The sequence below is a fragment of the Cygnus atratus genome, chromosome 1 (assembly GCF_013377495.2).
Source record: "Cygnus atratus isolate AKBS03 ecotype Queensland, Australia chromosome 1, CAtr_DNAZoo_HiC_assembly, whole genome shotgun sequence".
Classification (NCBI taxonomy): Eukaryota; Metazoa; Chordata; class Aves; order Anseriformes; family Anatidae; genus Cygnus; species Cygnus atratus.
In genome coordinates this window covers 115,706,387-115,848,452 of record NC_066362.1, presented here as the reverse complement: position 1 = coordinate 115,848,452, position 142,066 = coordinate 115,706,387, and the positions used below count along the sequence as shown (strand labels likewise).

The 142,066-nt window shown below is 43.9% G+C and overlaps 4 protein-coding genes across 10 annotated transcripts in view; 3 read left to right on the top strand and 1 right to left on the bottom strand.

Moving 5' to 3' along the window:
* U2AF1 (U2 small nuclear RNA auxiliary factor 1) overlaps positions 1–13,300 on the top strand; it is a 13,873-nt gene extending 573 nt beyond the window's left edge. Inside the window, exons 2-10 of one of the 4 annotated variants that reach the window (XM_050709734.1) lie at positions 1,558–1,645; positions 1,872–1,928; positions 3,722–3,752; positions 4,352–4,418; positions 8,654–8,703; positions 9,327–9,425; positions 10,415–10,548; positions 10,904–10,996; positions 13,045–13,300. In XM_050709734.1, coding sequence (XP_050565691.1) covers positions 1,599–1,645; positions 1,872–1,928; positions 3,722–3,752; positions 4,352–4,418; positions 8,654–8,703; positions 9,327–9,425; positions 10,415–10,548; positions 10,904–10,996; positions 13,045–13,183 — 717 coding nt within the window. In that variant the 5' untranslated portion in view covers positions 1,558–1,598 and the 3' untranslated portion in view covers positions 13,184–13,300. Of the gene's footprint in view, positions 1–1,557; positions 1,646–1,871; positions 1,929–3,721; positions 3,753–4,351; positions 4,419–5,233; positions 5,301–8,653; positions 8,704–9,326; positions 9,426–10,414; positions 10,549–10,903; positions 10,997–11,106; positions 11,208–13,044 lie in introns of all 4 variants that reach the window. The other 3 variants (XM_035545647.2, XM_035545650.2, XM_035545651.2) reach the window with 3 other exon arrangements.
* Positions 13,301–22,776: 9,476 nt separating this feature from the next.
* Positions 22,777–52,738, top strand: LOC118247571 (cystathionine beta-synthase-like protein). Of its 2 annotated transcripts, none has more exons than XM_035545646.2 (17): positions 22,777–22,914; positions 28,691–28,815; positions 29,479–29,690; positions 30,270–30,376; positions 31,298–31,432; positions 34,040–34,119; positions 34,860–34,994; positions 35,557–35,626; positions 37,222–37,313; positions 38,104–38,229; positions 38,864–38,948; positions 39,154–39,259; positions 40,110–40,184; positions 40,900–41,034; positions 42,008–42,116; positions 45,489–45,573; positions 48,121–52,738. In XM_035545646.2, exons 2-17 carry the CDS (start codon positions 28,774–28,776, stop codon positions 48,228–48,230), a joined length of 1,704 nt encoding a protein of 567 aa, XP_035401539.1. In that variant the 5' UTR covers positions 22,777–22,914; positions 28,691–28,773; the 3' UTR covers positions 48,231–52,738. The 2 variants fall into 2 exon arrangements, with proteins under 2 accessions (XP_035401539.1, XP_050565673.1); XM_050709716.1 differs by lacking the exon at positions 48,121–52,738 and adding an exon at positions 46,772–46,865 and having other exon boundaries at positions 22,857–22,914.
* Positions 52,739–62,679: 9,941 nt separating this feature from the next.
* On the top strand, positions 62,680–83,643 carry LOC118247636 (cystathionine beta-synthase-like). The gene is made up of 16 exons (XM_035545768.2): positions 62,680–62,691; positions 64,217–64,371; positions 68,442–68,548; positions 70,000–70,134; positions 71,034–71,113; positions 72,423–72,554; positions 73,828–73,897; positions 75,076–75,167; positions 75,754–75,879; positions 76,212–76,296; positions 77,794–77,899; positions 78,270–78,341; positions 79,416–79,550; positions 80,065–80,173; positions 80,702–80,786; positions 83,451–83,643. The coding sequence occupies exons 1-16, from the start codon at positions 62,680–62,682 to the stop codon at positions 83,546–83,548; spliced, it is 1,599 nt and encodes a 532-aa protein (XP_035401661.1). The 3' UTR covers positions 83,549–83,643.
* A 10,527-nt stretch (positions 83,644–94,170) lies between these two features.
* PKNOX1 (PBX/knotted 1 homeobox 1) lies at positions 94,171–141,599 on the bottom strand. 3 transcript variants are annotated; one of them, XM_035545914.2, is made up of 12 exons: positions 141,454–141,599; positions 132,009–132,095; positions 127,390–127,486; positions 124,015–124,142; positions 122,678–122,849; positions 110,101–110,271; positions 108,499–108,598; positions 107,912–108,009; positions 105,405–105,533; positions 104,297–104,373; positions 102,483–102,655; positions 94,171–101,501 (listed from the first exon to the last, which is right to left on the bottom strand). In XM_035545914.2, the coding sequence occupies exons 3-12, from the start codon at positions 127,438–127,440 to the stop codon at positions 101,290–101,292; spliced, it is 1,311 nt and encodes a 436-aa protein (XP_035401807.1). In that variant the 5' UTR covers positions 127,441–127,486; positions 132,009–132,095; positions 141,454–141,599; the 3' UTR covers positions 94,171–101,289. The 3 variants fall into 3 exon arrangements, with proteins under 3 accessions (XP_035401807.1, XP_035401806.1, XP_035401810.1); XM_035545913.2 differs by having other exon boundaries at positions 127,390–127,491; positions 141,454–141,580; XM_035545917.2 differs by lacking the exons at positions 132,009–132,095; positions 141,454–141,599 and having other exon boundaries at positions 124,077–124,142; positions 127,390–127,407.
* Between the last annotated feature and the right edge of the window lie 467 nt (positions 141,600–142,066).

Genomic DNA, 142,066 nt, shown 5'->3' with positions numbered 1-142,066 from the left:
GCGCCTCGTGGCTGGCCCCGGCCCCGGCCCCGGCCCCTTTTGTTCCCCTCCCCGCCCGCCGCAAGGACGCCGGCCCCGCCGCTCGCCCGCCCCCGCCTGGGCGCCTCGGGTGGCTTCCGCCTGCCCGCAGGCTTCTCTCTCTCTCTTTTCTCTCTCGCCCCGGTGCTTTGTGGTGCCGCGCGGCAGGCCCGATTCGTTCAGCCCCGCGTGGGCCCTGTCGCCGTAGCGGCCTTTCTGGCGAAACGCGCTGCAGCTCGGCAGCGTGAGCCGCGTGTCGTTTGGCGTGAAAGTCCTGCGCCGGTCTCGCTTTGTGTCCAAAAAGCGAGCAGAACTCTCCACAAAGTGCTGGACTTCGAAGCCTTATTGGAAACCAGGCAATCATTTATCTTTGCAAAGGCTTTCAAGAGCACCAACTCCAAATATCAAAACTTCATAGTTTTTTTTATTATTATTATTTCAGCATAATGTTCAGAAAAAACAGTAAGTATAGCGTAACGCTAAGAACGTATTTTCAAAAATGTGTTGAATAGTAAGCACATTACAATTCACGGTAGAGCCTTTTGCTAGAGATCAGATATGCTTTGCACATTCGTATTTCTCCCCCCCCCCATGGACTGAGGGAAGAACTGGTGGTATTAACTATGAACACGGGAATAGTAATTTTTCTTCCAGGAGAATTCTCATATTTCACTTCACACATGTCTAGCCTGTAATAGTTGTCTTGCCCTCTGGAATTTTGCATTCAGTTTTCCCAGTCAAGGTAACTACACTCTTTATGGCTCTTCCTTTCATCATTCCGCACAAATTATACTAATATATGTGAGAGTTTTACCGGCATTCTTAAACCAGCATGGTTTTGAAGCTGTTGCTAGATAATCGTTGATTGAAGAAAAGATACAATTACCTTGATGTAAAAATAAATGAATAAAGCTTTATTTTGAAAGAATTAGTTGGTGGAAATGGCTTAGTTAGGGAATACACATGAGCAAAATAACTTCTTCGTTTATATAACGTTTTCTCCTCTTACCTGAATTACTTCCAATATTATGTTGGCAGTGCTCCTTTAGAGTACCATTAATGGATGACTGTAAAGTGGTGGGTTTTTAAAACATTCAGAGGTGCAACTGTATCATTTTTTAAAGTACTTTTTTTTTGTCTGGACCTGGGGGTTGCATGAACTAGGACGCAACTCTGTAGCTCACAGTGTAACTTTTCACTGTTTTTCACTTTATTTCCCATCCTGTCACACCATGAAACTGGCATAAAGATGAGAAGGGAGGATTGGAAGGGTAGAACAGCTGGGATCGCTTTCGTCAGTTGTGGTGTCATTAATGTACTTGGGGTTTGAGTATTAGGTGAAATTTATTAGGTAACTCGCTGTAAATTAGGGATAAAGAGGAATGATTATGAACAGATTTGCTATAATGCTTTCCTGTTTTTGTCTGCGTTACTTTTTCCACATCAAGATAAAGGCATTTGGGGCATGTGTTTTATAGGAAGTGCATATTAACGTCTTTCTTTTCCAGTGTGTAACTGCTTTGGGTTTTTTACTTGCAGAGTCAACTGTTCATTTTATTTCAAAATTGGAGCTTGTCGTCATGGAGACAGATGTTCTCGGTTGCACAACAAACCAACATTTAGCCAGGTTTGTTTTCCTTTTGTTTTTCTTTTCTTTTTCTTTTTTTTTCTTTGTGGAAGTATATTCTTACTTTAAAACATAGATTCTCAGATACAAGTGAATAATTACAGAGCTCCAGATTTAACTAGTTCACTTTTGGCCCCAGTTTATATGGGGTTTTGCTTTTTTGGGGGTATTCCATTTACTTCTCCCAGCATTTCTAATTATCTCCTGTCACCCTTAATGGCTGCAGGAAGCGATGCTGTTGTAAGCTTGCCTGTAGTAGAGACCAACCAGTGCTAACTTTCAGGTGAGTGTGCCTTCTCAGTGATGTTTAGGCACTTAAACCGTCCCAGATTTTTTTCATTATCACAAACAGTGGCAGCACGTTCCGCCCATCTCAGAGGTGTGAACTTAAGTCTTTTATGCATATAAGAGGAAAAAAATGATAACAAAAGTGACTTTTCTGTCATTACCTTTGCTCTCTGACCAGGCTCTTAAGTTTCAAGAGTAACTTACACGCTTCCTTTGAAAGTGAAAGAATTGTTTCTTGAAAGCAACTTGCCTGGTTGCTGAGGGTATACACATCGGTTAACTTGACAGATTATTTACTTTTTTGCTATCTAAATAGTACTAGAGACGAGAGATGTGACTGCACACGTACTTAAAAAATGGTGCAGTGGATGATAGGGATGCTATTATTATTACGAGCTCTACAGTTTTCAGAAAACTTACCTGGAGAGCTGTATGCTTTGCCGTTTTCTATCACTGCTGATTGTCAAGGTATGCAGGTAAATAGATTTCTTTGGGACTGCTTTGTATTATTAGCACTTGTAGATGTCGTTGAATTATAAGTACTTTTACCTATAAGGGTAAAGTTAGTGGGGTCCTCTGGGCTGGTGTGGGTTTGGGGAGCACCAGGGAGGCGTGTAACATCTACGAGACTGGAGCTTAGAGCGATGGCACTCATCGAGTTAAACCTCATACGTGTGGAAGTGGGCTGGGAGGGCTCTGGGTGGCCTGTCTGGGTTGCTGCTCTGTGGGCACCGCTGCTGGTACTTCATCCACAAAAACAGTTTTTCCATTTATGGGAACTCACTAATTTTTAATGTAAATAGTATTTATCAGAACATTGACCATTTTCCAAACTGCTCCGTGTTACTGACATACATGGACAGCGTGCCGAAACGTGATAGGATAGAGGCTTGAGTTTAAATCGTTAGCTGCTAGAAAATACTTTGAACTAGACAGCTTCCGCAGTGGTTGTTTTAATGTTAAAAAGAAAAGCTACATCTTTGCACCCAGCGTTTTGTAAGAAACAATGGTTTCCGCTGTCCCTGCTGTCTTTAGTTTTGCTGTAGAAACTGCAGATAGAAATACCACCTGAAGTGGGTCAGCAGGACGTGTTGGAATCACTACAGCACTGCGCTTGGCTGCCTTGCTGTATTGTAACATCTGTAACGTACCTGGCAGTCGTGTAGGATCCATTACAGAAATCTTTATTTGTATGCCGATAGGTAATCAGCCGTGATAGAAAACAGAAGACCGAGTGTGTTATTAATGGGAAGCTACTGCCACCACATTTTTATCTTCCCTTGCTATTGCTGGTGTAGCCCTTGTTGGAGGGCTGTGTTAGGAAAGGTCATGCAATCCAGAGTGATCAAATTACCACCAATCAGCAGAAACACTGTAACTATATGCATGCTTCTGGCTCACTCCAATTGTAGGCTAAAACATAGTTATTTTAAACCTGGGCCATGGAAGCACAAAGCTTTGGTTGGTATGACCATAGCCATGATAAAAAAAAAACAAGCGTGTGTGATATAAATGTGATATTACAGATTCTGTACATGTTAAGTGGGCAGCGTATGTAGGTATGACATTGCTGGTCCTTGTGATTTCTTTAAGCTCTGAGTTCTTAATGTGGCTACTAATATTAATGTGTAAGCTAAAATTATTTGGGGACTGCGATTCATACTAACTAACATTGAGCTTGTATTAAAGTAATCAAATTTCAATTTTTGAGCTGCTTACAGTGATATGGACATTTGGATTTTTTTTGTAATATTAGTTTACTAACTTAAACATGGTTTGTTTTTTCAGACAACTTGATTTTAAGAAGAACGGTACAAATGTAAGGTTTCAAGTCTGCCTGGGCTAATTCTTCAAGTAAAAAGCAGAAGGGCTAAAAGGATATTGTCCTTATTTGAAGGATCGGAAACATGTGAACCTATGATGCTATTATATTATTTAAACAGAAATTCCACCAAGAAATTCCTGATACACAAAACAAGACGTAGCTCATGCCTAAAAAACCTTGTTGTCTGGTGTAACATTTTAGACTCTGTGGCATTATGTATTGTATGCTGTGCACATAACACTATCTTTTTTTTCCCCTAGACTTACAGTAATGAATCCGGTCTTGAAAATACGATAAAGCTAGGCGTATCCGTAATACCACGTAGCTTGATGTTTTAGGTTACTGTGCCTCACAACTCCCGTTTTGAGGATAGCTGTTGAGACAAACGCAGCTCTTTCTTGGTGGTTAATTAAAACTGTTTTCATAATATGATGGTCTGGATGCAATTTTGGAAGATATTCTGCAAATTCAAAAGGAAGCCTTAAGAATAAAATATTACTTTTAGATGTTTGCAAACAAGTTGTCTCTTTGCAATTGTCTATTATATGCACAGCAGCCAGTAGAATTCCCCTTTTTATTTTTTTTCCCCGCAGACCATCTTGATTCAAAACATCTATCGTAACCCCCAAAACAGTGCACAGACGGCTGACGGCTCACACTGTAAGTCCCACAGTTGGAGAAATTTTTTTAAAGAATGGTGTTAAAGAGCCCACTCCTAATTATGAGAAAATAATGTTGGCTTCTGAGCTGCTGACATAAAGCTGTTGCAAACAGGACAAGTGATGGAACTCTTCTTGCGCATAAATCAAGAACTTGTCAAATGTGTGCAATTCAGAATGCAGAACATGATTTCATAAATTGGACCTGGTGCAGTTTCTCTTTTGCACTGGAAAGAAAAATGTTTGCTTGGTAACACTGCATTCTTGTTAAAGGGTTCAACTGCAGGCATTTCTCAAATTCTTGATCTAACCAAAAAATAAAAAATAAAATAGGTATATTGGTGATGCACGGTAAGTTTCCCAAAACTATGGGTTTTCTTTCATCTTAACTTTTTTAGGAAAATGGAGATTTCATGTTATGCTCTGATATTGTATTACTTCTGTTCCTGGGGCTTTGCTACTGTAAAACCATTCAGGAAGACTAAATTCAAGCAAATAATTATGACTGTAGTTTGAGTGCTGCGTTTGGATGATATCTGTTACGTATCTGCCTGAAGTCACGCAAACCCCTCCATTGTAATGTTGGTCAGTAAAAGAACTTAAAAAGAATACAGTACTGGAGTATCGTGAGATCTCTATTACTTTACAGTGTTAGGCTGATTCAGAAAGGTCACCAGCTAAGTGAAAGTTCTCCTCCTTGGGAGAGAATAACCACCTCTTTTTCAGCACAGACTCGGCTAGAGCGACCCTAAAGGAAACCAGTTTCTTGTTAAAATTATTTTCTATAATATAAAGTTGTTGCGTTTTGTATTTCAGACCATTGCCCTCTTGAACATTTACCGTAACCCTCAAAACTCTTCCCAGTCTGCTGACGGTTTGCGCTGTAAGTTCATACAAGTTCCTTCACTGGTTCCCTGGGCTTGATTGTCAGAGCTCAGTGTCGACTTAAGCTGGTCTACCATATTAGTTTAACAGATCAAACTGACCACATTTCATTAAATGTGTCCAAAAAATAAAGAGACCCAAACTTTTTTGTCCCACTCACCTTCTTCCCTACTCTGAAAGCTATGAGGGGAATCTGAATACCACCTATTAAATCGAAAGGAATTGAAGTTGTATTTCCCCTGTAAAGCAGTCTCGATGCGCTGCTTTTGTTCCCCCTTCCTTTCTCCCTGCCAGTTGCTTGCATCCTAGGAATGCTTTTCTGTATGTTTTATGCTATCCGTTCGGTTCCACTGACTAAAAGAGTGGGACAATGACACGTTGACTTCATCCAACAAATTTCCTGCTCTGTAACTTAAGAGAACTTGAATCTGAAACTCTTCAGAGTGCATGCAGAAATTTGTCCTAGGTTAATGCAGCTTTCATGTAGAGTCTACTTTGGAAGAATACGCTTTGACTGACAAACGCTTCCCTTTTGGATAGGTGCATGGTTAAAATTCCCTCCATGCTTTGAAAATTCAAATTCCAGAACCAAGTTGCATATTTATGTAGGAAAATATATCTTTAAAATTACTTTTAAGGAGGGGAAGCCATTTGGGTATGGTCATGAACTAATTTAATGACTCCTCATGAGGTAGGAATGGACAAAAGAGGAAACACCTACTCTAAGACTGGCAGAAGTTAAATGAACAAGATTGTTTATCTACAATTACTTATCTATTGTTGTGATCGAATCATCATATTAGAATAAAATTAAATTTTAAAAGCTCTAGTATCAAAAAGGATCGGTGTTATATTTAAACTAATATTTCTTGTTGAAGTGAATATTGATTGTGTGGTAATAAAGCTTTGTCTGGCTATTTCTTTTTTGATTGTTGGATTATAGACTAGTTCAGATTAGTTACCAGCATTTAATTAGACGTGCTTTGTGAAATCAGCCACTACCTTAAAAGTCAACAGTGTGTCTTCTGCTTCTAAAAGTAATAATGCCCTGATTAAGTAACTTGTGCTTGTTTTATGTGACACAATCAAGCTAGATGTGTAATGAGCTGTGTAAGTTTGTCTAGATGCCTAAACAGTTTTATTGGTTCGTAGGCCCTCTTGTTGCAGCTGCTTAGTAGTCAACGCTGGTTCGGTAAACCAAAAATATCCAGTTGGGTATTTCCACTGTCCCTAAATTCTCAGTGCGCTGGTAACTAATTTGTACAGTTACAGCAGTTTGGTCTGTGGAGCTGTTTCGATTGTACAGCTGCAAGAGTCCTGACTTGAACAGATTCTCTAGTCTTCTAAATAATGGTATCCAACTTTAGTTTGCCTTGATGAGTGGGCAGTTATTTAACAGAGCCTAACTATACCTTGTCTGGTAGAGCTGGAGCTCTGTTATCAGTAGGTTTGCTGAAACTCCCAGCTCCCTGTTTGTTGTTTTTTTTCCGATTTTTTTGTCCCTACTTAAGTACTGCATGTATTTTAAATGAATAACTTGGGTAGCTGTTTAATGCGTTGTTTGTTGTTGCTTAACTGTCTTCCTTTCTATTGCCGTCATAGAGGATTAACCTTAGTTTTGAACAGTAATAGTTTCTCTGAGTATATTAAATAGTAGTTGGGCTGCTCAAGGTTCAGATACCGGTGGCCCTGGGATATGAACGTTTGTAAAGCCTGTGCATATGTATGCTTCCCACTTAGAAGGACCTTCATGTAGTCGTTAACTAACTGTTGCTTATGATTTCTTAATTTAACAATGGAATCAATCTCCTTACAAGCTTCTAGCACTTGTCCATTTGGTAAAAATCAATTATTCCTTGCGTGGCTCTTGGAGCCCTATCTGATATCTTAAAAATAAATTAATGAATAAATCCTTAGATATTAGTAAGCTGTTACAGGTGGTGTTGGCACCACCTTGGGAATATAGTTAAGTATTAACTGTCTAGAAGTACTGGTTTAATGTTTGGTATTTCCTTAATTTGCTGTATAACCATGACGAAGTGGTGGGGAAGAAGAAAGCTCTGAAAAGCAAGCATGTTTCAAATCCAGAAACATTGTTAGCCTGAACTACATGACAAGCCTCCTGTAGCCTTCTTCAGGAGGCAGCTGGGTGGAAGAAAAATAATGGCAGTTCCAGAGTGTGGCTGGTTACTATTAGTGACTTTGAAGAAAAAATGTCATGTTCTTCCAAGTGGTACCGTTAGCCAAAAATGCCTGAGCTGAAAGCATCTGTTTTTTCATAGCAGCCCGAACTGAATAAACTTTGCTTTGTTGGCTCAGTTTCTGTCACATTCTGTGAACTAAACCAGCAGTGTTTGTAATTTAAAGGCTAGAATATTTTTCTAGCATAAAATGCAGGGTTCATTTTAAAACTCCTCCGCTTGATCTTAATAAACCACTTAGCTGCTGAAGAGCTAATGCATTAGGCTTTAATGTACACAGCTTAATTTACCATAAAATGCTGTAGACTGACAGAAATAAATGAAACTCATTTTTTATTTCTTAATCCTCTGAAAAATCAGCCAAACTTATGTTGTTTCTTATAGCAGCAGGCAAGCAGCACTTATTTGTGAAATCCAGCTTGGAGCATGAAAATAATCTAACCTGACTATATGGCTGGCTTACCTTGCACTAAATTATTATTTTTTTGCAGGACTATAGAAAAACTAAGTGATACTCAAACAAAAAAAATTGCTTTCTGTCGCAAAGCATTGTGGTACCCTTCTTTGAGACCACTGAGGAAACTCATTTTAGTAACTCTTCTGAGCAAATTCTTTAAAAATAAATATATAAAATAAAGAAATTCTGGGCTGTGTTACATTGCGAACTCCCAAATTTTGGTGTATATGTGCTGGAGATGGAGAGGTGGACTTGTTAAAATGCAATTCTGCATATAGGAAGAGAAACACTAAATTGTGATTATACTTAGAAATACGCAGATATGACAAAGCACTTGCCTTCTGTTTAGGTAAAACTGTTGGTAGATAGTGGGATTGTACATAAAATTGAAATGATATTTCAAAGCAATTCCTTTCCCCTTCCTCCCTTGAAATTTGTGGCATACAAGTTTGGTTCCGATTTAAAACTTGTTTTGATTTGATCATGTCAGTATAATGTTTTGACGTAGTACTTTGGGGGACTTAAAACTGTTCACACATACTTATTTTTTTTAATATTCCTATTAGTTAGCAAAATGCTATATGGTGTCCTTTATGCTCCAGACGGCATCTCTAGATTATGTTTTGTAGTATAATCAGAATCTCTTCTTCCTTAACTATGGGCTCTAATCGATATGACTCTTGATTTTTACAGGTGCTGTGAGCGATGTTGAGATGCAGGAACATTATGATGAATTCTTTGAGGTATGTGAAAAAAGCAATGTTCAGAGTGTATCAAAGTATTCTCAAATTTTTAGAAGCAAGCAAGTTAGGTTCAGTATATATCAGAAGTAAATGGATTCAGAGAAAAGGGCTTGTTTCCTTAGGTGTTTGTAAAAACTTTAAACTTCTAATACTAAGTATTTGCTGGTATAACCTTCAGTTAGTTTGCCTTTAACTTTACTGTGAGTAGTAGGCTTTGTTTAAAAATCATCAACCTAAGCCATGTAGCATTTGGTTTCTGTAATCCCCTTCTCTTCTGTAAATTCAAAAAATTCATAATTCTTTGTATAGAAATAAATCTAAGGAATACCATAGCTGCAAAACTTATATTTAGTATTTTCAGTGCATGTTCTGTGTTCCCTAAATACCGTATGCTTAATGTTTTCCATAGCTACTTATTGTATCCTGTTAGCGCTGTGCTTAGAGATGGACACAGAACAGGCCAAGCAAGTACCAATATTAAAATCAGAAATGTGAAGACTTTTTTGAGAACAACTTTCTTTTGTACTTGTTATCAGTTAAATGTATTACTTCTGTATTTTAACTAAGGTGCCCCAAAATTTTAATTTTAATTTTATTTTTTTAATTGTTTGGTTTGTGTTTAGGAGGTCTTCACAGAAATGGAAGAAAAATACGGCGAGGTTGAAGAGATGAACGTTTGTGATAACCTTGGAGACCATCTAGTTGGAAACGTATACGTAAAGGTAGGATAAAAAGTTTATTATGTATTGAATAGTATTTACTGGTGCTGTAATCATGTAATTTTTGTGAAGGTTTCCAGGTTCTAAACTTCTCAATATAAATTGAAAAGTGAAAATAGTAGAATCAACACAGTCTCCACAGATGGACTGCTTAATTTGTCAAGATTAATTGTGGGTCTTTCTTCCCATCATGCTGCTGTTAAAGCATTTCACTATGAGCAGAGGTTTATTTTCAACAGGTGTGTTCATTTTCAACAGGTACATTTATTTTCTGAATTCCCAGTTAAACAAAAACTCTTGTAGCCAGTTTTACATTTGGCAGTAGCTGGCTGGTTTAAGGTCCAAACTGACCTTAAAGCGGGGTAGGGTGAGCGAGATTGTTTGAATATTTTTAGTGTACATTCCCTTAACTGGAAAGTATTTTGAGGCCTAAAATTCTTGTCTGTGTAGGCTATAATAATTGGAAATAAAAGTTGCTTTTAAAATTTTGCAGATGGTGGACTCTGAAAAAGAATTTTGAATTTAAGTTTTATCTTCGTTGTGAAATGGGATCAAGTTTTTGAAAGTCACAATTTAAATGAATGAGAACTTCAGTTCTTGTGCTGATTTCTCTTAAATGCTTGAAAAAGTTCCATTATGTTTGGAGCGTTGGCAATATAGGAAGGTACTCCAAAGCATTTGTCTTTGCTTGAAGTTGTACTAAGAAGACACAATGTTCTCATATTTTGTAATCCAAGCTGCCAAACTAAAAAGACCAAATAGAACATAACAAAGAACATACTGTTGGTGTTGTAATTAGCTCCAAATCCTGTTCAGTGAAAAGCTAGCTTTTTTTACCTTTGATTTGATGGACTGTCCCAGGAGCTCTTAAGTAGCTTCTAGTTTGATTGCTAGCCTTAGGCCACAGATACCACGAAACTGATTTGACAGGAATCTTTGATCTACTTCTGTTGCTTCTCTGTAACATGGGAAAATGTTAATTTTGCCCTTAGTTTCGCCGTGAAGAAGATGCCGAAAAGGCTGTGATTGACCTGAACAATCGCTGGTTTAATGGACAGCCCATTCATGCTGAGCTTTCACCTGTGACCGACTTCAGAGAGGCCTGTTGCCGTCAATATGAAATGGGGTAAAAAGTGACTTCCTGTTGGCTTACCTGTGAAATGCCTGCACAGACAAGGTGTTGCTTGGATGTGGGTTTTATATGTAGCTTAGGGTAGGAAGGAAAAAAAAAAAGGCTTCAGGTAACATTATATCAATGTCCTCCTGTTACCAGGAGGACCTGCAGTCAGCATTTTGATGTTTGCCATCTTCTGCATTTTGATCTAGGAGCTAGTCAGTTTCAGTAAATGATTGTGATTTCCTGTGCTTAATATGAGAGGTGATTAACTTTTAAATGGCTGGAGGTCTACTAGGTAGGGCTTAGAGCAAACTGATTTGGTGTAGAGCTGAGAATTTTAACCATCTCTTGTATTCTGTTTCAGGGAGTGTACACGAGGAGGTTTCTGCAACTTCATGCATTTGAAGCCCATTTCTCGAGAGTTGAGACGCGAGTTGTATGGGCGTCGTCGTAAAAAGTGAGTTTGCTTTTAAACACAAAATACATAAGCTATAGATCAGTTGCTGAACATTTTGGAGACAAACCTTTGAACTTAAATCCTCTCTTGCTTTTTCTGGCTTATACCAGTGAAGGGCATCAAGTGACCAACTTAGAACAAAGGAATGAGTCTGTAAAACAACTGAAGTTATGGTTCTGTCGGGCATATCTGTGGATGAATTCAGGACCTGGTGTGTTTTTACTATTTCTCCTACTCTGATTTAAGAGTTAATGCCTGGCTTTTCTAGCCAATATTTGTTTCTGAGTAACAGGAGGGAGGTTAATATTAATAGCACCTTACATATTTATTAAGGCACCATGTAGAAAAGCTTATACCACTGCTGTTACTGTGACATCTTTTTTTATGGATGGCTCACTTTGAGCTGGATTGAAACTCCTTATTTTTTGGAATTTGTTGTTTAGATTAAGCAAGTAAAATTGTTGGGTTTGCTTTTAGGTAGAGCACAACTTCGCCTTTCAATCACAGAGGGAGCTTGGGATTATGAAAATGTTTTTTCATATGAATGTCTCTAATTGGCAGTATCTTAGAATCTGTGAGGGCAAATTTAACTTTGGAAATTCAGATTAAATTGCTTAGGCACATGTATTTGTGCCTAAATACTTTCCTGAAATACCACAATATAATACTGATTTAAGTATAAATGTAAGCTCTTAGGGTGCTTGAATGACTGGGGGGGGAGAGAGAGACAAAATATGCTTATCTTAACATTTTGGTCACTCTTAAGAATCTGAATCTAGATCTCTGTGAGTTAGTAAGGCATTAGTGCATCAATCTTTTATTGCAAGAAATACCAGACTTGCATGTTTGGCTTTGGAATATGATTGTTTTACCCGTAGCCCAATTTCAATCTGTGGTAAAACAAATACAATACTTGAGTCCTCCATGCAGTTTGGTCTTTATTGGCCCTGTTTAAATTCTTTATGAAGCTGAAAGTGTCACATGCTATCAGTAAAAGTTTGATATTAAAAAAAAAAAGTTCTTGCATCAGTTGGGCTTTGCAGGTAGATTGTATAGACTAAAATGGCCTGAAAATAATGCTACACGGAATGACATGCATCAAAGTTTCAAGTAGAAAAAGGAATGGTATACTGGAACTTCTGAAAAATAGGTTAATTTAGTAATTCTAAAGCTCAGTGGTATTCAGGAGTTTTGTGTGTGTCTCCATGTCACAGTTAAGTTTGTACCCATTTATACTCCCATCCCAAAACAGCTTGGTTTGGAACAATATTTTGTAAACCTAGACTTGGAGCATTTGTTTCCATGATCTTTTTAGCTCTGCAGCTATTTATTTCTACAGCTATTGAAAATTGTAGTGTTTACTTGGTTTTTCTGTTACAGAATTGACTTTTCTAAAATGCTTAAAACCATTCAAAACACTTTTCTTTGGCGAGTGCTACATAACATATAAATCCATCAGAGTAGCTGTACTAGCAGTACATTCTGTGTGTGATTTTAGCTTTCTTCCTGAATTCAAGTCATCAACCCTAGAGGCAGAGAAGATTATCTGCAACCATTGATGACTTCTGGAAGTGGAGGGGGAAAACAAACAAACAAAAGATAACTTAATGTTGAACTGCTAGTTAATGCAGTTGATTTAATAGAACTGGACTTGTAAACAGCTGTAGGCTTATCCTGTGTGTAGTTAAGAGCTATTCATAACTGCGAGAGCAGGTGTCCCCTTTTCTTGCTGCTTCAATTAGCAGCTGCACAAAAGTGCATTTGGTTCCTCTGCATGCCTTTCCTTAAGTTTTGTACATCGATTACAATGGATGACTGGCAGTGAACAGTTGAGTCTTTTCAAAATGTGTGTTGCCTCCTCGGTGTTACATTTGTTCAGTACAGAAATACGTGGTTTCACAGTCTGAGTGCCAATTTACCAGTACTTGTAATCCCCTATTGTCTGTCTTCTCTGCCATTACTTTCATCCTCAAATGTTCCACTGCATAGCAGTGCAAGCGAGTGACTGAACATGGTGAAACAATAAAATGTTCAAACTTTCTTTGAAGGCATAGATCCAGGTCGAGGTCCCGTGAACGTCGGTCTAGATCCAGAGATCGTGGTCGTGGAGGTGGTGGTGGAGGAGGAGGAGGACGCGAACGTGATAGGAGGCGGTCAAGAGATCGTGAAAGATCCGGTCGATTCTGAGCCATGCCATTTTTACTGTATGTCTGCTAGAAAGTGTTGTAGTTTGACCAAACAAGTTCATAATGAGATTTTTTTTAAAGATGGGCTTCTGAATAAAAATTTGTAGTGATACAGTATTCTTTGTGTAACTTGTTTCTTGTGGGGGGAGTCTTTTTAACTGTCATTCCTCTATCTTGACAAATACCTGGATTAATACTATGCCTGAGGGAAAGGTGGTAAATGTATTGGAGGAGCGCCAGTTTTTTGGTTTTTTATTTTTATTTTTTATTTGGGTATGATTTGAACTGTTGATGAAAATGTGTGTGTATATAATATAAAATATTATATACATAGTAAAAATAATATACTGCTTAAGAAACAGTTACATAAGTTTCCCTTTTCTGCTATGCTGTCTGCTTATTTAGGTTAGCTTAGGCACATTTAAAAGGAAGGCTGTGCGAAGTGCATTTATTTACCAAGTAGATATGCTTAGTTACAAAAATGTATGTTTGTTTGTTACCAGAAGTCTGTGCTCTGTCTATCAATGTGACTGTGGCATTTACAATAAATCCAGTTTCTTGGTGTAAAATCTAAAGCCTATTTTCTAAGCGCTCTGGAGTAGTTGAGTTGCTACTCCTGGCAGTGACAGAGTTGATAGTTCAGGGTTTTTTTTATGATTCTTGAGTAAATTACTTGTCTTGGCTAGAAAGTTACCTAGTGCAGCGTGTGTTGGGGGGAAAAAACAACAACAAAATGTTTTTATTGCAGTGATTCCTAACAGGCCAAGTGTGTTTCTTTCTTAAAAACTCATGTTCCATGCAACAGGTTACATTGGAGCTATTGAAGGAAATACAAGGTCCTAAATACAGGGACCTAATTGCTTAACAGACTGAATTTTTTTCATTCTCTGTTCTCCTAGCTGTTGTTTAATGAAAAGTATTTCACTAGTGTGCGAGATGATAGCAAACTATCATGCTAGTGGAAAATATTTTTTTCTAGCTTTATTTTTCATGAGGTCTGAAGTATGATAAAAGATAATGGACAGATGGCAGTTTCCTCAGAGAAAAAAAAAGACTTCTTCCATTGAATTGCACAATAGCTATATATCATAGGCTGTGTATCCCTTAAGGAGTTAAAGCTGTAATTGAAATGTTGCTGAAACATCTCTAGAGACTGTTTGTACAATGGCTGACTTGCAGTTTAAATTCATTCATGTCTGCTTTTATTCAGTTTGTGACATTGCATGAAATTTTGGTCATATTTCTGCAAAATACACTTCACATACATGAAACTACCTAATACAATATAGTTTTCCAATGTGAGAGAATTTACTAGTGCTTCTTTAACTCTCAGTCTAATACCTTGCTAAGTGATAGATCTTCTTGATTATTAAAAAAAAAGAAATATAAAGGATATGGAAGTGTCCAAAGCAGCGTCTGTCGCCAAAATAAGTACAAAACCATTTTTCTCAAAGAAACTTGGAGTTGGCAAACCAAATGATAATGAAAAGTGGGCTTGTCTAAAAAAATGTATATATATTTTACCTCTTGGAACTACATTCTTGCACCAATTCCATTTGAATTTATTTTCTTTGTACTGGATGGTTTAACCAAACAGATCGTGGAATTTATTCTGGCAGTAACTTTTTAAAAGAAACTCATCTCTACATGAAGGTTGCTTCACTGTTTACATTTTGTTGCAAATACATAAATCAAATTATCATTTCTTTTTCACTGAAAGAAATTGAACAGTGCCTAGAATAGATGGCTGAACTGAAACCTGTGGTATTTTTGCTAGGTATTAGGAATTGAACGTTTCTAACTCAGTTCTTGTTTGCAGGATATTAATCCAATTCCATTTCTTCTTCAGTGAGATTTAGGATTATTAGTGAGCTAATTTAAACCTCAAGCTCAAAAAGGTGAGAAGAGCCATTGTTTTTTAACACAGTATCTAGTATAATGTCATTCCTATTTACAAATGCTCAAGATCTTTTTTATATGGATTGTCAACAAAAGCTAATGTGCTCTTTAAACAAGTTAATTTAAATGTGTCCTTGTAATGGCTTTCATCTGTTTATCTAAACACTGCTAAATAGCAGGTGCTTTTTTTGTGTGAACAAATAGCAGAAAACCAATTTCTAACCCCGCCTTTTTTTTTATTAAGAAAGCAGTCTTGAATTCCACCAAATGCTTCCTTTTATGGTCTGATTGCTACCCAAAAATTCACCACATAACTGGAATATGTCATAAAGGGCACTAAAAGCAAGAAAGCAATGGATTTTACCGAATACTTGAAGGGGAAAAAAATGCAACTTGTACATTGGTTGTTACCTGATAGTCTGGCTAGTGACAGCATTCAGCACATAAACCAAGCTCGTGACAAAGCTTCGGTTAGTACACAGCCTTTCAGGTGAACCTACCAGTAAAATTCATCAAATTTCAAATTTTACACTGCACAAATTTGGTTAAACTAATGTGGTAGTCCAAATTGGATTGGTTTGCCAATACAAGGGTAGGAAATCATCCTACTTACTTATTCTGTTGTTGACCCCATTGTCTTAGAGTAAGATTTCCCCTCTACCCAAAAGGTACCTATGTCATACAGGTATTTCATTGTTGGCTCTTCTGTTAAACAGTGGATCTTAATTTATGGAATTCCTTTACCTCAAATAAGTGACAGCATACAGTATTTTCTGAAGTCTGAGTCAATTAGGTTGAAACTGTTAATCCCAAATGGCTTCCTCTTATTTGTATTTGGCTCTTATTCTGTGAAAATGCTGCTTGTCCATGAATATGATGTATGTTGAGACTGTAAAACCAAATGGAGAAAATTTGTTCAAAATAAAGCCTTTTTTATAAGAATCTGACAAAAATTATCCCTTTCCTTTAGATGGGATGCTGCTCTTTAAATGACTGATGAGGACATAGACTATAAGTTTCAAATTCTTAGCTGCTGGCTTGAGCTACTTTTTCAAGTGATTCTTTGACTTGTTTTTTAGGGCTGGTGGAGCATGTCTTTAATTCGAAACAAACAAAAATAACGATATAGTCTTGATAAGGTTGAAGTGTCAAAAGAGTACAACTTGGAGTTGGTGGGTTGTTTTTTTAGTATTTATTTTGGGTTTTGTGCTTTGTTTTGCTTGCTTTTTAATTGGTAAGGGCTCTGGTTGAGTAATCCTGTAAGTTTCTATTGCGGTGGTCTACAGAGATTGAGAATGCTCATTTTTGACAGAAAACATGTTTAATTAGTGAAATTAGTAACAGAGAGGACATAGTTTATTAAAGATGATTTTTCCTAATGTTGCATGGCTCAAGCTGCAAACTTTGGCAACGGACAACAATCATTAACTCCCACTGTCTTACTTTTACAATTCCAGCTTAAGCTGAATATGACATCTTTAACATACTAGAACAGAAACTGCTTTCATAGCAGATGGGGGGAATGTTAATCACTTGGTTCTCCAAGCACTGGTAACTGCCAGTGGCTGCAGTATTTATGATTGGTCTGAAAAAATGTCCTGTTCAGGAAAAGTCAGAGCTGAAAATAGGAGCCAAGTTGGTGTGCACTCACTTCAGCTGGTAAGGAAGTAATACCTAGTAGGTAAGGCTGTCACAGAAGAGAATATTTATAGCTGTGCTAATTTACTGTTCAGTGCAAGGATGAAGCTGAGCTGTATTACTGTAGTGCATAACTTTACCTTGGAATGCATGAATTTCCATTTTAAAAGAAATCAAAATTGCAGCCAAATATCTGTAGAATTATCAGTACATCTCAATCTTGAACCAACATGATGCTTTCTAGAACTGCCACGAGTATTTCTGAATTCATTCAATTAGACAATTTTATTTATATTTATTTACAAATGTCTCCAGTTTTTTTCTCTTTGCAATTTTCGATTTGTTAAATCCACATGTATGGGGAAACAGCACGTGTCCTGAACTACGCGGATGATTCTTCCTTGTCTGCAATGTGCTCATCAGTCATAAATATCTAATCTCCTGGTAATGCATGTCATATTTAATTTCTTGTAAAATCGTAACCTCCAGCAAGAAGAGCCAATAGTGACTACTATCTTCACCCGTTGTTTCAGCAGCAACAGAACCATTTCAGAAGGTTCCTTTTTGTCCTCCATCTTCCTGCTGGAGGTTACTGCCAAAAAGGTGTCAATTCAATTGCTCTGTTTCAACTGTAAATTAGATTTATGAGAACGGGTTGAATGGTGAGAGCTAACAAACCTGGTATACCAACAAACACTCTGGTAGCCAGTGTCGTTTCAACATACGCAAAGTGGGAAAGGGAAATGTGGTGCTTATCTCAACTCTATCTGCTGAGGCACAAACGACTACGTAGTGCTCCAGTGATCATTGGGTTCAGCACTTTTCTTGTAGCTGTGGTTTTGGTGTTTGCTTTCTAACTCGATTATTTTGACAGGACCAAAGACAAGTTACATGCATTCGTACATCAGCAGAGCAGAAAGGTGGTAACTCCTGGTGAAACGGTGGGCAACGACTTCTCGGGCGAGCTGGAGCCCTGTGGAACAGTTTGTGTGAGTATGGTTGCCCCTTTGATCCAAGTACCTTTAAAATATTTGGAGCTCTAACAGCTGTCCCCACTGGCAAGAGAAGTTAATGGTTCAGGTATTTGGGACAAACTCGTTCAGTTTTGAAGAAGGCATGCAGAGTGATTTTCCTGAGCACTGCGCCATCAGTGTGCTGGAGGTCATTGACTTGCTTCCAGCTGTCACAGTTTCCAAAGCTGCTCTTTTAGTTAGGTCTGGAGGAAATAAAAAAAAAAAAAAAAAAAAGTTTCTGCTCTGGTTTTAGTGGCTATAAGGCAAGGTGGGAGAAAAGCAGCACACAGCAATCAAGCCAGTCTCCCTGCCCCTCAGTTTTTCACAGAAAACCCTGTAGTCTGCTATGTTTAGGCCTGCTGTGTTTTTGCCAGCACCTGACTTACTTCAAATGTTGCCACCTATGCAGCTGAATTTTGGCTGTATTTCAGACCATTCATTCTCCCTTTCTTCCTGGAGCTGTCTGGGATTCCAGCCAGGAGAAAGGAGGGAGGCAGCTGCTGCCATTGCAGCCCTGTGCACCAGCATGCCTCTTGGGCCTGAGGGCTGCGGGAAGAGCCAGGGGAGCGACTGCTCTCCCTTTCCTGCTCACCCCTGTTTCCCCTTGAGAGCTAATAATTTTTTTGTTTAAGAGAAAGTTGATAAAGCTGCACAGATCAGAACAGTCCTGCGTCTTCCATCACTTCCTCTTCCTCTTTTCTCTTTAGTGAACATGGAAGATGCCTCCACTCTTCTTCTTCTTGTGTTGGTGGAGAAAAAAAAAAGTTCTGCAGCTGCAGGAGGAAGAAATTTGATAGAGGGACTCTGAGGCTGGACAAAGCACAAATGGAAAGTGAGCAGACTGCCTAACTGACTTTAAGATCACATTAATTGTTGCTGGGCTGGGGATGGGCAAGGCAAATTCCAAAATCTAAGACAGGCCAAAATCTAACCAACTAGTAGCCTCATTAATGTCTGGACCAGTCTTTTTGTTCTGGAGGGGTTTGACTCATGATTTTTGACCCTTTCACATGACCATGTTGACCACTACAAAGAGATGTTTAATTGCCTTTCTTTTTTACCTTCCATAGAGGCAAGCCTTTGGTCTTCAGCCAGCTCTGTGAGTCTCCAAACACACGCACGGTGGCAACTTTAACACTTCACAGAAAGACCATCTTCAGCAAAGGGCACAGATCTGTAGGTGAAGGGAGAGCGATGGTTGACGTCCTTCCTGTAGGACTAGGAGATGACTTGAACAAGGCTTCTGACACTCTCACGCTCTATCCAAGCTATGTTTTTAAAGTCTGGATAGGTGACATGTCAGATGAGTGAAAACTGACCGGGTCATTGGGCTTGGAGGGTCATACAAATTACAAGTGTAGTGCCATAGGGGTCTGTCTGTCCTAGTAACTGTCCCATCATAACATTTTGTTTATCAGTGACTTAGTGGAGAAAATGAGTGTGTCCTCGCCACGTTTGTGGATGACACCAAACCAGGGTGGTGTGCCTGGTGCAGTAGAGGGCAAGACAGTCCTCCACAGGCACCTGGATGGGGTAGAGGGATGGGCCAGCAGAAACCTCCTCAAAATTGAACAAGGACAGACTCAAAGTCCTGCCCAAGTCCCTGACAGGTCACAGGCTGGGGAGTGCCTGGTTGGGGGATAGCTCTGCAGGGAAGGCCCTGGGGGTGGCAGAGAGCAACAAGCTGGACATGAGGCCACAGCATGCCCCAGCGGTGAAGAGATCCAACTGCGTCCTCAGCAGTATGCACAGGGGCAGCCAACTGACTGGGGGAAGCGACTACTCCCCTCTGCTCAGCACTTGTTAGGTCAAATGTAGATACTGCCTACTGTTTTGGGCCCCCGATACGGAAAAGTCATCAATAAATTGGAGTTATTGGGGGGATGCTCTGAGACAGTTAGGGGCTGGAGCAGTGGCCCTGTGAGGTTGCCCAGTCAAGGGAAGGGATGACTGGGGAACCTAGCAGCTGCCTCCTTATGCCTGCAGGCAGAAGAGAAGCCATGATCTTTACTGAGGTCATCAACTGAAAGGGGAGGTTCCAGCTGGGTGCAGGGAAAACATTTTCCCCGTGAGGACAGCCAGGCACTGGACTGACTGTGCAGGCCCTGTCCTTAGAGGCTTTCGAGACCCAACTGTTCAAAGCTCGAGCAACCTGGGTTGATCTCTGGACTGACCGTGCTTTGGGCAGCAGGCTGGACTGCAGACCTCCTCAGGTCCCTTCCAACCTGAGTAATTTTGTCGTTCTGATGGCCAGCCTAAATCCTCAGTGCTGCAACTTTGACCTTTTCCACTTCCCTCCTGTTCTGAAGGAACTTGAAAAATGGTTTATCCCCTTCCTTATTGCCCTTTAGCTAACTGGAGACAGTTCTGCCCCTCTTCAGTTTTCTGTTCTTCAGTGTTTCCTCTTGAGTCATGTTTCCCTCTACAACTTCTTGTGGTGCGCTACAAACCATGTCTCACATTGACCATATCTTTTCTGAAATTCAGCACACCAGATTGGACATGGTACCTCAACTAAGCGCACCAGCACCGGGTGCAATGTGTCCTGCAAACTATATTTCTGTTTGCATAACCCTGTATGATGTTTGCTTTTTGCACAACAGTGGGGCATTGTTGACTTGCATTGAGTTTGCATGACACTATAATCATACATTCCATTCTGCACAATTGCTGTCCAGATAGTGGTTGCTCCAGCAGCTCATTGCTCCTGCCTAGCCGTAAAATTTTGCATGTGTCCTTATTGGCCAACGTCCTATTTTACTTTGCCACCTCATTTCTCCAGTCTGTCAAAGATTGTTCTGAACTATGATTGTCCTCCAAATTGTTTGCAGCCTCTCCCACTCAGTTAAAATAAAATCTGGAGTGGCTCCTCTTTGGCTGCTTTTTCCTCCCTCTATATAAAAATATTTCCTTGAGCTCATGGGATTGCCTTGTGCACTCCCTTCCCAAAGAGGTTTTGGGTACCACCACTGCACAGTGGTTCTTTGGATCACTTCATTATTCGCTCACAAAAAGAACTTCCTCTACCTGATCTTCCTCCATTAGGGATTCTACCACAACAGCATTTGCCCTTCGGTCACTGATTGCGGATGTCTAACAGGCATCTTTCTCCTTTACCTTTCAGTCTTCAGTAAGTGTATTCATTGCTGGTATGAGAAACAAGGATTTTTTTTTGCCATTTCTAAGCAAGCTGTTTAATATTTTGGTCAGCATCACATCACTGCTATGCAGATCAAACAACAATTTTTGTTATACACCAACCCTTTCAGCAACTCCTTTTTCCTTAGGTGAGAAGTATTGGCAGATGCTCCTGAATCTCAGGAAATGGTTTAAGTGGCTCCACTTATGACGCTGGTAGCGAATTGCTGGTTTATGGGAGTTATTCACAAGGCTGGTTTGAAGATTAATCTAAGTGCCCCACTGATTGGGCTTGGTCATACTGGTCTAATTAGGATGCAGTAGGGTCAGAAAAGCTTTGCATATTCATTTCCAGCCACTGTGACTGATTTTAATGCTACTAATAGCAACGGCAAGACAAAACTCCCATTTTCTTTAAGTATTGCGAGCTTACCTTCACCTGGCTGCTGCACAGTGAAGGAGATCAACTGTTGAGTACAGAGCTGTGGTGCCATTACAGATGGCACTCTCGTTAGCATCACACATTACGTTCAGATAGTTTCCAACATGCCTAGTGCTGTCACTTGGTCTTACAAGTCTTCTCTGAGGTATCTCACAGTTTGAAAGATCTGGCAAATCCATCTGTGCTGCCACTTCCGTATCTCAACGCCCGTCTGCCTGAACTTGCAGTGGCTGCTGCAAGGCTGCCAGTTCTTGAGACAGAAGAGCTGACTCAGTGCCTCTTCCCTCAGTCCTTCCTGAAAGGCATAAAGAAAAAAGGTGTGGTTTATCCCTCCTTGGGCTCAGTGGATATGCCTTCAGTTTTCAAAGATTTGCACCCATTCTCTGGAAGTTGTAACCGTGTTTCAGGCCCAAGGATTCATGTTTTTTTCTTCTGTGCTTTGCGACGCTCTGCATTCCAGTTGTGCCATTCTGTAATTTAGCAGCATCAAATGCAAGCCAGGGGCTGCTTCCACGTGCTTTTCCAATGGGTGTTTTCCCAGCGGTGCTAATGGTTACCTGCGCAAACCAAACTTTACATGCATATTTCAGACGTAACTAGCTAGGTGAGCTGCGGTTTAAAGTAAATAATCGCCCTGTTTAACAACTGTATTTTCTAGTAAGCCTTTCTTTAGGAAAATGAGGATAACAATGTAGAATTCAATGTAGGTTTTACATCTATTTTGGTCCAGATGGAGGCAGGGGAAAAAGCAACGTATTTATTCTTCAACGTATTCTTCAATTTTTTTTTTTTTTTTGGCGAACTGAGTTTGCATTTTTAGTGTATGTAACGGAACGGCTGCCTCAGTGTTGCTGTTTGTTTATTTTACTTACCTTTCTCTTGATTTGTTTGGAGTTTATCATCAGTGATTTTCCTTATTTTTTTGTTTGTTTGGGGTCTTATTTGTTTGTCTGGGGGTGTTTTTTTCACCCCACGTTCTACTCATGGTCCGTTTCCTTACCAGGGAGGCCTCTCCATAACCCCAAGGCTGCCCATTCAGCTTCAGACCGGTCACATCCAGTCACGCGCTCCTTTTTTTTTTTTTTTTTTTCATTTACACCATTGCCCGAACCACCCTGCCCCTTAACCTTTATTTTTATACAGCACGCCATACCCCGCAGTACGCCTATTTGCACAGCATCTGCATGCGGAGGCGTAGGGCTATTTCCTTCGATCACAGGGACCACGTGCGACACACGGCGGTGAATCACGCAGTAAGACGAATCCCCTTTAATTGCATTTCTCTTTATTGATATTTTTACACCAACCCCGCGCCACCCCCCCGCCCCCCGCCCTGTCTTCGCGCCGCCGCGGGGCCAGCCGACATCTTGCGGCGGGCAGCCCCCCGCCGCCCGCCCATTGGCTGCGCGCCTCCCGCCGACGCCCCCGCCTCGGCCAATCGCCGCGCGCCATGCCGCCCCCTCCCTCGCCGGGTGGGCGTGGCCTCGGGGGCGGGGGGGGGGGCCCGGGGCTCTTCTTAACCCCGCGGCCGCGCTCCCGCCATCCGCGCTCCCGCCGCCATCCGCGCTCCCGCAGCCGCCATCCGCGCCCCCGCCGCGCCCGGTAAGGGGGCGCCCCTTGCATCATCCCTGGGTGGTTGGGGGGGGGGGGGGGGGGCTGCTCGGTGCCGCGCTGTGCTGTTTTAAACCTTTAAAAAATTTATTTAAAATTTTTTTTTTTTTTTAAATTATATTTTCATCTATTTTTGGGGGTGGGGAAATCGGCGGTTTCCGTGCGACCCGGGGTTAAAAAAAAAAAAAAAAAAAAAAAAAAAAAGGAGGTTTTTGGTGTCGGGGAGCCTGCGGGTAGAGGGGGCTGGAGGGGATGCTCCCGGCAGCCTCGGCTGGGCTGGGGGAGGAGGAGGAGGGGGGAGGCTGGGATCTGCCTTCCTCAAGGGCTCCATTCCTCCTCGCCCCCCACACCTCTCCTGGGCTCCCCGAGGGTCTCCCAGTGCAGCCCCCCATCCCTTCCCCGTTTTTGGGGGGAAGCCTGGGCTTGGCTGAGAGCCCCTTGGAGAGCAGGTCCCATAACGCTGGTTGTAGGACCGGCCGTCGCTTGGCAGGTGAGGGGTTCCTCGCCTGTCTCCTGCCTATCCCCCTAATCCCAAAGCCTTTGACGATGGAGGTTGGGAAGCGTGTTGGCCCTCATCCGGCAAAGCCACCCCACCGCGTGTTTACCCATCAAACAAGCCCGTCTGATAAGCCGAGACGTGAGCTCCATGTTCTGGTAAGCTCGTGCTGCAGAAAGCAGGAGGAACTCGGGGTACGGAGATGGGCAAAACCTTGGCGTTTTGTGCCAGAGGAGGAAGGTGCAACCTCTGCAGCCAATACCTGCTCAGGACCCGGTGTTTCTTGGGATCACTGTTAACAAATAAGGCTCAGGTGCTGTGTTAGGGGGAGCATTTGGGCAGGTAGTCCTTCCCGAGACTGGTTGGCAGCTCTTTGCTGTCCCATCACAACCCTCTGACTGCTTTCTGGAAGCCAGAGCAGCGCTTTTAAAATCTGTATTTGGTGGCAAGGGTTGCAGGGGCACGTGTCCCGGAGCACAGCTCAGGTACATCATTAATCTGGCGCTGGCAGCGTTAGCAGGCTGCCGGGGAGGTTTGGACGGGCTGGCCCCTGACTATTGGCAGGTGCCTGCTGTCTGCCCGTGAGATGCGTAGGAGCGAGGCAGATAGGGGGATGCCTGCCAAAAGCTCTGCCGGTGGAGCCAGAGTGGGTGGCACCTGGTCCTTCCCACAAAACATGCCTTTGCCAAAGCGGTGGCTTCCTGCCTGGGCAGCGGGGATCCGCGTTTCTCTGCCAGTCTTTATCAGAGGTCCTGTGCTAACAAAAGATACGATGCCTCAAGGAGGACGTGTAATCCTAGGAAGAGAAGCTGTGACTGCCCCATTATAAATCCTGACCAGGTTTTTGAGACCAAGCTCCAGTTCCCTCTTTGTATTGTGCTGTGCAAGCCAATTAATTTCTGAGGCTCTGCTGCACTACCTGTGCAAAGGCAGGTGATGTCCCCTGCCTGCACTCGGTGAGCACTGCTCAGGCTGTAGTGGTGGCCCCTCTGTGCTCCCTGGCTGCGGAGAGGAAACTGAAAGCAGGGGAAGAAACAAGGAAAGCCTGTGACAGCAGCAGGTAGAAATGCAGATGAGGCATTCATTCTGCAGCCTTTCCTCTAGAGCTATTTTGCTTCTTGGGTCTTCTGAATGAAGATGCACGTCTTATCAGGTGAGTCCAGGCAGGGTTGGGGAGAACTGAAAAAACGAGGAAACGTCAGACAGCACACCATCTTCAGGGCTGCACACACAGTTTTCCTTCTGTGTGGGGAGGGAAGACTGAACGCTTCCATGTTTTCACCATTTTTAAGCACAGCAGTTGTGGGTGCTGCTCTGCTGTTGAAGTTGTAATGTCTTTGCAATGTTAGAGAGTCAGGGGCATGAACAACCTGCATCTTTCATGTCGGGAGGCTGTGTGTATGGCAGTCCAGCCCTGAAAGGAAGAGTCCTCGCTGAGAGGATGCACGTGTGCTCTCTGCTCTGCAAAGGAAAGCAGAGAGGTGAGAGCCACGGTATTCTTAATTCATAGCTCAGTTACTGCAGGTCCCTTGGTGTCTCCTGACACAGAATAGATAACTGTCTGCTACTGAGGAAGTATCAAAGCTGGGAGGGGGGAAAACAAAACAAAAATGACCAAAAAATTGCCAAAAAAAGCCCCAAACAAACCAAAAACGGCTGGGTGATTGTCTCCTGAGCCACTTACAGCTGTGGAGTTTCCAAACAGCTTCTGAAGCTGTGTGCACTGGTACATCTGGTAACCCGTGAAGATCCCAAAGCTCTCTGAGACCCTGCGATACCACAGGGCAAGCAGAACAACTGGTTTTTAGTGGTTAACTCATTTGTGGGCCTGCTCAGCGTCAAAGTCTGCCGTTCTCAGGCCGCAGCGTAATGGAATCCTGTATCTCATCTCTTGCTGAGCAGTCAGCCCTCAGGGCATCTCCCTGTGATCCTCCTTGTAAACCTGCCTTTTAGACAGCTCAATTTCTGCTTTAGACACGACTCAAGTTAATTATGTTCTCGCACACATGATACTCTCTGCATGTCTGCATTAGTGCTGACATCATGTACTGTGAACAGCCTTAGGAATTGTAGCTCCTAACATATCTGTGGAGCAAGTTCAGCCCAGGTTGTCTGGGGATTAATTTCACTCGCTGGCCTTCAATCCTGTTCTGTAAACTCCGTACTTAGGAGTTGAGAAATAGCTTAGATCTTGGATTCCCTGTGGAGATTGATGCAGAGGTGTGTCCATGAGGCTTTCTGGATCTCCTATCTCTGTCTGCCTCCCATGCTCCTCCAAGGCTCAGGTTTGAGTGACTGTGTAAATTGTCTCTGATTTTACCGCCTTGTGTGCTCTGCAGGTACAATGGTGGAAGTTAGTCAGGCTTTTCTAGTCAGGCCCTGCCCACACCCCCAGCTAGTTATGGGAGTGCTCACTTTTCCAGCAAACCGAGGTTCGGGTTGGCAGAACTTCTCTCCTGAAGACAGGGAACCTTTCCTGCAGCTCGCCTCCCTCAGGCTCTTCCGAGGTGTGCTCAGCTGCTGTTCTCCTGTCCTGCCTCCCCAGTCTGACTCCCAAAAGAAAGGCTGAGAAGAGGGTCAGGCTGGTGAAGAAGTTGCTACTGTCTTTTGTTTTGGTGATTTCTGCTCATCCCTTTCCTTCCTCCCTCAGAGATGTCCCCAACTAGAAAGACACACGAGCTCCCTGTGTCCTGGTTTGGGCCTGCAGACAGGGTCTTACATCTTTGGGTGAATTTGGGTGTCCTAGACTGGTCACATCTGCGCCATGTTTAGCTGGGGTTGCATTAGCTAGGCCTAGAAGTGCCAGCTGGGTGTTTGGGGCGGCATGTGAAGAAGTTAGGGCTCATCAGTAGTGCTGCAGGAGCTCGAAGATCTGAGGTCTCCCTGCTGGTTCTGGACACAACCAGCCACACTGGGCTCCTGACCTGTTTCACATATATTGCAACAAGCCATTGCTGCTGCTCCTAAGTCTTCACTGAGCTCTGTGGTAAGAATTCCCTTTAAAATTCCCAGGTTAGTTCTGGGATTTTGTCCTTCTTCAGAATCTAAGGTACCAGGTTGACCATAGCTGGGACTGATTCTCTGCTAGCACGTGGTTGGAATTTGGCTTCCTAAGTGCATATGTGCATACCTATATACTTTGGGGTGAGTGGGTGTGGGGTTATTTAAAGTCATGCCTAATAAAGCATTTTGAATGGATTTGTTAAACAGGAGCTTGTGTTCATTCCAAGGAATGATGCGCTTAAGATTGGTATTCGGTGACAGGAATTTTGCTGGCAGTGCTTATGGTTATTTTTTTTTCCTCTCTAGCCTCATTTTTGTTCCAAGTTCTAGCCCCACGATTGAAGCTTTGATGAAACATCAAAGTATTGCTGTTCCTCTAAAGATGCGTGAGAATCTTGCTTCTTAGTTGAAGGCAATAAATACAGTTTTTCCTTAGCTTCTGCTGTTTCTAGCTCAAGAAGTGATGGATGTTGCTGGTGGTGGATTTTATTTCATTTTATTGCCGTATAATAGAGGAAATGAAATGGCATTGTCTTGCCCAATTTTGAGGGAGACCTCCAAAAGGCAACTTATGAAGGCAGCCAGGTTCAATTCTTTCCTGCAGGCAGTACAAACAACAAGTTCTTACTTACTTCAGACCTTTGAAAGTTTTACTGCCACAAATTTTCTCTCCCTTTCTCCACAATTTTGGACCCTCTTGCAGGAAACAGGTTTGGTGATTTAAAGTCTGTTTTTCACCCCCTATTTTATGAGGAAAAAAAACTCCTGCTTCTTGTCTATAATCCCTTCCTGCTTTCTTCTTGTGTATTGAAATGGTTTGATCCTTTGGCAGCAAGGTATCCTTATTAGATGAGCTTGGTAAATATTGTCTGTCATCAGTCCTGAGCCAAGGCAGCCAATGTCAATGTCCAGTATTGCATCAGCTGTCTGAAGGAGCTTGTAGAAGTAGCTTGCAGGAAAACTTGAAACTTCCCCAATACTTTTGCTTTGGGAAAAAAAAAAGGTGATATTCTGGACTATGAACAAGGCACCTTCTAGAAATAGAAATGAAGGCTGGGTCTTGCTTTGGAGCTAGAAGTAAACTTTTCTTTCTGCTAGTAAAGACGGGTGGTATTAAATTGCATATGTTTATGCTATAGCAGCTCTCTTGGACTGGTGCCTCGCGGTCTAGTCCTTGTCAGTAGCCCAGTACAGGATGCAGCCTCTGTTGGCTCTTGGGCACGTATTAACCCAAATAAAGCAAAAAGTATCATTTTGGTGACGTGGAAGCTTTTACATCCAGAAGATGAATTATTTCAAGTCTTGAAAGTTGACACTTTCAGAGTCTTCTTTCCTAAAGAGGGGCGTTTAAATTCCATAAGCATTTTCGTCAAATCAACACATGAGAAAGGAATAGGTGCATATAAAACAGTAGTGGTTAGTGGTGCATGTTAACTTGCAGGATCAAATGCTAAAGTTCACTGATCCTGTGATTCAGATGTTTTCCAGTCTGCCAGCAGACTGTCAGTGCTACCTGATCAGAGCTGTATCTGTTTTGCATCCATTTGGTGTAACTGTGGGGATGAGAACATTTCCAGGCCTAGCACAATGCAGTAGTGGAAAGAACTGTGAATCCTGCTGCAAAATAGTGATGAGAAAAACAAATATTAGAGAGAAAATGCATTTTCTAAGACTCCTGCCAGATTTTTGCCTTTAGTAGAACTGAAGCTGGCTGGAATAGGAAAAATGAACTTACTGCTTCCATTTGTTATTCACTAACTTCTGAAACATAAAAAGCCTGCTGGGCATCCTTGTGGTTGAAGTGTTTGTGTGCGCTACATCCAGCATCGTTGCAGCTACATGTAAAGCACTGATTTGGTGTTGGGAGGAACTTGTAAGTTTGGTCTCCTCAAGGGTGGAGAGAACTCTGCAGATGTTCCTGTTCAGAGCCTTTGCCTAAAATGTATAAAGGGTCTTTTGTTGATGGCCTCATACAGCCCTTTTACCCTTGATGTCTCTAGAAGCATACATGCTGTGGGCTGAAGTATTTTCTTTTACTTTTTGTGGCTGTCAAGTTTATGGAAACACAGACAGTCCAACAGTGTCAGATGACACTAAGCTGATTTTTTGTGTGACACCTCCGCTGCGTGACTTTTTTTATCCTGCCTATACAAATCATCTTTGCTTCTTTTTGTGGCTTTTTTCCCCATAAAAGTGGGATGACTGTCTTCTCCCTAGGGTAAACTGTTTACTGATGGTGTTTTGTTTGTTTAACTTGCATATCTGCAGCTTTGAAGAAGATTCCAGTCCTGTGACCCACTGTACTCTTTCTGCTGAAGAAAGTCCAGTCTACTGCGCCTTTGCCTAAGAAAATGGAGAAACTGATGTCAGAGAGACCTATTCCAATGTCTAAGGTATATGTTGGTCTTTGGGGAATACTATTTGCCTTTTTCTCATCAGAATTTGGGAAAGCTCTATCTGTTTTCAGAGGGATTTCTAGATCTCTTGGGGCAGGGGGAAGTGAGGGGGTTGGAATTCTCCTAAAGCAGGTGCTATTGAAACTAGTGAGCTGCTTGAAAGAGTTTTCAAGATCGTAAGAAGCTGCAGAGTCTTTTGGCACCACTTTCTAATTAGCCACTGAGTAGTCTTATTCTGTTTCTCTGCTTGGAAAGGAGAAGCTTTATCTCCAAGGGCTATCTTTTTGTGTGGGAGGGCTGTCTCCCACAACATGTGGTCTTGATATTCGTGGAGGTTTGTTGCAGTAAGCACGTGTTTTAGTGAGTTTAAGTTATCTTGTCACTAAGGGTGCTGTCTTGAGCTTTGCACTCGGCATAGCAGTGCAAGATTCACAATTTGAGAAGTATTTGGCAAATCAAAATTATGATAAAACGCTTTCCATCTTCACAATAATATGGAGACATCAGCTGAGCATTAAAATACACATTTATTGTGTGACCTTTTTCCCTGAAGGGAATAACAAGACCGGGACATAGATACTCATAGATACTCGGGATACTCTGGCCTCATTACAGCAGCGCATATGAGTTACAGCAGACTCTTATCTTTTTTTCTCCAAGGATGAAATGCCTTCACTTCCTACCCAGCTCAAGCCAGACGCAAACTCATGCCCTCATGCTCCTGGCAAATACTTCCTTTCTGGAGGGACAGACCAAGAGGACTGTAAGGCTAACGATAAGGAGAGGAAGTGGATCCGTCCTGATACACCTAGCAAATGCACGTGGAAGCTCGGGAAACCCATCTCTGCCTCCCCCCATCGTCATGTCACTCTGTAAGTATTGCTCTTCTTTGTTTGCTGGTTTTCAGCACAGGACTTGTCCTGGTTCCATTCAGAGCCATGTGGGTTAAACAAAAGGTGACTGGTTTAAACTGATGCTGCTCTGCATGTAGATGTGCTGGTGCTTCTTAAATTTCAATGCATAAACAAAACTAAGAACCCAGATTAAGTGTACAAGGTGTCTTGCACAAAAGAAGTTGCATGAAACTGCATGGACTGGAACTATTTTAAATAATCCAGCAAACTGTTCCCTGACTAGATGAATGATTGCGTTGTTAATGCTGGCTGCTTAAAGCTTAGCACTGCTCACAGTTTGCTGTGCTACTTGGTGCCAGGAAGGAGCGCAGAGCACATCATTCTTGCCTCAGCACTCAGCTGGATGTCTGATTAATCCTTGAGTTCCGGATCAGGGACTTGTTTTACAAATTTCTATCAAACAGATATTTTGATTTAAGAGAATGTCCAAGTCTGCTGGAAAAGGGAGAAGGCTGGGTAAAATAAAGCAGCAGAATTGCTGTGTGTTGTTACTGCGTGACCTGCCCATGGTCTGTTCTGACTTTGTCTATGTGCCAGGCCAGAGCCTCCAAACATCCTGCCGAACATCCTGAATAAAGTTGGCAATACACCTTTGGTGCGAATCAACAAGATTGGGAAGCACTTCGGCCTAAAGTGTGAACTCTGTGAGTACTACTGCAGGCAGGAGACAGAAATGAGAAATGCCGGGGAGTTCTGGTTAGTAGTGCTGTGGAACCTGAGCATAAGAGGAGTGCAGGAACCCTTTAGAAAACAGAACCAATGTTCCTTTTTTTATAATTTGGCAGAATTCCAGGTTTTTAATTTTTGGTCATCTAACACATCTTCCAGTTTGTATTTCATACGAGGACTCTCCCTGCAATTTTTCTACTTTGTTGAAAAGGATTTACAAATTATACAAAGCTTGTAACTGCTTCTAGTATTCATAATTTTCACTAGTGCAAAGTGCAGATTCCACAAGTTGCCATTAAAGGTCAAAGAAAGTGATAAATGGGCTGGAAGTGCGTCAGTGAAACGTTTCTTTAAACCCAGCCATACTGGAGATATCTGGAGGCTCTGATCAGAGTCCTGAAAGGTGATGTTTAACACGATTAAAGGGATTCGTCTGGGAGTACTGCACTGGTGAAAGTGCAGGCTGAAGGGGAGAAACTTGTAGTTTGATCAGATTCTCTTTGGCTGGAGAACGTAGCAAGGAAGAGGCAGGGCGTGTTGGTTAAGCATGGGTAGAGCTCTTTCCTTCTGCTTTTGCATTGGAGGAGCCCTAGGGCTTTTTATCCTCTTGACTGGACTGTAACAATGAAGCAAGATGAAAGAAGTCAGCATTTTATGAAAAGACTGACCTTGGGGGAGTTCCTGGCTTCTGTGGCCTACATAAAGTACCAAACTTGCTGTGCTGTGACCCATAACAGTGGAAATGCAGTGCAGTGAATCCTCATCTCTGCTGCTGTAAGGAGGGAGGTGAATTGGGCCACACGTGTTAAGAGTTGTTCTTGAAGGCGTGATAGGATCAGCAGCCTGTTGGCAAATGACTGCTGTTTAAGAACTCTGCTTGGTTTCTTTGTTTCCAGTGGTAAAATGCGAGTACTTCAATGCCGGGGGCAGCGTGAAGGACCGCATCAGCCTGAGGATGGTGGAGGATGCTGAGAAAGCTGGGATCTTGAAGCCTGGAGACACAATCATAGAGCCAACCTCTGGAAACACAGGTAGGAGGTGGGAAGATCCTAGCAAAGTGTGGGGAAAACATTCTGGTGGCTTTCCTGGAGAAGGCAAACCTGAGACTGGAGCATGGAGGCTGCCTGTGCAAGGGAGGAAAGGGGATCCCTTCCCGCCTGCATGGTGCTGGGAGCAGTGCCTCTTCTGTCTCACATAAGCAGCAATTATGCAATGTGCTGTGCTGATCAGAACGGGTGGGAAGGATGTCTTCTAAATTTGCGGGGGCTTTTTGCTTTCAGAAAAAGGAAGTGTTAGACCAGATTCACTAGGGTCTCTAGGTCCTACTGAGTTCAGCTGAAATTGTTGAAAATTAAGCAACAAGAGACTGGTGTGAATCTGATCTTCTCGTTGGCAAGTCCCATGGTCCTTGGTCCTGCACTCTGCCAGGTGAGGTTGGCCTGGCCTGAGAATTGTCTTTTCCCATAGCGGTGCAGTTGAGATGGGAGACAGGCTGCATCCCCGCAGCTCTATTTGCTGACACAGTCCTTGCATCTAGATCTCCAACAGGTTTCCCTTGTGGCAGCATCTCCTCTCTGGAGGGTTATGGGAAGGAACAGCCCCACTAGTCAGGGGCCAGGGAAGAGCATCCGATGATCTGAGCAGGCTGGAGTTAACTGGGCTCCTGCATCAAAGCTGTTGCCCTTATTATTAAGCTGCTCTAATGGTGGAGAGTAAACATCAGGAATACTCCCTACTAAGCTAGTTAAATATAAATACTCTGCATCTTCTGAGGTCCCTCAGGTGTGCTACAAACTACTCACCCATGTGATGTGTTCTGGAGAGGTGTCCCTGGATGTCCTGTCTTCTTAAACTATTTTCTGGGCATCACCTGTTGCCTTTTGATACACACAGGTTTACTGGGTCAGTCAGACCTTTCTTTTGATCTTTTGCTTCAGTCCAGTTCTTGTTAATGGAGGTACTGAGATGACTGAGCTGATCTATGAATAGAAATATATATATTCTCTAACAGAAAACCGAGTAGTCGTATCTGTTGCCATTTGCTTAGCAGGTACTTTGCGGGGGTTGCCTTAGAAGTAGAGCCCCTTTTGATTGTGGCCATAGCTGTTGTCTGAGCAATGGCATGTTTCAGAAAATACCCATATATTGTGTTTTCCAGTATCTGAGTTCATACTACGACATTTGAGGCAGTGCCTGATAAATAGCTCTCCTTTGCTTGGAACATGAAAGAAGATAAAAAGAAAGCAGAGGCAAAGGAGGTACAAGTCGATTACTTCAGAAAGTTGTCTTGGTTCATTCAAAAGCAAAGGCCAGGGCAGACAGTAGAGTGAGTAAACTGGCTTTGGCCCTAGGCCACTGCTCAGAGATACTAATACGTTAGATTTTTGTCTTCTCTGCATCCCACTTTTCCCTCAGCCAGAGTCCTGCTTTGATGTTGTGCTTCCAGGTCAGTACCACAAAGCACAAGGTGTTAGTTTAGGTCTCAGAATGCTTTCTTCATCACAGACCATAGGGAAGGATGCTGCATGGCTTCTCTTTACTCTTTGGCACTAGTAAAGCCAGTGCTGTTTTGTTTTATTTGGTTCTGGTATCTGTATTTATCTGTAATGCACTGGAAGAAGATTTGCTTCTTCCAGCTTCTTTCCAGATTTGCTTTAAAAAATAAAATAGAATTTAAAGAACTTAAGTTACCTGAGGTGTGAGTTGTGCTTCTCAGAGGAACAGTTAAAGATTTTTTCACCCCTATACAATCCTGAGCCAAGAAGAAACAGAGGCAACTTTGAACAAGCAAGCTTCTGTGTAAGGTAAATTGTCTGTGAGGCATTGTCACGGGCACGTGTTGATACTGTGCTTGGTACCCAAAACAGCACGAGAGGTGTCATGCAGGCCTCCCTCAGACGCATATTGGCTGACATGATCTGTTTCTTTATCCAGCAGGGAGGTGACTGGATGACAGCTGTAAGCCTCTCAATTGGGAAGATATTTCTGAGCTTAGCCCCACAGGTGGGCAGTTGAAGACACGCTGAAAAAGCAGAAATCAGACTGGAAGTGCAGGTTTTCAAACTGGAAGTGAGGTGTCTAACAGTTTAGGTAGTTCACTTGTAACAAATTGACGTGATCCATTAGAGCCACAATCACACAAAGCACCTAAATCTTGTCCTTCAAAAAGGACTTAGTTTAGGCACATTGCTTAGTTTAGGCATGTAATGCAGAGTGAGTAATGCAGAAGAACAGTAGGGGATGTAAAAATGATTGCTCTAGTCCTCTTCAGCTTAAAATTCGTTCCTTTCCCAAACTGCTTTTGTAAAAATGGGTGATGAGATGGGGAAGAGGCAGAAGGAAGATGATGTGCATATGGTAAAGCCAGTGGTCTGCACATGTTGAGATAGATATCTATTTTTTTCCCATCCTTGTCTAAACTTTCTGTTGGCTCTGATCTTCAAAGAACCAGCAGTGTCTGTAAATCAATCTCTCTCCCCAGAAGCCAGAAACGTTCCCTTTGCCTCCCCTTCTAGAGACAATGTACTCAAGCCACTGGTGAAAATCTAATTAAAGCAAGGGCATGCCAAAGCTAGCATGGTAGGTTTGGGTTTTGTTGCACCTCACTGTATGCTCTGCGTGTCTTTGCTTGCTTCCAGGAATTGGGCTGGCCTTGGCTGCAGCCGTGAAGGGTTACCGCTGTATCATTGTGATGCCAGAGAAAATGAGTATGGAGAAGGTCAGATCTGCTTTTATTTTCAAGAGTTTAAAAAACTAAGCATGCTTGCACTTGCAGAGTTCCTGCTGCAAATGAGCGCTGCGGCTTTAGTAACAAAGGTGCTAGAAATTTGTGTCAGCAAAACCACTGATCTCAATGGCACAAGTGAAAGCAGCTGTGAGCAATGTCCCCTGAAGGCCTGTGCCTGTTACTAGCTCTTCACTGCCCTGGAGGGAGAGGTAGCACAAGGCCATCACCGTGCTCCACACAGCACCCTCTGAAAACAGGCCTTGCCCTGGCTGAGTGGCACAAAATTTCTTGCCCTCATAGCAGTCGAGTGGTACGTAGGGATCTCCTTTGCTGCCTGCATCTAAATATACATAGTTTGCACTTAGACTTTAGTCCATGTATATATTTTATATATATATATATATATATATATAACAGCACTGTTAGAGAGCAGAGCCAGCAGCCAGCACAAGAGGGTACTGAGTTCTGCCTGAATGAGGGCTCTCAGTGTGGAGTGGTAGTCCCAAAGGTCCAGAATGGAAACAGGAATTTGACATCTAGCTCCAAAGTAAAGCTGAGTTTTGACCAAATAACGTGACTCAGCGATGCTGTGAGGCTGGGACGTAGGAGAGCTGCAGGTAGGCTATTTCAGGCCAGGTGAAAGGGAAGAGGTTTCCTTCCCCTACATTGTAATGAGGTCTCTGTGCTGAGAGAGTGCTTTTGGGTTTTCTGACAGTCTCTGTTTTTTGCAGGTGGATGTTCTGAGGGCTTTGGGTGCTGAGATTGTGAGAACCCCGACTACTGCCAGATTTGATTCTCCTGAATCTCACGTGGGAGTAGCGTGGAGACTGAAAAATGAAATCCCCAATGCACATATCCTAGATCAGGTAAGAGCAAGGTGTCACAGGTGCAGGTGTAGCACAGCGGAAGGTATTGCAGCTGTGTTGCTTAATGTCCATGGCCGAATGTTCAACAGCATAGGGGTGTCCCTGGATGAAAAATGTGCCCCCCAGGGATGGAGCTGTTGAGCAGTCACCGTGCTGTTAGGGTAGCAAGCTTTTGTAATCACTAGAGGGCAGCAATGAGCCTACATCTGCAGAAACGGCAAAACGTGCGGGTGGCTTTCTCCACCGAATTGGCAGTCCTGTGTGGAAGAACGGGTACAAGGGTCATGTTCTTAAAAGAAACTGTCCGGCAGCCAGGACTGATCTTGGTGTTGGAGATGTCTGGCACCTTAGAAATACCCTTAAATTACGTCATCCAGGGAGGTTGTACCTCCCCTCAGGTGTTCTGCCTAGAACCAGGTAACAGATAAGGAAACAGTTTGGAAAGCGTATTTGTAGCAGTTGTGGGGCTTGAGAAGTGTTTGTCATATTCCTGTGATGCCTCACAACGTGAGTGTTGTTGTCTCTCTGGTCTACTTACTGGCTGTCCTGTCTTTCAATGCAGTACCGCAATGCCAGCAACCCCCTGACACACTACGACACCACAGCTGAGGAGATCCTGCAGCAGTGCGAAGGTATGTCTGTGCTCTACTGCTAGCTTCTTCTGTAACCAGTCCTTTGTATTTTCTGTGGTTATGTGCTTGGAGACTGGGACCTGAGGTGGTTGAGAATTGCATGGATTTTGATACAGCAGAACCTATACGTATGCTGTGTGACATTAGAGAGCTGCCTTATTTTTGTAGTCTTAGTTAAACTATTTTTCCATTAAGTAACGTTTAAATTGTTTACAAAACCCTTGCCTAGAGTGGCATGAAAGAATGGGTCACTTTTTTCTGATCACAGATATGGAAATAGGTATTTTCACATTTTTCACATCCACATATATACTCCGTTATACTCAAAGTTTCCTTAAAATAGGAGACCTCGGGAGTACAAACTGCTTTGTGTTACTGTTGTCACCAGTAAGACCAGTTTACTCTGCTGGGGTCGTTTCCACGTTAGCTCTAGGCAGCCTTGTTGGAGTACCAGAAATGACTGAGCTGTGGCAGCAGAGAGCTTCAGCTGGGCTAACTCACCCAGGTGAGGAATTTAGGAGCTGTGATGCAGAAGCCTACCATGTAGGCATTTGCCACAGGTGGTAGGAAAAAAAAAACATATAGGAAAGGCTGACCTGCCCTATGAAACAGTACAATTAAACTTTTTCTGATAAGACCCTGGCCATTGCAATAAGAAAATCAGCTATTAAATTTCTTCTAATCGGGGTGAGGACCGTTCAAAGGGCTCCCCTTCTTCTGCCCAGAATAACGCTGACTGTTCAGAGGACTTAATGTGCATTTCTGTGGCAAACTTTGAGAAAGCTTGAGTTAAAATGAGCATACTTGAACAAAGTGCAATCCCACAAGCTGAGAGTGTGGACAAGTTCTAGCTGTAGGCTTCATTACTCTCCTCTTTCTATTTATTTTCCCTCATAGCTTGGATACTGTTCAGTTGTCATTATTACTGATCTTGCAGAAGTCTTGCTCTGATTTGAACCTTCCTGGTGCACTGTTGTTCTGTTGACTTGAAAGCACTAATTTTTTGTATACGAATTGCCCTTTTAAAATGTGTTTTACTCACCAAGCTGTGAAATGGATGCACCAGGGAAACTGTAGGGGCTGACAGAAGAATGAACTGTCATACCTACGTTAGCTCTGCTGGGTGCTCGTGACCAAAACAGCGTTTTTCTTCCCATGAAAATGAGAGAGCTGTGTTAAGGGTTCTCTCAATGGGCACCTATCCCGTGCTCTTGGCACTTGTTCAGTAATAATAATGGGCTGCTTTTTCTGTGTTAAAGGGTGAATTATTCTGTATCACCAAATACAGTAACAGGAAAACTATGGGCGTTGAGTCTATGGACTCTCAGCTCTGCCCAAAGCCCTGCAAATGGACACCTTGCCAAACCACTGAAGGACATTTTAAAATGATTTTTCGAAGTAAACGGGTACTGAGCAAGATAGTCTCATTGTAGGTCTCATGCAGCTCTTGGGAAGCAGAGAGTCTTATCTTGCCCCTTTGCTGCCAATTCCTGTGTTTTTGTTAAAGCGAGTCCACACTTAACTGCAAGTTGATTTTTAATGCATCATCCTCAGGGAGGTGTCACAACTGTCTTCCCTCTCTCGCCCTGAAACAGGAAAAATAGACATGCTGGTGGCTACAGCTGGCACAGGAGGTACCATCACTGGCATTTCCAGAAAGCTGAAGGAGAAGTGTCCAGGTTGCAAAGTAAGTGGCAAGTCTAAAGCATGTCTCTGCAGTTGTGAGAGCCTCAGACAGCTCTGCTTCTTGGTTTGCATTATTCCTTGCAAGCCTGCCCTGGGTCTCTCAGAGAAGCTCTTGGAGTTCTTCAGTGTGAAGGTGGTTCTGAGCAGCAAAGAAAGGCTTTCAGATTCCATCTGAAACCATCACGTGCTGGTCTTGCTGGTGACTAGTGTTCAGGTTTGTACAGCAGCCACATGTTCCCTCTCTGACCATGCCCTGGTTAGCTTTCTGGAGGGGCTGGGTATTTTACCAAGTGAAACTTTCTCTGAGCACACCAACCTGTGTGTGTACCAGGGTGTAGTTTTAGATTTCCTCGCGGAAGTTGGAATCCTGTTTCAATCATGAATATTTTCCTATATATTCAGGGAGGGGGAGGGAAAACAAAGTAAAGCTTATGTGCCTACAGTTGGCACAAAATGTATTGACTCTAATGATGCCCGACATGTGAATGAGGCCAAGTTTGGCTTAGAAACCCTGTCTCCTGGTTAAAAACCTCACTTAGTGTCCACAGCCTGAGGAGCCAGGCTTGCCAAGGGGCCAGAAGCAGCAAAGCGTTCTGTCTGCAGGGAGGGGAATGCTGCCAGGAGGAGGTGAGCAGCAGACCAAGTCTGCTGTTAGTTGGCTGTGTCTGCAGCCAAGCGTGTGCAGCCAGAGTGACGCCGACAGCCGTAACACGGCCAGCGCTCACGAGTAAATAGCTGCGCTCTCAAAAAGCGGTGTGTCATGGTAGCCAAAGTGCAAACTGCTTCTCCAGATCATAGGTGCTGATCCTGAAGGTTCCATCCTTGCTCAACCAGAAGAATTGAACAAGACTGACAAGACGACGTATGAAGTGGAGGGAATCGGATATGATTTCGTCCCCACGGTGCTGGATAGATCTGTAAGTTGGGCTTCTTGGTTTACTTCTCTTTGCAGTCTCTTGGGATGCAGAAGTGAGGTGGAAGGTGGAGGAGAAACTTGGGAAAGTCTTTCTCTGAGCTTACAGGGGAGAGCTAGCGGGCAGAATTATTCCTGTTCTTTCCTACCAGGAAAATCAGTCCCCGGAGGGCTTTTTTACTGATCACATTTGTTTTGCAATGCTAGGAGAAATGGTGTGAAACGGGTAACATTTTCCTAGAATGTAATAATTATTTTTAAAGGCCAATAAATAACATTAAAATGAAATCTAACCCTTCCCCTTCAAAAGTAGCATGACTGTCTAGTGCTGAGCAGAGGCTATGTCCCTGGGAAGCCCTCCAGGAGGGGAGGAAGCGGGTCGATACTCTCTGGCCGTCTCACAACAGCCTGTTCTCAAAGCAAGATTTCAGTAAGGCGACTGTTGTGCTAATGTGATCATCTTACTTTGGCCAAAAGAAAAAAAAAAAAGGACATTTGCAGGATGGAAACCCAAGCATGTGGCTCTTACAGCTGTTACCTCAAAGAGTATGGGTTTGAATTTACAGTGTAGTTCTGTAGCTCCCCTAGCCCTCCTCATTTAAAGAGACCCTTGTTTTTGTCTTCCTGCCCCCTCCCAGACAGTGGACCAGTGGTACAAGATCAGCGATGAGGAGTCGTTTGCGTTAGCACGCATGCTAATCCGAGAGGAAGGACTGCTGTGTGGTAAGAGCAGATATGAATCCTTTGGGGTTCACTGAATAATACATGAGAGGCTACAGCTTTGTGCAGAACAGGGAGACCTCCTTACACTTCAGAAGCTGTTTCCCTCGCTCCAGGCTCCTCTACTGCCTCTCCTCCTCTCTCTCATTCTTTCTTTCTTGTTTCACTTGTGGTTTGACACTTTTGCCTCTGATCTGTGTTTTGGCAGGTGGCAGCTCAGGCAGTGCAATGTCTGCAGCTGTGAAGGCAGCCAAAGAGCTGAAGGAAGGTCAGCGCTGTGTTGTTATCCTCCCTGACTCTATCAGGAACTACATGTAAGAACCTGCTTATTTTCTCTATGGCGAAAAAGACGGGGTAGCCCTTCAGATTCTCTTATAGCAGTGGCAAACTGAATGCATCCCTCTCGTAGCACCAAGTTAGCAAAGCGAGCGATGCGTCTGGGGCACAATTTCTGAGGTATCTAGAAAGGGTCTGGCACGGAGTCCTCTGAAGCAGAGCTCCTCCTGGTGTCTGACCGAGTATATAACCGTAACTGGTTGGTTAAGCTCTCTATGGAGATTTGCTTTCAAGCTTATTTATTAGGGTTTGTTGTGTTATCCCATTCCTTGAAGGATCTCTTTAAGGCTGTTCTCAGCTCCCTCTGCCTGTGTCCAAAGCAGAACACAGCACTGCTGTGGCAGTGGCCAGTGTTGGGGAGAGTTTACAGGTGGCAGTGTGAGGGCTTTGAGCTGTGCCAAGAAGAAATTTCTCTCCCACCACATTGAAATGTGTACCGAAACATGCTGTCTTTTGCTGTGTTGCATGACTGCTGTTGCATCCAATACAATGCTGTTGTATTGTCTAGTCATCTACTATGATAGCTGACTATAAACTGCAGAAGGACCTCGACTGAGTACAGATTTCTCCATTCCAGGCTGTCTCTTTATCATATTACAAGGGACTGGTGTAGTTGAAGCTTCATTTCCTATGGGATTCCTTTTTCTTCCTATGAGTATTTCTTCTCTATGTCCCTGGCTGGTAAGCTTGGATGGCAAATGCAGTGTATTTTCAATTACACTTTAACTGTTAGTGATAGGGAGCTGTAAACAGTCACCTCTGTGCTATTAGTATTGCTGTTAGATATTCAGCTTGCTAACGAGGTTTTTATTACCTGATTCTGTCCAGGTCCAAGTTCTTGAGTGACAAATGGATGATTCAGAAAGGGTTCATGAAAGAAGAAGACCTTGTCAAAAAACCTTGGTAAGCACGTCGGATACATCTGGATTTTCGTGATTATATTCTGTGTAACAACTGTCTTTGTGGCAGTTGCTAAATGGAATCTTGCTGCAATTTGGGTTTGTTTCCTTTGGTTTTTAGTTAACCTTTCATGCTACTGTGTTGGTATATAACTGCGGATGTTAATCAAATCTGCTTAGATTGCTTAATTTCCTTCTGCTACTATGCAGCTCAAAGAAGATGACTTGATACTTAACGATTTTTGAATGAAAGGGATTGTGTCTGAAGTGAAAGAAGTAGCATTTGGAGAACTCCACCAAGCCAGAGTTCTTGAGGGCAAAGCATTACAAGACTACGTAACTGAGGGAGAATCTTCAGTAGACTTGTAATAACTGTAAATATGGCTAGCTAGCCTAGATTTTTTGTGTGTGTGTGTAAGATATAAATAATAAAACTAGGGAGCCTACTCTTCACCAGCTGTCTGTAATCCTACAAAGTAGATGAACTAGGAAAATTGGTTCAGTCTTAAAGCCTTCTCACACCTGAGTAACTTTCCTGTGTTGGTGTAAGAACTGGAAAGCCTTCAAACTTCTACTTGCTCTGGCAGAGTCTAGATTTCTTTGCAGCCTTTTGTCATTCCTGTTGTAGTGAATTCCATGGTACGTGATCAACTTGCATTGGTTTGTGTTTTTTTTTGTTGTTGTTTTGGTTTGGTTTTTTTTTTTTTTTTTTGTCCCAGGTGGTGGAACATCAGTGTTCAGGAGTTAAGCCTCTCAGCTCCCCTGACTGTGCTTCCAACTGTTACTTGTGCAAAGACTATTGAAATTCTCCGAGAGAAGGGATTCGACCAGGTACCAGTTGTTGATGAATCTGGGTATGTCCATATACATCTCTATTAATCCATATGTATCACTTCTCTCACCAGGTCCCAAGGGAGGTCTTTAAGTGCTGAATAGCAGTATAATATGCTTTCTCTCATCTTTCTTCAGTTATAGTAACATGGTTCAGAAATGTTGCTTTATATGTTGCCACACCAGTGGTGGGCTTAATATGTTGTCATGCTGGGACTTCCCTGCCTTACATGTAATAAGCTACTAATTATTATTATGGTATACTTACTCAGTATGTCTCTGCAGGATGGCTTTGTTTTTGTTTGTGTTTTTTACAACAGCTGCTTAACTTATCGAAACAAAACTTCATATTTAAAACAAACAATGCCAAACCCACCCATTGTCACCACAGCTTTCACCCAATTTCTTGAGAGCACTGTGCTACAGCAAAATGAAGTAGTGATCCCTATAAACCAGGCTGTCCCCAGAAAACTGGTATGCCCTGGTACCCTGCTGGTCCCGTCGGACAGGCTGAATAAAGAACAGTTGCCCAGTTTCTCTCCAGTCACAGTGTTAACACAATGGATTAGTTGTTACAGTCCTTTTAATATGCTTGCAGGGAGCAGGGGAATGGTCAAAATTGAGGAGGGCTTGTCTTTGGCCTTGCCACACCTTTCAAAAAGGACAAATGAAGGCATAAAACAATGAGGTCTGCTTTTCAAAAGCTCTGATTGCAAGAGCTAGAGGTATTCTTCTGAGCTAGATGCTCAGAAGGGCCAGCCAGCCACCCACAGCACCTGCTGACTTCTGTGCGAGTTGCCAGAACTTCTGAGAACTGGACTCCAGGTATCTACTGCAGAGACGTAGAATCCAATTATATACCATCAGCCGTGTTGCTTTACACAGTGAAACAGTTGAACTGACTTCTGCAGGCTGGCTGAAAGTGAGTGCTTCTACCTACAGGAACACCAAAGGCTATTGTATTGTTTAGCTAATTTTATTTCTCTTCTTTCTCAGGGTGATTTTGGGCATGGTTACCCTAGGTAACATGCTTTCTTTGCTGCTTGCTGGAAAAGTTCAGCCTTCAGATGAAGTCAGCAAAGTAATCTACAAGCAATTCAAACAGGTAAGCAACAATTCCCAATCCTCTGGTTTAAAATACTAGTGTGGGTGTCCTAACACTGCAATGGCATCGGGTTGGGTGAGGTTTACCTGAGACCATACGGAACAGCCGTTATCGAGCAGACATGGGACTTGCTTAAACTCTGTCCTGGGACACTCAGTAGCCCCCAGGCTTGTGTTGTGTCTCTATATTGGGCTGTTCTATTAACTCAGCGGGCTTTCTGCTGCCATTCTTGTACTTTTTTCCCTCCCAAAAAAACCAGCACTTATCTGAGCAATTGACTATCCAGCAGAAAAGACAGCAGGATGTTGAAACAGCTCATATTAAATAATTTCTTTATCAACTGTAAGTGGGCAACTGTTTTCCTTTTGTATCACACGCCTTCCTAAAATGGCGCTGGATGGCTGGTGAAAGCTGTTGTTGTCAAGATATGTGAATTTTGACATTAGCCAGTTTCACCTGTCCATCCAATATCGCGTAGCAAGAGACCACAACTTCCCAGCTGTATGGGTGCTCTTCTGAAATATATAAATATTGTTGCTGTTTCTTTGCTTTGCTTACAGGAGAAAGATTTTCTTAACATGGAATGCTTGACTTAGCTTCCACCAGGTTTTCAGTTTCAACAGTCTCACAGTAGATGAGGTGCTGTCTTCAGGAAGTATGTGTAAAGCTGCTGTTCAGCCTGTGAACTACCAAGTCCCTGAGGTTGAGAGGGAATGCTAGTTCTTCATAGACCAAATGTAAATGTATTTTTTCCTTCCCAGGCAGATAATCAAGCATCAGGTGGAAATGTGGTGCGTAAAAAAACTCTTCAGTTCACGTCCTCCCTCACTTGGACACCTTAAGAGTTTCTGGGGCTGGTGTTGTGCAATCGCTTCTGTAGCTACAGTGGTGTTAGCCATAGTAGCCAATTCTCTGCACTTCTGAGGTTGTGGCTTTTTTCCATGGACAGCTTGAACTTCCTCGTGCTGCTTCAGTAAAGAACAGCTTAACCACTTCTTTTCAGCTCTGGCATTTCTTGGTGGAGGATGGAAGGGGAGTAACACGAGTGGTGGTACTGCTAACATGCTAACTAAAAGCATCGTTCACTGGTTATTTTTCATTTGAATTGATGACTTAATGGAAAAACGTGGTTAAATGCACATAACCTCAGAAGTATTGTGGATTTTGTTTTTCTTACCACTGTAGTCAAGCTTATTTGGCCTGTTTACTGATGAATTTGGGAGAAAAGATCATCTGTGTCACTGAAATGACTTAGGATATCCTACAGTTAGGATCTGTATCACAACGTGTCAATAAAAGAGGTCTACTTAGCCTGTGACTACTAAGGCAAAACTGTCTTTTAGCAATGCAGGAAACTCTTTGATGGACAGAATTATTTTCTTCCTTTACTCTGAGAGAATGGAAGATTAAGGCTTCTACCTTTTTTTAGAGATACCAGTAGGATAACATTCAACGGCTTTGAAGCACTAGTTACAGATAACTTGCAAATGCAAGCAACTACTGTGTGTCAGTGGACAGTAGGACCATTGTTGTGGAATCAGGTGTTAGTTCGAGTGCTCTGGGGTCTTTTTACCCCTTCTTCCCCCCAGAATAAATAGCTTTGTGTCAGCTGCTAGCATCTGTTAGGTGTGGTGCAGACATAGCCTTAGCAGGTTTCTTGTCTGTCTTTAACAGAAAAGAGGACTGGGGTGTGGACTCTAACACTTTTCTTTTACTATACCTAGTGTTTGCTAGCATGTTCCTTGGGGTGACTTTGGTCAGTGTCCTAAACCATTTAATCCCTAGCATCCTCAGTGGATGAGAGCCTCCTTTTGGGAAAGGAGGTAACTCAGTTGCAGGGACATGAGCAGCGACTTGTCACTTGCTCTTAGGGCCAGACAAGCAGCCCCAGTCACGTGTGTAGGCTAACTGCCATAGGGCTTTAGCATGCTTTTAAATAATAATAATTAAAAAAAAAAAGACCAAATGTAGGAAAACTCACGAGCAAAATAGTTAGGGAGATTAAATAAGCAGCAGTGAGATAGGTGAAAACAGTGTGGGACTTCTGTCAGTTTTCCATTAAACGCTTCAAAAACATGTTTAGGTTTTCGTAGCTGTCCCAGTACTGCCTATGGGCTGCTTGTCCTGGTCGTTTAGCTTATCCAGTCCCTGAAGACAGACCTGTTGGTAATATACAACAAGATGGCAAGGGGCTCTACTCCTCGGTGAGCTTTGAGCCTAAAGCCAAAAGTCAGGCTTTGAAGCTAGGTTTGCACGAAACTGCTCGTCAGTTGTGGTGATGGATAGCTAACGTGACTTGGCAGCAAGTCCAAATTTCCCCCCACCCCTTGCCTTACACCTAAGCTTAAGGATTGATGCTTTGGTATGCACTGTAGCCTGCTTGTCCTTTTAAACACAGGGAATTAGGGTTGCAGGGAATCCTCCTTTTGATCTCTTCTCATTTACAGTCTGTGTTCCAGTTCAGCCCAACTGTTCCTGTTAGTGGTGTTTATTTCCCAGTCAAAAGTTGAGCTCGTTGCAGAATAAAAGCTTATTTTAATTTTCAATGCAAGACTTTTCTTTACTACAAATTTATTTAATCCCCTTTAATGAAAGTATGTCAGATAGTGGCTGCTGCTGTTAGCTGGGGAGAGTCACCTGGATAATAGACGTGTTGCTGCTGCTAAATACTTCAAAGCATGGAGGAAGAATGGCTTTATGCATTCTTTCAGATGTTTCCAGACGGTGATTAGCCTAGTGTTTCAGACGGACCTGTATTCTTTTTTTGTAGAGCCAACACGGGGTGCTTTCTCGTTTAGTCTTAGCCAAGTTGAACTGTTCCACTAAAAAGGAATTATTGATTCTCAGTTCCTTGATTTATACCAGAATAGGGTGTTAGCCAAGTAATGTTCACTCTTATTTTTGGTTTTTGGCTTATTTGGGCTTTTCTCTGTTACCCTGCTGCGTTCTCAGATTTTATTCACTTCCACAATGATTTGCAGCCTGATTCATTCACTTTCCCAGTCTTGCTAAAGTAAAATCACTGAGTATAATCTCGAGTTTTATGGTACACACTCTTGTTACACATGGATTACTTTTTACCCTCTCCCTCATAAAATTTTTTCAACTGTTCATTACATTCATTTTGTTTTCAGAATCAGAATGAAGATTTCACATGCTGCTTTGTGTTTTGTTTCCTTTCCTGGAAATTAGAGACAAAGGAAAAAAATCTCTGATCTTTTAACTCAACCTTGATTTGTTAGTGTTTTACAATACTTAAGATGCGAGCAAAATATAAACGCTGACGTACTGTTTTTAATACTAGATGGAGTATATGGGAATTATAAACATATAGTGGACTGTTTTATTTAAGTTCTGTAACTCTCTCTTCAGATTAACCTGAAAGACAACTTGGGAAAGCTCTCTCATATCCTGGAGATAGACCACTTTGCTCTAGTGGTCCATGAACAAATTCAGTGTGAGTATGATGTATTGTACCTTGCAAGATGTAATCTTTTTAAGAACGATAATAAGAAGCACATCCAAATAGCCGAATGCTCTCTGTGTGTGTGAACTGTGCTACTAATACTTAGTAAGACCTTATCACCGCAGCTGTTGCGGAGTAAGCGTTGAATCCATTAATAGCCCCACAGTAATATACTTGCTGTAATACTGTAATATACCTGCTTTTGAAGCAAACTACTGCTCAGAACTGAATGCCTGAGTCTAGCCCACTGTGCAGTGACTTTATGCATTGGCTGGCTGCTACAGGCACAAGCTTCTGCAATATAACTGGTTTTTGCATCTTGCTCCTCCTGTCACACAACATCCAGCAGTTCCATCACAATGAGTGTCCCAGGTTAACTACAGTTTTTTTTTCTTTCTAAAGCAAAATCTTCAATTTCATGAAGTGCAGTAAGAACTAGATGTCAGCGCTGACATCACCTTCTCAAGATAGCTTAATATTTTTCTCCTGTATCTCATTTAAAATAACTTACTTCCCTTCATTGGACACTTAAGGCTTTTGACACCATTCCCCACAACATTCTCCTCAAGAAACTGGCTGCTCGGGGCTTGGACTGGCGTACGCTTTGCTGGGTTAGAAACTGGCTGGATAGCCGGGCCCAGAGAGTTGTGGTGAATGGAGTCAAATCTGGTTGGAGGCTGGTCACTAGTGGTGTCCCCCAGGGCTCGGTACTGGGGCCGGTCCTCTTTAATATCTTTATCGATGATCTGGATGAGGGCGTCCAGTGCACCCTCAGTAAGTTTGCAGATGACACCAAGCTAAGTGCGTGTGTCGATCTGCTCGAGGGCAGGAAGGCTCTGCAGGAGGATCTGGATAGGCTGGAGCGATGGGCTGAGGTCAACTGTATGAAGTTCAACAAGGCCAAGTGCCGGGTCCTGCACCTGGGGCGCAACAACCCCAAGCAGAGCTACAGGCTGGGAGATGAGTGGTGGGAAAGTTGCCTGGCCGAGAAGGACCTGGGAGTATTGGTTGATAGTCGGCTGAATATGAGCCAGCAGTGTGCTCAGGTGGCCAAGAAGGCCAACAGCATCCTGGCCTGTATAAGAAGCAGTGTGGCCAGCAGGTCTAGGGAAGTGATTGTCCCCCTGTACTCGGCTCTGGTGAGGCCGCACCTCAAGTACTGTGTTCAGTTTTGGGCCCCTCGCTACAGGAAGGACATGGACGTGCTCGAGCGAGTCCAGAGAAGGGCGACCAAGCTGGTGAGGGGTCTGGAGAACAAGTCTTACGAGGAGCGGCTGAGGGAGCTGGGCTTGTTCAGCCTGGAGAAGAGGAGGCTCAGGGGCGACCTTATCGCTCTCTACAGGTACCTTAAAGGAAGCTGTAGTGAGGTGGGGGTTGGTCTGTTCTCCCACGTGCCTGGTGACAGGACGAGGGGGAATGGGCGAAAGTTGCGACAGGGGAGGTTTAGGTTGGATATTAGGAAGAACTTCTTTACCGAAAGGGTTATTAAGCATTGGAACGGGCTGCCCAGGGAGGTGGTGGAGTCACCATCCCTGGAGGTCTTTAAGAGACGTTTAGATGTAGAGCTTAGTGATATGGTTTAGTGGAGTACTTAGTGTTAGGTCGGAGGTTGGACTCGATGATCTTGAGGTCTCTTCCAACCTAGAAATCTGTGTCTTTTTTTTTTTTTTTTTTTTTTTTTTTTTACTCAGAACTCTACTCTTCTTCATCCTTCTCAAAACCCTTTATGCTGCTTCCTTTTTGAACTGGAAATGACTTTAAAAAAAAAATCTTCAGAAGTTGAGTATATCACTGCTACATCTGAATAATTTTGTTTCATTGAAAAAAAAATAATAAAAAGAGTAAACGAAAAGTTCAGGACAATCCAGCTAGCTGAACAAATTGAGCATAAGTAGGTGAAGCATCTCAATACAGCCAGACTGAAGGGACGAGGTACTCTACACCATAGATAAAGGGCCACAGGGTCTTCCAGATCATTTGATTTCCAGATCAAAGCTTTATGGTCACAATGAAAAATCCCCTGAACCTGTGCTCCCAATGCAACAATGCTCAGATGGTGGATAAAGATTTTAGATATGAATGGGAAGATGCTGCACTGTGATTTTATGCTAACTCTGTATTTGACAGGGGTGTAGGAGGACAGTAGTGTTGCATCTCCTACTCCAGTGATGGTTGGTTCAAATGGGATATTATCAATTCACAGCCATTTCAAGTAAAGTGGCAGAAACTAACACATGAGGAAAATATGCTCTAAAACAAAGGGTTTGGTTTGAATTTTCATGTTGAAATTAACTATGATGGACCCTTATTTTTCCTTCTATACTGCTTCAGTTTCTACAGGCCTTTTATTAGGGGGCCTTTCTGAACTGAACGTCCTTGCCATTCCCCGTGTGACTGTCAGTCAAGATGACATTGCTGCTCCCCTCAACGTACAGGGGACATCACTTGGGCACCTGGCTTTGCAAACAACGCCATTAAAGCCAAGTGGGATGGTGTGTCTGTGTGCCTCCTAAATCCCCTCTTTATGTTTCCATGTAGATCACACCGATGGCTCCTCCAGTAAGCGACAAATGGTGTTTGGCATTGTTACAGCCATCGACCTGCTCAACTTTGTAACCGCGAGAGAACGGGAAAGAAAGTCCAACTAAAGTCAAGGAGCAGCTCGGAGCCTCTTCAACAATGTTTTGCAATCTCCAACAAAAAAAAAAATCAGGTTTATTTCTTTGGTCGAATGCTCTGTCCGTAAGGTGTGTGTTTTTTAAATTCTGGAAATAAGCAATGAGCTATCCTGGTGTCAGCTATACAGCCAGTGCATTTTAGCGTATTGCACAGCTTCTGGGAATTTGTTTACTAATCAGGTTACACGATATTTCTTGAGACAATTTATTTTTATACCTATATATATGTATGTAAAAATGTTGCCTAAATTAACTGGTGTGTTCCTTACCTGTTGTCTCCAAGTATGGCTTTTCAAAAACATTTTCAGATGCATTAAACATGTTGAAATAGAGTTACTAAAGCAGAGGTCCAGGAGAGCTCTGGAAAGCTTTTTTTTTTTTTTTTTTTTTTTCATTTTTCCCTTCTTCTCTGTGCAGGGGTGTTAAGTTAGACAATACAGTGTAGAGACAAAACGGTATTAGGGTGTGGAGAGTGTTTCCCTTTCGGTGAGATCAGTGTAAAATAGGGGGCAAGCGTGAGAGCTAGAGTTGATGTTCAGTTCAACCAGCTCCTCTGAGACAAAACTGGAGGCCTGACAATGAACTGACAGAGACAAAATAGTGACTTTCTTCTACACAGCACAACAGCTTTCACTGCAAAGATAGACCTTTTTTTTTTTTTTTCCAACTGCACGTTGATAAGCATGGGTGGAAAGGTTAGAAAGTAAGATTGGGCTTCTTGCCTGAAGAATGCTGTTCCAACTAGTACCTTTTCCTCACCTCCCACCCTCCTCTTTAACTATGTTTGTGCCTGTTTTTTTTGTTTTGTTTTGTTTTGTTTTAAAAAGCCAAAGATAATCTGTCAGGAGCTGTGAACAATTTTTTTTTTTGAAGTCCTGTTCAAGTACTCCCAAGCTGGAGCACCTTCATGTAATGTGCAGTAGGTGAATACAGCTACAACTTTTTACCCCTTCCATAATTCTCTGGATTTTTTCAGTAGAGATTGACTCGTGAAGCCATGGCAAAGTTTGTTGGCAGTAGCAGCTCAGCCACAGAGTGCTCGGCTCAGTCTTCCAACTGCTGTTAGTGGTAATGATGGGTGGAATCACTCTATGGTTAAAGGAGAAGAGTAGCTATTCTTTGTCTTAATTAAGATTGCTCTAATCATCGTATTCTGACCGGCCTTTTGCCAAGAATACAGATTATGATCAGCAAGAGTGACATTCTTCTTAGCTTATCTCTTTCCACTGCAGTAAGAAGATACTATAGCTGGCTGGGGCTAGTGGTGGTAAGATAGAAAGTGTTTTTAAAAAAAAAAAAAAAGCAATGAATCAGATAAGAGAAAACAAAGGTGTTATTTAAAAACAAAACAAAAAAATCACACTTACTACATTCCACCTGCTGTATTATTGATTTCTTTCTACTCCGCTGGCCTCCCTTTGGCAATGGAATTTGCTTTACATGTTGGAACTGTGTGCTCAGAGAGGTGTCCTCTGTCTCCTGTCAGAGAGCCCTGTCCCACATCACTGCTGAGCAAAAACATAAATCCGACCTTTTGTGGTTCCGTGTTGGGTGATTCAGGCCTTGAGGAGAGCAGAAAAACGAAGGGAAACAAGAGCTCAAAGACAAAGAGGCGACACCAGTGGTGTTGTCTGCCTGCCAAGAGTGTGACAGGCTGTTTGGCCTTCTAGCTGCTGCTTTTTTTTTTTGTGAATGTTAACAAGTTTTGTAATAAAGTCTCAGATTGATTTCTGTTAACTCTTTAAAGCTGTGTCGATGGATGCTAAGTTTATTCTGTACTTATTCAGTTTACTTTCTTAAACATTGGCTGTCCCTTCTGATTAGGGCAGGTAATGACGTAACACGACCTACAGTCTCTCTTAAAAAAGCACTTGCAAGTAAGTGATGTGAGTGGTGGAGACTTGCAGACTAAACAAAGGGTTGGGAATTGGAGGTCGCGTGTTGCTGTCCGGTGAGGGGAGAAAGGAAGCAGCAGAGTCACCAAGGGCATCTCGTGTCTGTGGCTTGGATGGAAGCAGATGACCCTTGCAATTTTAATTCCAGCACCTACAGGTTGATGCTTTATCCCTCATGAGTAAATACTACAGGCTGCTGCTGAATGTGAGGAAGAACAAATAACAGTTTAGATCCACCTTCCGAGACTTTGTCAGGGTCTGGATTAATATTCTCAAATTCTCATTGTGGAAGCTATACAGCAAGAGTCAACAATGTGACTCGCTGGGGAGAGGAGGCACCTTCCAAAAATGATTCATCTTTAACACCAGTTGTAGGAAAGGGGTGAATTACACCAGGAGATACTTACCTTACGCTATGGTTTAACCATTAAATTCATATGCTACTTTGGGATTTAAGACGACTTTTCTTAGGGCTCTGGAATAAACTGCCATAACATTTAAAATATATATATAGATGTGCCACCTCAATAATAGTTGGTTCTAGAGGATGGTTGAATTTTTTATATTTTCCTTTAGCCTCATGCTTTGTGGTAATTTCTTTCTCACTGTAGTAGCAACCCCAGCTTCGGTGCTCTGCCTGGGGAAAGCTGAACTGGTGTGAGTACCAGTTAGGTGTGTGTTAAAGATACTTCTTTCAAATCTGGATTAGCTTTTCCAGGCTGAACAGCTCTGCCGTAGACTCTGTCAGTGACAGCCGTAAGAAGTCATCTTTCAAACTGTATTTTTGAGCTTACTCCCCAAGGGGTAATAAATAAATTAGCACAGTTAAGGGCATGGCTCTTGCTTTTAGCAGTTCTTGAATCATCTGCTGCTTAGCATAGACAGTGTGTAAATGGTCAGTTGTATCCCTGTAGGTATTACTATTTCAGCCAAACTTCTGAACTCCTTTCCCAATTATTTTAAATACTGTTGTCAGGTATATTTTCATACATATTGTGCCTTTACTAGATGCTGCTAACTGAAGTGTTTGCTACAATTGTTAGCTGTCACTGCTGCTAAATTTTGCCATTACTGTTGCTCTTAAAAGTTGGCTTTGCGTTTTATCTGATTTTTTTCCACCCATTTTTCCATCTGATGTTGGCTGTGGGGAGGGGGACACTTCTTTCTTTTTTTCCTTTGCTTTTTGTCCCTATCAAAACTCCATGTCCCAGCCTAACTGAATTGCAAGAAATATGAGAAGGGTAGAAGGAGATTACTAAAATTCTTTTCAGAAGAGCAGTTCAAGAAGTAAGATTACTAAGTCAGGGTTGAGGAAGCAGAAGATTAATGGGTAGCTTCACCTTTGACACAGAAAAGTGTGACAATTTTAGCTTGCTATTTAGTTTACTTTCATAAATTGATCTCTGCTGTGTCATGAAAAGCAGATAGTATTGCTGCCTAAGAAAGAAGGGTTGGTTGGAGCCGGCAGGGAAGCAGGGATGTGACACTAGAGCAATCCAAGTGAGTAACCTGAAGTAATCCAGCTGCGCTGCACTGCACTGCTCTGCATGTGTACTTTGCTAGGAGCAGGAGCTGTTTCCCATTCTAAACTGGCCCAAGAAGATGGTGGTCACCAGCTGCTCTTATTGAGAGCAGCAACCCTGTTTGATCAGGGGAACTGGGGAAAGAGCTGGAGTCACTGAATGACTAAAAAACTTTCCAGAGCTCTTGCCTGTAGTAGGAATGATGACAGCAAGGGGAAGGGGGCTGTGATGCAAAAGTTCACGAGTGTAATCCTTTTCTGCATACTTGGAAGTGTTCTGTCACGTTGATCCTAGCGAGGAGTTGTAGGGCTGTATTAATGCTTGGCTCATCTGTTTCAAATACTGTGAGGACCAAGAAGGACGTCTGTTTGCTTGTTTGGTCTTTAACCCAAAGTACAAGTCCAAAGCTTGAACAGAACTTTTTTTTTAAATTATTTTTTCCTGAAGTGGGTGCCTGCATCTTCTGTTTACCTGTACTGGTTAAGCAAATGCTGACCATAAGCCTGAAAACTATTTTGCACATGGTTATTTATATAAACAATTTATGCTGTGTTTGTGTGTCACTGTAAGAGAATATCAGTCCTCCTGCTTTAATGTTGGCTCTGTGAAAATCCTGTTGTTTCCTCACCTGAAGTCAATTATCCAGTAAAAACTGTATATTTTGCAAGAAGTTATCAGGCAACAACGTAAGGATCACTTTGAAGTTGTAATGACCAATATTACTTCCCACTTTTTCCACAAGCTATGGCTGACTCCAGAACACTGTATAGCTGAGGTTCCTCTAAGCAGACAGACTAGTCTCCTCTGCCAACCAAGCTCATCAATAAATGGTTTCTGGAAACGCTGGTGTGGATTTCACACAGCATGCTCACTGTTAGGAGCTGCCTAGCATTGCCGCCATCGTACAGCAGCCTGTCTTACTGCGTGGTGTCAACACACTACAGTGACAAAGGGAAGTCTTTTTATGCTTTTAGGAGCTGGGAGAAATCAATACTATGTGCTGTATTTATTGCACAAACGTTCACAATACAATATAAAGAATTCAATAAAAGCTGATTGCAGAATGACTCTGAGTTTATTTTTAATGGCAGCTCAAGCTGAAGCTATATTAGACTGTAGACTGGAAGAAGTTTCTGTCGGCTGCAGATGATCTCCCACTTCATGTATGGACTGCAGCACTGCAGCTCTCTTCTTCTGTCCCCAGGGAGCTGCAGGTATGGCAGGACTCTCAGTGAGCCAGGCCATGGGCTGCTTCTCAGGGCTGGCTCTATTACAATCCTGGTTTTTCTGTATCATACAAGAAAGGTGAAGAGGTAGATCTGAAATGCCACTGCTGAAGTTTCTACAGGAACAGCTGCCTGTGCGGTCAGTTGGACTGATATCTGTGAATGAATACAAAGGGTATGGGCTCGCCTGCATCTGTGAGAAGGCAACACGAAGGGAATTGAAGTGAGGTTAGAAAGTTAATAGGCGCATGAACGCGAGTGACACGCAGGAGTTGCTCTGTGGCAGGAAACGGTGGGGCTGACTAGGCCGTTTCAGAGCTGTGTCTGCATGCTGTTGCTCAGCTCCACTCCCTCTTGGAAACTGCTCAAGTTAAAGCAGGGTGAAGGCACACTATAGCTGTCAGGCAAGCAAGTACACCTCTCAGGCCTTGGTTTGCAGTCCCCATTGCCTTGTGGGGCCAGTCCCTGCTCAGCCCCTTACAAATAGCTTCAGGGCCCAGCCAGCCTGTCTTGCTAGCACCTTATTCCATCACCTACAGGGGCAGGGGTGGAGAGGGGCAGGGAGGACCTCCTCGGCCTGCCTCAGGTGCTGGGGCAGTGCAGGATGAAGTCCACGCTAGCTCATGGGTTTTCCTATGGAGGCACTGTTAATCTGCCTCCTCCCATGCAGAGAGTACTTTATGTGTGGCTTTATCTTCCTGCTCCTGATCCAGCAGCATGGGGTGACTGACCCAGCAGGCGACTGATGCAGGAAACTTTCCTTACACATCCCTTTCGTATGATTAGTCGAAATGCTGTCCTTGTCCGCACCAATTGCGGATCGTTGCCTTACCTTCACCTTTCAGCAGTCTACAGAGGAGCACAGCGGGTTGTGATATCGCAGTCTGATATGCAAAGGGCCAACGTTACTCCCAGGCTCACCTTTGCGAGACACGGTGCGCCGTTCCAGCAGAAAGGCCAAAGGCTAACGGGGCACGGAGAGCAGCCAGCAGCTCGCGGGATCAAGTTCCACCTCGGGAGTAGGCTAAAGGCATTCCTGCCCCGCTCTGTGCTGTGGCTCCAGCCACAGCCCCCAGCAGGGAGCTGAGCCAGGTGAAAAATTCAAGGTGGTCAGGTGTTTTAGGCAGTGTGGTTTTGGAGAGAAACAGCCAGGGCTAGGCAAAAGGGAACTGTGCACACCCGGGTTTTGAACTCATCTCCTGATGGCTGAGGCGCTGCTTAATGGCACTGCCAGCAGCGAACCGTCCCCAGCTGCTGAGATGCCCCTCCTCACGGATTACAGATGCAGGGAAAATTACTGGGTACAATCTGCTGTTCTGGCTCTGGAGATAACCGGAGGACTTCAGTCCGGAAAGCTACCTTATGAAAGCAATAAATTACCTTTGGGAAAAAAAAAAAATATGTGTTGCTGATGGGGGTGCCACTACCTTTTGCCAGTGCAAGGTAAAACCAGATCCACCTGAGCTTTGATCATGAAATATTCCTTAGAGCACTCTGTATTTATAATGATTTACCAGAAGCGTGCCGTTGGAGAGGGAGGTGGCTGTAAAAGGGCCGTGGGAGGATTTCCAGGCTTTTTTTTTCCTGGCCTTCCCCAGAGAAACAAAGTGATAACGAAACGGAGCCAGGCTGGTTAGCGCTGGGGCAGCGTTTCTGCTGGGAGCAGGAGGTGGGCTTCTCTTGGGGTGAATCGGGGAGCTGCCCTGGCCCTGTGGGGTTGGTTATTAGCTCAGCCGGCTGATGCTGCCGGGCCGGTGAAGCTGTAGGTGCGAGAAAGCCAGGCTCTCAGTGTCCCCTGGTGCTGCTGTCCCCAGCTGTTTGCCCCAGGTTGTCCCCTCCGAGGCCAGGGAGGTAATGGAGGACATGGAAGGGAAGATGGTGAAGGGAAGATGGTGCCAAGGCCTTGTTCCTGGCCATGTAGAAGGAGCAGGACAGGGTCAGGATGGCCATGAAGAAAATTTGGGAGGGGAGGATCTTGGCACAAAGGAGCAAACCCCTGCGAGTGCGCAAGGAGCCTGGCCTGCAGGAGGGTGCTGCCGCCTTGCAGCCACCCGGCCCGGTGACCTGGGGATGCTGTGCCTCGACGCAGAGCCCAGAGAGCCCAGTTCCTCCTGACAGGAAGGTCGTGGGCAGGCTTTCTCTGCTTCATCTGCTTCCAAGGGAAGGGCAAGAGGACATGGAGGCACAGGTCCTGGTGCCGCCCGCAGCTGTGCCATGCAAGCTGTGCCCTGTCCCCAGGGAGCATGGGCAGCACAGGGCAAGGGGCCTTGCTTCAAGGCATGAAATTGTGCTAGCTGTGTTAGCAGCAAGGTTAGCATGAAGGAGGCTCCAGCTGTGACTTGGGAAAAGCTTTTAGCCTGAAGCACCCTCTGGTCAAGTTTTCATAACAGGATCCAAAACAACACAGAGAATTCAAGTTCACAGAGGCCTTTATTTTACAGCCCCTGGATAAGTGACTCCAGAGCCAGGGCTCTCGGTGCAAGGTGGCTGAGTCACATTTCAGGGATAACCTGGGATTCAGCTGTCTTTGTGCCAGGCCTGAGTACCTCCCCAGAGCCTGTGGGCTGGCTGCCGGGCTCGGGGCCAGCTCAGACTGTGGCTCCTGCAAAGCAGGGTTGGGAGGGGATGTGGGAGGAGAGCCATGTGTCATGGCCAGGTCTGACCACCACGCTGCTCAGGGCCTAACACCGTGGTACTCAACTCACTCGGTGGTGGAGCTGAAGGGGAAGAGGTAAGGGAGGGGAAGAGGTAAGAGAGAGAAGTCTGCAGGACCTGAGCAGTGGTATGGCCATGAGGAGAGCAGCCGACTCACCTGCTGTGACCTGTGCACCCATGTTATCCTGAAGAACAATCCATGTATTTAGGAGCAAAGCTAAGTGCTGTGTATGCTGGAGGGTGCACTGCTCTTTCAGTAACTAGCAATACTTCGCAGCTTCTTTCAGCAAACAGATGCGCGTTCTTCTTTCACACCTGCCAACTCTCAGGTTTTGGAAAGCAGCCTCCACTTTTAGTGGCAACCAGCTGGATCTGTACCCCCAAACAAACAGGGCAAATGGCCCTGTGTGTGCGTACTGTGTCTCTGTAGTCCATGCATGGTGTAACATGTGACAGACACTTCATATCCATGGGGAAAATGAAGCAAAGGCAATATGCCTGTTCGTAGCAAGACCGATGCCTTTTGGACAACACATCAGTATTTGAGAATGCTCTGATCAGGCCCCGTGGGCAAGCACAGTGGTCTGGCCTGCAAAAGGTGGGAAACCCACTGTGTTTAGAGTTGCTTGTGCCCGTGATTTCCCCCAGTCTCCTCGTAAGAAATGCTAACTGCATGGCTCCTTCCCTCACCTGTTTCTGGAGCATAGCTCTCCCTATGGCCACCAGCAGCAGGAGGACCAGCAAAGGGCACGCATTAGATGCATTAAAAACCTGTGTGCATTGTAGAAGCACATACCGAACTCACGGAGTAGGTGGGTGGGAATGGCTTCTTCAGCACAGTAACACACATGTAACTTTTCTAAGCCCTTTCTGGCCGCAACTGGCTCGTGCTAGTGCACCTCACAGCCAGTGTCCCACTCCACGATGAAGATACCTTATAAGTTATAGGGAGGATTTTTTTTTTTATTCCCCCCACAAAATCTGTATTTTGGACAGATGGCATGTGCCATGTTTCAGCTGGAATTGCTTTGTGCTAAAATAGGGTTTCTACACCAAGTGTGTTAACAGGTAAGCAATACATTTAACACTAAATAACATCTTCCTTTTTTTTTTTTTTTCAGTTTACCTACATAAGTCAATACCAGTTATTGTGAGCAGTATTCCACCTCACAGTCCCATTCAGCTAGACCAGTGGTGGTTTTGACCCCATGTTCTCACAGCAGGATGGCTTACTCTGACTACCAAAGGAAAGCCAAGAGTGGAGGAAAGGCTCCTCTGCCAGAAATAACTGCTGGGCCTTCCCAAAACACTGCTAACCCTTCTTCTCCTGACATTATATCAAACGCCACCATGGAGCTTTAGCTGCTGTGAAAAAGCCATTTTGCTTATTATATTACTTGGGAGGGAAAAACATATGGGGAAAAACATGGATTTCTTCCTGCTTAGTATAGCAGAATGAGGACAGCTTTTAAAATAGATCATCTCCTCTAGGAGAAAATCCACAGGGGGGAAGGCTCTGGGACCACAAAAGCTCTCTGCTCCCAAACACCCAAAAATAAAACCTGAGTGCGATGTCCCTTCCACCCCTGCTGAGGTGAGTGCCATGAAACTACCTCTGCAAAGAGCCTTGAGGACGGTCCTTTGAAAACAGAGACCCCCCTCCTCTGTACCCAGACAGTGGGATCCTGCAGGGCAAAAGCTGCAATGTGACCATTCAGATGAAACACAGGGCAGTGCAAGCTGATGTAGCACAAACAGCTTCAGGTTTGTGATGCACTCTTGCGTTTTTTTCAAGTTGATAATGCTTAAACACAAACACCACAGAACGGCGAGGTAAGATTAAATAACCATGAGCCACCTTTTTATTGTGTGTGCACTCTGTCAAGTTCCTGGCCTGTCTGTGTAGTGTGGAAGCACGACAGGGACGTCAGTGCAGACCCCAGCCAGCCTTCTGTACACAAGTTCCTCCTCTGTTCTTAACTCAGGTGCAGACAAAGCATTAAAAACATGTCAAAACACCTGCCATCCTCAATTTCCCTGGGGCAAAACGGGCTGGGTGCATGCCTGCTCTACCAGCCATGTGCCTGGAGTTTGCTGAAGAGCCAATGCCCTACCTAGACGTGGAGGCTGGAGATAGGTGACTTTCTGAAAACCAGAGTCAGTCCAAGCGATAGTTCTGGGGATGGTGGTGGTGAAGTTGAGAGTTCTCATCAGATTTAACTAATAGCTTTTAACATTAAAAAAAATAAAATAAAAAAATAAGGAGGGGATGGTGTGTGTCTGTGTGATTTTTCAAAACCCCCAAACTTGCCATTTAGACCTTTTCTGAAGAAAATGTTTAATTGAAAAAGAAATCTCCAAGCAAAATATTTTATTTCAATTAGCTTCTCCTCCTCCAAACACCTATCCAAATCTCTGCTTCAATTTAGTCTGGAAAGATCTCCATTTGTTTCAGTTTGGTCACTAAAGAGAAGAACTTTATTTTTTAATGTGGCTTCACTTCAAGCATATACTTCTTCAGGAGGTAGCCAGGGAGAGGTGGCTGGGTTATTCTGTAACCGCAGTGCCCAGAAAACACAGCTCTTACCAGGGTTAGGGTTATTTGCAGCTTCTTTATGAGATATCTGCATGATCTGCGTCACATCAGATAGCCCACAAGATTTTTCTACAATGGATTACCTCTGGCAATGTTTTCCAGAGATTTCATTTATTGCAAAAAGACCAAAGGTAATGTCATTCTTGTGCTAATGCCTACAATAGTCATCTCTTTGAAAGGTTTGATTCCAGAATAAACGTTCCAATAAATATTGTTCTTGCTCGCCTGTCTGAATAGCAGAGAGGCTTCCTTCACAACCATGTTGAGGGGGAGCAGGGCCCAGCGGTGGGCAGGAGAGAGGAGAGGAGGGATCTGAATTCCTGTGGGCTCTCCCTTTTCCAGGAAATCTGCACCCAAATAACGTCATGATTGCTCCACACAGTGTTTGAGAATCACCATAGAGTGGAAGACATTTGCTGCTCTCAGCTGACTTAAGAGTAAAGCAGTTGGGTGAGAAGCTGGAGCTAGGGTGAGAAAGAGAGGTCTAGGTCCGGAGGCTATATGGAGACTAACCCCAGGTTCCTGGAGGACGCGAGGAGTCTATATCAGAGAGCACCTAACGTGGATTGTCATTTCTGTCATTGCTTATGCCTGATTCAGCAAAGCACATACTGGTATAGACTAGAGCTGAACAGTTTGAGGCACGAAATGAGATTGCAGAAACCACATTCTGAAACGATCACAAAATTGCTGGGGGATGGGCTGAGAGCACTTCTGAAGATAAGTATAAATTAAAATACAATAAATTGCTTATCTGTTTAATGTCCCAATCATTTACGCTCAGAGAGCAATCAGATGCTGGGTATAATTAGTTGCGGGGCAGGACCCAATCAGCATCATCTCCACAGAGCGCTCTACTGCCGCTCATTGGCGTTTGCTATCACAGGGCACATATAAACTCACAGCTGAAGCACAGCGAAAGCACTCAGCCAATACACTGAAGGCGGTGAGTATGGCTTATCTACTACTGAATGTGCTTCTTTTATAATAGCAAAGTACATGGGAGCCATGCCTACTAACCAGGTAATGTTGTTATCACAGGAAGGCTTGAGAAGAGGATTCTGGTAGCATCTGCTTTTCAGCCTGTTCAGAGGTTGACTGATCCAGGGAATGTCTGTGCAAGATCTGAATAAGTCTAAAAGCCAGGGAGGGCCTGGCTTTATGCTACATGGTCAGTCAGGCAGGGGACCAGGTTGTCTGGGGAGCCTGTGCAGTCTCCATCCCTGGAGGTCTGCAGGCCCAAAGAGGACAAAGTGCTGAGTCTGTGCCCAGCGCTGACCCAGCTTTGAGCAGGGCTGGGGACCTCCCAAGGTGCCTCTGTGATTCTGTTGAACTGATGCTGCATTTGTCTCGCTCAGAGAGAGCAATACCATTTCTTTAACATAAAGCAAGAAAACTGCATTTTGCTTTGAATGGAGTAAGTTTCCATGAACTCTCTCTCTGCTCAGTTATTTTCCCTTAGCCTGCTTTGAAGTGTCTCATTCTTCCTATTGAAGTTATCAGCGCAGTCTGATAACCTAATAATCACAATCTCTTATCTGTGAAGTACTCCATAAATATTAGCTTGTGCTCTTCGTCATATAATTTCCGTAAGTGGCAGCAGCTGCAGAGCTGCATGTAACCATGCCTTGCCTCTTGGACTGCCTCCCAGTTCCACTGGATATTTCCATTATCTTTTCCCCATTCTGTCTTGTCTCAGGCTTCTCTAATTGGAAGTCCTGCACTCTGAAGAGACTTACGGGGCCATTACAAGATACCTACAACAGGTCAGACGTATTTGACAGCTGATCAAATAATAGCTGAAGCTTCAGGCAGGGGTTAGAAGGACTGTTGGGACATAGGTAAGAATTCTGGTAATCAGGAGAGGACATACCTTTGCTTTGTGATGTAAGGTGACCTGAAACTGCAGTGGAAGCAGTGTGGGGAGACGTTTGCGTTAGACATTGCTCTTTTCAGCAACCCCCAGCTGCAGTCAGACTTTCCACAGTGATCCCATCCCCCTTCCTGCCTGTGCTTCTCACCAAGCAAGCATGGTAGCAGGATGAGGCCGCTGAATCTATCAGCAGAGGAGTGGCTCACTGGTGTTGTGTCAAGGCCTCAGAAAGATACAGGGAAGGTCAGGCTCTGCTGATCTCTTGGTACGGTTTCAGGTTGTCTGCAATCTTGTATAGACTTTCTGGGTGTTCCTGTGCTCAGGCTTCAATTTTTAAGTTTTGCTTCAGAACCGCAGTGGCTTTAAATGTATCTTATCTTAAATACAAATCCAGACCCTGGGCGTGGCTGTGCAGAGATTTTAGAATGATTCAAGGTTGGTAGGGTATCTGTTGAGTCCTACAGCACTGCACAGGGAATTAACCAGACTTTGAGAAGATAAATGAAAAATCCTCCATCAGTAAGGAATGTAGACACTGACATAGTCAAGGGGCAGGTCTTGCTTCTTTGTTCTCTGGACATCTAGAAACTATGTCTGAATCTACTCCAGGTGACTGAATAAAAGAAAAATCCTGTTCTTTCTGTTTTCATGTATCGGATGGCAAGGAAACTGGACATAATGAGTAGAATGTGATCTTATTTTAAAAAGTGGAAAACCAATAATGCCATTCCTTCCATGCAGTAGTCTTGCACTTGCCGTCTCACTATGGCATGCCATCCCTGATACTCTATTCGAGGGCAGGCTTGGCTGCTCTTGGTAGGGGTGACCCTGGGACTTACAGCACTTCTTGATGGTGGCAAGGTGTTTGGAGGTTACAGGGCCCAAGCTGGGGTCTAAGGGGATGTGGCAGACCACCTGGGGAGGTTGCTCACTTTCACCTGGGTCTCAGCAGGTTGCTGTCCACACAGCCAAATGGGTAGTGGTGGCTCCCCACATGCTCAGCTGAAACACAAAGTCTCTGGGACCACCAACCTAAACTGGATGTGCAAACCTGGATTATTCCCCTGCATGGAGGGGGTCAGTGATACCAGGTCCTCTCCAGTGATCACTACAGCTCCATGTCACCCACAAAGCTGCACTGAGGTGTCCCATGGAGAAAGATGGGGGCGTAAGCAGTGGGCATGCAGAGCTAGGACATGCCAGCTGCTGGCTGAGGCTTTGCACCAGTGCCATGTCCAGGAGACCTCCCAGCTCCAGAAAATGGATGCAGGAGTCACTGACAGTGCTTAGTGATGGCCACCAGCTCTTCCCATAAACACATCACCCTAAAATCTCCTGGCCTTGGCCTGATGAGAGGAGGGCACAACCGGGCCCTGCCTCAGGGCCTGTTGGAGGGGAGAGGGGCTTGCATGGTGCCCAGCAGCCACTGCCCAGCCTCCCGGGGGTCAGCACCCACCAGGGCACGGAGATCAGCACCCACAAAGAGGGGAAGGATCCAAAAAACAGACCTTGTGCTGTTTTGTAGCACCTAAAAGTTTCAGCCTCTCCCGTGTTTCGATCCTACCACAAGATGAAGATGGGCATACTCGGGCCTCAGTTAATAATAATAATAATAATAATAATATCTTATTTCCAACATTTTAGTTGGTAAACAGTGACCTCAGTTGTGAAAACATGCCAACTCCCCCTGATAAATTGCAGTTTATCTCTTCTTTACCCATAAGTGACTTTTGCTCCTTCCCAGTTAATGCATTAGGTAAATAAGGATTTGCTTGGGGAGACATTCTCAAGGCTGACACAAATCCTGGCTTGCAAGGAAATTAACTTTTTTTTTTTCTTCTTTCCCCTTTAATCCCTCCCAAGAAGCAACAGGTTTGGTGGTGGTTGGGTACAACATGGAGAGGCAAAGTTTGCAGGGACTGTTTTTATCAGACCCGCTGCAGGGTCCAAGCCATTTTGACCTGACTGCCCTGTGCACCTGGGGCCTTGCTGCCTTGTGGGGCTGGAGCAGGTGCCAGCTGTCTGCCTGAGGAATAGAAATGGCTTCAGGGTGCTAGGTCCTTCCAGGGGCCTTTTCTTCTGAGAAAAGAAGATAAATGAGCTCAGGATGAGCTCTTTGTACCCAAATTTTCTCCATGTGTCTATATCCAGTGCATTGCAACTGGCTGACTTGGTTCCACACGAGGTGGCACAATGTCTGCCTGCCCCACCAGGAGGTGACAGGCCTGCTTTGGGCCTTGGGTCATATCTGACTGACCATGTGGACTCTCAAGTGCTCCAAAGTGCTCATTGTCTGAGGCACAGGGGCACACCTAGGGTATGAAGCTGGGCCCTCACTACTGCCAGGCCCCATAGTTTGTTTTTACTGTCAGTGTCACCATGCCTGGTGCTGTTTTTCATGCTGGGGTGGCTTGGCCAGGTAACACCACACATTTATTAACCTCTATCTTCAGGGAAGTTCTAGCACCTTTGGTTGAAATGTTATATTTCTGTGTTTCAGGGACACCCCAACAAAAAGTGAACCCCAGCCCCATCCTCCTGGCTGGTGGAGAAGCAGCTGGGAAAGCACAGTTCTGACCTCAAATAATCCCGCTGGGATACTTCGAAGAAGTGATTGCAATCGGGTGAAGCAAGCAAGCACGCACAGGAGGATGGCAGAAATGGTAATTAAGGCTGCCCTTGGGCTCACATGTCGAGCTACAAATTAATTAGATAATCAGGAGCCAGCCATAACAGTGTGCTGGCTGCTTGCCTGGCTGTTGTGAGTCAGCAGGGACAGCAGTCAGCCTGGGTGCAAGTCTCCAAACATGACCCTACCGAGCTGTAAGGTCCCTTTATTCAGCGAAAGCTGAATCAGGGCCAATTCGTTCTGTGGACAATCCAGAAAAGAAAGTTTGAATTACCAAAAATGTTTCTTTAGCAAAAGAAGCTGGCTGATTAAATGCATAGATGGTCACTCCATAGAAGCTCACATCATAAAGGGTCACATCGAAGCTCCATGTAACCCTTTATCCTGTTACTAGTACTGATCACAATACCAGAAACTATAGCAGCCACTGAGAATAAACCAGGCTCATCCTTTCCTCTGCATATAGAGTGTTCCCAGAGCACAGGTACTGTTAAGGCCAGTGTGTTTAAGAGCCACTAATGAACTTCACCTTTGTGAACCCTTTTCTGTTTCTGCTTTTACCTGTTTTGCTCCTATAGCTGTTCCTTTTGCCTATTATTCAATGCTGAGAAGCAGGAAAGTGTTTTTCAGTCATCTTCCCCACATCCACCAGGATTTACAGCCTGATCTCACCACAGCCACCTGTCTCACTTCCAGTCTGAAGAATCCTGCTCTCTTTAAGGCATTTTCATATGGAAACTGTTCTATACCTTCGATCACCTTTGTTGTCCTTCCTTGACTTTTTGTTTCTATTTATTCTCTCTCTCTTTTTTTTTTTCTTTTTTTTTTTCATTTTAACTTTTTAATGTTCTTGGATGCCAGGGTAGAGGGGTCTTTTTGTCTCTTTGAGGCCCAACACCACAGTACAAGTATTCTCAACTTACTTACGGTTTCTTCACTGCTAAAATGAAAACAAACAAACAAACAACAACCACAACAACAACAACAAAAAAACCTGCTCTTGACCAAATGATAAAATACAGAGCACCACATTTTCTAGTGGTGGAGGAGAGGTGCTTCAATGTACTGGAAAGCACTGGCACAGGTTGCCCAGAGAAGCTGTGGGTGCCCCATCCCTGGAGGTGCTCAAGGCCAGGCTGGATGGGGCTTTGGGCAACCTGGTCTGGTGGGAGGTGTCCCTGCCCATGGCAGGGGGTCGGATCCAGATGGTCTTTAAGGTCCCTTCCAACCCAAGCCATTCTGTGATTCAATGTACATTTGAACAGGGGACGATTTACTGGAGATGGTGGTTAGGAGATGTTTTACTACATGTGAGGTTTAGTACACCAAAGCTGGACATGTGACAAAAGAGCAATTTCCACCATGTAATTCATCTGTAGAACTGGGTTTTTGAACAGCCAGTAGGGATGCCCCAAGCAGGCTCTCCATCCTGTTTTCACACCCAAACGTGGAAGTCGTTTCTTGCCTTTGACAATTATTACACAGAAATTATTACACAGGTGCCTGCCTACCAAGCTTTTCCTCCCAGGTGACTGTGGGGCTCTATTTCCACTACACAGGAGATGACCAAGGCCTGCCTGCTCATGAACAGCAGCTGTATGGGAAGTCAGGAAAGCAAAGCTGACAGCTCATGGGTTCTTCCCAACTTGCCTAGTAAGTGCACGTGGACAGCTGCAACGCCTGCCAACAAGTCTCCACACTCCTGTATACCCTTGTAAGTAATTCTTTCATGCCGGTTATTTTAGAGTGCAGGAAGCTCAACGTCAACTTGTGAAGATGAAGCATTATTGTTACACTCTGTGTTTTCCAGCAGACATTTGAAAGCATCTGCTAGTTTGGGGCATCTTGCTTTAGAAGAATTAAGATGAACATATTTCAGAGGTAGATTTCAACCAGGGACTTGTACACTTCTGCAAAATGGACTCGGTGAAATCTGGTGTTCAACAGCAGAAGTGAAGGTGCTCCCAGCTGCTAGGCATGCGTGGCGATGCGGTAATGGCTCTCCCAGCTGTAATGTCCTTGCATGCTTACAACCCAAAGCTGTTGCACCCAGTCCTTTGTACAACACAGTCAGTGACAGCTATACAATCATCAGTCAAAGGCCTGCTGTTCAGATACACTCGTTCATTCAAACAGTCTGACGCAGTGTGTAGGAAGATTTCAAAATATTAGCAATGTCTTTATCGATGGCTGGAGACTTTCATAAAAACTGATTACCAGGGCCTGGGCTTTTAAGTAATGAGGAAATGTCACACTCAGAGGTTGCCCACACTGTGTAAGTGACCCAGGAGTGCAGTGCAGGCGAGGTGGCTGCTCTGAGCCCATTCTTGTCCTCACAGCAGCAGATTTCCTCCCAGGGTGAGGCAAGCCTGACAAAGTGCCCCGACTAGACAAGAGGTGCTTTAATGGCCCTGCAAACCAAACGCAGACAGGCTATTAAAGATAAGGCTGTCCTATAAATGTCAGGGGAACTGCGGACACGTCCCTGCTGTGCCAAAGACGTAAAGCACAAATTCAGCTCCAGTACGCGAGGAACTGTGGAGGTGCGGCACTGCTCTGCGTAAATGCCTGCCAGTTGAGAGCCGGTGTGGGGAGTTTTGTCCCACGTGCAAGGTGGGACACAGCTGGAGCATGGTCCACCAGCACTTGTGAAGCTCAGAAGCCCCCAGGTCTGGCCCATGAAGGAGGAGTGGGCTCCACAGGCTCAGCGCTAACCCAGCAAACATGCACCCAGTCACTCACCCAGGGCAAACCCTGCAGATAGCACCTAAGGACAGGATCAGCCAAACTGTATTTTCTTCTCTGTTACCATGCTGAGCAGGATAACATTGTTATTTAGCAATTTTTAGTAATTCAGCATCGGGGTGCCAGAGGTGCAGCAGGGCAGGTCCCATACCAGCGCATCTCCAGCAGCAGGGCACTGGGGACGTCAGGACAGTCCCCTGGGGATGGGAACAGGCCGAGGGGGCCCATGTGGCATCACTGGGGCAGGGACTGAAATGTAGTCTGCTGCACTGATAAAAATAGACATGAATCATGCAGCACTGGGACATCACCATTTCACTTTGCAGAAACATGTGGAAGGGGAACTGTTTGTTTTTCCTGCTCTGGGTGAACTATAGATGGCAGCTGATAAGGCAAAAATCTCTCTTTTTTTTTTTTTTGACTTTCTGCAATTCACATATGAAACCTGATTTTTTGAGGTAGAAGGGGATAGTACCAGGAAAAGAAGGCAAGGTGGTATTTTATTTAAGGATATTAATTATTTAAGTTTTCTGAGAGATACAGAGGTAGAGTGGTTCTGATAGTCCTTGATCCAGTTCTGACCTGCTACAGCCTCAGAAAGGATGACTTACATGTTTTTTTGCCAGGACTGCTTTTCCTCTGGACCTCTTATGGAATAACATGCCACATGTAAAAGCAGAAATACTGGAGGAAAAAAAAAAAGAACATTCTTGTCCACTGCTATCCTGAATTGATAACAACCATTTTAAGACAGGAGTATCCCCATCATATCCTTTAGGAGCACCAAAGGCATTTTCCACAGATCCTGATATCCAAAGAGCTGCTACCTTCACCACACAGCGTTCACATAGCTGGGGAATGAAGCTGACTGCGCTAGCATTATTTTTGTAGTAAGATATGGTAGTCACTAGGAAAGAAATTTGATAGAAACTGCAGAAAATTTGGTGCCTGGCCCCAGAGCGAGAGAAAGGCTGTTCTTTTGGGGGAGTGCTCGCTGTGGTTGGCAGCAATGCAAAAGACCAGTCCTGTTTCTGGCTCCCCTTCACCATGCTCCATCACTGAGCCTCACAGCACCTTGCTGTGATGCAACATGCCTTGCTGGGGTTCAAACAGCACAGGGGCACCTCATTTACCACAATTACTGGCTGAAGGTAAATAAATGCCTTGCTTTCTTCTATCGAGATGATTTCCTGCAATCTAGATGTCTAATGTAGTGCTCAGGTTGCTCTCTTGAAAGGCAGACCCTAACTAAAGGCTACTTGAAGGAGCTTGAGTCTCCTCATGCCATGGCTCAGCCCCACTGAAACCACTGAGCATTTCAGCCGCTTCTAGAGCAGATGGAAAATGGCTCAGCTGTGGGGAAAGCTCATTTATTGAGTTATTGCCTCGAATTTAGCAGCATTCAGTAGAGGTTGTAATGCGCGCGGTAACACTTTCTACGGAGGGAGAGGTAAGAGCACACGTGCAATATACCATCATTTCTGGGCGTGAGATGTAAGGAGTGGCTCCTTTTGGCAGTAAACATCTGCACTAAAACACCACCCTGTACTCTTGCAGGGCAAGAAGTGTCTATACCATTCTCGTAAAACCCGGAGGGGAGGTGTGTGTGTGTCTTTAAGTAAATCAGCATGCCATCCCTGCATCACATGGCCTTTCTGTCAGCAGACAGCCATCTGCTTGGCTGCGATAGCAGACCAGGATAACTTGGGTTCAAGGTTCAAGGGATGATAGTGGGCGAGAGCTGTGCAAAGGGGAGCTGAGCAGCGAGGGGGTGGGGGTTTGTCACCCCACTCGGAGAGAGACATGCTGACTATCAACCAGGGGCAATACATTTGTGGCCCCAATAAACACGGCCCTCATCAATCTTCTTCCTCCTTCTTTTAAAAAGTTCAAGGACACCAGTTCCCTGTCTGCGTGGCAAGATGCGTTCAGCCATGTGTTGGGCAAACAAGTCTTTTTCGTTCTAGTTGCAATCGCTGTGACGTGTTTCTTGGCTTCTGCTGGCGTCTGACAGAGACTAACAAAACCACGAGGCTGAATTGGCCTGATCCAAGAACTCAGTTTAATTATTTGCCAAAAAAATCCAGAGTCCTCTGCTTCATGGCAGAATTAACAACTCAGCCTATGGGAGTGGGGCAAAGCTCTGAGCTGTGTAACAAGGCTGTGCTGGAAACAAAGGTGCACTGCTAACTTGCCCCAGGTGAAGCTGAGATGTGTCCCCTCGGACATAGTTTCTGGATGAGCACAGCTGGGTTCCGTGGATCTGCAAAAACGAGCATCCAGACTGGTGTTTCATTTCTGTATTGTGGGCACACGCTGGCAAACACCGAGAGTGTGACAAGTCCTTGGCTGAAAAAGTTGCCAGGTTCATGCATGAAATTCAGGCAAGATTCATCACAAGTATCTTCTCCAGGGCACAGAACTCCAGACCAGGTGATTCATGCTCTGAAATCCAGCAATCAATTGATGCTGGTGAACAGACCTTGCTGAGAGAGGCCCTTGCTTGTCAGAGACTAACGGCCTTGGAGCACTGAAGTGGCTTAGGCCTTTCTGATGGTTTGGAGCCATCCTTGCAAGTAGGGAAGTAGCTCCTGGCTAGGCAAGAAAAAGTTGGTTTAGAGTTGGATGAAAATATGAACAGCACAGGCTGCGTTGTGGTGGATGGAGGAGAGAAGAGGCATGTTTTGTGCATGGTCTTCTGGCTTTCTCACCAACTGTGTAAGATCCTGAGGCTTGTTTGCCATTCTCACTTCACTTAATTATACATCTGGCCTCAGGCCTTGTAGAACAAGGCATTTCAGAACAGCCCTGAAAACTAACTACGTTATTTTTTACTTAAAGGAATAAATAACTGATGGTAAGAGTGATGGAAGACCACAACCAACTCGTTTTGCCTCCGTTACCTGTCAATGGAGACCTTTTCTCTTGAAAAAAGGAGTCTCTTGGTGGTCTTGCTGTAACCTTACTCAGGTTTTATCTTGGTTCATGTTGCATAAAAGTTTCTCTGATTTGACTTTTTTTGTTTCTCCTTTCATACAGGTCAGAAGAAACAAAGATCTTGCCCAACATCCTGAAGAAAATTGGCTGCACCCCAATGGTCCGAGTCAACAAGATTGGGAAGTCCTATGGGCTCAAGTGTGAGCTCTGTGAGTTTCCCCTTTCCACTAGTTTTTTTCGGGCCATGAGGTGAGGTTGAGGGGCAGCGTCAGTGGGGGCTTCAGAAGAGACTCAGCGGAGAGCAAGAACAGACGGGGAGGGCCAGGCGTGGCACGGGTATTCCTGGCAGGGTATTCCTGGCTATGAGGTTATGGTGCAGTCATGGCCCCACCGCACCGCCCCTGCCCGGTGAGCTGGAGCTGGGCCAGGCACTGCCCGTTTGCTGGGTCACTGGCCCCGGGGATTTCACTTTCTGCTTCCCCCGGGGACGTTCCCAAAGCACAGCTGGAGGCAGAAGAGCAGGGACTGCAGACAGCTGGGTGTATCGGCCACCGGCATGCCAGGCCAGCTGCAGGGTCAGGTTTTCCAGCAGGACCCAAATCCTCTCTCACAGCCTCTGAGGCGTGGGTGATAGCTCTTTGCAAGGGTTTTTAGCCTGGTGTCCTGCAGAATAAGCATGATGTAATTAGTCTACTTCTGTTATATGGACTTTTCAGTCTCCTCTCCTGCATCTTTTAACCCTGTTTAATTTCAGCCAGACTGGAAAGAAAGAGAGAGGTCTCAGAGGCATCAAGGTTCACGAGTTTCATGTGGCGGTGTAGGAAGGAGAGACTTGGCTAGTGCTCACACCCCATAAAACAGCACAGCAGGCACTTAAGGTCTTATTTGACTGTAGGGAACCCACAGGGTAACCAGCCTCCCCAGGGCACAGGCCCGCATGAAGAGTGCTGTGCTCTCTGAAGCTGCCTTACCCTTGGAGGATGTCTGGCTGGGGCAAGCTCCTGGGGGAATTTGGGGCAGACAGAACTAGGCAAGCGGGGGAACGAGACAGAGCCCCATTTTCTGGGATGGTGTCTCCCTCCCATGGTGCAGCAAGGGAAGGAGAATAGGATACACACAGCAGCTGCGTGTTCCTGAGCTGTGGGGTCAGCACAGAGCCTCGTACCCAGCAAATAAACAAAGGCTTGCAGCCCTGCAGCATTGAGGAAGCGGTTAAGATTAGATGCAATTACTTTGTAATCTCTGTGCCTTTGAGGACATCTGTGTAGCTGAAGTTTTGGCAGTCTGCATTATAAAAGGTAGTGATAATCACAAAGATTTTCCCCCGTTGCTCTGGCTGCTCACGTAGCTGGGTGATTTGTCAGCCTGATGTCACTGTCTCCACTACAACTAAGAGAATCACATCCTAGAAGTACCCACTTCTCCCTGTCGTCCATAAATCAGAGCCCAGTATGATCAGTTCAGGTGCAGACATCAAAACCTCGGTGAGAAGAGTCCTACCGTAAGTGTTAGCAGCATGGAGGGATCAGAAGCAGGGGTGTGCCCTGTGGCTGGAGTGCACTTTGGGAACTCTCTGATTGCAGCTGGGGGGAGCTGGGAGCTGCCAGGCAGCATGGTGCCCCCAGCTTGTCCCCGATGGAGCCTCACCTTTGCTTTCCAGTGGCAAAATGCGAGTACTTCAACGCGGGGGGCAGCGTGAAGGACCGCATCAGCCTGAGGATGGTGGAAGATGCAGAGAGAGCGGGGATTATAAAGCCGGGAGACACGCTGATCGAGCCCACTTCGGGGAACACAGGTAGGAAATGCCAGTGCGCCCGATCCATCCTGGCATGTCTGAGGGCTTGCAGGAGGCACAGAAATCTGAGGAGTCCTTACACCTGGGAACAGACCATGCTGCCTAAACCTCCCCAGGGCAATGTGCTTTCCTTCCCACTGGTCTGTGTGCATTCCCAAGGAAGCATTTCCCCTCCTTGCTCTGTGCAAAGCAAGAAGCTTGTGAGGGCTGTGGGCAGCTGCACAGTTAGCCTGGGGCACTGTGGCTCTGGCTCTGTCCTTACCTCAGCTCGCCTCCCTCCCTCCTGGCAGCCTCGAGAGGTGCTGAGATGTCTCTTGCTGAAATCCTGAAATTCCTGAGGGCCTCCTGAGGGCTGGGGCAACCCCTTGTGCTTTCTGCATGGGAAGTTCTTGAATATTCAGAGGTTCCCACAGAGGGCTTCCCTGATGGGCTGGAAGATAAATCTTTTTTGTTTTGTTTTGTTTTTTTCATTGTCACTGTCATCCCGCTCAGGCACCAGATTGTGGTGAGGGACAGCAGAGGAGTGTCCCCGCATTTTGCAGCCTGCACAGGACCCTTGGTGAAAGTTTCTTTGTGCCCTGGGCACTGCTGCAGAGGTCGTCCACCCTGTCGCTCCTGGGGCAGCACCATGCTTCCTGCAACTGCTCCCCATGCCCTCCTGTGGGGACACATTGCTCCAACTGCCCCATGTGGCCGGGGAGCAGCTGGCTCCATCCATCTCCCGCAGTGACATCCCGGAGGATTCACAGAGGATGCCCTCACGTGTAGCTTGGTGAAAATTTCTACGTGGTGTTCACCAGTGGGAGAGAGGCGCGTAGGAAGCAGGAGAGAACATGCGTGTCGGTGGGGCCTTGCCAAACGCTGTTGTCAAACGGTTCCCTTTCCTCCCCTCAACCCAGGAATCGGGCTGGCACTGGTAGCTGCAGTGAAAGGTTACCGCTGCATCGTCGTCTTGCCGGAGAAGATGAGCATGGAAAAGGTCAGAGCTCTGTACGGTATTACCCCACAGCCTGGGAACATCTCCCTCTCTGTCTCTCTCTGCCTCCCCCTGTCAAGAGACGGACTGTCCTCTCCTTTAAAGGGTAATGAGCCTTGCCGCAGATACCAGCATGTCTCTGTAGCTATTCAGAAGATTTCCTTTTGACAAAAAAGAAAGCACGCTGAGATGATCTGACTGATTACCTAGCGTCGGTGACACAGTGGGGTCATGCGTTAGCCAAATGCAGTGCATGTCTGCAGAGACATGGAGCAATCCACGCTCTGTGAGCGTGAGGGCTGCAGGGAGCAGGGGAGAGGCGTGCGGGGTGCTGGGGCTGCCAGCCTTGCTATCTTCCCCTCTGGCATCTGACCAGTCACTTGATCTCTGCATCTTGCTATGATTTCCCTTAACTGAGAGACATTTAAGGTTCTCTGAGATGCTTTCTCAAGCTGGTGGACAACAAGTCCAACTTTGCACAAGAGCTGATGATCAGGTGAAACTGATGCCCTAGGGATGGCAGAAATCGCCACTGTGGGGAGCAAAAGTCTCACAAACTGTTCAGCTGAACTCATAAAATCACAGAATCATTAAGGTTGGAAAAGACCTCCAAGATCATCTGGTCCAACTGTCCCCCAACCATGAGTGAAGCCAGACCTGGACCCTGACTTGGCTCAAAACAGAGCCCTTCTCCAAAGCACCGCCCTCATTTCAACCTAAATCTCACTTAAGCTCGCTCTGGATCAGATGCCACGTGCAGCTGCCACGGGGTTTGCCTCCAGGAGCGGTGGCACTCACCCCCCCTTCTCCTTTGACACCCTCACCCCAACAGCCACACCTCTCAGTGTATTAATACCTTAAGATTTATGATAGTTTCTCCTTCCCCCAAGGGGACTTGGGGCAGGGAGAGCTTTGAGACCTCCTCCTTGCCCGCAGGGGCTCAGTCCACAGCACATACAAAAGCTGCCTCTCCAATACTGCTCCCTGCCCTGGTTCCCTCTGCCCCTTCCCCAGGTGCCATGGAGCAGCACAGTGTCACCTACCTCCTCCGTGTCCCCAGCCTGTCCCCAAGTAGGACAGGGCACAAGGCCAGGCTTGAACCCGTGTGCCAGCTCCAGCCAGGAGGCTCTGGGTGCCAGAAGGATGTCAGAGATAGTATATAACTGAGTATTGGACATTGCATCTCCAAATGTTAAATGTCTCCCGCATGCAAAGCTGCTCTGGCATCTGATGCTGCCATGAATGCAGGGGTTCAGATTACCAGCACTACATGGGATCGGTTGCCTTACATCTCCTTTCTTCCCTCCAAAAGGTCGATATTCTGAAGGCGCTGGGTGTTGAAATTGTGAGGACCCCATGCACCCGCTTCGATGCCCCGGAGTCCAACATTCGTGTTGCCTGGAAGCTGAAAAGTGAAATCCCAAACTCTCACATTCTGGACCAGGTAAATGCAGCTCCTCCACAGACTCCCTTCCCAAACACATCTTATAGCGTGTACTCCAAGTCTGCCTGTGTTGGGGGAGTTTGCTCAAACTGGCAGCAGAAGCAGATTTCATCATTGTCGGATCACCATTTTATGGCACATGAAACTTAATCGCTGCTCTGTAAAGCACAGGGTAGCAGAAACAAAATCAGGGGCACCTCAAAACCTGTAATGCTTCTGTCAAAGCCAGGAGGTGGGGGAGGCGGGGTTTTCTTGCACACTTGAAAGGCTCCTCATATTGCTTCGGATTTAACTTTGACCTGAAAATTGCTTTTTACACCAGCCTAGCAGCCTCACTCTTGCCTCAAAAATAAGCTCCATACTAAAAAGGGCAAACCCTGATGATTCACGGCAGCAGTTCCTGCAGCACTCGCTCTTGTAAAGGAACACCCTTCTTTCTTTGGCCTCACCCCACTGCAGAAAAGATCCCTATAGTGAGTAGGGAACCCCCACAGTGTATAAAAATCAGAGTCCTTCCTGTTAACAAAAAGGGAGCTCAGTGTCTGAATACGTTTTTCAGAAGCAGCCTTCACACTCTACAGGTGTGAATGTGGGGCTGCACACCGTTCAGTGCTGTACCTGGGTTCCCACTGCAGCAAATCCCCCTGTAAATGTAGGATAACTGCTCTGGCCCACATTGCCCAGACGCTTAACTGGCTGCACTGCCAACCACCAATAGCCACAAATGACAAAGCTGCTCTCAAAATCATATATATGATATTTGAAAAAAATAATGTAACATTTGAGGGGGAAGCTGGTTTTTTGTTGTTGTTGTTTTCTGAGCTTTTTGGGAGTATTGTGCAGCTGTGTTTCAACTTCTTCTAGGCAAAAGAAAAGGCTAATAATGTTCCTTTCTGGGCAATACCTGAAATGCTGAGGGACTGTCTTGCCTCTAGCAGCTAGGGCTTTAAAAACCCTCCAGGTCCCACAAAACCTGGCAATGCAGAGTATGGGACACCATCCCCATACCACATGAGCACTGTGTACCAGAGAATGAATGTTTGTGGGCATGTTCAGCCTTCCAGGCCTTTTGCGCGGACAAATCCTAAATGTCCTTAGAAAACTGTTCCAAGGTGACAAACAGGAGGCATACCTGTGACCTGGCAGCCCTTGCCAGGGAGAGGAGGGGGGCGGCTGGATGCTTTGGGCAGAGCTCGTCAAGAGCTATTGCTAGTTCGGTATTTGACCTAGGCTTTACCCAGTAACTCATGCTGTTCTCTGTTGAAATAAACAGTACCGAAATCCAAGCAACCCCCTGGCTCATTACGACACCACCGCTGAGGAGATCCTGGAGCAGTGTGAAGGTACCGTTTGCGCTGTTGTTTCTACACGCCGAGGATGTGCAGAGGGCTAGAGCACTCTATGAGAGGCTTGTCTGACATTGTTTATTCATCTAAAGGTATAGAAACGACAAAGAGGGCCTCTGTAAGGAAAGATACCCTTGGTAATGCTGACACAGAGTGTGGCAACTTCACACAGTCCACTCCACATCCACCTAAGCCTGCAGGACTTTCCTGTTACGGCCTCTGCTTTCAAAAGCCCAAGGGAGGAGACCAGAAACAAAACAGTGAACAAAACCAGGCTCTCCTGAAGGAGGAAGGGCCCATTTCTCAGCTGATCCATCTCTGTGACCTGTGAGCTGAAAGTGCAAGGTGGCTCAGGAGGCTTCACGGGGGAGTACACGCCCATCAGGGCATGCAAGGTTGCATCTGATCCTGCAATCTCATTTGCAAATCAAATCGGATCATAACTTAACAGACTAATGACATTTGATGACGTGACAGTGTGGGGAGGAAAAAGGACTATCCCAGTCCATGCCTGTGAAGATAGAAATGAAATTAATTCCCAGTATTGGGAGCAATGCAAAAGGTGAACAAGACTCAGGGGATTTAACAGCATAATAACAGCAAAGCAGCTGAGTAACAGCAGGAACAAGAAGAGTCTCAGCCTTCCCACCACTACAACATTTAGATTTGCTCCTACTGGCAGCCAATAGTGAGTTGTGAGTCCTTTTCCCCCAGCGCAGTTGCATCTCAAGTCTCTGAAGGCCTGACTGATTCTGCTCCTACAGTCCTACACCATTTCACCACAACCAGTGGGGGTGCATCTGACTGGCACTTGTGCCAGTGCAGAGCTTTGCCATCTTCCCCTGTGGGTACTAGCACCAGCTGACAAGGTGTGTCTGCTACTGATATGTGCCATTATTCATATGCATGCTTTGCTTCACCATGGTGTGCTCTGAAAGGTCTGGAGGTGCTGAGATCCTCCCTCCCCTTAAGCCAGTAGGTGCCAAGCATGCAGAAATCATGGAAACCACTGGGAGATCTGGCGGTCATCTTCAGCCCCCTGTGCTGAGGAAAGACCAGCTGCCGATCCTTTCTACGCATGGGGTTGTAACAGCTCAGGGACATGAGTCTTGGACAAAAGGGAGACAGTGTTGGAGGCCGTGCCGAGTCTCACATCTCTCTTCTCTGACCTGCAGGCAAGGTCCACATGGTGGTGATTGGATCTGGCACAGGAGGCACCGTCACCGGCGTTGCCAGGAAGCTGAAGGAGAAGTGCCCGGAGTGCAAAGTAAGCTGGGAGGCAGGGCTGCCCACTGGGAATGATGGCTCCCCCAGGTTTTCCTGCCTGTGCTTTCGATCAATACTAACCCTATGGTTCACGTGTGGCAGGGCTGTGCTAGCAGTTGTTGTCTCTGACTATCCAGTTTTTCACGGTGCAATCAGGGAGTTGCCACGGCCAGCCAGCAGAACTAGACCCAGATAGGATGTCTGTCTGTAGCCACAGGTTTCTGCAAGTTTGAGCTAACGTCTGGCTTTGCACTGGAACGGATTAAGGAGCACTCGCTCTCTCTTAAGGGCTGAGCTTTGGAAGCAGCAGCCTCTGCCAATGGGGTGATGACAAACACGTGGGGAGTGATAGCATTTTAAGCCACCACAGCCACTTCCGCAGCAGCTGAACACTAACTGTTTAAAAAGCTAGCGGGAAACTGTACTTTTTTGTCCTAGAGATCTCCACGCTGCCAGTGGGTAGGCATATTAATGAATATCGCAGGAAGAAAAATGTTGCTGATAAGGGCATAGGTAATTTTTTGGCTTGAGTTGTGAGATCATTTTTGAACTCCCTTTGTGGTTAACCAAACCTCCTTCCCTCAAAGATCATCGGCGTAGACCCCGACGGCTCCATTGTCGCTCTGCCCAGTGAGTTGAACAGGACGAACAACACAACCATAGAGGTGGAGGGCATTGGCCATGACTTTATCCCTACTGTCCTGGACAGATCTGTAAGTAGCTGTGTGATGAGAGGCTTCTGTCTGAGCTTTGTCTTTGCATCCAACCTACTCTCACCATTTCCTCTTCCCCATCCTGACCTTGGAGCTGTCAGGCATCTTTCTCTCTCCAAGGAAAGGGTGCTGGCTGGAACGGCTAGAGGAGGTGCCTACAAACAAAGACTCCAGACTCGGGATGCCCTGACAGATGCATTTGTTTTCATCAAGTGTGCAAAGTAGCTCAGAGCTGCCAGATGTTGTAGGCAGCAGCACCACTGCATACGTCAGAGGGTCGGGGCAGACAGAAATAGCACTTCCAGGAACCAACTGTCTTGCTTTCTCTTCAGGTGGTTGATCAGTGGTATAAATGCAACGACAGAGACTCGTTCATCATGTCTCGCAGGCTGATTAGAGAGGAGGGATTATTGTGCGGTAAGCATCAATGACGACAGCTTCTTCTTCACTTAACAAACTTTTTAACCTCCTTGTTTAATTGCTTTGGGACCAAAACACTTCAGGGGTAGGTGCTCTCTGCATTTTGTGTCTGCTAGGCTAACAGGGCTGAATGGCTGAATCCAGAGCTGGTGTGTAGGTCGCTGTAGACTTCAGAGGTGTTGCAGTGAGTCAGTGGTCTGGGATCTGGCTCATCGGCAACAATAATTATAGAAGCAATAACTCTCCTCTTGCTGTAACACTTTTGCACAGGGAACTGGATCTTCAGGCCTAATTCTGCCTGGTATAGTGTTACATGGACTGAAGAGAAGGATTAATAGGATTCAGGACAGGACAGGTGGACTAAAACTGTCCCACCACTAACAACTCTGTGAGGCTGTACTCTCTGTCTTTGAACTATTGCCACACTAGAGGTGCCAGGTTTGGACCGGGAAAGTTTGTAAGTAAAGTAAGTGTAAGATGTTCTTACCGAGTATTTCTCCTTGTGCCAACAAGCTGTAAGTGATCCCCAGGGCTTTCCAAAATGAACAGGTGCCCTCAGGCAAACCCTGCCTATACCCTAAAAGCCTCTACGCAGCATCAGTGTCCAGGAGCAGATAGTTATATGTTTGTTTCCAGGACCAGACAATACACAGTTACAGGCCTGTAGTTACAGCTGGTAAAACTCCTGAGCACTCCCATCCAGGGAGTTTTGAGAAAGATCAGGCTATTTGTTGTGTTGATTTAACCTAGCAGGCTCAGACTCACTGTGTTTCAATGGAAACCACTCACTGAACTCAACTATAATTTGTGAATAGCTTCATGTTCCCAGAACTGCATTTTTCAGGGACTTTCATCATTTGTTTGAAAAATGTGACCCAGTGCTAATTAACCTGCTGTAAAATACGTGCTGCCTTGAGTGCAGTGCGTAATTGGCACACAGATAGGGGAATGTCTCTTACTTCCAGTACTCGAACTACCAGTGGAAGAATTGCCTCTGTAAAGCAGGGACCTGCTTCCCCTACGTGCAGCACACCACATGCGTGCACACACACACACGGAGAGCGTTTAGGTCTTCCCATCACGTTGGCCTGGTATTCCAAGCATGAATGTAATGTTCATGTTTTTTTTTCAGTCTTTGCAATGCGTGTAAAGCAAATCTTTGATTGCCAAACACGTTGGCCAGAAGCTCTAGATTTGGCGTAGTGTTCTCCTCGCCTGAAGACAGGCTGCGGTGTGGGCAGCAGTGGTATGAATGTCCCCGTATTGAACCTCTCAGCCCTTGGCCTGCCTGCAGGGTCTCCACAGGAGGTGGTTCATGAGGTCCATAAGGTGACTCTTCTTGCTGCCTCGTAAGCCTGTTGCCACAAGCCTTCCCATGGACATGTCCCTTCAGTCCCCACTCGGTCTTTTAGTGTCCCAAAAACCTACAAGGCCCTGGGGCCAATTGTCCTCCCTCTCCCAACGTTTGTCTCTCTCTTCTCGGTACCCGGCCAGGCGGCAGCTCGGGCAGCGCCATGTCCGTCGCCGTGCGGGCTGCCAAGGACCTGAAGGAGGGTCAGCGCTGCGTCGTCATCCTGCCCGACTCTGTCAGGAACTACATGTGAGTTTCTCGCTTCCCCTTGAACAGCTCACAGGGAAAAAAAAAGAAGTAAACAAATAACAGGGAGAAACGGTGTGCTGCGGTGATAAGCGACAGGGGCTGGCTGTTGGGACGCTTGGGTTTATTTCCTCTCGTCGCTGCCTTACTGCACGGAGCAGGAGTCAGTCAAGCTGAGTTAGGAACGCAAATAGCTGGCGTGCTTCGAGCAGTCCCTGAGCACTCGCAGCTCCCATTGACCTTAAAAGGGGCTAAGAGCAGCCAGCTGCAAAAATCATGGGAGCCCCGAGGCAGTGCTGCGGTCTGGGGCATGGAGCAAAGCACGAGTGCATATGGAAGGCTCACAGACCCGTCCTTTGCTGGTGATTTCTAGGTCCAAGTTCGTGAATGATAAGTGGATGATAAAAAACGGATTCCTAAACGACGTCCAGGAGCATAAGCCTTGGTAAGACAACTTCCGCCGGTATGAACTGTGTTAAGGAAATCAGCTTTCCAAGTCTGGGAATGATTATCTTCAAAGGAAAGTATTATCTTCTATTACTGAAAAAATGCAGTTAAGTCCAGATCCCTCTGAGAAGGCTGTAAACTCAGCTCCTCTCTTCTGAGTGGCGAGATATCCCTCTTCTCTGATCAAAGTCTATTAAGGAGCCATTTCTGTCCTGAAGATGCTGATCTGCTCCCATGTGGCAGTCATTGCCCAGGCCACCTGAACCCTGACTGGGTTGGACGTGAATCTCCACCCAAACCCCCACACTCCACTGTTGATATCCAAAGGAACATGAGGCCAGTGGGCAGAAGTGTCCCTCTTGCAGCAGGAACCCTTTCAAACAGCTCTGGAGGTTTGTCTGGGCAGGGAACAGTCCATTTCCACTTTCTGGAGCTGAAGGCCAGAAAAGATGACCACCTCAGCCGCTTTTTGCACACCACAGGGAAAATGTCCCCTCAAGGCAGGGAACCACAAACTGCTGGTGCCAGCTAACATGTAACTGGGCAAATGGCACTTGTTGAGAAAGCACCTAGGCTTACTTAAAGACTGCAGGCATTCTTGATGTCACCTTTTATTTTGGGTTACTGTAAAAAGGTTTCTGCAAAATATTTCCTAAAAACTTAATATATTTCAAAGGCTTCTTGCACCTGGTTAGAATGGTTCTTGGCCCTTCCAGCCTCTCACAGTGCCCTGCATCTTCTGCAAGGACAAAGGGCTGAGATGTTGGGAGTTGCCTGTGATCCCCAGCAAACAAGTGTATCTCAGCCTTATTAAGTCACATCAGCATTTCTGCCAGGCTCTCTCCTGGAAGAACTGCAAATGCATTTTGAGGCTCCAGGCTACAAACCAAAGAAGTAAAACTGGTAGGCCTCTCCTTTAAGCTTACAGGCTTAAAGTGTGAGCTTTGCAGGCAGGCAGAAAGAATATCCCTGCACAGTTGGTCTTATTTCTACTGGCCTTGCCTCCCTGAGCAAGGCCCGCAGCCACGCAGTCGCAAGTAACAGCTTGGTGCTGCCATTTGTCTTTCAACAGGTGGTGGAACATCAAGGTGCAGAAACTGAATCTCTCAGCCCCTCTCATTCTTCTCCCAGAAGTCAGCTGTCAAAAGGCGATCGAAATCCTGCAGGAGAAGGGATATGACCAGGCTCCCGTCGTTGCTGAATCGGGGTAACTATTTTTACTTGTTACATAGATGGCCATTCAAATGGGAAAAAGCAGCCATGATAAAGGTAAAGAGAAAGTCCCATCTACTTGTCCGATGATAGGACACTTGTGCTGAATTCTGGGAGGCACATTTTTAAAATATCATCTGCCTCCTTGTGAAGAATAAGCATATGGATCTAAATCTGGAGACGTGCAGTCCCATAAATGCTACAGCAGTCGCACAGGCTCAGCGTTTCCTAGGACAGACTACACAGAAAGCTTAGAGCCTTTATTTTTGCTAACAATAATAGCAGGAATGATTCTTCAAAGAAACTCCCTGAGAGGCTCTTCTAGGGGGTTGCCACCGGCGGACCCGTGCCCACTAAAGGTTCTGCTCAGGTGAGGAGAAGGCTGGTGCCTCCCAGTCATGGCAGCAGCAATTTGGTCACTGACTTCAGGGGGAGCAGCTCAGCCCCTACATAAAATGTGTGCCTGACCTCACGCCTGGCTTTTTGGAAAACTCCCTGTTCCCTTGCAGACTGATTTTGGGAATGGTGACCCTCAGCAACACCCTTACCTCGGTGCTGGCTGGAAACGCACAGTTCTCAGACCCCGTTACAAAAGTCATCTACGACCAGTTCTCAAAGGTACCGCTAAGGCCATGGCTGTGGCCAGCCTCTGTCTGGGGAGGGGGAGGAGATGCACGTCCCTGGAGGTGTTCAAGGCCAGGTTGGATGGGGCTTTGGGCAACCTGATCTAGTGGGTGGCATCCCTGCCTATGGCAGGGGGGTTGGAATTAGATGGTCTTTAAGGTTCCCTCCAACCCAAGCCATTCTATGATCCTATGCACCACCACCCCGAGGTGTGAGAGCAGCTGGGAGAGGAGGGCAGAGAGGTGAAGGCAGAAAGAAACGTGGAAGGCGACTGTCGTGGAGATGAGACCAAGGACAGGCACCTGCGAAAACGCTGCCAGGCCTGTGGGGTTCACCCAGCCAGCTTTGCAGGTTGCCCACAGACCCTCCCATCTCCCCAGAACAGTGCGGGTGGGTGAGACATGCCCGATCCTGGTCCATCCTGCCTGCCCAGGGCCACGATCAGAGGCAGGAAGCAGGCTCCTCACCGTTGTCCTTTAAATGTGAAGTGAAATGTAAAATGTCTCTTTCTGTCCTGTTTAGATTGGCCTGGAAGACAGCCTTGGGAAGCTTTCCAGCATCCTGGAGAATGACCACTTTGCTATCGTTGTGCACAAGCAAATGCAGTGTAGGTATCTGTAAAGAGAGGAAGCACTGTATGGGCTCTGCACAAATGGTTCAGATGGGAGAGGGAAATTCCCAAACCGAGCTTGATAGGGATCAGTGCAGCTGCTCCGCATGTGCAGCCCCTCTGCCTTTGCAGGAAGGACTTCTGCAAAGCACTGAAGCTGCCAACTATTCATTCGCTCCTCTCCTTTCCTGACACTGCAGGGATGAGGGGAGAGGGGGGAAGCTTTAACCAGTGGAGCGTGGGGCCAGCACACTGCTGGGTGTGTGTCCTGCAGGAGCACTTCCCAGGTCCCAGCCATAGGAGCTATGCTGGCCCCCTGGTGCAAAGCTAACACTGAAGCACACATCAGCCCCATTGCCCCCACTCGTCTCATGGTTTCCCAGGTAAACCCAACAGCGGAGGTGGGAAGGTGTTCGTTTGGTCCCCTCCCGTGACACCAAGGTGGGCGGACTGCAGGCAGCAGCTCGGGGGCGGTGCTTTTGTTGTGCAGCCGTAGCCTCAGGCTTTTAGTACCCACTTAGTCTCCTGACCTTGAATTCAAATCATCGCCTTGCTGGTTGTGGGCAGCAGAGGAAACAAGGGGGAAGTTACAGACACCTGCAGAATTAGTAGCCCGAGGGCAGGGGCAAAGGAGCATTTGGGCAGGTTAGATAAAGCTGAGGTGGAATTCAGGCCTGTAAGTGCAAGGGAAGAAACTACACCTTCTGCATCCCACTTCTTAAAGACCTTCTGCTGTGTGCGCCTGGAGGCTGTGCCATCTTCTCTGAACACCTCTGCTCCCACTTCTACCCCAGGGGATGCAGCCAAGAAATGTTCTCCTCCCTGTGTGCCCTGAGGGCCTGAGCAAATCACTGTGCTAAGGGACTAGGTGCTCTCAGACTCCAGCGGGCCAGGGGAGGTCAAGAAATCTGAAAACAGAGGCGTTGGACCATGAACAAACCCTGGGCACCTGAGCTGGGAGTCAGGGGTACAATGCCCACTGATGTATGCAACCTGAGGCATCCGTGTATGAGCCCTACTTGGACTGGGAATGGGTACAGGGCTGCTCTGCCCATTAGACCAGCCCCATAAAGCAGCTGTACCAGCAGCTTTGATTTACTCCCAAACCAGTGTACAGCCACCCCGTCCCAGGTGGAGCGAACCAGCTCGGTAGAGTTGTGTGTAGTAGGACCATGTCAGCACTAGGGCTGCTGACACACCGATGGCAGCAGGGATCACACCGTGTTACTCCCCCGACCAAAACAGGTACGGTGGCAGCTGCTATTCTGCAAATCTGGCCTAACACACCTTTCCAGTGCAATTACACCGTAAAACTGCCAGAGGTACAAATTTGGCTTTATCTCGAGGGGGATGTTTTGTTTAAAACATCAGCAACACGAAAAAGCAGTCAGAAGACCCGTGTTTAGAGTGACATGAGAGCTGAAGGGTGCAATTATACTGATTTTATGGGTTTACGCATTGAACACGCAAAGCATTCCTGTGGTGAGCAGCGTGTCACATTGTGCTGTGTTGACTGCCAGCAAAGGGCTGACCCCTGAACTCGCAGCCTCCAAAACTACTGTGTGCCTTCATCCCAATCCCTCTGCTTGCATCTCTGTGGCCTGCTGCCCCGAAGCCCCCAGCAGCTCTGAGGCTGGCTGGCAGGTCCAGCCATGTTCCTACAAAATGCTACAAACAAGGCTCCTTCAAAACCGCTTTTGATGCACACTTCCAATTCTTTCACAAAAAAAAACCCCTCCTAGGCAGAATTTACATTCTCAGCTATGTTGTCATAAAAAGACAAAAATCTCTTTTGTATGACATTTTGATATACATTAAATGGTATCCACCAAACAATACCAGCCAGCTGTATGCAGTGCCTTTTGCTCTGGCTTGCACACAACACCCGTTTTCTCTTCTAGAGCTGCTGTTTTAATGCCCTCACAGTTAGCCCTGTATTTACTACTTTCTTCCCACACTATCACAGCTTGTTTTTTATCTTGTGTGTGGACTCCACTGGCTAATTTTATTGTCATTTAAGAAAAGATTTATCGGATAGTTAAAGTAATTGTTGCGATGTTATTTTATTAATGATATCATAGGACATTATTAGAGCAGAGTAGAAAGTGTCTCCTTGCTGCTCTAAAGAGTCTCATTAGTTTGGCCTGGAAAGTTTTGTGCTGATAGAAACAGAACCAGAACAGAGTTTGGGCAAAAACAACTGTGAAATCAAGGATCCTGCTTGGGTAAGGACTGCATTATTTGCAGCTAAAACCTCCCTGACGTGATCCCAGCAACCTGGCCAAGGCCGCACCAGTCATTTCAGTGGAGGTATAGCAGAGACAACTGCTACCCCAGTTATGGTTTTCTCCTTAATAAATTAATTTTATTAAGGCACAGCCCCTGGATGGCTGTAGGTTCTGTTCTTCTTTCTTTTTCTTTCTTTCTTTCTTTCTTTCTTTCTTTCTTTCTTTCTTTCTTTCTTTCTTTCCCTTTCTTTCTTTCTCTTTCTTTCTTTCTCTTTCTTTCTTTCTTTCTTTCTTTCTTTCTTTCTTTCTTTCTTTCTTTCTTTCTTTCTCTTTCTTTTCTTTCTTTTTCTTTCCTTCCTTCCTTCCTTCCTTCCTTCCTTCCTTCCTTCCTTCCTTCTTTTTCCCACTAAATTGGCATTTTCTGTGCTTACAGTTAATGGAAATGGCAGCTCCTTCATGAAGCAGATGGTGTTTGGTGTGGTCACTGCGATGGACCTCCTCACCTTTGTCAGCAGAAACGACAAGAAGTAGGGCAGCAGCTTGGCTGCCCCAAGCCCCGTGCCTCCGGCAGGGTCAGCTGCTCCTCCTGAGCCCGAAACACGCGGCTGAAGACATTTTGTGGTCTAATCCATCTGACAGTTTCTCAAAATAAGTGAAAATTGTAATGTAATAACCGTGTGTCTGCTAAATGCCACCCAGAGTATCACTAAAGAGAAGCTAACCAAAGAAATGACGTTTGATAGCCATATGTGGTTACATGGAGCTACCCAGGGCTGAAGAGGTAACGAGGGGGTAGGGATAGGACGGGGGTTGTTGTTGCCCAGATTTTGCCTGGTTTGGGGTTTTGGTGTGTCTGCTGGCAGCAGCACTGAGGCATCACAGCTGCCATAAGGAGGAGAAGGAGGTCCCACCAGGGCTGGAGCCCACCTCCAACAAGAGAAGCTCGAGCCCTCCTGAGGGCTGGGGACAAGCCACGCCACGCCGCACCCTCCTGCCCCTCGCCACCCCTCGCAGCGGGGACAAAACCCACGCAGGGCTGCGGGAGACCCTGCTGCTCACCCCTAGCTCCTTCTGTGGGGGCAAGGAGGGAGCTTCTTCCTCCCCTCCCCAGCGACAAGGAGGGACAGAGCCTGGAAGAGCGGTGGGGTGGGATGTGGAACCCCACTAAGCACAAGGGGGGAAGGGACATCCAGGGGCTGTGCCGGGCAGGGGATGGGGGTGGAAAGAGGGGCAAGGTGCTGGGCAGGAGGGGAATGAGAGATCCTGGAGCGGCTGCACGCCCTTGGAAAGCTCCCACCTGAGGCCTGGAGGGCCGGTGGCACTGGGGCCTGCCACACGTCCCCTGAGAAGGGGAGGCTCGTTCTCAGGATGTGATAACAGGGAGGGGAGATATGGCTACGTTCCAATTTCCTGTATTATTCATCTCATGAATATTCACCCCGCGAGCTCATTATCAAGGGAGCAAAGGGGAAGGAGAGGTTGATCTTCCTTTTGCTGTCAGAGTGTTGTGTTCCAGGAACTGATAACGAAGGTCAGAAGGGCCATTTGCCGTGGCAAAAAATGTAAATGAAATCAAACGTGAAACGAGTGCTGTGGGAACCGGCTGAATTGCTGCTGGAACCCGGTTTGGGGGAGTTGCTCTCAAACATGCCAATAGCTTTGCAGTCTTTCCGTAAGTCTCAGGAACTGCTACAAGGGGACAACAACCAGTTCTGACACTGGCTCGCTACTAAGTGCTTGGTCCATATTCTTATCTAATCTAGTTTGTATGAGATTTTTATTAAATTATAGAATGCTCAAACATATATCTTTGGGAATAGTGTCTCTGCTGTCTTTTGTTCACTGAGTTACACAAACTAGATCAGATCTTCTGCGAGTTTTTGCTTGAGGTAATCACCATATTTGTCTGGAAAAAAAAGTATAGACTGATTAGCTCAACCTTACTTTGTTTTATTTATTTTCCCAGCTATGTTGCAAACTGAAGGACATTTGGTGCCCAGTGCCAGGACCAGAGGCACTGGGCACAAAGTGGAGCCCAGGAGGCTCCCTCTGAGCCCCAGGCAGCCCTTCTGTGCTGTGCGGGTGAGGAGCCCTGGCACAGGCTGCCCAGAGAGCTGTGGGGTCTCCTCCTTGGGGATCTCCAAAAGCCGCCTGGGCACGGCCCTGGGCAGCCTGCTCTGGGTGGCCCTGCTTGGGCAGGGCTTGGAGCAGGTGGCCTCCAGGGGTCCCTTCCCAGCTCACACATCCCGTGATGCTGAGAGTCCACGCACGTATTCCAAATACTCCTTATCTCCACAAACTGCAGAACTGAAGCTGACTTGATCTCTCTGAATCCCAGAACATGCTGAGCCCTTCCTGATGGTTTTAAGTGTAATCTTTCCCCTGTGTAGCAGACCTGGCTGCAAGAGGAGTGGAGGTTTCCCTCCTTACTTCAGCCAGGGCATGTCTCTTAGTGGGGATCTCCCCTTTTTTGGTCTCTCCCCTACAACACCCTTACCCCGACTCCCTAAGCAAGCACCCTATTGGCACAGCTGGTGTCCCAAAGGCACTTCACGAGGACGTGGTAGCAGCCCAGACTTTTGCTGCCCAGAAACTTTCTGCAACACACACACTCCCCGCAGCGGAGCCTGAGCAACAGCAGTGCCAACAGCGGCCGTGCCTCTCTGTGCTGGCTGGCAGCTGTGCAGAGGCTACGTGAGAGGCAGCTGCACTTCAGCACGGGGTGAAGTAACCGCTTAGTGTCAGCCCTGGTTTTACAATGGCTCCTGTATGCTGACTGCGAGTGTGGGAATGAGTAAAGGTTAGCGCAAGCTACGGTCATTTTGGGATTGCTCCACCTGGGCTGGAGCCAGACCCTCCGAGGCGTTCCCAGGGCTCCCCTTTCCACCGAGCAGAAATCAAACGTGCTGGAGGAGATGACAAGCCACTGAGTGCCGGCATCGCCCTCAGGGTAGGAAGGGCAGAGCTGGCCACAGGACGTCAGCATTGCCGCTGCTGTGGTTTGTCCCGGGCTGCGGTGCTGGGGATGCAGACGTGCCCCGCAGCAGAGAGCTTGGGTGCATGGGACTGGCTGCTGCTGTCCTGCCCACTGCCGCCACAGGGTGAAAAAGGCCTCAGCCCGCAGGGGAGGGTTCGTCTGCCTTGTCTGCAGAAATCCCTACGGGACCTGTAAACATGTGCCTGTGTGCAGCGTAGAAAGCAGGAGTGCCCATTTCGCCTGCAGCCCCTTCTCCCCGCTTCCCTAGGGCTGCCCTGCAGCAGGTAGGGAGGCAGATAACAACCCCTGCCAGCTAACTCGTCTTTCAAGTTCGCTCCCCCTCCCTTGTCACAGTATGTTATGTTTCCTGCCCAGCACCATCTCCAGACGGTGCGTAGCTGCTTGCAGCGGCAGCCTCAGCAGCTGCCCGAGCAAACCCCATCTGCCCTGGGCGGCCGAGCGATGTGCGCTTGTGCTCCTGGGCTGGTGTGGACAGGACCGCACCCTGCATGGCCAACTATAGCAGGGTATGAGGCACTGCTCACAGCTAGCAGAGGAATGGGGATTTTCAGGCTTAAGAAGCCTTGGGAGGTGGGTGAGGACATGGCAAGGGGGACAGACCCTGGTCCTGCAGCACGAGCACACCCTCTTCTCCCCATGGCCTCTGTTCCAGCAGTGTGTCTCCGTTAGAGTGGGTGCTCCCAAAACTTTTGCTGCTGTCCCCAGACCAATACGCAGCAAAACACAGAGTCACAGAATAGCCCAAGTTGGAAGGGACCCACAAGGATCATCACGTCCAACTCCTGGCTTCACACAAGACCACCCACAAACCAGACCCTATGTCTGAGAGCGTTGTCCAAACGCTTCTTGAGCTCTGGCAGCTCGGTGCTGTGACCACTGCCCTGGGGAGCCTGTCCCAGTGCCCGACCGCCCTCTGGGTGCAGAACCTTTCCCTAACACCCAGCCTGACCCTGCCCTGTCCCAGCCCCACGCCGTTCCCTCGGGTCCTGTCGCTGTCCCCAGAGAGCAGAGCTCAGCACCTGCCCCTCCGCTCCCCTCGTGAGGGAGCTGCAGGCTGCCATGAGGCCTCCCCTCAGCCTGCTCTGCTCGGGGCTGAACAAACCAAGGGGCCTCAGCCACTCCTCATACATCTTGCCCTCCGGACCCTTCACCATCTTTGTAGTCCTCCTTTGGACTCTCTAATAGTTTTACATCCTTATACTGTGGTGCCCAGAACTGCACACAGTACTCAAGGCGAGGCCACACCAGGCAGAGCAGAGCAGGACAGTCCCTTCCCTTGACCAACTAGCCATGCCATGCCTGATGCACTGCTGGGCATGGCTGGCCCTGCTGGCTGCCAGGGCACACTGCTAGCTCATGTTCAATTTGCCAGCAGCCAGAGCCCCCAGATCCCTTTCTGTGGCACTGCTCCCCAGTCTTTCACCCCCCCGCCCCAGTCTGCACATACAGCCACAGTTGCCCCATCCCGGGTGCATAATCTGCCACTTGCTCTTGTTAAACTCCACGCGCCCCTGCTCCTCACCCCATTGCTCTGCAAGGTGGGAGCACCTTTCCAACAAGCTCATTAACACGTCAGGCTAAGAAGCCAGCAAGATAAACATCTCCCCTGCCCTGCCCAGCCACCTTTTGTGCTGCGGAGGCTTCCCCGCCTCCCTCACCGGGTCTCACCACATAAATAGAGGGCTGGATGCTGCTGGCCAGCACTGAAGCTGCTGCTCAGGGTCTGCAACACCTCGCACCCCAGCGCCCATCCCAGCCGTGCTGCAGGTACCCAGAATTGGGGGGGGGGGGACAGGGCAGGGGGAGCCTGTCACCTGGTGGGGGGTCTCTGAGCCTTACCGCTGGGAAAGGGGGTCTGGGGTGAGTAAGAGGCTGTTGCATCTGGCAACTGGGAAAAGTGATGTTTTGGTTTGGCTGGAAGTGAGCTCTGTTGAGGAAACCTAAGTGGAGTCTGAATGAAACAAAAATGAAATATTTTTGTTTAGAAGAAAAGTTGTTTTGTTTAGAAGAAAAGTTGAGAAGTAGTTGCGTGTTTGCAAGAGGAGGCTCTCAGCTGCAAAGCACAAAGGTAAGGACATAACTTTAATCAGAGGAGGCACTGGTGTGGTCAGAGATGCCAGCCGTGTGAGCAGGTCATGGCGCAGCAGGGCAGCAAGCGTGCTTCGTGCAGCAGGATGCAAGGTCACTCCATTAGAGGGAGAGGAGATGGAAGTGCAGGCTGTGCTTACAGAAATTTAAGTCTTGAAAAGCTGGCAGCCTGGAAAAGGGCTAAAAAAATACAAGGACTTCAGTGTGAGCTGCCTGGTGGTGCCATGCCCTCCTGAGCAGTGACAGTGCCCAGAAGGAGAAAGCAAACGTGGGGTTGGGATTTCAGTGCTGCTAAGGGCTCCCCATTTGAAAATATAAGGCTGAAAACTGGGGGAGCCAAAGAAAGAAGTGGCAGAGAAGTGTCTGAGGCCTGAAAAATCTTCCTTACAAAGTGAAGGCTTAAAAAAATTGAAATGAGGAGAGTGGGTGACCCATGAAGGAGCGAGTTGGCTAGAAAACACGGGCTGAAAGCTTCCAGGTGGCTAGGGGCACAGCATGAGGGATCAGGAGCTAAAAGCTTGGCACATTTAGTGGAGAAACACAGTTCACTGTCGTGGTAGTGTCTCCTCATGTGTCCAAGCCCAAATGCCTCCCAGGAAAAAATAGCCATTGGGGTGTGAGTTACCCAGACATCAGGGGCTTGGTGTGCCCATGACTGTCTTTTTTGTTTGTTTTTTTTTTTTTTTCATTCCCCCCCCCCCTCTTTCTCCCCAGCAGCATGACTCCTGCCGGTGCACTCTGCCTGTGGCTGGGCTGCCTTCTGCTCTGTGGTGCTGCCCCAACACCCGTCTGTGACCCCAGCACGTGCCCCCCCTGCTCCAAGCCCACCCCCGGGGGCTGCTGCCCACCCTGCGCCCCTGCCTGTGCCTGCCCCCCCTACCTGGAGGATGACTGTGAGATGCAAGGCTTCACTGACAACCGTGTCCCTGCCGGCCGCTCCTTCTACATCGACTTCGCCCGCAAGCTGTGCACCTGCCAGCCCAGCGGGGACATCACCTGCACCCCGCACTGCACCCCCGTGCCCCCCACCTGCCAGGCTGTGGGCAGCCCGGTGGCCGATGGCTGTCCCCGCTGCGTCTGCTATGACGAGGAGGAGGTGGCAGTGCCTGCTGGCACCGTGGTCCCCCGGGGTGCCCGGCTCTGCACCTGCCCTCCCGAGGGGGGCCGGCTGCAGTGCGGTGATAGGGGCGAGGAGTGACATGCCCGCTCTCCGCCGGCCGAGGGCAGGGGGAGGGGGAAGCCTCCTGGGGAGTGGGTGGCTTTCTGCTCCTTGTGGCATCCCTGCTGGAAGGCGTTCAATGCATCAAACTGCCCTGGAGGGCCTGGCAGTGAGTGTGTTCCTGCCATCGGCTGTGAGGAGATGCCATCCTGTATAAACCAGGGTGCAGTGCCTGTACCCGGCAATGTTTCCTTGCGGCTTGGTCTGCTCCATGGTGGCGGGCAGAGAGGTTGGGGTGACTGCAGCCAGCACGCAACTGAAACAAATTGCAGTTATTTATTTATTTGTGAGATGATTGTGCTTTTTGTGTGTTTGTTTATATAGTGTCTTGAGTTAATGTGCTGGATAAACTTCCTTCCAGGATCTGGCTTTTCCCTTTCTGTAACTCCATCAAATTCAAAGTGGTGGGACCACAATCAGGAGATTTGTTGACCTTCCCCTCTCCAGGCATTCCTCCTCTTCCTCACACCAGAGTGAGGTTGTGGGGATTAGGAGGGCTGGTGGGTGGCAGTGTCCTTAGGAGGTGGCAAACCTCCATCCTCCAGAGCAAAGATGTGAAAAGTGGCACTGAGGACGTCAGCAGCCATGGAGCAGTCCTTTGTGGCCACCTCTGTGAAGCAGCTCCCTGGCTCTGAGTCCATCACCAGTCCCGTCTCTGTCCTGGTTCAGCACAAATACCCCAAATTGTGTCCTCCTCACTCACTCTCTCCTTCCCACTGCTGGAGACAGCAGAAAAGTGTTCTCTGAATGCTTTAGAGTGTCTGTTTTGATACATATATATATATATGCAGGAAAACTGTAATGAAACACAGCTTCATCAGGCTGAGCCGTTAACAAATGTCAGTTGTGTTTCTTTGAGGGTTGAATAAAAACTGTTTTACCAACAAACTTGTGAAAGCTGTGTTGATAAACACATGTATACCAGCCTTAAGCATTAGCTGATGTTACTGTGTCAAGACAAGCTTCCCTCCAGCCACCTGTGCCCCAGGTACACCTGGAACACGAAGCATGCCTCCCCACCCTTGTTTCCCAATCTTGTGGGTTAGGAAACAACAGCTCTTGCTTTCCAGGGGGTTTCTGAGGCAGGCATTGTGAGAGAAGTTAGGAGGCGATGTGCTAAACCTCCACAGACACCATGAATCATGCAGTCAGCACATACCTCTTCCCCTACTGATTTCATCACAGCTGAGCTGTGGGAAGGGTGACAGAAATAACTCTCTCAAAGGAGTAAGAGAAGACCCCACAGACAGCTAACCCCTGAAAGATAAAAACAGAAAGCTGGGGGTGTGCCTGTGCCTCCACAGCATGGCTGAGGCTGGCAGGGACCCCTGGAGGCCACCTGCTCCAAGCCCTGCCCAAGCAGGGCCACCCAGAGCAGGCTGCCCAGGGCCGTGCCCAGGCGGCTTTTGGAGATCCCCAAGCAGGAGACCCCACAGCTCTCTGGGCAGCCTGTGCCAGGGCTCCTCACCCGCACAGCACAGAAGGGCTGCCCAGTGCTCAGAGGGAGCCTCCTGGGCTCCACTTTGTGCCCACTGCCTCTTGTCCTGGTGCTGGGCACCACTGAAAAGGGCCTGGCTCCGTCCTCTTTGCACCCTCCAGGTATTTATGGACATTGATGAGATCCCCCTGAGCCTTCCCTTCTCCAGGCTGAGCAGTCCCAGCTCTCTCAGCCTTTCCTCACAGGAGAGGTGCTCCAGTGCTTTCATCATCTCAGTGGAGGCCCTTCACTAGATTCTTTCCAGTATGTCCATGTCTTTCCTGTACTGGGGAGCCCTGAACAAGAAGTGGACATACTGTAAAGCGTCCTCCTTGCTCCAAACCCTCCTCCAGCAGAGGGTAGTGCAGCACGCACGTGCGGAAGTGAGAGAGAAAAATGTTAGAGCCCCAGGCAGCAAACAGCCATGTCCCAACACAAGCTGGTGAGGATGAACCTCTGGACTCATGCACATCCTTCCTGTGCTCACAGAGCACGCTCTGTCACGGGGAATGGTGTTTCACCCAGTGCTCCTTTCCCTCCTCAGCTCTTCTCTGTTGGTTGGAAAGTCTCTTTCTTTGAGTAAAGCTGAAGCTCAGCATCACCTGGTAGAGCAGACAGTGGTGTGAACATGGCAGCGAGGCCACAGCTCCAGGCTGACCCATTGCAGGGTGGGCGAGCGTGGCCTAGGCTGCTGCTGAGGCCAGGAGCATGAGGAATTTCTTGCGTGGCAGGCTTTAACTCTGTGCTGCGCCAGTATTTACAAATGTCCGAATGAATTCACGCCCTGGACATGTTTGCAGGTTACAAGTTTTTCAGTCCACGGGGTTAGCTGGCTCTCTTTCTCGTTTGCCATAGGTTTACAGAAATTGGGGCTGGTTTGCAAGTGCAGCAGTTGTTCAGAGTCACGAGTGGTCTCCGCAGGCATGAATTTCTCCTCCTGGGGCGGGTGGCAGTCTGCTGAGCTTTGCTTGGTCTTTGCCTTGCAACTTATCTGCCCCTCGTGCGAGACTGATAACCTTTTCAAAGGAGAGACTGACGGCAACGACTGGATAACACGGCTCTTGTGTCTGTCTACGTAAACACCAGGGTCGGCACAGGAACAAAGAGCAGCCCGTCTTCAAACAGCTGTGGCAAAATTAGCCCTGAAAACTGCAACTCCTGAAAAGAATTGTTGTTACATGTAATGCAATCAAGTCTAAGGGGTTGTTTGTGTTCTTCAGCATCCCATAACTTTGTAAAAGATCACCACTGCTGCTTTGTGAAACCGGTGAGGCCTTTCTTCACCGTGTTACAATGATTTAAATAGCACCGTGTTTTGGGCTTAAGTCCTTTCAACATGCCCTCTCAATTCCTGCCTCATGAAGCTGTAAAACATTAGAGAAAAAAAATATTTGTGCATGAAAGCTGATTAGGAAGTGTCCTTTTGGCACCACACCATTCAGTGCCAAGAAGCTAAGGTATTTGCCCAGGTCTTTCCACCTTTTCAGGCAGCAGGTCAGAACAAGCTGCTGTCTGGGTGGGTATTGCACAGGCTGGCATCCCTGCTGCTCCGCTCCCCCAGCTGCCTCTGTAAAGCTGGAGGAGCCGACACGGGGATTATGTTGGCCGAAACGGCAGAGCAGCAAGCGAGGGGCTGCATAAGCAGAGGGATTTAGCAGGCAGGAATTTCAGGGCAAAACCAATATGCACTCAATACAGCATATATTTTATTTCTGAAATTCAAAAAAATATTTTTTTTCCAATCATTTATTGGGTAATTTCTTTAAATTAAAGATGTGCATGATTTACTATTTTGTAAACCATGCAAAGCATGTTTCCCTAACCAGTGCATATTTTGTCATGCAGAGTATTAAAATATGCATATTTCTACACCTAAGGCCTTTAACTGGGGAAAAGCAAACATCACAAAAACCTGTCCTTTCACTACACTCCCTGACAAAAACTCCCTCCCCAGCTTTCCTGCAGGCCCCCTTTAGGTACATGAAGGCCGGTATAAGGTCTCCGCTGAGCCTTCTCCAGGCTGAACAACCCCAGCTCCCTCAGCCTGTCTTCATGGGAGAGGTGCTCTAGCACCTTGATCAACTTCGTGGTCCTCCTCTCGACTCGCTCCAACAGGTCCATGTCCTTCCTGTGCTGGGACCCCAGAGCTGAACGCAGTGCCCCAGGTGGGGTCTCACGAGGGGAGATATAATATGGACATATAATATGGGAGATCAGAGGGGGAGAATCACCTCCCTTGCCCTGCTGGCCACGCTGCTTTTGGTGCAGCCTAGGATATGGTTGGCTTTCTGGGCTGTAAGTACACATTGCTGGCTCATGTCAAGCTTCTTGCTAACCAACACCCTCAGGGCCTTCTCCTCAGGGCTGCTCTCAAGCCATTCTCTGCCCAGCCTGTATTTGTGCTAGGGACTGCCCCAGCTCAGATGCAGGGCCTTGCACTTGGCCTTGTTGAACCTCTTGAGGTTCACACAGGCCCACCTCTCAAGCCTGCCCAGGTCCCTCTGGATGGCATCCCTTCCCTCCAGCCTGTCGACCACACCACACAGCTTGGCCTTATCAGCAAATTTGCTGAGGGTGCACTCAGTTCCACTGTCCGTGTCACCTACAAAGATGTGAAATAGCGCCAGTCCCAATACCGACCCCTGAGGAATGCCACTCATCATTGGTCTCCACCTGGACAAGGAGCTGTTGACCACATCTCTCTGAGTGTAACCATCCAGCCAATTTCTCATCCACCGAGTGGTCTGTCTGTTAAATCCATGTCTCTGGAATTTAGAGACAAGGCTGTCATTTGGGATGGTGTCAAATGCTTTGCCCAAGTCCAGGTAGATGGTGTCAGTTGCTCTTCCCCTATCCACCAATGCTGTAACCCCGTCATGGAAGGCCACCAGATTTGTGGCCAAACACTCTTGTTCCAATACAAAAATTCAGTGAGACACCAATAACAGAATACCCTCTAGAAATTTTCTTTCTGGCCCTAATTTGGATCTTACTCATGGAAACATATGTACTCATCCACATCTTTGAAAAAGCAACCGGAACACTAATCAATGTTGTTTATGGAATCACACATATAATTAAGTCCCCTTGCCTGAAATTAAAAGTGGCCTAAATCTTAATGATGAAACAAATTTCCAAACTGAGCTATGCAGAAATGTATAACATAACTTGATGGACATTAAAACGCTGAGGAGAGCCTCTGAAGTTAGCAGCTCACAGTGAAAGGCTGCAGGTGGAGGAAGTCACAGGAAAGGTTATGGGGCACAGAAAAAACAGCATATAAGTGAATCTGTGATTTCTTATGTATGATCTGTATATTTTTCATTATTATTGAAAATCTAGTTTTAAAAACGTTTGGAGCTTAACAAAAATCATCTCTGAATTCAATTTTATTACAACATTTACATTTAGTATATGCATCAGTCTGTATTTAGGGTACAGTGATAGATTTAGCAAAAAAAGCATGCTAGGAATACTGGCCAGAAGGCCGTCAGACTGAACCTTCTGCCTTGTGCTGGTGGTGACACAAAAGTCGGAAGACCAACAGAGAAGATAAATAACCGTGTTTTTCCCCCAATTTCTTCCATAAGCTTTAGATCACATCTTAGCTGCATCAGGAAGACAAGCCATGCCTGACCTAGGATGGGCGCGTTGCCCTTAGAAGTTAATAGGGTAGTGAAATGGTGGAGTTTTGTTGTATTTTCTTAATTTTCTTAATTTCTTAATTTTTCTTAATTTTCTTAAGCACAGGCATAATGCTGCATACCTTGAGCACTCTGAAGATGCACGAATTTCAATCTGGATTTTGAATAAATAATGCCTGGTGTCCCAGCCTTCTCTGATACTGTTTGCAGTATCCTCGTTTTACAGTGCACACGTGGTTTTTCCTTCCTTTTAGCACTGAAGATACTGCTCTGGTTTTCTACAAAGAGGGGCATTTAGAAACAGCCCTAAGTTGGATAATAAAGGATTAGCATTTTGTAAACAGGTGCTCCACAAAAGTAAACATGCTAATCAGCTACTTATGATTATGTTTCCAATCCCTGTCACGCCTTCATCTGGCTGGGGAATTTGAGATCAACAGACTAGGAACATGCTCTTCTGGCTGTAATTCAAGTGCATCTCCTCTGGATTTTTTTTGGTTTTGTTTTATTCTCTATAAGGAAAAATTTGCTCCCTGGGAAGAGTGGAGTTAAAATTATTTCGTCATATCATGGGGAGTTATGCTACTCACAGGCACTCTTTTAACGTCAGACAAAGAACTGTTCAAATACCCCTGCATCTAGAACACACATTATGCAGTTAATCACAGATTAACGCTTCCAGAACAATATATCATCCAAAACACCTTGGGGACATATTTTGGAGTAAGTAGATAGGTGTAAAAAGACCATTTTTCTTGAAAACAGTCAATTATGCCCAGAATTGCATGCTCTTCAGTGCAGGAAGACAGCTGTTGTGCAGTTGATCATGGAGCAGATGAAGGCCCTGGCCTGGTCACCAGAGCAGTTTTGATGTGGCCCATGAGATTCCCAGGAATCTCTGAAGGTGCCCACACCCTGCTGTGACCTCCATCCTGCTGTCACTCAAGGGAACACATCTGCCAAGCAAGGCACAGCCACGCAAGGAAGGCTGTCTGTCTTCATGTTTGCTAAGTAAGACGCGCACATCAAGTGAGTTTGAGTTTCTTGCTAGAGAGGAGGTGCTATCTTATCTATCATTAGGCTGCTGCTCCCTTCCTGACGATTCCTGACCTAGGAGGACATCATTTCAGGAACATGTTACAGTCTACCCAGCTAAACAAGTCAGCACATGGGGCTCGTACCAAAGAATCCTTTTCAGATAAGAATACATACCATATATGCTTGGAACCATTATTGAAAGTTTGATGTCCATGCCATTTTAATTAACAATTTTGAAACAACAACAAAAAGAAACCCCAAAGTCACACACATTATGGACTATTTACCTGCTAATTATTTCTTTCATCAAAGCTGCTCCTGCGTTACAAAAGCATAATAAAAATCCCCATACTGTTAAGGACTAGTAAACATTTTTCTTCATTTGCATGAACAAGAAAACCCAAACAAACAAAAAGGCCCAAGACTGACTGCCCCTGGCCAAAAACTGGTTAAATAGTTTGAAACTTAGCTCAAGATTTCTCAAAACTGTGTCTTTCAGCCAAACAATACTGCTAAAGTAATGCGAATGCTTCGCTTTAAAAATGTGCTTTTCCAGTTCACAGAGAACAGTAGTGTAAAAATAAGTCATCCATGAAGCACATTCTGATTTTTAATTTTATCCTTCGATAGATTGGTTGCTTCAGAAGTCTCTTAACAACCAAGGGCTAAAAAAAAGTTTCAGGTTTACATTTTAAAGATTGTCCATCGTATAGACCAAACGTTGCCAACCCACTGGCAGATTTATGGGCCATTTCTGTCATGATCTGAAAACACTGGATTCGATTAACGCAAGGTAAAGATCTTTATAGTAGTCTACAAAGTTGGTAAGGCATTTCACTGCTTTCTTGCACATTGCTTTTCGCTGGCAAAAAACAGCTGTGATCACTCAGCAGGTCCTAAATAACCGAGTCACAGGAAAAAAAAGAAAAAAACATTTTTATATTTCCAGGTGACAAGAATGAACAAATAACATGATTTGGGCAATCACTTGAGAGCACATTAGTGCCAATTTCACTACACTTTACATTGGATGATCAAGTTACTTTAGGACTTAAAATTAAACAACCCAGAACCAATTGAAAGAGCTCAGCAAGCCAAGGAGGGGCGCGTGTGGAATCCACACCGAGGGGGAGCTTGACAAAACCAGCCAGCTTTACTTACTATCCAGCTACCCTGAACAGTAAAGAGCTGAGAGTACTCAGCCCACGGCTGATGATTTGACATTACAATTAAACTTGCATTGTCATAGACATGCTCTGGTTTTAGGAGGTGGTGACAGTTTGAATTTATTCTTAGGAAACCAAAACATTTCAGGTAATTGTTTAACATGCAAGGTTTTCATGAGGGAACGAAGTTCAGTTACATTTCCAACAGGATTCCAAAACTACATTTCTTGCCTATTCAACTCTGAAAACCAAGCTGAATATAAGGCTGAAAGGCTTAAAAGATCAGTCGAAGTAACAGAAGCCAGAAAGACAACAACGATATAGCACCTAAAAATGGGAGATTCACACAACGTTTTTGACATTCATGTCTTGCATAGACAAATGCTTATTCATTTTTTTTTCCTCAGGACAACTCAGCTTCAGAAAATAAATCTTAAATCAACTTTAATTACAGTTAAATGCATGTGTTTCAGCTTTTCAAAATACATTATTTTCTTTTTAACTGCTGCTACAAGTCTAATAGTTTTATGAAGCTATCATCCCTTGGAAAGACTGTTTCACCCTTTGGGGCTGTCAAGTTCATAAGGTCAGGAAGCTGAACTGCCTTCTAATTCTTTTTCCCCACGTGATTAGAGAAACAAATAGCTCTACTATTCATGCAGTAAGTCTCTGTGGCCCTGCTCCAAAAGAAGATCCATAAACCTGAAGCTACTTTTAGGACAGAGGAACTGGGAACTCTAATCCTCCAGCGTGGGTCTGTCTTCTGGCCATGTTTTGACATCAAAATGATGCGTTGTGCACAGCAGGACCACATGAAGTTCTTCCCTTCTAATCCCTTCACCCACACGCTGGTTTCCTCTGGAAGAAAACCTAGGCATACATGCAGAAGAAAGCTGAAGGGCTCTCCAAGAGGTCCCTAATCGTGATCATAGACCAGAAGAGGGAAGCAATTCCTTTGTAGGTAAATGCAGCCCAACATGCAGCCCTTACAGAGTTTCCCTGAGGTCAGCTGGACTCCACTTTGACCCAATATCCAGATTGAGGAAAGTCTCTGCAGAGCCAGAGCCATGCCTATCAATTATGTCTTCCAACATTTCTTTTTTGAACAGTCGTTTAAAACTACATACTGACCAATTTGGAGTTGATTTACTAAATTAAGTTGTTTCTAAAGTTAAAAAATAATGGCAAATCAGCTTGCTTGTCACAGAAGTCTTGGGAAAAGTGGACTGAAAACTCTGTTTTGGGTTAGTGATCTAGATTACATTGGGAAAAAATAAAAAGTTTCAATAATTATGTTTGCATAAGAATTGCAGTAATTTAAAAACCAAGTTAGCTCTTCTCTTGCCTACCAATACAACTTTAATTGGGGGTAAGGGGCAATTATACATGGGTTTAATGTTAGATTCCCTATAAAAACTTTGTACATAACTGTCTCATGTAAACATTTTTTTTTTCCAACTACCACAGAATAGTGATGCTTTGTTTAAACCAGCAGTCTTTCTTACACAGCAAAAAAGGAAGCATGTTTTCTTCCAGATTGTGAAAAGAAAGCTGCATGTCTAGGCAGCTCATACCCCCTACTCTCACCGAATTAAAAGAGTTTGAGTTCCTTATGTTAAGTAATCTCTTGGATTATATTGGTAACTTTTCCAATTTTAATAACTGACGTGACCACATTTGTGTTTCTAATTTGACAGTAGAACTACTCCATATTCTCCCTTTCATAGCAGCCTCCATCAGCTTCACTTTCCAGGTATTTACCAACCAGCTAAAGACAAGGTCACAAATGTCTCAGCATGTAGCTTCTGGTAAAATGTGTGAGTGGGGAGGGGGAATGAAGAAGCTAACCAGGTAATGTTTTCTTCCTGAAAAAATAAGCTTTTGGAAGTTTGCAGAACCTGATGCCTGTTTCTAACTGAGTTCAAGATGGCAGATCAACTGTACATACTCCAGCCAGCTGTGCAGTTATTAAGCTGTTTTAATACCTTTTTTTATTTTAAACATAGGTCAGTTCTGCTAGTCTTAAAGCGGGCGCAAATACCCATTGCCACATGATCTACAAACCCCAGTTTAGTTCATGCTTCCCTTTGGTGCTGGCTACTTGCTACCCTCCTACATCTGCTGCCGAGCCATTTCCTTGCATACCTTCAAGCTGGTGAGGAAAGTGCTGCTGTTGTGCAGTGATAACTCATCACGGAGGGAAAGGAGACAGTGAGAAATGACTTGTTCTTCTACCACACAGATTCGACCATAGCCCTGTACCTACTGAGAAGTCATTACTCAGCTGCCTACAGGATACAAAATTTAGCACACCATTAAACGTGAAGAAGGGTAGCTGAATAATCCCCCCCAAAGAAATCAAAAAGCATAGCCAATTACATAATGGAAATTGTGAGGGTGATGAAGTACTTGTAGAGTCTTAAAAAAAAAAAAAAAATTGTGTCTCAGTTCTAGTCATCTTAGGTATCCTTTGTAGGAGCAGTAGGTTGAATGTTTCCAGAGGAGCATGATCTGTACATGATAGCTTTCTTTTAGAAGTATTTTTGGGTTGAATTGGATTTGACAATAGCTTTTGGGATAGTTATGCTTTGTCAAAATCTTCCTAATTAAATCTTACATGAGTCATTTGCAAGTTATGCTCTTCACAAACATGTCACATTAGTGGCAAAGGAGAGAACTTAGAAGAACAAAAATTCTTTAGAAATTATCACACTCCAGCAGGAACAGATCATTACAGTCTTTGAACTAGTAAGCAAAATCCTCAGTCATGAATAAATGAAAGCTATTGCAGAAACATCACTAGTGATGAGTAAAGCCCAGGTTTTCAAAACAGCTACCAGTCACTTAAAACTAGTATCATTCTCCTTGTATGTGTACCAGTGTTACAGACATTTCTTTCTGAAGTTTTTCTTCATACCAACTTAAACATGACCTGTAAGATAGTCTTTAAAGACCTCCTTTCAAGCATTTAAGCATATAAAAAAGTACATGCTTTAAAATCCCATTAAAATCAATGGGACCTAAGCATATGCCTGAGTATTTTGTGAAACAGAAATTTAAGTATTCAATTAAATATTTGCATCTGCTAGAGAGTTCTGCTCAAATACAATGTCTAAAGCTTCCACAACCTAACATCCTTTTCCCTGTCATATTAGAAATGCAACTAGATTTGATCTAAACAAGAAGAGATTTCCGGTTTTGATCTAATCCGACAGAGGGACAAAGGGACAGGAAGAGAGGACGTTGATCATACTGTGAAGACTCTTGGCATCTGTTATTTCTATTTAACAATGGGAAACATGAAGTTCCAAGAGTGAGCACTCTTGGATGAACGGAAAGACTCCAAACTTTGGGGGAAAAAAATAGAAGGACTGTTACCACAAAAAAATGTTTCCATCATTAGCTCTTAGATTTTAAATGACAAAAGGATTTTCTACTCTAATAAAGCCTGCTGTGTATTCTGCTAGTGACCTTCAGATTTGAAAAAATTTTAAAGAAATTCATAAATTATACTACTTTTTGTATTGGGGGAAAATATTTCAAATGCAATGAAATAGTGATAGCAGAATTCATGACTGTATAGTACATATCTTTTCACTTTTCAGAATCAGATGTACAAACTATAAACTCTTAAATTTCTCTAATAACTGGAAGTGTCGTAGGCATTTCAATTTACTTACCTGAATACTCATTTAGCAAATATCTTCAGATACAAGTCTAGATACAGAGTTAATGTAATTTGAATATTAGTTTACACATAATATAAATCAATGTTTGACAATATCAAAATCCCATCAAACAGTGGGCCCTTCTTATGCTATTATCAAATATACTATATCACTGTGGGATAGCTGAGAATCATAGAACGCTAGTATAGGCTTGTTTATTAAATTTGGTCAGTTTTCAGACCTTCCAAATAGGAATACTAAACATTTATTTTTCCCCTCTGGAAATTCTTTTTTTTTTTTCCCTCCTGCGTAATACAGTCGTCATCCCAATTCCTAATGAATTTATAAAAATATTTTTTATCCAATAATCCCGGCAAGGTAAAAATAGGAGTTTTTATAGCAAATGATAAACAGGCTCACGGACTATGAGAGAAACTAAACTTAAGTTGCCATACATTCGCTACCGAATCACACATCACCATTTTCTTTTTGTGTGTGTTGCTGTCCACCTCAGACTAGCAGTTTTTAAGGTGCAGAAGCATCTTTCAAATATATGCATCAAACTTAATGATCAATTTCCACACACTAGTGTCACATGCTTCAAATTTACATCACCTGCCCATCAAGAGCTGTGTTAAATAACAGCACTAATTGAAACTGCATAATTCTTTAGAAACTGCAGCACTTCCAATTCAGAGAATAAAGGGGTGCTTACGTGGTTCTTTATATTACTAGATATAATTTTCTGAAATAAGAAAATTAAAAGAAATGAAAAAACACATTTGAAAGAAGTTGCTGCACCTGCAAAAACACTCTTTAAGCTTACTATGAAATACAAAAAAGTGCACCCTTCTATATCTACATATAAAACATATTAGAAATAAAACTTGTGTAAAATGTTTGCTGTGCAAACTATAAAAACAGTCAGTCAGTCCATTCTTTTTCCTAAACGTTTTGTCACACTCTCTTGCTTCCTACTGCAGAGAATCGCTGTTATCCAAAACCAGCCCACTGATATTTGTCGTTGAGAGATCTCCTCCATCATCTTCACCGCTGTCTACAGACTCATCCTCACTTTGCCCTGCCATCATAACTTGCTGAACAGCCAAAGTAGCACCATCAGATGACAAGGACTGGAGACTGTCTACATTCATGTTGACTGGAGCTGTAATTGTTACAACAGCACCTGGAGAAGCACAATCATAGAATTTTAGCATCTTTCTTCGTTTCTCAGTTTAAGTTACACATATTTATATGTAACAGATTTTGTTTCTAATCGACAGGAAGAAAAGCTAAAGAATGAAATTAGAATAAAAGCTAAACAGATTGTTTTACACTTAAATGTTAGGAAATGCCAGAATTAAGTTGGCCAAGAATCTTAAAGGTAGCTGTGTTCTGGACACTCATTACAGGAATTCTCCAATCTAGTCTTCACAAAATCATTTCTGCAGAGTATTCCAGATTAATTAATTGCAGAAAAGTGGGAGTGTTCATAGAGATCCAAGGTGACTTAAATGGATAAAGATGTTGTTACATTCAGCAGAGGCTGTGGGAAAAGCTGCTACAAGATTGTAACGAATAAAGGAGCAGGCTGCAGGAAAGAAAGGATGGTCCTGAGATTAAAGCAGTTAGAATCAATTTAAGAAAGAGAAGTATTTGTTTGATCTGATGCTAGGGGAAGTTACTTCAGTCAAATTCTTTGGAAACTATTATATTTCTCTGCTTCCCAATGCTCAACTTGAAACACATGAGGCATATATAGAACTGCAGATGCTCAGCCCTTCTAGCAATAGCGAAAGGAATGCGAACTGTATGGGGAGTCATGAAGCTGAAAGAGCAGTCCAGTACTGCTAGTCAAACAGAATGCTAGCGATGTACCTAACACATACTGAGAGAACTTATTTGTGCATCTAACCTTCACTCTGTCATTTCATAACTTCTGAAATAAAAGCAACGGTCTCACAACATAGATTCTAATAAAATACACCCCAAACCCAGAACAAAAAAGGATGGAAAAAAGAACACATTTTTTGTTATGCTTTTCCAGATTAAAAACGTAGTCATGCTGAAATATCAAGAAGTTCTCCCACCAGATGTATCAACCCCTTCATTTCCCTGGTACAGAGGAATTAACTCTATTGCCTGTCTTTTTGCCAGTTCTCCTTACCATCTGACATTGTGAGCTCATTAGATTGCTGCTGAGCAACTCCTGAGGCAATGGAGTCAGGCCAGAACCTCTGAACTGGTCTGTTCTGAGCAGTTTTCTTCTTTGTTTTTGGAGTTTCAGAACAACTGGAATCCAGCATTGGCTGAAGAATTCGCCTTCTAGCGTTGATAAACCTAAACACAATCAAAAGTATGAAGCACTTTTAACCTGAAGGCAGTGAATGTTCTCTCTCTCGGATTTAGAAAGTGTGAAGTAGAGGAAAAAAAAGTCAGAAGTATGAAAACTGCAAAGTGTCAATTCTCCCTCCCAGCTCCACTTGACATTCTTTTTAGCATGTAAAACTAGAACTCCTAGAGCACTGGCATCGTTCGATACAGGCAAACTAGCTAAGCAAGTACTTTTATCATTTTGCTGCTAGCAGCATTTTCCCCCAGACCTCAGATACGGAAACTCTCCAGACAGCCTGACAGACGTACGTTTCAAGATCTTATTAAAAGCTAAGCACCAGAAAAGTTGCTGACAGCACAATTCAGAAAGCTGATACTCCTCTCATTAGGGTTCACCTAAAATCTATCCCCATTCTAACCTAGTTTGTTAGGTCTGGTTTCATTTACTTCCCTAAGCTCCAGACTTAATTATTTTATAGGCTCACTGGCTTTCCCAGGCCTGGTTCCTGATCCAGGAGACAATACTAAACACATTTTTCATATCTTATCCAATTCCTTTTCATTCCCTGATTTCCGCTTGTTCACTCCAGCATGCTAATTATCACTCTTTCCCCTTTCTGCTACTGAACAAGACAATATTTAATCCACATTTCACTTAGCTACTAGCAGTTAAGCAAATTAATTTCACTGTAGGTAGCTGTGGCAAGAAGGAGCTGTGACTGAGGATAGCATTTCCTGCTAAGTCTGACAAAACACATCCAGGACACGTCTTTACCTGCAGTGGAAGGAAGCAGAGTGCAGTTGGCAGGTCCACATAGCGACCGCAAAGCTTTGCGGAGACTTTAGCCCAGAGCTCCTTTACTACTACGCCATGCAGACACAGTTACATTGATCCACTTCTGGAGCCACTGCACTGCCACTAGCTTGTGTATTTCCCCACTGAACCCCTCTGCAGTCATGCAGCCAGCATCATTTCTGAAACCTGAGGAAGATCCCTCTTGGACTTCGCTGTAATGATTTTAGGAACCAACACCGTAAGCAGAATAGGATGCATGTTGGCACCCTCATTCCACTTCTGCAAGGGCAGGCCTATTATCTTAATTCTGTAGTGCACTTAAGACATACTAAAACATATTGAACCATGAAATAGAGTAGTTGAGATAGCAGTTGACACTTTCCATTTGGACATCACTGTTTAGGGGATAGCATCATTTGATAGCAGAGCAGAATGAAGATCTGTTGACAGTAATAGCTTTAAAATATACAGCCATAATTACCAGGAACACTTTTCAGAGCCTCGAGTCACCAAATCCCTTTAAAATTGAAATTCGTTACTTGCAGAAGAGATATGAGAGTACTTCCATCTCTTTCAGCAGTAGAACAGAATGTGATTCTTAATGTTGCAAAGTTTTCTGAAGTCCTTACATAACTTAAGTGGTACAAGCATTATTTTACTTTATAAAAAAAATAAGGTGCCTGTGTATCGATACATAATTCCTGTATTTTTATACATGTATTAGTCTTTACATATATGTAGCACAGAACAACAAAGTCAAACCCCAATGCCTAAGTCATACTCTTAAGTATTTCTGTCTTGCAAGGACATGGAGACAACAACTGACATTAAAGAAGAGTTTTTGCTCTTACCAGTTATTAACCTGGAGTAGTGTCAGATTTGTTTGTGCTGCAATCTGTTTCTTCTCATCCTCTGTTGGATATGGATGCTAAACAGGACAAAAAGAGAAAAAAAGCATAACCTCCTGTTTTATTTCCCCATCAAAAATAAGGACTCCTTTATTACAACTGACTAAAGCTATCTCATTCATTGTCAACAACCTTCAGAAACCTCACAAACTTTTATAGATAGAAATCATTTAACAAAATGGGCTTTACTACACAAAACTGTTTTTACCCTTGAAAGAATATATCATACCATCAGACTGTTGATGTTTAAATCAGAAGAAAAAGATTCTCATGGATGACAACCTTTATTCAACAATGTGATCTCTAGGCAACAAGCATGTGATATGATCCAATTAGTTATGCAGTCTAAAGGCAATGTCATATGAGAGTACTGACAAGCCTTTCTAGTTAAAATAAGCTTCTATCAACTCAATGGGTGAAAACAGCATATGTAACATAAATGTACGTGAACTTTCCCTCTTTCAATTTGTCTGCTTTGAAATAGTTTTAAAGACTGAAAATATCAACCTACAAAACACTGGAATATAGCTTGAGACCTGTTTATCCTTTGAGAATAAATATTTATACAAAAAAAGACATTCTACTGTACGTACAAGTAGATAGCAACACACTTGGTACATATTAGAAGGGTTGTTGAAAAGGAGAAAAAGCCAGAAAAAAATGAAAATTCTCCTCCAGAAACAAAAAACAGCAGCAGCAACAAAACAAACAAACAAAACAAAACCACAGCCACAGATGGAAATATTTTTCCTTGTGCTATGGACCAGGGTGTCGAGAGCATTAAATTCTCAACACAATGAAACAAAGAAAGATCCCTTTTAAAAACATTTGAGCTCACAGGGTACAAACGTAACATACTGATTAAAATAATAATAAAATCAACTGACATTACATTCTGTGGAACTACTCCAAATGACTTCAGGAAAAATTGAACTGGGATTACACAAACAACCTTCCTTATGAAGCAAATTCACCTTCCTTATGAAGCAAAATCGTAAGAGGCCGCATAAAAAGAGTTACATAAAAACCCGTGATCACGTTCAGTCCTTACCCCTATGTGCTGAAAAAGCCAAGATCTCATCACATTTGTAGCGTGCTTGGGAAGAACTCCTCTTTTATTTTTTGATGAGCCATCATCTTGATGCAAGATGCCTAGATCTTGGTTTAATTGCAACTGAAGCTGCATATACAATTTTAAAAGAAATAAGAAAGTTAGCATAGTAATAGCAGTATCTTGTAACAATATGTGAATAAGTCATTTAGATAAGGAGTGAAAAGAAATTAGGCTTTAAGCATACTTATTATAAAAAAGTTTTAAAAAGCTCCAAAATGTCTTTATCCAGGGAAAATGATGTATCAGGTTTCTATAGTTTTCACATTTTCTGTAACTTTTCTGTTTTAAGAATTACAACTGTTATCAGGACGTGTATGTGATCTTGTGGCAAGAGCCAATGATTTGCTGTAATTAAGAACAAAGCCCACCCATGAGCTAGATGTCAGGTCACTGATCCTCTGTACTGATTTGTGCTACATTAGAGTCTTGATTGACTTTTGATGAGTTGACTACCAAGTCATTTGCACAAATGAAGAACACATGAAAAACGTAATGCTGAATATACTCACTATGTGCAAGCGTAAGCAACTATGAAGGCTGTAAAATAATAAAGATTTACGACTTAAGCTAAGGACTTAGAGTAAAATTAATTATAACACTTGAGTTGCAACCAAAGGTGCTTAAGGTCCTGCTAAATAAATGAATCTAATTCTCAAGGAGTAAGAAGATACATGTGAAAGACTAACAAGGGGAAAAGGTTCCAGCTACTTTAGAACTCTTAATTCACTTTAGGAAAACAGTAGGAGTGCTGTAAAGTTTCATAGTTTTGCTTTCTTTTTCGCTTTCTATAGATATATCAAATTGTTTGCCTATTGGTTATCCGAACATTAGGGGATATATTCTTAAGTGATTAGGCAGAGATAATGAGAAACACAAATCTCATATGCAATTTATATTCTATTTCAGACAATTATAACTCATATCATTCTAAATCAGATTTTCCAAACAACAGGGAGCAATTTCTTCAGGCCAGGCATTATGTCTACATCCTGTATGAAACAAACCTAGCTCAGAAATGACATTTGAAGCTTAAGTTATTCAATTACCACAAATACATATTTGGAACATACTTTTATTTGCAAAGTAATGTTTTACTTTCTAAATAATCTGTCTGCATATGGAGGCTTTATAATGAACTTTCAGTAAGTCTCTCCTGTTATTTCTTGTCTACAGCCACAGCACTGTGGAACACTGAAAAAGAATTTCAAAGAGGTATTTCCTATGGGTGAGAAGGCATACAGGCCCAAACTTACGTATAGGTGGGTTTGGAGATTCTAGCTAACACTGAGAGAAGCCACAGATCCATACAGAAGTGCAAACCTATGTTTTGTTTGTTTTTATTATTTGTGGACTTTTTTTTTTTTTTTAAACCTCCAGAGGAAAAAAAAGATGCTGAGTTGGAAATAAAGAGACTTTTTCTTCACAAACACTTCAGTCTAGGAAAGTAATTTCAGACATATTTCTGAAAGGTATCTGAGGACAGAACTGTATGTATTCTAGGGCAAAAAATGCGTAAATACATACTTGCTACTACCAATAAAAACAAGATAGAAGTATTTTAAGCATATTTTTTTAGTTGGAAGGTCAGAAGAGGGAAGAAAAGACAACAGCAAGTCCATGATTACCAACAGACTTCATGCTGTGGAGAGGATAGCTCCTCATTCACATTTTTAATCATCTCCACATGCCTGGAAGATTTAACACCTTCTGCTCCAAGAGAAAGCTAGCAAGGTTTTCCCTAACTCAAGATGGTCTAGTTTTCATGTTTCCTTTTCCTCAGCTATTTCTTTGAGCTCTCCTGACCCAACTCTTAAGAGTCTCCCTAGAAAAATAAAGGAGCGCTGGCCCTTATCTTTCAGGGTATAATATAATGAGCCTAACATGGTGGTGCTCTATAGCCTGAACTCAGTATTTTGAAAGTTTTATGGCAAAATGCTTCTCAACATAAATTCTGAAATATATAGTTTCACAGTGCTGGTGGTTGCCATCTTGTTAAGAAGAAAAATTTCTGACGACAACAATAGCTTAACATCATAAAGCAGTATTTAAATCTATCCTGCCAAAAACCTAGTTCAACAGTTAGAAAAGCTTTAATCATGGGAAAATTGTCTACTATTTAATTCAGAGTGGTTTTTTTTTTTGTTGGTGGTTGGTTTTGTTTAATCCATGTACGAGTAATTTTCTTCCATCAGTTAAAAAAAGAAAAATATTTAACATGTAGCAACTATGATGACTTGATGTTGCAAAGGAGATCTGTCTGGGACGTTATGCCATATTAGAAAACTTGTAAATCCTGTAGCAGTGCTTCCGTTAATTTTACATTAGTTACTATGTGTGCGCACATAGATTACACTGACAACGTATCAAATTTAAACCAAAACTCTTGAAAACAATGACATGTACGTGGACCCATGAAACTATTCTCTGAAGCCTGTGAAACACACCTGAGAATTCTGAATCCGAATAGTCCCAGGCGACAGTGCTTGTGTCACTACTTGACCTTGTGGAGTGACCACAGTGACTGGCTGATATACTGTCCCCCCTTAAAAAAAATAAAAATATATAGTTAAGTAAAAGCTCTTCAAATATTCTCTTACAACACAGAAACACATCATCACTGTAGACAATACCACAGGTCTGACAATATATCAATTATTCTATTCTAGTAGTTATGTTAGTGTAGCAGAGAACACATCTCGTATTTTTTCTATATGCAAAAATCCACAAAACAGAACGAAAGAATAAAACACTCCAGTCTCAAATTATTTAACTAAAATGGTGTTGTACAGAAAGATCTCTTAATATGGTACTTAAACTGCAGCCTCCACTCACATGTACATACCTGGCATACATAGAAATTAAACCAACACTCAAAAACTGTTAAGGCACTCAGTTGTATTAAAACAACAACTTTTCAGGTATTAGAATTCAAACACATTTTATGAAGTATTTGTGTATTTTTTTTTTGTAACAACTATAAAAGAAAACAAAATGAAGAGCAAGGTGCCAGTTTTTCTTTACTGTGCCATACCTGCCACTGTTGCCATAGTTACATTTCCCTGCTGCAATGCTGATGCTGGCACCATAATCCCTTGGGGACTGAGTGTGCCTGCAATGGCACTTGGAATTTGCTAGAAAAATAAAACAATTAGTTGGTTGATCTTTTTTTCTTTTTTTTCTTTTCTTTTTTTTTTTTTTTAAAGGAGATAAAGCATGCTTGTGTAATTTTGGCTCTAAAAAATACATTTGGAGCTTAAACACAGGATTAGCTTCAAACAGAAAGAGACTTCATTAGAGGTTCATCATTACCTACATTAACTTTCTCATTATCACCAATCATTATCTTTGAAAACCCTCATGAAAGCAACGGTTAGAAAAGACATTAAACTATCTGGAGAAATTTTAGGAGAGAAATGATCCTGAGGTATATAAATACTAAGAGAAAAGGTTTCCAAAGGCATGAGGGATAAAGGACAGATGAAATGGACCTTTGATGCTCTTATTACAAGCATCAAAGCTTTAGAATTTAGCTTTTTAATTATTACCTTAATTCCTTCCAATTCCAAAATAATGTATTACGCATTCAAGGTACCCAATGTTTTATTCTGCTCAGAATAGTTCTTTCTCAACCCTGACCATGCAAACTCTTGCACATTCCTTAATATGTATGAAAAATATCCATTGTTACCCAATGCAAAATTCAGTCCCTCCCACCTCTACAGAAGTAAGGCTGTAATGGCCACATAAATAAAAACATATTTTAAAAGAAGATTTTTGTCTGATTCCAGGCTCTCCTTTCCACACTTCCAGGTATGAAAACCTAAATAAGGAGCCCAGACAGTGAAGTTTAAGAGTCATCAAGACTCTCCAGAATACATAGCACCAAAAACATTCATAAACCTGAGAAGGACCATCCCTTGTGACTGTATGTCTAGTACATAGCGGGATGGCAGGGCTCACATTTTCCAGCACATAAGAGCAGAAACATCAACCATAACGTAACAACTGTTGTTTCTCAATTTACTACGAAATACAATTGGCTATTGCATTTTGGTATGTCTGTGGTATATAAACTGATATTCACAAGTACACATATGGGTACTGTTCATAACTACAAAGTTATTACAGGTGATATGCAAAGACATATGTCTGAATATCTGGTGGATTAGCTTTGTATTTATCTGTTCATTTCAGAATACAGGCTGTTTATAAAAGTATCAGCCATCTCAATACTTCAGTGATGCAGACAAGACTAGGGAGACCTTCCTAATAAGGCGGTTTTTTCCGCCCTCTGTCCATTCTGTTTCCTTGCATCTCTTCCCAACAAAACTGCAAATCCAGGCTATTCTGAATATCTCATCTTGCTGTACTGAGGCAAATCATACAAGGAAGACTGACTTAAAAAAAAAAAAGTGGCTAATTTCTGGTATATTTTAACACATTTGTACATCAGGCAGTGGCACACAGGTGCACACAAAAAAACCCAACTATTTCTAATCTTAATAACAGACTTATTTATTTTTTTTTTAAAGTGAGAGAAACTGCAGAAATTGTTTGCAAACTAATAGTAATATATTTATAACTCCCTATGGAAATCTAAGCAAAAATATACTTAATAGTATATGAAACGTACCTGAGATTGCACAGGTGAATAAGGACTTCCAGGTTCTCCACTTAATAGAGTTTCACTGTTCATTTTTGTCTTCAGGCAGGCAATGTAGCGACTACAGAAATCCTTGCAGAGTTCATTAACCTTTTCTAGCTCAAGCAGATGGATACGTAGAACTTGGATTGCTTTTACCATCTAGGGAGTGAATTAGGAAAAAAGTTAGAAACAAAATTAAAATAACTTAATTTCAAAAATATTTCAACATGAAATTTAAGCAAACACTACTTTCCAGTAACAAAGACCATCGGATTAAAACAGAGCTACTGAGTGCTGACTAGAGTTATCATGCTCTGACCACTATGCTCCTGAAAGGTGAAAGGAATGTGTTTGCATGCAAAACCTGTATCATTACATTGCTTAAGTAAACTGTGATACAGGAGATGCAAAACACAACTACAGCATAATCTTTGCCTCTGTCACACGTGTCAGATTAGAAAGCCAGAGCCCAATTAATAAAGAGGTCTAAAAATTTGTCATCTTGTTCAGCAAAGCTTAAAGTAATAAAATAGTTTTTCAATCCTAGAGCTTTGAAGTTCCTTTGCAACTGCATGTCAAATATGAACAAACAACTCTAGGGTAGAATCTCTTGAGAACTTTCAGGTGAAGAGACTGTTTCTGAAACATATGAAAGAGCACTAAAACCAATGAACAAATCCATGTTTAAACAGAAATTGAAGTAGAGGAGGTACATACGTGATGAGAATACTTATGCTTACTGCGAGAAAAAGACATGTAAGCTTGGACAACTAATGGTATTTCATACTGCATAAAAATAGCTTAGGTGATTGTAAGGGTCATGGCAGAAGTTCAAAAGCTAAAGCCAAATCCAGATGGCCTAAATTTTGATGATGCAGTAGGAAATACAGGACATTCAAATACACACATAACTTATCAGAAAAATAACTGCCTCTTTTTTTTTTTTTAATGCAATGTACCATCTCCAACATTTACTTGCTATGCTAGATCTGCAAGAAATATATCCTTCAGTTTTATGGATCTGAATAGACTATAATTTTGAAACATAGCGCAGAGCTTGATTTTAGCATTATTTGGAAAAACCTGTCATATGTAAAGGGTCATTTACCTGGCCAGAGCACTGAATACAATGACCAGAAATGATAGCTTACTAAGTCATCCACTTATTTCTAAGTGAAGAAGCCAACTGGGAGCCGAAGTAGCCTTTATACAAAGCACCTGAAGGAGATCAAGGCAGGCAAACTTTTGGGTATGCTCCCCCCTCCCTCATGATGACTTCAGCTTTTATTATGACAGACCTTTTCCCTGTTTTTTTCAGTAGAAGGTATTCCAGCTGTGTGATGGTCACCCAATTAAGAAAATGGTATGTCAAAATAAACTAGAGAAAAAACCCGAAATGAGAACAAAATAGGAAATCTTATCCCTTCTAAGGGCTATACATAAATAAATAAAACTTTAAAAGCCCAGCTGCAGAAAAAAAAGGGCTGTAGACTTGAGGCAGTTAATTCAAATTAAAATCCAGTAACCCTTACAATTAAAATCTAGTAACCCTTACGACCTTTGACACCAAAACCCTTTGAAATCCGGAGTGCTGAGGTATACGGAACAGCAGTCTTCTAGAGCAGCCCTCAACAGCGGTTGCCTTTAAAACTGTGTTTAAGCACCTTTAAGCACAATCAAGTTAAACTATCCAAATTATCTAGATTTTAACCCAAAACGGAGGTCATCTATGTTTAAATACATTCTGGTCCTTTCAGCATTGTTAACGATTTTCCTGTAATGCTCCAATAGCCAAATAGTTTCAGAGACCAAAATCTCAAATTATAAAATTATTTACACATGGCAGAACAACACAGAGAACATAGGTTAAAATAAAATCTGTTTCTGGCTAATGTATCTCATTTTCCCTTTGCTGGGCTGAAACTGAGGCAACAAAAATATGACTTCGGGCATGTAATATTTGAGAGTATTAGTGATGAATTACTTCTGCTTAGTAAGATTATTTTTTTTTTCCTTTCTTAAATCATTACCCATATCTGTATTATTTATGTATCAGGACTTGTTTGCAGCGGGGGGAAAAAAAGATAAGAACTTAAATAGAGTTTCAAACAGATGGTTGATATCTAATGTGAAAACTGAATTCAAGTCAAACCTAACCATAAACCAAGGATTAAGCAACAATAGCCAGGTTTCTGCAGACCCACACCACTCTTAGAGGAAGCTTTGCTACTGTGGTTAGAAAGGCAAACAGAAATTTGTAAATACACCATGCCTGTTACCAGGACTTATTTACAACCACACTAACTGTGGCCATACAGCTCATTGTCTCTTGCAGCACGGGTGGAGCAAATTTACATTTGCTGCCTCAAGTTCACGTTTTCCTTGAAACGAAAAAAGAACCACTAAAAACTTCTGATAGAACCACCCACACTGAACAAAGCTAACAAAGGAATGCCTCCAGACAGATCACAGCAGCAGCAATATTTCATTCTCATTTTCTAAGAATGCGTAGCTTCAATTCTACAAAAACCATGCTTTTGTTGTGTAGTGCTACTGAGTAGAATCTGCCATAGCACTAAGAAATTGTAAAAGCCACTTGATTCAGCCTTTTCAGCTGTGAGAAATAAACCTCAGAGAAATGCAGAAATACGTAAGTAAACATTAGATACAGGGATATTGTCAATATTGTTGTAAATAAAGGCAATGGTAAGCTACTAAGCAGAGAAAGAAAAAATTACTGAAAAATTTACAATTCTTGGTAAAACTGCTATTGAGAGCATATTCACATATAAATATAACCTACCGGGAAACATCTTTAGTTCTAAAATGGTTTAGATTGTGCCTTTGTCCTGTCTTTTCAGTGCCTTAAGCACGTGGTACAGAGGGGCATAGAATACACTATGCACTGCATTAGTCATTATCCCCAGATCACCCTTGTTCAAGTAAAACATAAACCCACATTATTTTATGGACTTCAAGGGATACAGTACAGGCATATGGCAAATATATATGTAGACAACATATCTGAAAGATCCTATGTATACTGACAAACAACCTTGTCATTCAATAACTGTTCTCATTTCAAAAGCAATTAAATTATGTCCATATGTCCATTCATAGTTCATCTGGCTTCCCAAGCAAATCCTTATACAGGGATTTAGGTCTTCAGGGGAAGAACACAAAGTCTGGCACAGGTGGCATTTGGTTTTCATTTGTTTTGTTTTGATAACCTCTCTCTTCTGTTTCGAGTCCCCAGCTATGTGGCCAGGGGTCTGTGAAGCCTTACCAAAGTAATGTTTGATGAAGAAACTCAAAAATATGGCTTGTACCCTCAGAGGGAATATCAAAATGACATCCATTGGTTTCATCACCACTACAACTTTTCCTGCCAACTGAAAATGCAATAGCATAGTCTTTCAGAACAGGCTACTGAACCAAAAATCCTCACCCCAAATGAAACAAAAAACTCAGGGGTCTTCAAAAAGGGCAGTGTCCTGTTCAAATCCAAAAGTGAGAACATATGTAACACATCGTATTTTGTATAATCTCTAGGCTGAATAAAGCTTTATGTAACCTACTCTGACCTCACAGCTGACCCTGTTTTGTGCAAGAGGTTGGACTACAGACCTCCTGGGTTCTTGAGCTCCTAATCCATCATGAATCATCCTATGGTCCTATGAACGTGGTGAAATTAAACAAAAACCAAACCAAAACAACAACAAGAATAACACCCATATATCGGAAGAGTTTACTCTGAATTGAAGCTATTCAAGAAATAGGAACCCTCCTGAAGCAGTGTGATGTTTCTGCAATGACTGGGTTAACAGCAAGCAACAAAAAAGTATTAAGTTCTGAATGTCTTAAAACATAACTGTAAAAAGCTCTAAAAATTATCTGCAAATATACATGCTGAACAACTTAGATATGGAGGAATCCATCCATGTTCATTGCAAAAACAAAAGGGGGCTATAGGAGAACAAAGGGAGGATGGTTCATTGTCCTGTTAGCAAATCAAAGAACTTTTCTATCTGTCAAAATGAGATGGAGATGCCAAGTGTAAGCAGCTTCAATAGATGACACTCCATAGTATGAGGATACCTTTGAGCACTCTTTCAGAGAGAAACAGGTGCATTTGGGAATGTCTGTCTAGAAACACAGACCATCAAGATCTGTGGTTCTTGATAGCAAACATCTCTTCTGATGCTGACACTTGACCTGAGGACTAAGGTGTAACACACAGCAACAGTCCAAGGATGAGGAAAAAGTTAAAGCTCTGAGAAAGAAAGCACAGGATTCCAGTCTAGCAAGTTAGATACAAACACGACCATCAGCTTCTGCTTCTTTCCTGCTGGGACTAGGATTTGAAAAGGGGAGGTCTGCAGCACTTCGTGCAGATGATTGGCACTTAAATCAAGTTCAGAGAAGACCGCTGAAGAAATGGTCAGAATGAGTGACCAAAAATCAGAAAGAAAAACAAAACTGTTGAAAACCTAAAATATGTCTAAAAGACGTTTTCAGATAGAGGATAATTCTGGCTTCAACAATATCGTGTGCCATACATGGATAGAAGAGCTAAATATTTATTGCATGAAACCATAACCTTGTACTTCTCTCTTTTACCTCCCTGAGTAGTCTAACCTGTGTAGAGTCAATGAAAGTGGAAGTGAAAAGTTTCAAAGTTCTACTTGGGGCCAATAGCTCTTGAAGATCAAACACGCAAGCCACCAAAGAAAAGCCACTTTCCTTACGTTTTCAAAAGGGATGGACTGGAACTCCTGGGAGAGTGTCAGTCCAAAACCAACTACCTCTTCTGACTGGAAGATGAACCTGTGTTAAAGGCAAAGACATAGCTAGAATGTCAAGACTTCCTAGATCCAAGGGCAAGCTGATAGAATCTGTCCAGGAGCTGACAGATTCTTGGGCTTCTTTCAATAGATCTTAGAACTGAACTTTGCACTGTCCTGTGATGCACTCTTCCTTGGAAAGAAGAGAAGCATCTCATATACCTCTTGGACGAAGGAAGAGAGGACTGGCACTTCATGCTTCAGGGGAGCCATAACAGAGCTTTGAGTTTGTTTCTTTTAAGCATTGCAGTTTTTGAACACAAATCGTGTCTGGTTCTATCACATAAATGCACATAAAGAAAAAGAACAGGAACGTAGCAATAACCATGCAAAGTCAAATACAAAAAAAAAAAAGCTTAATCCAGTCCATGTCACAGAGTACCTTAAAAATTCATTTAATGAATGTTCCATGAGGAAGTGCCATTTCCCTTCTTCTTCCCAAATTCTTCTGAGAAATTCTTGCTCTTTTAAATTGGCATTAGGCATCTGCACAAGGTCTGACCCAATCCAGGAGCCATCAATATTAATGGAAATGCTGCCATCCCTTTCACTGCCAGCTCTCTATTTTGACAATGTGTCTGACAAAAACTTGCACATGACACTGCAAAAATAAAAGGCCTAGTGTTTCCAAGCTTATTACTACTTCTGTGTTGACCATAAAACCTTTGCCACGCTGTTCCAAGATCACCAACTAAAGGTCTTGGAGTGGTTAACTAGAAAGAATAGTCCCTTCAGTTGGAAGGGACCTTCAAAGATCATCTAGTCCAATTGCCCGACCACATCAGTGCTAACCACAAGTTAGAGTACTAATATGAAGAACAGAAGCCCTTCACATAGCGAATCACAAAGATTGAAATTTGGTTTAGTGGCCAGACCTAGCAATATATGGGACAAGAAAATCCTTAAAATGAAAACTTGTGTGGATGTTACCCGTATTTCTCAGTGCTGACATCCTTTGTGCTACCACAAATGCTGGAAACCACTGATTAATGGAGAATGGAAACCAGAATGCCAAACTAACAAGAAGTAATCTAGACCTTAGCTTACTAAGAACTACTGAAGGTAGAACAACCTAACACTGCTCTTAATGAACTTGCTTTCTGGTCAAATTGATCTAATATCCATGCCTTCCAGATTAACATTCTGCAGTCCTCTGGATGAAAAACAAGCTTTTCCTTTGGAATATTCAAGGCATTTCAAGTGTGTGCGCAGCATGTATCATTGCAAGGATCATGAGAGCCTCCACAGTTAGTATATGTGACACTTCAAAACTTCTGGTATCAGGTATACAGGCAGCAATGGGGCCAGTTAAGGCTGGTAGAGACACTGAAATGACATTCTGCTGCTTTGGAGCCGTTGGTTTAAACCTCTGTCACAAAAAAAACAACTATGTGGAGCAGTTTAGTTCTGCATGCCATTGCCTAAAATGAGCAAGAGGAAAAAAAAATAAACTGGCTGAGTAATTGTCCAATTTTCTTACTTGAGTCAGGCCTGTGACTCTTGTTCTAATAGGACTTGAGCGCAAGTCTTTATAGCACTATAATGGTCAATTCATCTCAGTTCAGCTCTGGCTCCAAGTTGAATGATTGCTTCCGAGCAAGCATTTATACCTTATTTGTTTGACTCTGTTGTAGTCAGATAAGAGCACAGGTGGAAAACCAGTAGTCACCTGGCCTCCTTGCTCCACCCTTCTGGCTTGTTCCAATTATCAGTTTCTGCTAGATTATTCTTTCAAGTGAATGGTTTATTTAACATTGGAGGTAAAAAGGACAGCAAAAACAGAAGACGTAACAAAGGTGCACCATATTAGAGTCCCTCTCCACTACAAAATTTTCAATCTATATTAAAATGTGTAAGTTTATGTGACACAAGGGAGAAAAAAACCTGCCACTAAACCCAGCTACAGTCTTCTCTATGCAACCACCAATAATTCAAGCTGAAGAGTTTGAAGAATGTACCAGGTATTTCACAACTTGACAGAAACTCTTCTGCCTGCTGCCCCTGACAAAGCAAATGGCCTGACAGAATGCCAGCTGCGCAGAGCCCCCGGCCCTCAGGACAGGCAGAGGGGAAGTCACACTCAGATTTCGTTTGGTATCTAGTAACAGCAACTCATAGCTAACAATGTCACTACACATCAGGAATTCAATGCCAAAGGTAAGTTGATTTTGCAACTTGGTTCCAGTTTCAGACAGTACTGGTATCAGCGGCCATGGAACACAAGGCATAAACAAATACTTCCTCATCCCTTTAAAGCAAAGTCAACCAGATTCATGCAGCCCTTCAACAACAGAAAATACTACATAAACCAAGAGACTTTGTGACCACTAAAATCAGAAACAGGTAACTCAGGAGGAAGGAGTATTTGAACACCGTAGACCCATCTACAACCAGTGTAAGCTAGATCTAAGAGAATGTTTATCTACAACCAGAAGCACGTGAAGCAGGCTGAAGCATTCAGGATCTTTGGGAAGGAGACCTCTGAAGGCTCACAGAATAGTTGAGGTCAGAAGGGACCTCTGGCAATTGTTTAATCCAGACCCCTGCTCAAAGCAACTACAGCAGGGCGCTCAGGACCATGTCCAGATAGGTTTTGACTGTCTCCAAGGATGGAGACTCTACATCCTCTCAGGGCAACGTGCTCTAGTATTCAACCTCCCTTACAGTATTTTTTTTTCCTTATGCCTTAATGGAATTTCCCGTATTTCAATTTAAATCCACTTCCTCTTGCTTTTTCGTTGGACACCGCTGAAAAGAGTCAGACTGTTTTCTTTACTTCCCCATGATCCTCTCTGAGTCTTCTCTGTTCCAGACTGAACAATCCCAGCTCTCTCAGCCTCTCTTGTACGAGAGATGCTCTAGTCCTTTAACTACCATCATGGTCCTTCGCTCCACTCACCCCAGTATCTTTATGACTAGTAGTGAGGAGCCCAGAACAGCACCCATCACTCCAAATGTGCCTCTTTCCCTCAATTCAGCCCTGGTGAATCAGCTCCCTTGACCTACCACTAACGTACTTCCTAAAACAGCCCAGGGATGTTGAATTTCTTTGCTGCAATGATGCATTGCTAGCTCGTGTTCAATCTGGTGTCTACCAAGACACTCAGGCCTTTTTTTTGCCCCCCAGCAAAGCTGCTTTCCACCTCGTTGGCCCACACTATGTACTTGCACATGGGGTTGTTCTTCCCCAGGTGCATCACTTGGCATTTTCCTCTGCTGAACTCTCCATCAGATTCCTGTTGGCATATTTCTTCAAACTGTAAAAGTGAATGGTGACACAGCACTCTGGTGCCCCAGCCACTCCTTCAGGTTCTGTATGATCCTGTGACCTGCCAGCTTGCTGAGGGTACACTCTGTCCCATCATCTGGGTCATTAACAAAGATGTTAAACAGTGTTGGTCCTGGTCTCAACCCCTGGAGTACGCCACTAACAACTACCTGTCCACTGGACTTCATGCTGCTGATCACAATCCTTTGAGCCCAGCAGTTCACCCAGTTTTCATTCCAGCTCACTGTCCAGTTATCTAGTCCATATTTTATCAGCTCGTCTATGAGAATAGTACAGGCAATCATGTCAAGTCTTAACTGAGGTCAAAATAAACCACAACCACATGCATTGCTCTCTCTTCAACCACTGAGCTACACCTACTAGATTCCAACTATTAGATTTCAGATATTCTTCTCAGATTTGTCTGCCTGACAAATCTGGTGGCCTTCCATGATGGGGTTACAGCATTGGTGGATAGGGGAAGAGCAACTGACACCATCTACCTGGACTTGGGCAAAGCATTTGACACCATCCCAAATGACAGCCTTGTCTCTAAATTCCAGAGACATGGATTTAACAGACGGACCACTCGGTGGATGAGAAATTGGCTGGATGGTTACACTCAGAGAGATGTGGTCAACAGCTCCTTGTCCACGTGGAGACCAATGATGAGTGGCATTCCTCAGGGGTCGGTATTGGGACTGGCGCTATTTCACATCTTTGTAGGCAAACGGACAGTGGAACTGAGTGCACCCTCAGCAAATTTGCTGGTAACGCCAAGCTGTGTGGTGTGGTCGACAGGCTGGAGGGAAGGGATGCCATCCAGAGGGACCTGGGCAGGCTTGAGAGGTGGGCCTGTGTGAACCTCAAGAGGTTCAACAAGGCCAAGTGCAAGGCCCTGCATCTGGGCCGAGGCAATCCCAAGCACAAATACAAGCTGGGCAGAGAATGGCTTGAGAGCAGCCCTGAGGAGAAGGCCCTGAGGGTGTTGGTTAGCAAGAAGCTTGACATGAGCCAGCAATGTGTACTTACAGCCCAGAAAGCCAACTGTATCCTGGGCTGCACCAAAAGCAGCGTGGCCAGCAGGGCAAGGGAGGTGATTCTCCCCCTCTGATCTGCTCTTGTGACACCCCACCTGGAGTGCTGCGTTCAGCTCTGGGGCCCCCAGCACAAGAAGGACATGAAAGTATTAGAGCAAGGTCATCCTCGTGGCCCTCTTCTGGACAAGGGGCTGGAGCACCTCTCCCATGAAGACAGGCTGAGGGAGCTGGGGTTGTTCAGCCTGGAGAAGAGAAGGCTCTGGGGAGTCCTCGTAGCAGCTTTCCAGTGCCTACAGGAAAGCAGGAGAGGGTCTCTGCCAGGGAGCATAGTAATAGCACAAGGAGTAATGGCTTTAAATTAAAAGAAGGTAGATTTAGATTAGATCTAAGGAAGGAATCAATTACTATGAGAGCGGTGAGGCCCTGGCACAGGCTGCCCAGAGAAGGTGTGGGTGCCCCATCCCTGGAGGTGCTCAAGGCCAGGCTGGATGGGGCTTTGGGCAGCCTGGTCTGGTGGGAGGTGTCCCTGCCCATGGCGGGGGGTGGAACCAGGTGGGCTTTAAGGTCCCTTCCAACACAAACTATTCTGTGATTCTATCACTCTCAAAAGTTGGGATTAGAGGGATAAGGGAAAACAGCATGTGTGTTGAACTCTGAGTCATGAAAGAAAAAAACTGAAGCTTAGCAAGTTAGCAGACCCACTTAATGCAAAACAGAACTAATTCTCATTTTCATTTTGACGGAAGTAGTGGAGGCAAATATACTTACAAAAGTTTTTGGAGAAAAAGACATGGAGATTTGTATTGGTGTTTTTAAATTCACAGCCAATGCACAGCACGCAAGAGGTGCCACTGATAGCAGCAACAAAAAACAATTAACATACTACAGAGTAAACAAGATAAAGAAGCAATTCTAAAATTATACACATTCCTGGTAGTCAGCTTTTCATATAACTGTGTCAATTAACAAGATGCTGAAACTGGTACATTATTTAGAGGATTTCATGTGCAATTGACTCTTTAACAACCACAGGATTTTGTACACGGGCAAAATAGTATTTGTTATGAACTGCAGTTTTTACCTTGGATTTAGTCCTCCTCAGAAAGTAATGGCCCTTTAAAGTATTTATTCATCAATAATCCACTTCATTATTATTATTATTATTAATTTATATGAATGCTTTCCTGTTCAAAAGGAATCGGAAATGATAGTACCAGCGCCCCACAGCTGCCAAAGATTTCTCCACCACAATGAATGAGCCATACTCTTCACTGGCAGTCTCATTATAACTGTTCTGAAGTACTTATTTTCCGCTTACCTATAAGACAATCATTATATCGTGCTACCAGTATTTCATAAACATAATATTACACCACTGAAATTTCAAATTATATTAAAAAAAGCACCCAATACCACTGCTTCTCACAACAGAGCAGTAACTAAAAAAGAGAATAATTTTTTCCCTTTGCCTTAATTTTTCTTCTTTCAAATTCTATTTTTATTTCCTACAGAGGCAACAGTCATTCTGCAACTGGGTTTATCCATGAAACTGTTTTAGTATGTGTATAGTCAATAATTCCTTCTAACTAGATAACTAAATCACTGTCTTTATCAGTAAGTATTTCTCAAGTGAGCTGCATCAAAGATCTAATGATTAAGCCATGAAACTGAGATTTTGGGGTTTCAATTCTGTTCTAGTTGTAGCTTTGGTCGAAGTGGCCAATGCCTGTTCTTCAATTCTTCATTTATAAACTGAAGAATCTTTACACTAATACTGAAAGTATCGTTATGTATCATGTTATGCACCCTCCTTTACCTGCTTTCCCATCTAAGTGCATATTTGAATTTCAATGAGCCTCAGAATGTTTCCAAACTGAAAACAAAAGCCTCTGTAAAACAAACAGCTCCACAACCCAAGCTGTAAGAGAGTTTTGTAAAAGCACTCTTGAAGATGGACTAGTGCAAAGTGAGTTGTGTTAAATTCATGCATCCTTAAAGAATATTTAAACTAAGGTGACTTTACATTTACATAGATTAAGATCATTAACATGATACATTAGGCTATTTCCATCCCAGGCACTGTAAAACTTAAAATGAAAAGGATGTAACAAATAGCTGAGAAAGGTAACTTCCTATACCTTTTTAGCTTGTCGTAAAAGCTTGCCTCATTCTGCAGGCTGCTGCCTTCTGCTTTCTTTTCTCTCACATTGCTCTAAACATACCTAGAGACTCTTGCAGCTTTACTTTCAATGACGATATTTAAATACTGCCTTCCCAGAGCTTCAGTGCACTGAATATCAGTCTAGAAGTCATAAAGGGCTTGGAACAAAATCAGGTTATACAAAGTGACTATTTAGTCTGCCTGAAAAAACAGCCAAAAATCAGCCCTGTTTTGCAACCCTATGCACCCCTCCTTACATGCTGTTCACAGTAGCACTACTGCCACTTCTAAACAGCATCTCCTAAGCCTTGGTTCTGTTTAGAGGTTTTCTCCAGGTATGTCATCTTAGCCTCCCACACAGGATATTAATTGTGCACATAAGTCTTTCTAAATAACAGCTTTAAAACATTACTCTTTCCAATTGTTGTTTACAATTACAGTCCATTTAGATTTGTTTGTGAACTTCAACAGTTTAAGTAGCTTTTTCTCCCATGAAGTAGACTCAAAGACGAAGACTTGTTTTATTACACAGTCACCTTAAAGGAAAAGGTTTTCCAAAACAAAACAAAGCCCTGTAGGTAAACACTTGACCCCTATAATTCTAGCAACTCTTGAACATGATAAAATTGATTTGCGACATGACTCTAAAGTGAAGAAGGCAAGTAGACAGTTTAGAAACCAGCAAGCCAAGAGAGGTGTTCTCTAGAGAATACGATTCAAGAGGGAGACTAAGGGACCAGGGAAATGACTTCACCACAGGAAGGAGTTTCAGAAATCTTAATGAAGACAACAACATACAGACATTTTTCTTACATGCCAAAGAGGTTTTTAAGCTCATCTTACTAACAGCTCTGCTCCCACATTAACTATATGAATCCTGATTAAGAAAAAGTTGAAGAAACTTACACCCATGGTATGCTTTTGATATACATGTCATATACTCAACAACTTAAAATTGATTTGCAGCATCAACCTGGCTATGGAAAGCAGATGTTTCTGCTCATCCCTAATACATTGATCAGCCAGTTTAGAAACCCATATGGGAAACAACTGTGAAGGATCTAATAAAAGTTTACAGATAAAGGAGAAAAAAAAAGGGACTGTTTCTCAGCTTTAACATAATAAAAAAAAATATCCTTTATAGGAAGAAACAACTGAGGGGAAGCTATAAGCACCAGTTGCCACATGAAGTTAGGAAAAAGAAACAAACATGATGATTCTTTCAGAAATAAAGTGAACAGTTTACACTTACCAGATTATCAGTCTCTGGATCTTCACAGAAAAAGGGTTTTCCTTCTTTCTCCTGCTTCCTTACAAAATTTTCAATATCTACATCAAAACTTGCAGAAGTTGTGCCTTCTGAGCCTTGGGTAGATTGTTCACATTTTTCAAATAATAGTGCTAACAAGGGAAATAGTGGGTGCCTAGAATGAAAGTTAAAATATATGAATAAGTATTTTTGCTTATGTACACTACTAAAAAGAGAGCTATCTAGCTCACATAAGGTAACAGTCACTCTCACAAGAAACAGAGAGATAAGTCTTGGAGGAGAATGCACATAACATTACTGGCTACAGCAGAACACGAGGAAAGCTTGTTTTTCCGTTTTGATTTACCACACAACCTAGAGGCAAGTAAAGCAGCAAAATAAGTCTATTTAAACAAACAGAACAATCACAATCTAAAGAGCTGTGACATGCTATTTCATTTACTGTAATTGAGTGGCAAGAGATACGTTAAATACAACGCATTAGAAATGGGAATTAAGACTTACAAATAGGATGAATAGAGATTTAAACTTATTTAAAGTCCAAAATGAATAAATAAATCATTTATTCTTCAATGTGGGCCTTATTTCTACATCACAACATTACAGCACTGGCTACAGTGTGCACACTATACTTAGAGGCCTCCTATAAAATAGGTTAGAATGGCTCAGAGCAGAAGACGCTTTTGTCAGCACAAATCTGCAAACAAGTGGGTATGTCTTTCTATTTTTTTTAACTTGCAAACTGGTAATAATTGTGTGTTTATAAAGCATTTAAAATGGAAGAAAAATGAAAGAACATTTAAATTCATCAAAACTGAATGTCCTGCTCAGCACAGCACTTAACACTAGAAAAACCTCAAATTATTGTGTTTACACATCAACATTTAATTCAGTTTGAGCTAATTTCTGGACAATAGATCATAATCCCTAAAGAAAATGGAGTAAAGATTGACCTAATTGCAATAAAATCCCACATTAAAAATGAAAAGCACAGTATAACAAATAGTGAGCACAACTCAACAGTCGCTCACTAAATTGCACTTGCTCTTTAAAAGCAGCCAGCTTTAGAATATCCTTAGAACTATGCTGAAATAGAAAGAAACCCACACTAAAGGGAAGTTGGTTTTTTTTTTTTTGGATAAATAATAACAGTGAAGTTAACTTGATCTCCTTCTTTCCCTGGATACTACTACTGAGACAGATAGCCAAGATATCATCTGATTTTAAGCTGCCTATATTATTAAAAAAAAAAACATAAAACAACAAAAAACCAAACCTCTCTTTACCCTTCAAAAGACAGAGCATGAGTCCATTACTACCTGTAAATGGCCTGCTTGTCTGCATCCATTGGAGTTTGAGATTCTACAGGGGCAGGACTCACCCCTTCTGCATCAGTTTCAGAGCAGTTGGGATCTTGTTCAGTTTTTAACTCTGTTACTACTTGCATCTGTAGAAAAAGGATAAGTTACTGTAGATCTGTATGCTTGACACAAAATAAGTGTACTGTTTTCTAAGGAAATAGCAATGCAAAGGGCTACTAAATTGCCAGAAGGTTGGTATGACTTGGCAATTACACAAAAAGCCATAGCAGTAACAAAAAGCTCTTTTAATCCTTGAGACTTTTTGATAGGTGGTATAAAGGTCATTTCAAGTTTCAGTACTCAGCTCTAAATTGGAGCTACAGATATTAGTAAATTGTTAAAGCATTTTGTCTTCAAAGTGGTGATTTCTGAAGCACGCTAGACTCCATTGCTCCAAAGATCTTACAAGGACGTCCACATAAAAATCGTTTAGGATGGAAGCAACAGAAAAGAAAAGCTTCTGCTCTGAGTGTTCTTATTTCTTACTGTACATTATATCAAGATACAGGAAAAAAGAGATCCTGAAGTCTTTATTACCAATTAAAACACACATTTTCTTACAAAACTAAAATATCGTCCTACCAATCTCTCAGTTATCAGGAGCGTAACTTTCACCACTCAAATTTACATGTTGAGATAAGAAGTTATTTTAGGAATATCAAGCTCCTGGAAAAACCAGTAATAACTCCTTCTACAATTCCAATTAACAAAAACATTTTGACAAATTTTGATGGGGGGGGGGGGGGGAAGTGTAAGTACCTACCATTGAGAAATATTTTTAAAGATATATCTGCCAGTTTATCTAAATGCGATTCACATATTCATACACAACAAATTTAGTCACCTCTTGTAAAAGCTGTCAGTCTAAAATGATAAATTTCCATGAGAGGGAAAAAAAAATCTGTCTGGATTGACGGTCCACAAGCAAGCAGAGCAAGAAAAATACTGCAAAAAGGTAGAAAAAATAGAAAGCCCTATGGAACTACTTAAAAGACTGAACAACTCCACAGTCCCCATGACTGTGTGAAATACCTCCTCACGTTACCATTATTGATCCCACCTGTGGGGTCAACAACTGCTGAATTCCACACTGCTGTTCCATTAGCGGCGTGGCTGCAGATGAACACCTGTCTTCCAGGGGACAGCTTTTCTGCTTCCCTATGGCTTTTTCCTGCCCGTTGCCTCCACCCTCCCTGTATGTTACCATCCACACGTTCAGCTGTTTGTTTGCAAAGCCCCGATTGCCTCACCAGCTGTATTTCGGAGCACAGCACCACAATCTGCCACCTCTGGAAAAACAACGTACAGATACAGCTTCTACCCAGCCCATCCTGCATTGCACTGGGTGGCTGGCAATGCCTTGGAGGCTCTTCACAGGTGTTGGAAGTGGTTTTCCCCATCATCTCCAGCTAAATATCTCTCAGAGTAAGTGGTACCTTAAAGGGGAGTCATAGTCATCCCCCCACAACCCAATGCCTTGGTTTTCTCCCTTTTGAGCACTGGCAGCTTCTGTGCAAAATAAGTTGCTGTGATCTTTTCTACTTTAACCCTAGCAAGTTTTATCTGGAGCAGAGACAGATGCTAGGTATCACCATGCAGTCAGAATTGACACCTTTAGAAATGAATTTAAGACTGCAATCCTCTGCCCTCTTTCCCCTTTGATATATGTACATGTCACAGGAACCCTCTGAGAGGGAGGGGAGCTGCCCGCCAGGAACTATCAGAGAATCTGACTCTGACACAACTTCATCTATTTCCACACAAGGTAAGCAAAAGGCCTTTACACCGCCTCAATGAGGGCCTGAGAGAACTGAAAGGTGTGTGCTTTATTACCTGTCAGGGACATGTTCATGCAAAATAGGAACCTGAGCAGACGACACAGTATCCAACCCAGTACAGCATCCTACCTCATAAAAAGCTTCCTCAGCAAGCAGAGATGATTTTTAAACCAGAATGCTTGCAAAAATGATGCAACTTAATGAACTAATTTCTTGGCTAATGACAAGAAGGAGGAGCAAAATAAGAGGGGGTGACTCCTACAAGTGATTATAAATGTTGAGCCACAGATCTGCAGACTTCGAAGGTGGAGATTGTGTTTAGTTAGGGCTCTACCTTGCTAGGAAGAGAAAAAGAACTCACTTCAAACTGCGAGCTATTTTCTGTGGGCCATTTCTACATTACAAAAGAAGCAGGCACCAAAATTACCTGCCTATATTGGTCACCGAGTTGAAAGCACAAAACAAATGGAAAGAAAATGATCTCTCCCAATGTGTTCTATACAAAACCACATCCTACTTTCACTGAAGTGACAGAGTGGCATGTATTTGCTGAGGGAATAAAGTAAAAGATGTAAGACAGGTGAGAAGAGAAAGAAATTAGAATTGCAATAAAAACAGCAGACAACAACAAAAAAGCAATAATCTCAGATTGCATTCAGATAAACATTTTTCTTTTATAAGAGATGGAAAAAGTTGCCATTTTTCTTCTGACTGTTCACCACTGTTGCCATCTGCTGACAGAAGTACTGGTATTTACTGCTTAGGGCTGACACAGTAACGTAAAAATGGGTCTTCAGAGTACAGGCCACTGGCATGACTTGTCTCCAATTAACAGTATTTTAATTTAGCAATTCAAATTGTTGCAATACACAGCCTGTTGTACAAAAAAGAAACATCATGTCCAGACATATCCTACTGTGCTTCCTAATTCTAGCTGTTTGTTAACAGAAATAATAGACTGGAAGAGCAATTCTTATCCATAAGCTCCTTATAGTAATTGAAGTATTTTATCAGTTTTCAGTGTGCATTATAATTGCAACAATTCAAACTAGCATATAACAGATATGCTAGATAACTAGATAACTAAATTTATAGATAGTTCCAGATAACCATATTGTTCTATAGATAGTTCTAGATAACTAAATTTATTCTTCGTTGCTCAAGACCAAGAGCCTATGGCTGCCTAAATGTCATCTGACTATTGTAATTGCAGACACATAGGAACACCAAAGAATCGTGTACTCAAAATATTAAGGATACACACCTGACTTTCCTAAAAATAAGAGCATTACAGCACACAATCTACAGCAGAATCAGAAGAAAACCCCTTACCTACCCATTCTTCCAGAAGTTATGTGAAGTCATGCAAAGATCAACTTTTAATTGAAAGCTTTTATTAAAAGCTTTCAAATATTAAAGAATATTAGCTTGTCACTTTGAAGATCTTGTTTTTACAAACAACAGATACTGCAATAACGCCAAAGTAGGCATTAAAGTAACTATGTCCTTCTCTTGCTAACTGTATTAGTTCATGGAGAAAGAAAAACACACTTACCTGTTGTCCATCTTGATAGTTGTCTATACTTAATGTCTGTGTTGCCATCATGGTTAAGAATATGTTAATTATGTCAAATCATCATAAGCATGAACAACTATTCTTTAAAAAAGGAAAAAAAAAAGAAAAAAGTCAGTTACAAAAGTGACCATTGAATCCAGTTGCAAAAGATATAAAATAGATTAAGAGTTATAACACCAAAAAAAATCAGCGAGTTTATTGACAATGAAAGTTACATGTATTTTCTCAATGAAACGCCACATAGGAAATCACAACAGGCTTCATCACTAAAACATCCATTCTGTAATTCCTTATTTTAACACCAGATTTTTAATCAGAGGATGAGGTCCTGCTACATTCATAAAGTTCAGGTAAACTTTAGTTAAGCACTGCAAAAATAAATGCTAGCTCATTCTAAGGTAACACACAAAATATAGAAAGGAGCAAAGATTTGTGTCTTTGTTCTATAAAGGTTAACAAACACCACATTGACCCGTAACTGAAAAAACATATTGAGACTAGCAGTGATGAAGCAAATGTAGGAAGTGTTAAGGAATGCCAATTTACTCATGAGTATGAATCCTATATTCTAAAATCAGGACCCCAAATTACTTTTGGAAAACTAAGTCTCAAATCACTTCTGAAATAAGGAATCTACTATCCAAGTCATGGAAGGCTCACCAAAGGATGGAACAACATCTATTTTTAAACAATTGGGCCTGTGAAGTTATATGCTTTGAAAAACAACTTAGGAATTCACAAGTCTCGTTTTCATAGACATTTAATACTTTAGGAAATATTAATTTCAGTGAGATTTATGAAACAAATAAATGTATGTCTGTCATTCCCTCTAAGAATTAGTTGGAATCTGGTAACTAGATGAGCTTAAAAAAAAGTCCATCACACTTATTGTACTTTTCTTGTCAGATTAGCAGGCACTACAATACAAATCACATAATCCATTAAGCTATTACCATTAAATATTACCATAGAACTCAATTTCTCTTGATGTGTAGGAGTCCTAATGTTTAGCTACTATAAAAACAGTCATATTAAAAAAAAAGACAGAGCTCATGCTTTAAAATGATTACATCCAGGTATTCATTCCAGGTTTTCTGCTCTCTTCTGCTTCTATCAGCATTGAATAATGAGGTATTAGAATTTTGACTAGCTTAAGATCTGAAATGAAAACTATTTTCTTTGTAATGAGTTCAATCACTACAAATGCTTAACCTGTTTTCAAATCATTCCTTAACCATTGCATACTAGTACTATATATGACCATTTTGAAGAGTAATTTCTACAGTTCTGGAAAGCTGTATCTCCTGCAGATAATATCAGTCACACGTAACAGGTTTCGTTTAGGAAACACAGGACAAATTTCAAGATACCCTTCTTCGAGCTCGGTTCTGGCACAGGGTCATGGCATGGCTGAACAAGTTTCTGTCTGCAGACAACACGCACGTATTGCGTGAAGCAGCTTGCAGCCTTGTAGCTAAAAGGTATGCGGGGGTTTGGGAACTCCTATGCTAGAGTATCTTTTTCTTCAGAATACAGTTGACAGAAGAAGAGAATAAAGACTGCATACAGGGTTTTTTCTAATAGCTTTAAGGCAAGTGTTGTCTGGTTGTGGTTTGGTGGCAACCAGCGCCCCGTAAGAGCCAAGTTCTCTGAAGTGTTTTGGTTTGAGCGGCGGAATCCCGAAATGTCCTGCCAGAAGTCGTGCCACGACGAGCCAAAAGCCTCACATGGCGTTTGTGTGTGGTTGTAACATAACACATGAAGTGAACTAACTCTAGCCAAAACGTTAATACTGTATTTCTTTATACAAAAAGCCCTGGGGAAGGATACAAAATCTTTTCTGTCACATGGCTTTACTAGTCTGTCTGTGCCTCATGACAAACGCTTAGATTATGTTTATTAATAAAGACAAAAACCATCAACAGAACAAAATCCTCAATCCCCATAATCCCTAATCTCATGATGACACTAACATGAAGAATACCTTTTAAGTTTTTACACAAGTGTTACAAAACCACACTTTCTCCTTAGACTTTTTTTTTTTAAATAGCTGTGAATCATTCCATGTTAAAGTTAAATCAGATATCTAGGCGCAGGTATCTTTCCAAGAGAACTTTAAGGGAACATATCATAAGGGCTAAAACATCAGCCCTGTAAGCATTTACATTATGTTTAAGCGTTTATTTTTTCAGAAATGATAGCTTACAACCAGGGCGTTAACGATTGACCATATTGACAAAGTAAAGAGGCACATGCAACATCCAGCTTTTCTCCCCCAAAAGGTACACATTTCATTTCTGACTGAGATATCAGAAGCACACACCAGACTACCCTCAAAATCAAAACAGAACATTTGAGCAGAGCATACTCATCAGTCAACAAAAAAATAGTAAACACAATTTGGTGATTATTTTAGAAGTGGTTTCGCTCACAAAATGTCGTTAAAGAAATTGTCTGACTGTGGGAGAAAGAAAAGTTCTTAGAAATGAGGAAATAAGAAAAGGTAAAACAGTTTAAGAAGTGTACATTTTAGGATGCCTTAGATTTAGCGAAGATGAGAGCTAATATTAACGACACAAAGAACACCATGAAGAGGGAAACAACAAAGATAACACGTCCGAAGAGGTGAAGACAATAGACAATGGCAAGAATTTCTGGACTGACCCTTCCTTCTAGATTTCCAGAAGGAAGAGACATTCTGTGTTTGGAAATCCCTCAGTCCACGTGAAGGATGGAAGAAAGAGGTGCTCAGCTTTGAGCTAGATGCACAGACAATTTCTCCAAAAAGCCTCATTCTCTCCCAGTGGAATAGCTGGAGAGCATTCTACGTGGGTATATTCTTCATTTCCCATAAGAGCTTCCCCTCTGACTTATAATTACAGTAGAGGAAGATTAAGCTATTAGGCAAGATAGCAACTGATGAGATTTAGTGAAGACAACTACTGCAAATCAAGAAGAACAAATTGAGCTAATGACACACTTAAATTGAGGCAATTAACTGAGGAATTACTTTAGTTCACTAAAGAGAAACATCTCCTCATTATCCAGTAGTGGTTAGAAACAAACTGTGTTAGACTTCAAGAAAAAGAACTGAAAAGGTATTTACACATTTGGCTTTTATAACCTAATTTAGGATCCAGCATCCAGTGCTAGTTAGCAGATACACAGCCTAAGCAGATGTTCGTTCTGCAAGCAGCGATGCTAGATGAAGCTGGTATCACTCCCAGATGTTTATCACTGCCACTCTGCCAGAGCTAATTACTTCCACAGCCCTACCCCTGAGCTCACCGAGCACGTGAACGACGTCTGATCCCTTCTACATAAAGTCAGCCAGGCTAGTTCAACCCACTGTTAAAGGTGGCTATGATGCAAACCAGCTGACTTTGTCTCAAGCACATTGCTGTGCACTCACACAACCCCTGCTCTTGGCTGACCTATGAGTGTGGTAATTTCTGGTTCATGTGTGGTGATTATCAACTCACAGCAGGACCATCTTTAACCAGCACGGCTATGCCTAATGCTATATGGCCTAAGGTATCTGAAGCGGGCCTATGCACACATGACTCCTGGCCAACTCAGCTTTAAAAATTCCAATTATTCTTTGTGAAAGAAATTGAGAGTAGAAGGAAAACAGTGCAGTTGTGTTACATTCAAAGAGTTACAAACAACAAAAATAACCGGCGGCTGAGAGGGTCTGCCAGTCTGCTTCACACAGAACAGAATTAACCTCATTTTATTTATTTTGAAAACAAAACGCAAGAAAACATTTCATGTAAACTGGAAGCTGACACATGAACTGCAACCAGAAACCCCACTGACATCTGCGGCGAAAGGGAATTCGTGAAAGCATTGTGTTTTGCAAAACAAAGTGAAAGGAAAACAATTCAAGCCTTTAAATAAAAACAAGTGTGGAGGTAAAAAGTAGAGTAGAAAGGAAGCTAAATGGAGAGGGGTGATCATAATTAGAAATGTGCAGACTGTGCAAGTTAAAGAGCATCTAAGTAAAAAGATTAAAGGTGAGCTGAAACACGTACTCAAAGTGATTACTTCATGTCCATCACTCCTCACTTGCTCTACTTACTCCTTCATAATTAAGAGCACAGGGACCACCCAGCACTGTTAACAGAAGGTGCAAGTAAGCTGTTGGGAGTTCAGTAATATCATTTTTAACATATACAAGCTACAACAGATGTTTGTAAGAGATATAAATAGTTATGCTTCAGGGTATAAACCAACCACTAACTGTCTTAAGGTTGTGAAGAAACTACCCAACTGACTTGTTAACACGTAATTGTTCCTTTTAATTTTCCCCTATGTACGTTCTTTTGAAGTACTTCAGAGAGAAACGGGCAACTGGCAGAATCAGTATGGCTATTTGTTCGTTCATTCTTAACTTTAGTCCTGGCGTTTGCTGTGTAACACACACCCTTACAGTCAATTCAACAAAGTTAAACAGAATCAAAACCGCAAGCCTGTTTGACGCACAAAAATCATCTAGAACTGGCTTTGCTTGGCATCAAAATACATAATGATATTTGCTCCCATGGCACACTGCTTTCTAAAAGAGCTCAAAAGTCGGCTGGGAGAAAGCTGCTCACCCCCCTCCTTCCTTCAGTGGGTTGAAGACGCCATTATCTCATCCCAGCAGAGTGAATCCCACTGACGTACCGGTGCAGGACAGGAACCTAGGAACCAACAGAGAAAGGTTCAGGAGGAGACAACAACATAAAACATTCCTCATAATCAGCCTCAGAAAGAAAGGAAATATTTGGGTTTATTTCTTCTTCCACCCAAGGAAGAAGTAAAATGAGAGGAATTTTTCTTTGCAATTTTTCTGCATTTATAATAACCTGTAACCCCCCCCTACTGTCCCACAGCATCGGGGATAGTAGTCCCTGATGTTATTACATTCGTTCTTCATCTTTGCTGATGCCTGTAACAGAAAGCTGTGTTTGGACTGCTGACTTGCTTGCTCTTGAATCTTTACTTGAATTCTTTACTCTCTGGTTCACTGTCTGTCTGCTTAGACTAGACAAGACACATCCCAAAATAAAACTACAAAATGCAAATAGGAACAACTCAGTGTTTTAAAGGAAGTTCTGTGTAAAAATTCAGCATGAAGCCAAGAAAGGTCAAAGACTTTTTTTTCCCCAATGTAAATCTCCTTCATATTCATGCTTTGATTTGACTGTGGAATGTAGTCTAATGATGGCTACAATCAAGTAATCTACTACAAGGTAAGAACTAACAGCATACGAAGGAGCATGAGCCATCATTAGTACCGTATGTTCGGAGAAGGCAGGTTCTGCTACAGTATTCAACAATTTTAAAAAGCGTTCAAAAAATATCACTTAAAATTACTTTTATTTAATTATTTTATTTCACATTACATGACATGTTAAAGCTACTTTAAAGACTAGTAACGATTGTGCAAGCAAAGCAGCAAGGATAGTGAAAGAATTTAGAAAACACAACTGCTGGAAAGCACTAAAGAAAGCCTGCAAAACTATCTCAGGGGAGGTTCCTGGCACTAACGTTGTACAAAGGCCAACCGAAACAATATGATGGCTAAAACACACAGCTGAGGTCTTGAACTGGACTATCTCCCTTTCTCACAAAAAGTTCTCGTGTTCCCAGTTTTGCCATCTGCATAAAAACTGTAACGAAGATAACGACATTTTTGAAAGCGAGATGAAGTTCGTATTTACATTTGAGAACCAGAATTTACCTGTGTGTAGTGTACAAGTAATGTTTTTTCAGGCAAGTTCACAGAAAAACAAAATACTGAAGGCCAGCCAATACAGATGCCATCTCTAGTACATGAAACCTAGCTCTAGAAGACATGGGAAGACACTCAGGGGAGCTATAAGGCAGTCTATGATTTGGTCACTGGTTAGAGATGAAATACTGAGCTAGGAGTCTCAGTCCACGCTTGTGTACCCACTCGTGAAGCCTTGAAGGGCAGATGAGGTGTTAGTTCTCACCACTTTCTCTAAAGCTGTCAAAGACCTGTGTCCCCCAGGAATGGCCTTCTCTCCTTTTTGGAACTTCTCAACTCTGCCATGAGAAGACACCACACCTCTTATTCCCTTCTTCACACACTGTTCACATTCTGTCATTTTGCTACTCATTTTCATCTACCTCAACTTACGGGGCTACTTTCAAACAAAGGACTTCTCACTATCCACAGAGTCTTCTGAATGTAGGTCACTGCCAGATATATGGGTATTATTCCATGCCTTGTGTCTGCTCAGACATAAAGGAGTACTTCACATCGTCAGTCTGAAGAGCCTGTTGTTCCTTCCGTTCAGAAACTAGCGCAGCAAAGAACCCCGCGCGCCACTGCTGCCAGATTGGATCACTCAAAAAATATTTCACGTACGAAGAAGAAAGTGGCCCTTCCTTGCAAAGCCTTCAGCTGGTAATCTTACACGGGCAAGCTTCCAGACAGTGCATATGGGTGATTGAGGGCAGAAGGAAGGAAGTACTGAAGAAACACAGGCCCATGTGGAAGATGCTACAGAGGAAGAGGTTCGGCTGAGGAGCCAGAGGACATAGCGCTCTTATTGCTTTCTTCCAAAAGACACCTGAGAGTGACTGAGAGACTACAGTCTACCCTAAAATGTATCAGAGGAGAAAATGATCGAGGTCCGAGCTTGCTTGTTTTGTCCTCCCATCTGTGTCAGAGGAGGCAAGAACAGGAAGAAGACATGGCTGTTAAAGGATGGGGGCAATACGAGGACACTGTGGGGCCTAAACTTAGAATTACTCTTGCCAACATGTTTTCTTCCTCTTTCTCCTCTCACAGATGAGCTTTGAAGTCATGTTATCAACGTAGAGAAGACAGTTAGCTACAACACCAAAACAGACCACTGCTTGCTTTGTCATTTAAAAACTGTATCACAGCTAAAGTTTTTTGTTCCAAAGTAAAATACGGCCTTGTTCATTCAAGCACAAATGAAGCCTCTGTTCAGCCATGCTCATTTTGCATGTCAGTAAGAAGCAAAGACCTGTGCATACATTCATATAGACAAATATTAGCATGCATTAAGGGCGAGATACATTTACACGTTCATGGATTCAAATAATAGTAATGCAGCAAAACGTAGAGTATATATGACAACTTGCCAGCAGAAATTCATTCTACCCTTGCTGCAATGGTTCTTTATCTCCATCAACCTGCCTACAAAGAGACAGTTAGTAAAATTAAGACAACCAAACCAACGTGAAGTTGATGCATGCACGTTTATTAAAACTGCACTTGACGAGAACGTAGGCCGTATTCAGTAGCAAGGTGGCTTTCATTTCCTCTGTCTTTTGTACTTTCGAAGTACGCTCATTATTTAGAAATATTACACTTTCAGAAACATGATGCTCCTGTTCAGGAATATAATACCAGCCTGGGGGAGTTACACTACACGGATACAGCTAAACAGTTATTACACAACAGCTACTCTGTCAATTTCCCTGGGAGACGAGACCTAAAAAAGCCCCCAAACCAATTTTCTACTGCAGTAAAATGAGATTTACTTTGTGTCACTTTTTTTCCCTTTATTGTTTGGCGATGCAATAAAGTTATTTATATATTAATCTGAACAAAGATTAGATTAAATTAAAAAAGAATGCAGCTTATAATTTAAGAAACCAAAAATTAAAAATAAATTAAAATTCACTCCTAAAGGTGAATTTCTTCAGAAATACAAGCTGCAACCTATCATTAACCTCTCTGTGCATGTAGGATTTTGAATGTATATGCTGTGTAACACTGACTTTCTTCAGCAAGACCACTCCAATACGGTATGTACTGCTTTCTTGTCCTGTTAATTCCCCATAGCATTCCTTTTTTCCTGTCATCCCATGTGATAATTTAACAAGGCATACAAAGAATTTGCATCAGAGGCTTTATCTTCCAAGCATCACCACGCACTGTCACGCAGCATGATAAACGACAAACCACCTCATGAAAAGACTTGTGTCCCTTTAGCAATTCACACACGTTGAACAAACTCTGTCCTCTGTATTCTAAAGGGGTTCTGGAAATTCTCCCATTTGTAGGTACCAAATGCAAAAAAGTACTGTATAAAAAAGTAGCACTCTTTTTTTCGGTAGTACAAGCTAGAGTTGCGTATGCAGTAACTGATAAAGTAGATATTAAGGATGTGTAAGATAACAAATTTCTCAAGGCACAGCAATGGAAGCAGAATTCAGGGCACCTGGGTCTTCACCTCCTTAATTCTGCATACGTCCTTTGGGTCTGCACCAACTCATTTTTGGGGAAGTGCACACAATCATGGTTCATGTTACTGCCAGTTTACCATAGTGCTTCTTCACAACGAGAAAGATGAGAAATCCTATTCCAATCTAGTCGTAAAAGACTGTCGTCTCAGCGTCCTAGGCATCCTGGCTCCAGGTAGCTCTTGGCATTGCAGAAGGTAATCCTCATGGTCATGAAAACTTCATTCTTCCAAGTATTAAGACTTAAATTCAAGAAACTTCCTGCGGCACCTCAGTTTCTCCTACCCATTTCACACTGTAATTTAATGCTGCTTTATTAGCTCCATAAACTAGTAAGGAATTAAGGGGACTAGAAGGAAATTTTGGTAAAAGGAAAGCCAAATGTGGGGGAAAGGAAACCTTCCTTCTCTAATTGCTCCAAGACTCCTGTGGGATTAAGAGTAGGAGGGAGCAAAAGTATTTCCCATTACTCCCTCATTCATTCCCACTGTCCACACAGTAAAAGACGATTCCTTTAGCTATTTTCCCCCCCCTGCGTTCTTAACACTGCACACTAAAGGACTTTATGGTCCTTGTTTGTGAATCCCAGCATGCACATCATGACGCCGCATACCTATCTACTTATTACGGGGCAGAGAAGAATTATTTTTCCCCTCAAGATTTACCCAAGACGCTGTCATCGTGACCTTTTAGACCTCATATCAAAAAGAGTGTAGTGCCTGCCTTGCTGCTGTAGTGATAGGAGGACCGCATTAGAAAGACAACCACGAAACCCTTGAAGACCAGAGGACACGTACCAGCAATTACACAGCTGGAACTGCTTCTGGTACAACTTTCCTACTTAACCATATGAATTAAACTAAATGAATTAAACCAAAGAACCCGGAGTCTGATTTTAATCAAGATTTGTTATCAGCACCCGATAAGCTATGACTGAAATTGTGTTTTGTGTTTATAGTTATTTTCATAAAGAAGACAGAATAAGAACCGATCTCACTATGCCTTTATTGCTATTAATTACTCTTTACAACGTTAGCAGGATTTTTATAGAGGATGTCGCTTCATAAGCATCTGTAAGTTTTCCAACATTCTTATTTACAAAACTAATAAAGTTTCTAATGATTCTTTCTATAACAGACTAATCCCTAATGATACTGAAGTACAACTGAAGGAAGATGAGTTTCATTGAGCTAATAACTGCCTTTAAAATGGGCTTAAGATGTCGAATACACAACACACCCCCCTCTATACATTTCAGGCATTTAAACACTTCATCGAGATGCTCCGTTGTCAATGATTTTATTTTTATGTCCTTGACAATTTCAAAACCAATAGTTTTCAATGGACTTGTGAGCCTGTCAATGAACCAAGCGTGAACTTGTTGGACTAGCTGATAAACTGAAGTGACAAAATCCCAGCCCGGCAGCTGCCAGATCTGGTTCCAATTGCTCAGCAAGTTTTCCAGCACCTTTCCCTTTTCGACTCCAACGTTTCGCTACCCCATTTCGCTACTAACTCCAAGCCCTGGAGCAAATCGCTGTTTTCTTTTCAAAGTGGCATTTATTTAAACAACAATTCTCCCTTTCCTGCTCCTCAGTAAACAGGCGAGCACAGCTAACCAGAGGCAATCAGTCTGACTACTTTCTGCAAGGCAGACGCTCCCCGCTCCAGCCTCTGCTGCTGGAAGCTGCTGCCAGTGCCCTCCACGCTCCCTGCCTCTCCCACCCACCTCGCTGTGCTCCCCAGCCTCGTACCACCCTGCCCCTTCTTCCTTCCACATCAGGTCTCCTCTTCCCCACCTGTCGCCCTCTCATTCCCTCCGCTCTCACCATTTGTAGCTTTGCTAGCACCATCTCTTCCATGCTCCTGGGCCTACTGCTTTTCCACCAAGCTTCCATCTCTGTCCCCATCTCCCTGTGAACGCCAATCTTCATCCCTCCATCAGTGCCGCCACTGCCTAAGCACCCTGGGGCAGAAGTGCAGCTCAAGAAAGACCATCCAGGATTGCACTTACCCAGCACCTACCGCTGCGGGAAGCATCATGCTCAACTACTTGGTCCAGACGATGACTGCACACTCAGGTGATGCGCAACAGACGGGACGACACTCATGTTACACAGGATATGCAGACAATTTAGTAAGTATTTGCCAAGCAATATACTTGAACCAGTTTTTCCAAGAACTTTTACCTTGTTGAAGTTTCCCTAGGAGCAGCCACACACACCCTGTTGATGCTCACACTCCTTCCCCTTTCCTCTGCAGCGCTAAACTCCAGAGCCCGAGTGCTGAGATGCTCTTAAATGAGCCAAACAAACACTTTTTCTTCCTCTTTCAGTCAACATATTTACCTTCTCCTAATGTCTTTTTCAAAAATGCTGAGTCATTTTAGCCTAAACGTTCCGGAATAACCCTGCTCAAATATACACATCATGGCAAATTTCAGTATGACTAAGAAATAAGCTACTGAAAACATCTTAAAAAAATAAAAAACCCAAGTTGTCACGGCCCACAACACATGCAGGTGGGACTAGAAGATGTGAATTACATGAGCGTAGACAGACCTGGAAGTTTTTTAGTTATTAAACATACAACGCAGCACACACGTTCATTCCCCTATTCTCTAGGCATGTCAAACATGTACAAAGCTCCGATTTCTGTCTTACAAACCTCTGTTTCTTTCGAACATGAAAGACTTGGAATTTATTTTTTTCAGTAATAAGTGTTATAATACCCTTTTTCCCATTGTTTTGTTTGCTATGCAGTTTGCAGAAAGCTAAGCAGGATGTGAACCATAGCCAGATTTCCGATTTTTTTTTTTAAACCAGATTTTCCCTCTGTACTCAAGAAAAAGCAGAGAATTTGAAAAGCTCACAGGCAAAATATAAACTGAAGTTTAGTGGTAATAAATAAATAGGTAAATAAATAAATAAAATTCCCCCGTTCAGTACTCCAGCAGAAAGCTACCATATTCTACCCATTTGTCTGAATAGCAGGCTCAGGGGCAGTACAGGATTATCACAGTCATTTACCTCCCATTTTCAAAAATCTCCATTTGACTGTTTTATGTATTTAAATGGCTTTCCTGTTTAACAGCAAAGAGCTCTTCTACACATGCATGTAGGGGAGGAAAAAAAAAGAGAGAGAGAGTTCATTGCCTGGAATAGTTGCTGTATTAAAAACAAATAAGTGTGTTTGTACGAAGGATGATAAGCGAGTAGGTGAAGACAAACAGACCTGAATTTTATTTCCATTTCTAACGCTGACTTCGTTTTTATCCTTCGGTAATACACGTGACCCAGTATCCCCATGCTGCTGGCACAGAACCCAAGTTGCTGCCCGTTACCAACTTCCTAAAAGCACGGCAATGCTCCAGCAACAAAAAGATTGGTATTCCCAGATTCTTTATTTTCTGCCTCGCTTCTAGCTCCACTTGTGCTACCAACATCACACAGTTATGACACGAAACAGCCTTATTGAACGAAGTGAAGAATCCGCTAACCAACGTGAATATTTTAGCATTCGATTATCTCAGGCAGGGCTGTAATGGGCTGGGTAAAATACTCTGGCAACATCTGGCAGCGAGCAAGCAAAGGAAAAGCACTCTATCAGCAGCTTTTTTCCTTGCTCTCGGAATCCTCTGCTTAGAAGAGCACTAAGTTGTTTTACATTTTGTACAGCATCGAGCTGTGGTAAAACAACCCCCCGAGAGACTTATCATTTGTAAACCTCCAAACTCTTAACAAGCGAGACCGAAGCAACCAGCTGCTGCTGCAAGGAAGAAGTAACATTTGCGGAATTTTAAATTTCGCACATGCACACAAATGATCCAGCCTCATTTACACCGAAATTAAAATACTAATCTGCTTTATTTTGAACTTTCACGTGTGCTGGTTTTGCAGAGGCAGCGTTAGGCTCCTGGACCGCGGAACCATGTTCTGACAGCCAAGCCGGCCTACACCTCTCTCCTCGCGGGATGGTGGCCACCACAGGAGAGGGTTTGCGGGCCGTTCGCTCCTGGCTGTCAGAGCAAGGCTTAGTAACAGCGAAAGAAAGAGTCGCTCTATTCTGGGAAACTCGTCTGCTTCTTAAACGCTTCTGAATTTGCTGTAGTAGCAATCGGAATTGCCATGACTTTCTTACAGCACTGCATTTACAGGACGGGCAAAGGTGTGAGAACAATACAGCCCAAAAGCAAATCTATGAAAAAGAAAGAAAGTACAGCTTCCAGGAGGCACATCCACTTTGTAAGACTCAAGAATTTAGTATGACCACATACACTTCATTCACTCAACTAAGCTCTTTTTAGTTGCACTCATGGAAGACTGCAAGGACTTAGTTTTAAAACATTACTTCTATACAGGAATACTTCAAGAAACAAACCAAATCCTTAACATGGTATCTAGACTGAGGAATCATACAAATAAAGCTGTTACTTCTGTAATATTAAAGGCATGTAGATACGTTTTACATGCTGAAGTGAAATTTCCAAATATATACATTTGGAAATACGTGTATTTCCAAACTGTAACAGCAGCATACAAAAAACTTGAAGGGTTTTCTTTTCCTATTAGCACACAGGAAACGGTAACGAGATAAACTCCAGTCCAGCAAAGCAGTTTAACTACACCATAACAAGATGAGAGACATGCTTCAGATGAGAGACAGGTATAAGCGCTCCGTTTATGTAGATGGGGATACATGGGTGTAGACTAAAAATGCATGCCCCAAAATTATGCAGATTGGTGAAAATGAGCACTATCAGAGAGTTTGAAGCCCGGGTGCGGTGTAACATCCTCTGTGCGACCCTATTTCTGCCTTGCAAACGCAGAAAACGGAGCTACAACATCTACCGTTTGGTCAACTGAGGCTCACCTGAAGAAAGCACGACAAAGCCAACACCAAAGTTTTTGTGTGGGTATTTTAATCATAAAATGACAAGAAAATACGTAACCAGTCCACTGAAGAAATACGTACATATTTGATTGGTAATAAACTGACAAAACGCATATGAAGAAATTCAGAATTACTTATTTTGGATATGGAGAAATTCGGAATTACTGGTTTTGGATATGAAGAAATTCAGAATTGCTCGTTTTGGGTATGAGGAAATTCAGAATTGCTCGTTTTGGATAGATTAAAACCAGCGACATACCAAGAGGCATGAAACTGGCTCTGGGGACTGAACGGAAAGGAATTACTGTTTGTCCTTTTTGAAAATCTAAACGTAACGACCGTGGACGGCCACCGACGGCCTCAGAGAAGGAAAATCCTGCGTTTTTATTCCGCGGAGCCCTCCGTAAAGACGCATTTAAACGCATTTACGGGCCGATACGCCGGCGACGAGCTCCGCAAACAGGCGCAGGCTCTGGGTGCGGGTGCCACGCACCGCACCCCGGGGGCCGACCCATGCCCTCACCCCCTCAGCCCCCGAGGCGGGGCCCTTTAAGGCTCCCCCCACCCCCCCCCCCTCCCTCCCTCCGCGCGCGCTCCCTCGCGCGCCCCCGCCAGCGGCGCGGCGAAGGCGGGCGGCGGTTCCAGAAATTTCCTCGCTCCCCCCTCCCCTCCCTCAGCCCCCCCCCCCCCCCCCGCCGCGGCGCGAGCGCCCCCCCCCCCCCCTTCCCCTCCCCCTCCTCCCCTCCCCCGCCGCCCGTGCCGGCCGCGGCTCCCGCTGCCCCCCCCCCACCCCCCCCCCGGTGCCGTTGAGCGGAGCCGGAGCGGAGCCGGAGCGGCGGCCGGGCGGGCGGGCGGGCGGCGGCGCGGCGCCGTGCGTGTGGCTGGCTGGGAGCGGGTTTGAGTGACAGCGCTTACCTGGGTGCCAATCTTCGTCACACTGACAAGCGGCTGCAGCAATCGGGACCCGCACCGCCGCGCCGCGCGTCACCGCGCACACCCGCGCCGGGCCAATGGCCGCCCGCGCCGAGCCACACGCCAGCGCGCCGCGCGGCACGCCTCATCAATATTCACCGCCCGGGGGGCGGGGGCTGCGCCCCGGCCTCGTGAATATGCATGAGGGGGGCGGGGCGTGCGGCGAAACCACGCCCGCTCCGCCTCCCTCCGCTGGGGGAGGCGAAACCACCTCCTCGGGGGAGGGGGGGGGAGGGAGATACCAAGAGGGCTGGGCGCTGGGGGGGGCTCGCCCCGAGCCGCCGGGAGGATGGGGCTGGGGGGTCTGTGAGGGCGGAGCGCTGTGGGGCGCTGTGGGGCTCATCGCCTCACGGGTCCTCGGGCAGGAGGGCTGAGGGGGCTCCCAGCTCTGCCTGGAGAAATGTCCCGGGGTGTCTAAGCCCTGCTTTTAAGGCACGACTGGTCAGGGGAAGGAGAAAATCTCATTTTAGGAAACTGCTCCACACCGAAACAGGCTCAATGCCAGGCTTTGTGGTCCCCCTGCAGCACAGCAGCTACCCGCTTACTCCCCTTCAAA

Coding starts and splice junctions, on each gene's coding strand:
- LOC118247571 (XM_035545646.2), top strand. CDS start 28,774: ATGGAGAAACTGATGTCAGAGAGACCTATTCCAATGTCTAAG. Junction 34,120..34,859: donor AGAAAATGAGTATGGAGAAG/GTCAGATCTGCT, acceptor TGTTTTTTGCAG/GTGGATGTTCTGAGGGCTTT. Junction 42,117..45,488: donor TCTACAAGCAATTCAAACAG/GTAAGCAACAAT, acceptor CTCTCTCTTCAG/ATTAACCTGAAAGACAACTT.
- LOC118247636 (XM_035545768.2), top strand. Junction 71,114..72,422: donor AGAAGATGAGCATGGAAAAG/GTCAGAGCTCTG, acceptor TCCCTCCAAAAG/GTCGATATTCTGAAGGCGCT. Junction 76,297..77,793: donor AGAGGAGGGATTATTGTGCG/GTAAGCATCAAT, acceptor GTACCCGGCCAG/GCGGCAGCTCGGGCAGCGCC.
- PKNOX1 (XM_035545914.2), bottom strand. CDS start 127,440: ATGATGGCAACACAGACATTAAGTATAGACAACTATCAAGATGGACAA. Junction 105,534..107,911: donor TTCGGATTCAGAATTCTCAG/GTGTGTTTCACA, acceptor TTGTATATGCAG/CTTCAGTTGCAATTAAACCA. Junction 102,656..104,296: donor CTACTCCAGGTTAATAACTG/GTAAGAGCAAAA, acceptor GATTGTGTTTAG/GTTTATCAACGCTAGAAGGC.